The 144179-nt window shown below is 35.7% G+C and overlaps 3 protein-coding genes across 3 annotated transcripts; 1 reads left to right on the top strand and 2 right to left on the bottom strand.

Annotated features, from left to right (window-relative positions):
• Positions 1-12553: 12553 nt before the first annotated feature.
• LOC128862145 (ataxin-2 homolog) lies at positions 12554-33861 on the top strand. The gene is made up of 7 exons (XM_054100615.1): positions 12554-13649; positions 24337-24725; positions 24798-25977; positions 30255-30411; positions 30480-31806; positions 31886-32028; positions 32618-33861. The coding sequence occupies exons 1-7, from the start codon at positions 13600-13602 to the stop codon at positions 32912-32914; spliced, it is 3543 nt and encodes a 1180-aa protein (XP_053956590.1). The 5' UTR covers positions 12554-13599; the 3' UTR covers positions 32915-33861.
• Positions 33862-45841: 11980 nt separating this feature from the next.
• On the bottom strand, positions 45842-49458 carry LOC128856300 (uncharacterized). Its single transcript, XM_054091599.1, has 3 exons — positions 48367-49458; positions 47760-48252; positions 45842-47682 (listed from the first exon to the last, which is right to left on the bottom strand). Exons 1-2 carry the CDS (start codon positions 48946-48948, stop codon positions 47944-47946), a joined length of 891 nt encoding a protein of 296 aa, XP_053947574.1. The 5' UTR covers positions 48949-49458; the 3' UTR covers positions 45842-47682; positions 47760-47943.
• Positions 49459-84158: 34700 nt separating this feature from the next.
• LOC128862139 (putative mediator of RNA polymerase II transcription subunit 26) lies at positions 84159-143423 on the bottom strand. The gene is made up of 7 exons (XM_054100605.1): positions 143326-143423; positions 90586-90679; positions 89831-89912; positions 88512-89660; positions 87380-87511; positions 87105-87182; positions 84159-86324 (listed from the first exon to the last, which is right to left on the bottom strand). Exons 1-7 carry the CDS (start codon positions 143414-143416, stop codon positions 84690-84692), a joined length of 3261 nt encoding a protein of 1086 aa, XP_053956580.1. The 5' UTR covers positions 143417-143423; the 3' UTR covers positions 84159-84689.
• Between the last annotated feature and the right edge of the window lie 756 nt (positions 143424-144179).

Here is a 144179-nt window from a genome sequence, read left to right as displayed (position 1 = left end):
AGTCCTTTGTCTTCGTTGCCGAAAAGCGTAAAAGATGGGCAATGCGTTTCTTGTCGTTATTCCCTACTTTGCGCTGGTGGCTTGCGACGAGAACATCTTTGGCCCACTTGGGATGGGATCGCCTTCTGGAGCTCACTGAAGTGGAATTCAGTCAAAACCGGAGGTGGCCCTTCGAATAGTTGATTTGCCATTTCTTTAATTTTTCTTTTGAAAGGGCGGAATTCGATACAATCCTAAGTATTTTGCGGGTGTCCTTCAGTGTTAAAGCCATCGCAGTCTGCCCTTGTAGTTCTTACCATAGAAGGCACCTTGTTTCGCGTAAAGATCCACAATACAATAATATTTGGACTGCGACCAATCCTTTTTGGCAATTTGGTGATTTGAAAGTCTCTCTGAGGTGAAGATATCGATTTGCCTTCTTTTGCGATCTGTGAAACCTTTGGAAAGCACATTTTATTAGAATTAAGAAGTTTTCGACCAAACACAAGAAATGCTCAAAAAACGATTCGATTTTCACAATTTCAATGCGCGCATTATCTAGGCAAACTGAATACTTTTCTTCAAGTAAACAAATAAATCAAGCACAATATTAAACTGCTGATGTTTTCTGCTGCGAAATGCCGTTAGATGGAATTATATTTTGATGCATGTTTATTTTCGAGCGAAGTACAGTCTTCACTTGAACTATCAGAAATCCTTCTGCTACTAGATCAAATACGGTTGATTTAATAACCATTTTCTTCCATAAATATTATTGCCTCTGATCAAGTTAACCCGACTGTATGTATACATACATATGTTATCCATATGTACATACATATAGGCATGCAAATTACATACAAACATGTATACACATTAGGGTGTCCCAGGCTACAAGGGGGAATTTTCTTTTTCGGAATTTCAATACGCATACCCTTTATTTTTTTCCATTTGACTCTAAAAACTTAAATATAAAATATTATTGAGATCGAATGTCATTAACCCGTGCCAGAGAACGTTAAATATAGAGAATTCTCATATAGTGTGAATTGTCAAAAATGAAGTCTAACCGCCGCCGTGGTGTGGTGAAACTTTTAACAGAGATGTTTACAGCGATTCTCCTTTAGCATATTGGCCCTGCACAGTTTTTGGCTTCTGTAGGAAATCAAATTGACGAATAGCCGACGGCATTTTGCAAAGTATTTGCTTGTGCATTTTTATGTTCCCTTGATAAACGAAAATTTATTCAATTTGTATTTTCAAACAAAGATGATGAAGAAAAAACTATTGAATATTTATTATATGCGCCAACATTTCAAATCAAAGTAACTTTAATATTTTGATTTAATTAAAAAAAAATACCAGTCTAACGGTTAGACGCGATAGAAGTGAAACCTTCCGTAAAACAAACTGAGAGAGAATGAGACGAAAGCAGCATTAGGAGCGGGATAATTATAGGTTCATTATAATATTGCTATAAAGTTCATATTTTATTTTCTTCATTTTATTATTATTCATCCTCAATGTTTTCAATTTCAACAAATGATACGAGTGGCTTAACATATGATAGCTTAAATATGATACAAATGCTTTGGTTTCGATGTTGTCAACATATCTTTGAAATACCGCGTCAATTGTTGTTTTTGATCGTGTTGTCGATTCAGTGCGATTTTTTTTCTGTCGATATTCACGACACTTTTCTGCATTATTTTTCGGCATAATTGCGGTAAATATTTAAAAATGAAAATATTTACGGATATAAAAATACGGACGCAATACAGCACACGCGGTTGCTATTATGAGCGTCATAACGCGTATAATACACAGACGTACTAACATACACGCAAACATTCGTAGGACGCTTGGTTTGAATTTTTTATACATATGTATGTATGCTATACTATGGCCTAGCCTATGTACGTACATACATATTTGTGTTCTGAACTTCCAGCAAATCAATGCTTATTAATATACACATATGCATCTACATACAACCGCACACACAGGCCACTCACTTTATTCCTGTAAATGCGTATGTCGTCCAAAGCTAAAATTCTATGCCTAGCGACTACAAGAACAAAATGCATTAATAGGCGCAGGCGTAGCGGCCATCATCCTAGTTGACATAGCGCTGAACAGTCGCGGCGGCACCGAACAGTTTCAACTATTGTACTGTGCAACAAAAACTCATCATCAAAAAATTGATTTATAAATTCGAGCTCATAGTTCTAAGAGCAAGTACATTCATTTATAAAACGAGCCGCCCATATGCTAATTTTCTCGACAATTCGAAAATAGTCAATATTGGAATATTTCGCGTAGAATTATTTGCCAATATTTGATAAATCTTGAATTTTTGTCAAGTCGAGTGCCCGCGGCTCCGTAAATATGTTTGCACCCATATATGTATGTAAATATATGTTTCTAAATGCTCGACAACCGCAGCTGCTTGTTCAAGGTTACTGTACATTAGGCCGGGTCGATTTGTGGGAAGGCAAAAAAATCGCCCATTGCTCTGTGAAAATCATATTCTAGGGATCAGAATAAGAAATTTCGCCGAAGGAACCATACCTCTAAAACGATTTCTGATGTCCCCCAATATGGGTCGAACTTTTTAGTTTCTTTTCTATAACTCACATTCATTCATTTACATATGTTCTGACTAAATAAATTTCTTAAGAGAAAAAATAGATAATATTATAAATAAATAAAAATAAAGAAAAAACATAGCCATTTAGCTGATTTTTTCATGTAAAGGCCAAAAATGGTGATATTTTGAAATTGGGGGACATCAGAATTCGCTTTAGAGGTATGGTTCCTTCGGCAAAGTTTCTTATTTTGATCCCTAGAATACGATTTTCATAGAGCAATGAGCGATTTTTAAATCGACCCGCCCTACTGTACATGCAATGCTGTGCCTATGAATGCGCGCTGGATTTCTTGAGAAATTTTACCGTATGTTTTGCTGTGGTGAGGCACATAAGTACATACACACAACATATATACATATATCCGCATATATACATACATATATAAATTCACAAATTTAAATTTGCTTATGCCATCCTTCTGTGTGCCTGGTAATGAAGCATTTTCTATACATACATATATATACGTATATCTTTTTTCTTCTTCTTTTTGGTGTCGCTTTTTCGTTTCATCGAGTCTCAAATCACTCACAACGATTCTAAAGAAGTTTTCACTTCAAAAATACATTATAAAACGACCTCTCACATTTTGGTATGTGCGTTTTAGTAAATTTAAAACTAATCAAATTTGATGAAAATTTTTACTAATTTTTTGAGTCGAAATTAATTCATAGCATTCAAGTGTTTTGGTATATCGTCATATGAATTTACATTTGAATATGCATTTACATATGTATTTGTTCCTTTGGCAAACCAATTTTTTTTCAATTTACATTTTATTACAGGGAATAATAATATACATATTGTACATTTGTATGTATGCATTTTCTAGTTAGTATAAAACTTTAAAATAAATAAAGGAAAACTTCAAAGAAACGTATTTGCATATATGGGACAACTAAGTTCAATTGCATCTTTATTAAATATAGTGTTGCACGCATACATATGTGTGCACTGAAGCAACATGACCTACCTCACGAGCATCGCCTTATTTCATGCAATAATTAGGGTGTGAATATTCGAATGATAGAATTCCTGCAAATGCTAAAACAACTTCTTCTGCATATGCATCGACGTATGTGCATGTGCGTATATGCACACTTGATGCCCTAACTATATACATATATGTCGGAGCGTACTGTATGCACGCACTGTATGCGCATGTTGCTGCGTACTGTATGTGTATGGGTGAGTGTATGAGTATTCTGTTTTGGGTATTTCACCAGAATCATAATTTCATCAGTAATATTACATCAGCCGCTAATTGTGCTGTGATTGGTTATTTGCATTTTGTCGCTTGAAGAGGAGCCGTTATAGCGCGACTACAGCGTGGTAGCGCTGTCGTCGAGTGTGGTTCGGTGCGAGGTAGAGAAACAAAAGAAGGCCAGTCTAATTCGAGATCGTAAAGCCTACGCACCAAAACTCACTGCGCGTTAAAGAGGGAAAATGGAAGACGAGCGTCCCTTGACATATATATATGTACGTTCAATTGATCAAATAAAAAAATTCTGTATACAAAACGCTTCATTACCAGGCACACAGGAAGATAGCATATGCAAATATAAATACATATGTGAATTGAATTCAAGCAAATCAATGCTTATTAATATACACATATGCATGTACATACAACCACACACACAGGGCACTCACTTTATTCCTCAAAATGCGTATGTCGTTCAAAGCTAAAATTCTATGCCTAGCGACTACAAGAACAAAATGCAGTCTTAGGCGCAGGCGTAGCGGCCATCATTCTAGTTGACATAGCGCTGAACAGTCGCGGCGGCGCCGAACAGTTTCAACTATTGTATGTGCAACAAAAACTCATCATCAAAAAATTGATTTATAAATTCGAGCTCATAGTTCTAAGAGCAAGTACTTTCATTCATAAAACGAGCCGCCCATATGCTAATTTTCTCGACAATTCGAAAATAGTCAATATTGGAATATTTCGCGTAGAATTATTTGCCAATATTTGATAAATCTTGAATTTTTGTCAAGTCGAGTGCCCGCGGCTTCGTACATATGTATGCATCAATATATGTACGTAAATATGTGTATATGTACAATGCTGTGCCTATGAATGTGCGCTGCGCCTATGAGTGCGCGCTGGATTTCTTGCGAAGTTTTACCGTTTTATCTTGAGCTGTGGCTGGTGAGCATACATACGCACAGCATATACATATGCGCAAATGTATATAAATTATCAAATTTACATTTGCATATGCCATCTTCCTGTGCGCCTGGTAATGAAGCGTTTTCTATAGAGGATTTTGATTCAGTTGAAGGGAATCAACAAAGTTTTACAGACACCAGACAGACAGACATAACATATGTATATAATTTTGGATGATTTGGAAAAATTCAAATATATAGGTCATATTAAAAGGCAACCTAACATTTTTTGCTTCTAATCACCAACAAATTCTTATCGACTGCTGCTAAATTTACATAATTCAGCCCCTTACTGTTAACTTTTGGTGAAAAATGTGGCTGTGGTGTACCACGCGCGCAAAACGAGTACCCCTCGAAATTCCATACGTTCCTGTCATTGAGACTTCTCTATATTTAACGTTCTCTGCCCGTGCCGACTTGATGTCAAACTTTAAGTTTAAAAGTTAGTATGAAAGCTATAGGCTCACAATAGAGAAAAGTTTAATTGAATTTTTAGATTAATTAAATAAATAAAAATAAAACACATATGTATTTCGTATTTATTTTCTTTTTATTATAAAAGGGACATCAAGCAGCTTCCTAGCAGCTTCTTTTTGACCTGTAGAAACGAATCATCATTTGACCACGAAGAGGGGCACTTGTTCAGAAAACTCTCGGCAATCTGGAGTCGATTAAACAGGAACTTGCTTTTGACAGAGACGAAGTCATCAATGTTTCTCTCTGAAATTACAACAGATAGATCAGTTATCAATTATACCTATTAGCAAACTTAGTCATAGAACAAAATCAAAGCTTAATTAACGTACCAAAAAGTGGGCCACAAAGTTCTTCTTTGGATGCAATGTAGCGTTTATTGTGGGATGTTGGGTTTTCTCTAGTTAAGTTAGCAATCATTTTTACTTTAATTTCTAGATCGAAATCATCATCAAATAAAGCCAGAATAGATACTTCATCTGTCAAATACCACAAATGCTGGAAAAACTTCTGCAAAGCTGCTTTTGAAATGCTTTTGTTTATTGTTTCGTAATTTTTCATGGCCTTCAAAAAACACAAATCCTGACACGGCGCCTTTACTGCTAAAATACATTGGAGCCAGGGTTTTACGTAGGATGTCACGATGAACAGACATATGTCCAACAGGGCTGCCTTATCCTTGTTTGAAATTCTGAATTGAGAGCTAAGTAACGATATTTTTAATGAATAAATGGCTCTCGCCATCCATCGAGCCTGGTGCATAGCACCTGGAGGCCGAATCTTATATTTCTTCTCTGAATCTCCGCCAAGAAATATACTTGAAAGCTCAATTAATTCGCGATAGTCATCTCTAACGATTTCTTTGGTTAATTCAGTTTTGTAGAATTCTAGCAGCTTGTCAATTTCCGAAACATTAAAACAAGATAGCTTTTCTGTACAGCTTTGTTTTTTCTCGGGATCGATATTTTTCCAGTTTTCTCGGAATTTCTTGAATAATGGGATGTCTGGGCTTGTAGTTACTTGACTGATTTTCGCTTCAAACACGCCTTTAAGTACTAATTCGTAAACGTGACGACGGCAAGCAAAAATAAGCACTTCTCTTCCCAGTTTTTGTTCGAGAAGCACACATGCTCCATTTATGCGGCCTGTTAGAAGCAGTAGTATCACAACAGAGAATCTGCACTTTGTCTTCAAGGCTCCAGTTCGTAATAGCATCCCAAACTGCGTCTGCCTGTTCCCTTCCTGTCGAGCTATCCAATTTAGGAACAGCAATAATTTGTTCTTTATTATCGTACGTAATAACTACCGGTAGGCGTTCTTCTTTACTTTTACGTGAATCTACAGCTGGCAACAGTTTTCCGTCCCAGTGGACAGTTACCGTGTCCGGGACCTTGTTTTGAAAATCAATTTTTATAGCTTCAGCCCGTTCTTTTCGCATTTCCGTACGAACTCTATGGATAGAGGACTTGCTTATAGGGACTTCATCCGTATTGTGCCCCAGAGCCTCAATAGTAGCTTCAATTATAAAGCAGAATCCCTCACACTTAACTGACACCTGTCTAATGCGGCATTTCTTCTTCTTCTATTATTTCAGAATCAGAAGATGACTTTTCTAGTGGTGGTTCGCAAGTTGATGTTGATGGTGCTAAGGACGAAAAATTTTTAGCACGTCGCTTTTCCTCCTCGATGATTCTAAGGCGCGTCCTTTCCTCTTTTTTTGTTAGTTTTTTGTCCACTCCGGCTAAGTGACCGGGCCGACCTGGTTCTCTTTGGCGCTGCAAGAAGATCTTATCTTCATTTATTTTAATCGATTGAAGAGCATTGGCATGTGCGATGTCAAACAAATTGTTTAAGTTTGAAACAAACTCCTGTCGACGCTGTTCAAACACTTCTTGAGTTTTTTTCGCATTTTTTTGCAATTCTCTCCAAACTTGGTATAAGTTAACTAGTTTCTTAACACAGTTAGATATTGATCTGGTCGGTATACGTGGCTTTTCCCAATAAATAATACATTCACGAATTGTGAGATTTGCACTTTCATTGACACTTAAGTTCACTTCACGAATATTATAGAACAAAACTACCAGTACTTGCCCGTTAGAGGGAAGTTTAGAACCGGTAATTTGATGTTTTACGTCCCCTATTAAAAATATCTCCTTTTTGGAACTTCGTAACTCCACTGACATGTTGACTACACGAAAAACCCGCGATTACTAATAAAACAAACAAGTAATTACACGCAATCAATCCGACAGTTCGCGCGCGCCGTACTATACAAGTACCGTTAGGTTTCCGCGCAACTCGGCACGGGTTGCCGTGATTCTAAATAGACGAAACTTTATTTTTAGATGTTTTGAGACCATTCAAACAAAATAAGAGGGTATGCGTTAAAAAAAAAACACTTTAATTTTTTTGGGACACCCTAATACACATGTATTTAAACGCAAGCTAACAAAGAAATATTCCCGTTTTAGAGTTTTATTTGACCTTTTTGCGTTAATTTTAAGTATGGCTTAACCCAGTAGAAGTTATTAAATATTGAGCAAGCAGCTTTATTGTGTGTGAAGCAGTTACACTAATTACCCCATCATTTGAAAAACCAAGAATTTCTGTAGGTTTTCCAATCCATGTCAGTAGCCTTTATCTTCAGAAGTTTTAGCCTTCTGTTATTGTCGTATTATAACTCGCCTACCTGCTAAAATTCGTGAAAATGGAAAAAGGTTCAACGCCTTCGAACTCGCGGCAAGTGAAAAAACAATTAAAATAAAACTTAACAATAACAACAAAAATGTACATTTGTGCTACCTGAAACAGTGCTCGTGTTTTAAAATAAATCCTTTGTTTCAGGCAAATAATTGCTGCCGGGTGTATTCTTGGTAGCAATTTTAAGTTAAATTTAACTATAAATCGACTATATAAATATTCCGTTATATTTTCAATGCCATAATAAGGCGTAAGATAACTGTAAAATATAAATTAGATACAATCTAATAATACGTTCACATATGCATTAATCACCGCTAAATCCACCAAATTAATCTACCCGTACACATATGCAAAATTGACAATCAGCTGTCAATACTGCTTTGAGAGGTTTTTCCTCATAGAAATTATTTTGGTGGAATATTCGGTGTTTTTGGTTTCTTTAATTATTACTAAAGATATGAAGAAAATACAAGGAGAAGGAATAGCTAATTGCGCAATTGGCTGCTAATAATAAACAGTTGGAGGAAATCCGTATGTGACGTTTACTGAGGTTGCAAAAAATTATGGCAGCAATGCGCATGGGATATTCTATATTACATTTTATAATAAGTAATAAGAGGACACACGTTTATGGACACACGCTTTTTTCTGTAAAATGAATCCATAATAAATAATATTTGACAAAAATTTTATTAGAATTATGTTTACAGACCTGTTTTCTTTGCCGGCAACCATTTCATTTAGTTTTTATTTTGATGTTTCTCCTTACATTCGTAATAATAATTATCGATAACACAAAAAACACAGAGTTGTACATATGTCAAAAAATATCGTTATTATCTGGGATTATTTTATAATCTCAGATTTTGGGAGAGAAATTTTGTATGGGAAATCGCGCTTTTTAATAACGGATTTTGAGTTAAGCGCGAAGAAGTAAATCATCTACTTATATGTGAACCTATTATAAGGAAAAAATGAAGGCCATTCAATTTTCCAACTCGTTTTTTTACATTTCGGTGATGATTTGTTTACGCTTTGATGGTGACATGCTTACAGATTTGAAGCAAATATGACAAAAAATTTGGGTGAGCAATTCGCTATAATCCAATAATTAATGAAACATATCCGCCTAAAAACTTTGCATGTAAATGCAATAACAACGATGTGATCCTGATAGGGATCTTGGCAAGGCGGGTTTATTAAAAGTGATAACCTGATTTGTTGATTTTTGTTTTCTTTCGGCCTGCACATTAATGACAGCACAAAATGAAATGACGAAATGCCGTTCCATTCGCACTATCGTTGTATACATCTAGCTTGAACAGAATATCAGCTGTTTAACGCAGTTCGTCCTTTTCTTTTGTTATTTCATTCTAATTTACAAAACGCTATTGGTCAAGGATTAAGGACGGTAGAATAGTATACAATTCGTCTTGTAGTGCCACCACCTTTAATGAGTTCGCTTTGTATCTGGTCCAATTTATGATCCGTTCTGTTCGTTTTGTTTTTCGCCGTTAGTTTATCAGCACACCCTTCTTGGGTAATTGGTGACACTGGCAAGAGAATGTACACATAAACACCAGGGCGAATTCTCTATTATTCTTGCATAAACATGAAGTATATTAAAAATAAAATATTTTTATTTCAGAGATACATTTTATGTTGAATGAGATCTTTTGCAAAACGATTTTGATGCTACACCATTCCGCATCACTTATTACTGCATTTGAATTGATTAGCTCTTGAAAAATTGTGTAGGACAACAGTGCAATTACTAATTACAAAAACAATAATAAAAGCTAATGCAAGAATAATAGAAAGGAAGATTGCATCTTGAGAGTGATTTCTCTCTTTCTGAAAGTACCAAAACGCACTAAATAGTATATATCTATATATCGCATTTTAATGTTCATAACTATAATGATTTTAAATAAATTAAAATGGAATTTGAAAATAAATTAAAAGGGGGAAAATGGTCGCTCTACCCAATGCAAGTGTGAGAACTACAGGGATTGGTTTATACCACCTATTAAATCCATTAAATTACAATATTAACGAATGAAGGCGTTAGCTATATCCAATTATTAATTATTGGTGTGTTCTTTTATAAATTCCTGCAGTTTTTTAATGTAAATATGTATTTAATAGAAAATATAGTTGAAAACTCACAGATACAACACTTTTCGACGTGATAACGTCTTATAATTCGATTTAGCCGGCTGCACGCACGAAAAAATGTGTCGTTACCTTGCTCATTTGTCGTTACCTTGAATGAACTGCAAGCGAAAGCGCGGAACGAACGACAAAGCAAACGAACGGCAACGTTCGACATCTTGCTCTCTCCTACTTCACGTATTTGTATTTGCAATTGCCTTCTTATTTGCATATGCCTTCTTATTGATTATTGAAGAATTTAAAATAAAACCAAGTTTGTTAATAATACCTGTTGTTTTAATGTTATTATTATTAAATTTTTATTATATATGAAGGAAAAAATGTATGGTAATATTTACCATATACCTTATAAGATATGTTGTATACTACAATAATATATGTATATAAACATGCATATACATATACAATTTCGCGCAATTTTCAAAAAGAACAAATCTATATGTAAAGATGCATACAAGTCATATGGACATATCAAATATACGAATCTATTCCGTACGCAAGCAAATGTAAGCTAATGTGCTTGAACTGCAAGCGAGAGCGCGGAACGAACGACAAAGAGCACAGTCGGCCCCCGCGTTCGGCAACGTTCGACATCTGGCTCTGTCCTACTTGAGTGAGCATATATATGTATTAGGGTGGTCCAAAAAAAATGTGTATGCTGCCGCCCCCCAAAATAGTAAAGAATGAAAAATAAAAAGACCCGTATTTTTTTTTTTTCTAATCAGACCATATTTAATGGTGCCGCCGGGGCTTTGAAATATCCCATGTATTTTGCATGGGAAAAAAATACTTTTTCGTAGATTTCATGTAAAAACCTGGAAAATGAATATATTTTAACCGGATAACTCAGTTTCTCTTCATAATTGGTCAGGGAATAACAACCAATTATGAAATAATTAATTTTTTTTGTATTAACTATTTTTTATAGAACCCCAAAAAGCCCCCATAAAACGAAAATCTAAGAAAAAATCGAAAAACAATATTTTATATTACTTTTATGATATTTTTTTGTGAGATTGGTTGTTATTCCCTGACCAATTATGAAGAGAAACTGAGGTATCCGGTTAAAATATATTCATTTTCCAGGTTTTTACATGAAATCTACGAAAAATTATTTTTTTCCCATGCAAAATACATGGGATATTTCAAAGCCCCGGCGGCACCATTAAATATGGTCTGATTAAAAAAAAAAAAATACGGGTCTTTTTATTTTTCATTTTTTACCATTATGGGGGGCGGCAGCATAAAAATTTTAATATAAATTTTTTCCCATGCATTTTTGGACCACCCTAATATGTATGTATATGCGCATATGTAGGTATATAAATTCACTTACTTATATTTGCATATGCCTTCTTCCTGTGTGCATGGTAATGAACCATTTCTCTGTTGAGAATAGGACGATGATAGAAAAAGTAGGAAATGAAAGGGAGGGTTTCGAGTGTAAAGTGTCTTGAAAAAGGCAAATCGATGATGGTGCCTCTTAGTGTTGTTGATTTATTAACGTCTGATGCACAATCGAAATTGAACATATCTTTCATGAATTTGATAAATGTTTCGTCATTTTTCACTTCCATTTACCTCCTCTTCTATATCCATATAAAATATCTATCAAACAAATAAAATTAAAATTTTGTTTTGAAAATTGCAACCCTTACATCAGTATTTTCTTATGACGTTGTTGTTAAACTATCGCCAGTAAACCGACTTTACAGACAACCTCTTTTTTTTAATAATTTTCGTCTGCAGCTGCTTCTATTATACCTCTCTTTTTTCAGATATAAAAGGCTTGGTACTGCAATTTTGACTAATTTTTGATTTTCATTATACAATCCACATCATTTCAGCATTTTTAACTATTAAATAATAGAAAAGTAATAAGAAATTCATATTACATGTTTAAAATATCCTTAAACTTGTTAAACAATACAAATACGAGGAATATCAACTGGATGTCTACGCGACGGAGAGTAGGTAGTTGTGTTATAAAAATAGTGTCAAGAGTTAAATAGTTATCTTCATGATAAATTTATATATTCATTATTGTCAGAAAGGTTGTTTAAAAACTTAGAAATATTATTCAACTTACGGAAATGTTTCCATGTTCTTTTGCAATTTGTATTGAATTATTGTACGTTTAAAATGTTTTTCTTTTTCAATTCTTTAATTTTTTTATTTTAGAAAGTTTTCTAAGTTTCATTTTTTATTTATTAAGTGAATTTAATCGTTTAATATGTAGAACATGAACGGTCTGCTACTATTGAAAATTTTTCATTCCTACCGGCAACACCATTAACTTGGCAGCACCTGCTGAATAAACTTATGTAGCCTGATGCAACCCTGTCGATGCAGTAGCGACAGCGAAAAAATTGCGGAGCAGGAATAATTGGTGAAGCAGCAGCAGAGCAACATAGCAGCAAAGCAGTTTACCTGTAAACTTTGTGATTATTAAGTTTTACGTGATTTTGGGGAAAAGTTACCTGAAAATCATTCCCGAGCGTTAATTGCATGATTGCGGATAGTATCTATAGAACCTGCGTACGTAGCAACGTCTTAATACACATTTGTAAGTCGAAAGGAATAGGTGAGGAAGAAAACAAGCCGAAAAATAGCGAGGCTGAAGCATTTAATTGGAAGAAGTGAAAAATTGTGCCAGCGGGGTTCTCTGGTGACATAGTGAATTTTTTGCAACGAAGTAGTAGTAGAAAGAAATTCGTGCAGCGAAATAAAACAGCAAATGTCGTTGTGAAGCGGAATAGTAGTAATCAGAAGCAACGCATCAGCAGCTAAGGCCACAAGAGGAGGAAAAAACCTGCATGAGCGAAGTAACGCCGAAAAAGGAAAGCAGAAACACAAAGAAGAAGCAACATCAGCAATAAAGTGGCCGAAGTATAAACTCATAGTTTAAAACGAAGCGTATTAAAGAAGTTGAGAAAAGTTAATTTCGCTGTTCAAAAATTTAACAAATTGTGAGCTTGTACGAAAGAAAAAAATATCATTCATATATTTACAAAAAACCGAAAACGAAAGCTAAAAATTAAAGCGATTACATCTCGATTACGGCAACGTCGTGTGTGTTTGTGAAAATTATTGTAATTGCATAAAAATTATAACAAAAAGAACTGACGTAGTGTGAAACGTTTCTCTCACTTTGTGTTTTTGGCATACGGAAATCTTTTTTTTTTTTTAAGATTCGAAATAAAACGATAAATCAGCAAATCAAAGCAACTCCTGTGGAAGTTGTAAAATACGTATATAAAAAGATAAAAAACGTGTTTGGGAGAATTCATCAAGTATCACCTCGTAGTACGCACCATCGTAGTGCAGGAGAAACAAGTAGCAGTGGAGCAAGAACTGACACATTGCGGCGCAACTAAAAGGGCACGAGCGAAAGTGCCACTTGTCCACTAATTGTTGTGTAGTTCATAAGAGCACGTCGAAAATGAACACCAACAACAATAAAAGGAAGAATCGTCCTAGTGGCGTCTCGCGGTAAGTGGTTGCGCATGTCGCTATTTGTATTGAAGTATGATTGTCATTCCTTATCCATATCTGCATACTAGCGTCATTGACTGCATCTTATATAACTGTTAGTAGAGTTGCTCATAAGCCATGTGCTCGCAATCGCCGCCGTGGGGCAGATAGTTGTTTATATCCCATTGTTGTTTATTGAAGAAATATGAATTTTTCGACAAGACGTTTACATATGTTCGGGATTATGAATTTAATCAATCTGTATTTTTGCATGTCAATCCCCAACAAATCATAACGTTACTCTTTATGAAAGTCTCCAGCTCTGCGGCATTATAGCATCCAATTAACCTAACTATTTAGGGTGCGCGTCGCAATTTTTCTTCTTGTTTTGCTTTACGAAACGGTGAGGTCAATGGCTTTGACTAAATATGTCGCTGTGTTGTTGGTAATTAATAAAGTTCAATAAAGCGTCGAGCGGAAAGATTGAACTAAATGAATTTTTGCTTTTCTGTCTTTTGTTTACGAAATTCTTTCAAATGTGTAGCTGCTGTTTTACTCTTGAATCTTCTTTTTGCTATAATACAGTAGGTTCTGTTTTTATGCGGTAGATACGTTCCGCAAGAAATAGCATAAAAAAACAGCATAAAAAAAGCTACTAGTTCTATAGTAAAACTATGGATACGTTTCAAAAGTGCTAAAACCGCATAAATCTGAAATAATGTAATAAAATCGCATAAAAAAGGGCACTAGTCCCATATTATAACTATAGATACGTTCCATAGACCGCATGAATCTGAAATAATTAAATAAAATCGCATAAACAAAATATTGTATTTTTGAAAATTATATCTTTATTTAAGAAACGTCAGAATCGAAAAATAAATTTAAGTCAGAAATAGAATCAGACAATACCCACATGTTGCGCGTTCGTTTAGGATTTGGCGTAAAATCACTTTCGTCACTTGAGGAAATGTACACGTCTGATCTAGATAGTTATGCAGGCGGTTCCATACTTGTAGGGTTAGTATTTCTGATGTAATCTGTGATGAGTTTTTGCTTAGCTGGTTTAGAATCTTGTTTATATGTATAATTCCCGATAGGTCGACATGCATTTTTTAATTAAAAAAAAAACCGCACTATTTCAAAACCGCATAAAAAAAAGCCGCATAAAAACAGAACCTACTGTATATGCAGATATGTACAAATGTACGCACGGCTACAAACGGGCAGCCACACCAATGAATTAGAAAGTGCGTTGACTTATAATTTTTTTGCAACGCACTGTGTACGATGATTGACAGGTATTGCATTAATTGCATATATAGGTATTTTAGGTTAGACACCATTACTGCTTGTTGTGCTCACCTCAATTTTCGTGATGCGAATTTTGATGACTTGAATATTTATATTTTTTTACATAAATAGGGAGAATGTCCTCAAACCAAAGGATGTGGTAGTGAAGGTTTTGATAGTTTTCTGCTCAAAATGTCTGAGATTTTTTTCTAACACTTTGTCTCCCCTTCCGTATAGACTATGTAAATTGTCAGGGCATACGTCGGATCTGAAAAAGTTAAAAAGCAAAAGAAACAAGTATCACAATCTTCACAAATCTAACATGAACAACATTTACATATCTCTGGGACCAGTATATGAAATATATGATCAATTTACTGTCTTCGATAAAATTCTTTACAACCAGTGAATATTTCGTCTTGCATAGACTAAATACAAGGGTAAAACCAACTCAGCACTATCCTGAATTTAATAAGGGAGCTGAATGTTGTTAAATGTCTGTCTGCATACTGTCCGATCCAGTACCTGCAGTCGTGTTTGGTCATGGATCTCATCGGTGTAGTCGAAGAGATATCGCTTAACTCGTCTGGGAGGTGGCTCAGGCTCTAGAAAATCTCTGCAGGGGTAATTCCTGCGGTATCACCCAAGCAGAAATTGTTGCTGAGCTTTTTGACCGGGAGCATGGAAGCCTCGGCTGTGCTGCTCGAAAAATGACTGGCGAATGCCGAACACCAGATCATTCGCGGCCCAGCTCTCCAATTCTGGCGGGAGGGTCGCTTATTGAATATCATCTAGTAGCGTGGATTTGCGGCCGCCGGCTGTCGAAGAAAGGAGCACTCAGTGACTTTAATCGTATAGTTGCCAAACCCGGATAGAAAAAGTGCCCAACAGTCTCCTTCTCTGAAAGGTCCACATAGCTTATGCAACGGTGGTTAAATGGTAAACCTAGGATTTCCGCGTGTGTGCCGATCGTCCAATGACCGGTAAACACAGCTACGAGTTTTAAAATTGAATGGCGTGGAGTCCCCAGGATTTTTTGAGTCGTCCGATGATTGGAATCTGACTTCAGTCACTCCTATTTTCAAAAGCGGTAATAAAAGCGATATTGTAAATTACAGACCAATTTCCAAATTATCTGCTGTATCTAAATTCTTTGAATGCGTTGTTAAAGGCAAGTTATATTTTAGTGTTAAACGTCTAATTAGTCCACGTCAGAATTAGTAACTAACTATGATGTTCATATGCTCCTACTATCGGAGACACATATAACAAAGAGTATTGAAAGCTCTGAATTCTATTTAAAAGACTATAATATTGTGCAATTTCAATCTAATTCAAGACATACTGGAGGTGCAATAATTTATATTAAAAGTGCAATACAATTTGAAGAAATAGATGCTTTTTATGTAGATTATGTTATGTGGTTGGTTGCTGTAAAAGTGTGGTTTAATAATGCTTCAGTGGTGTTTGTAGTAGTATATAGGTCACCAAGTTGCTCTGTTTGTCTATTTATTAATAAACTTGAAAATTTGATTGACACCATGATTGACTCAACGGACAATGTTATATTTGCTGGTGATATGAATATTGACTATTTAAAGGAATCATCAAATAGAACCAAAATTAACAACTTATTAAACGATAGGTTCTTTAAACAAGCCAACAAGAATCACAGATACTACCCAGACGTTAATAGATTATGTGATTACAAATTGTGATTTTGTCAAAGTGAAAATAGATAAAGATAATAAGATATCTGATCACGAAACTATTAGTATTCTAGTCAATAATTACAAAGAAAGGCAAAATGAAACAAAGATTATTAAATACTGTCATTATAAAAAAGATATTTTTGAACGTTTATGGAATATAAGTGATTATATTGATTACGGCACTAGTATTGATACTTATACAGAATTTTTTGAAAGAAAAATAAAGAAAATATTTGATGCTATGACTGAAAGCAAAACAGTAAGAAATTTTACAAACTATGCTCCATGGTATAACCTGGAATTGAAAAATTTGAAATTAAAAAAAGTTAATTCTTTCAACAAAGCTGTGATAACAAATAATTTTGAAGACTGGAATAACTATACATAAATCAATTAGAAATAAGTATAAGCACCAAATTAATAGCACGAAAAATAAATATGTGCAATATAAAATAGCCTCGAATGGTGGAGATCAAAAGGGACTGTGGCGTGCAATCAAAAGTCTAGTTTTAGGGGACAATCGCAATGACATACATAGTCTGGTTATAAATGATGTAATAGAAAAAGATCAGAGTGTTATAGTGAACTATTTAAATAAGTTTTTCGTCGATAGTGTAATGGAGTTAAATAGATCTATTGTAAATGTACCATATTTGTCAAACATTTGTCCTGTTGAAAACAATTTTCGTTTCGAACTGCTAACGTTTAGAAATTTAAAAGATATCCTCAAAAGAATGAACAGAAAAAAAGACTTGTTTGGTCTTAGTGCAAAAATATTATTGGAAAATATCGATAATCTTGGAAATGAAATTCTGCATGTAGTAAATAAGTCGATGACCGAAGGTTCATTCCCGAAAACTTTAAAAAAATCAATAGTGATTCCAGTTCCAAAAGTGTCAAATCCAAAAACAGCTGTAGAATATAGACCAATAAATATGTTGCCAACTATAGAAAAAGTAATTGAAAAGGTGGTTAGTAAGCAGCTCACAAAATTCGTACAAGACAATAATATTATAATTCGGCAGCAATCTGGTTTTAGAAAGGGTCATTCTTGTGAGACGGCCTTAATTTGGATAATTCACGAATGGAAAAAGAGGATTGATGTTGGAGACAAAGTACTTGCGATATTCCTTGATTTTAAAAGAGCTTTTGAGACAATTGATCGCGGTATCCTTATTCAGAAATTGGAAGGCTATGGAGTCAGAGGTGTTGAAAAGAAATGGTTTGAATCCTATCTTTGTGGAAGATCGCAGCAAACAAAAATTATGGAATTTACTTCTCAAGAGGAACAAGTAGATATTGGAGTGCCTCAAGGTTCAACGTTAGGAGTGGATCTCTTTTTGCTATATATCAATGAAATAAATACGGTGTTAAAGTGGTGTAATATTGCTTTGTTTGCTGATGACACCTTGCTATACATAGCTGATAAAAATCTAAGTGATATCCATAACAAGGTACAAGAGGACTTGAAAAATCTAGAAATATGGCTGTGCATGAATAAATTAAAGCTAAATACCGATAAAACTAAATTCATGATTCTCAACTCGAATGAAAATATGCGATTACAAATTGGTTGTGAAAGCTTAGGTGAAGTTAGCACAATAAAATACTTAGGAGTCATAATCGACAAACAATTAAATTTCAATGAACATGCTGGCTATATATGCAATAAAATTAGTAAAAAGGTGGGATTTTTGAGCAGAATTAGAAAAAGACTGAATTTTGATAATGCAGTAATGATTTTTAACACAATCATATTGCCACATTTTGATTACTGTGCAACTATTCTTTATATGTGCAATAATGATATTAAAAAAAGACTTCAAGTTTTGCAAAATAAAGCAATGCGTGTAATAATCAAGTGCAATATATACACATCAACGTCTTCTATGTTACAAATGTTAATGTGGTTGAATGTAAAGCAACGTTTGGCGTTAAGAGTCCTAGTTTTTGTGTTCAATCTAAAGCACAGTATGTTTCCTGAGTACCTACAAGAAGAGCTCGTCTATGTCAGAGATATTCAACCCTATAATTTGATAAGAGCAAATGACTTCAGATTAGGAAGATTTAATAAGAGAAGCACTCAGAATTCAATAATGTAATATATAATGGCTTAAAATTATTCAACACTTTACCAGATGTAATAAAAAATGAAAATAATTTGCTTCACTTTAGAAAACTTGTAGTGGATTTTATAAAATTAAATATAAATTAAATGAATTTGGAATCTAATATCATGTAAAATAATAATGTAAAATGAATTATAAATGTAAAAAGTTATATATAACTAATAAAGAAATAATAATAATAATAATAATAATAATAATAATAATAAAATCTCCCATACGATTTTAGTAACTAAATTGGCTTGTCTCGGTTTTCATTCTACTTTCCTTGATTGGATTCGGTCCTATTTAATAAAGAGATGCTGCACTGTAGTTATCGATGGTGTTTCTTCGAAACACTACATTGCCATCTCTGGTGTACCTCAGTGTAGTATTTTAGGACCTTTGTTATTTGTTTTGTTTATTAATGATATTTGTTTTGTTTATTAATGATATTTATTCCTTTTTTTTCCTTCGCTAATTTTCTTCTCTATGCTGATGATCTAAAAGTGTACGCTGAAATAAGAAATTCTAGTGATTCAGCCGCCCTACAGTCCGAGTTGAATAATTTATTTTCCTGGTGCCTTATCAATCGTCTATTTCTTAATATTGAAAAATGTCATAAAATCACATTTTCTAAGCTTCAAAACCCCCTCAACACCTCTTATCATATCAATTATACATATCTTGCTTCGTCTGATGTGATAAAAGATTTAGGGGTATTCTTTGATTCAAAGCTTAATTTTATCACGCACCTAAATTATGCCGTTTCCAATTCTCTTGCTATGCTCGCTTTTGTTAGACGTCACTCATCGCACTTCACTGATCCATATACTCTTAAAATTTTGTACTCTGCGTTTGTGCGGTCCAAATTAGATTATGCCTCTTTTATTTGGAGATCTTATCATGCAGTTCATATAAATCGAGTGGAGAGGGTTCACACAATTTTTGTGCGTTTCGCGCTTCATTCACTCAATTTTTCAAACCCCAAACCATCATACGACTCACGCTGTCGTTTGATTAGTCTCCGTCTATTAAGTGACAGAGGCACGTTTCAGGCAGTTTCTTTTATTTTCGATCTCGTTAATGGACTAATTGACTGCCCTTTTCTTCTAGAAAGAATACATTTTAATGTTCCTTGCAGGAACTTTCGCCGTGTCAAAATTTTTCATGTTGGCGTTAGGAGGACATTATATAGTGCCAAAGCGCCTCTTGTTAGAACGCTGTCGGACATTAACTATCTAGCCTCCCTTTTGGATCTAGACTTTTCCAGGGCGAAACATGTATTTAATACCCAATTAAAAATTTTCTTCCTTTGTAAGAATTCTAAATAATTACCTAGTATAGAGTTTTTCAGTAAGAGCGCTTCAACTTTTGAACTTTTTTGAATAAAACACAAACGGTTTGACTTTTTTAACTAATTTTTTTTTATTATCGAGTTTGAACATATACATTTAAGTATGAAATTCGATTTCTTTTGCATGACCACCGCGTGCACGTTTTACGAAGTCCAATCGTTGAACCCAATTTTCGATCACTCTTTTGCATAAATCGGCCGAAATTCCAGCAATTTCGCGTTCAATATTGGCTCTGAGCTCACAAATCGTCGCCGGCTTGTTACTGTAGACCAATGACTTCACATAACCCCAAAACGGGACAGCTTGTTAAATGGACCGTAAAATGGCCGTAATGCTCTTAAAGTAGCAGCAACAGAACGATTATTTTCATAAAAAATTTGCACGATTTGCAATCGTTGCTCAAGTGTGTAGCGTTCCATGATGAAATGTATACTAATGAAGTTTACAAATGACAAGCGAAAAATAAAAAAATATTGCGTCGTTCGCCCTCCCTATCGGAAAAAAGTTGAAGCGCACCTATTGAATAACCCTATATATTTTGTTAACTTAGTTTCCTAAGCTTTAATTTTGTTAATTACTTCTATATAAATACTCTTAGTTCTATGTAGTCTGTAAGAAACTTTGTATTTCTTGACTTACTAAAATTAATAATCCTCCTCCGTAAGTTATAAGAAATTTTATCTTTTTCTTTTACTCATTACAATTGAACCTGGTTAATTATAAGTTTAATTTTACTTTGATTAATTAATTTAGCATTAATCTGTTTTCATAGTATGTAAGAAATACTGTATTTTTTAGACAATTAATTGAATTAAATAAATAAATAAATTGCACATGAAGAAATGGAGCTCCATCTCTCATCTAAGTTGTGTAACTCCCCTTTAACAACAGTCAGGATGATGCCGATGTCCGGGTAGGAGGGTTCTGATATCAATTCGGTCGACCCCTTCTTGGCAAGCGTATCAGAAATGTTACCTCCAAACCCAAAATATTTGATCACCTCCTTGCAGGAGTTGATTAGTTTGGATCGTCAAAAACTTGATCGCAGCTTGACTATCGAAAAAAAATTTAATATCTCCCTCGCTTCCACGTTCCCTAAGCATTTTGCATGCCTGCAAAATCGCAAAGGTTTCTGCCTGAAAAACACTAGCAGTATTAGCCAATTGTATAAATAGGTTGATTTAGAGAAAAGTGCTAAATAAGACGATAATTTCAAGATACAGGCTTACGGACAGAAAAAAAAAGAAAATCGCTTATTTTGGTCATATAACAAGGGCTATCAAATACCATATTTTACAACAAGAAAATGACTTGGCTTGATATCATGAAATAGTGGGCAGGTCCAAACAATTGGCGAACTAACTGGAGGTAACGAGAAACAGACACAAATTTAATGACATCGTTAATAATATGACCTGACCTATAATCGCGAACATCCAACATGGAAACGATCAAGAAGAATGACCTACCACTTCAAAGGTTTCTTTCTCAGGAATCGCCTATTTATTGCCAAACCTCATAGAATTAAACTTATGTGGATTGCTTGCCACGTAGATATTAAGGGTAACATGCTTGGTGACAAAATTGAAAATGAAATTAGCATTACCCCTGCAATTACAACCAGCATAATTTTCAAGAATGACATCCACCGACTCATAAAGCAATTCGGCTTAATTACGTTCTGGATATTGTAGGAGGTCCAACTCCCACTTATCCAAAAGCGCATCTACAAATTCAATATATGTAGGTATGTCCGGCATGATGAAGGTACCCCGCATGATACTAATGCCCTCTTAAACCCACTTACTTAACAACTCTCTCTCTATGAACCAAATCCGTCGAAACAGCTTGTTTCCTGAGCCTAATGTTAGATGAGTTAGACGATGACGATCGGTGACTACGGATCTTCGCAAAATGTACGCGAGAGATACGCTTCGTTTGTGCACACTTCAATGTTCAAATTACGAACCGCACACGAGTCGTTAGCTGCTCGTACTCGTCAGAGCAACCATGTAGCTTACAAGGATGATAGATTATCTGGTTTGCTATTTAGCTATGGTGAAAAAGAAAATGGTTACGGGAATTTGGCTGCCACGGATTGGCTGCAGGAGATTCGGCAGCTGAAATCTGCACGATAATTTCACACGTCCAATCAGTCGTTGTTCAGCCGGCAACGAAGTGTCATTGGTTAATTTTTTCGTAAATCACTCAATCTTAGTTTTTTGTCTTAAACAAATCGCTTTGTAAACAAACCGTAAACAAACTAAACAGAACGTCATCACATCAGCCGATTCTGTCAAATTCGCTCAGAGCCTAATAAAGGTCTGTTAGAGAGCTCACCTTTAAAATCTTTCCACCATGAACAGAAACTTATTTATACACAATGAAATGAAAGAAAATCGTTTTTTTTTTGTTTATATGTGGCAATACATTCATTGTGGCACTACTGTGCGTTTTACATGTCACGTCAGTCAAATGCGTTTCCGCAACGGGCACATTGGGCACAGGCCCATAACGCCTATCGTACAGTGGTGTCATCATGTTTTTGATTTTCATTATTTGTCATTCAAAAGGAATGTTTTTTTTTTGAATGATTATGAATCTTATTTAAAAGGTCTAAATGGTTTTTGTCTGCAATTAAAAATTTATTCGATGAACTTTCCTCAAAAAATTTTATAATTTACAAAAATTTTTATCTTCGTTTTAATATATTAATTATCTAAAGATAGTAATGTTTAAAAAAAAGTTCCCCCAGTGTTCTATAGAGAAGTTCAATAGGTAAGAGATTATTTTTGTTAAAGTTTAGAAACTGCTTTTTCTACGGAGTAGGGTTGATAAGTCCACGTCTTTTTGTACTCTGTCCACCACTCCAAAATCTCAAAAAGACTGATCGCATAATCCTTTCCTCCGCTCAAATGCATTCGCGCATGTTAGTATTTCGGTTTTGAATAGCTGGGTTCACAATTTCTACAAGCTTCTTAAAAGCATTTTTAGACATTCAGTAAAATGTTTGAAATTTGTAATCATCCTGTTGAATCATCTGCTAATGTCCGGACTTGGGAGCAGCGCCCAGGTTCCTTAGTGTGCCGTTTGGGAATAGCCTGAAGCATCATTTATGACTTGAAGCTTGATAGCCTTTTCCGCACACTGGATGACCGTAGATGGTTTTTCTTTCTTTAAGTTTTGTAATTTTTCGCAGGAAGTTGTCTACATTATGGCATCAAAACGGCACTCCTGTGCTACTTGTAGTGCACCCGTAGTACTCTTGCCATCAAACCTTTCCATTACTATTCAAAAATTTGAAATGCTATCTACCAGATTATAATAAAAAAAATTCACTCCAACAATATTTTTATTTTGCGTTATTTTTTAAAGTTCTCAAGCTCTTAAAAACACCCGATACTATTTTAAAACTGTTAGATATTGTTTTTTTTTGCCGATAAATTCTTTAAAATTGTCTCTTGAATGCTATCTCTTATAGTTTTTTATTTTATATTTTCAAAAATATAGTACATATTTAGCTATTAAGTATCCCCGTAAAATATTCTACTCTAGTCTGTAAGCTTATAATATCATTGACTGAATAAATTGAATTAGCGTATGCATGAGCAACTGAACACAAATACAAGTGACGCGTGTCTGTTCCCTCCCAATTCGGACTGGCCAATGGCCAATGACTAACACAAATAGTACTCCCCAAACAATTACAACAAGTGTCTTTTGGATAGTCATAAAAGATGCAATATGATATTGAGAAATAATAATAATAGCACGACACATATTTGCTTACTTATTAATTTTACTCATACCTTCCTTAAATCAGCTAAAGATTCTCTAAAACCCTACCGCCCCTGATAACTGGAAAATCCGAGAATACGCATGCTAAAGATTTATTCCAATAGGGTCAAGCTGGAATTAGTGATGCCGTACCTTAGCCATAACCGCAATCATAGCAATCAGCTGGTCTATTGCAGTCTTGGTTTTCCCCGTAACCAGCTGTGGAATACTTCACATTTGATATTTGCGATAAAAATTTGAATATGGGAAATGAATGACGAAAAATTAATTGACTTGGTGGAAAATTATTCACGTTTTTATGACAAAATAGAAATATTGTCACTAATTCTACTTCAATATCAGCTGTTTGTTGCGGCTATGGCGTCATGGCTACGGCACCACTAATTGCAGTTTAAACAACACTTGTCTTAACTGCAATATATAAAATCATATTTTCTAGATATGTGACCGACAATCGGCAACAACAACAACATCAACAACATCAGCAACAGTCCAACAAGGGGCGTACACAAGTGCAAGGCGTATATAAAAATACGCATTTTATACATGCCGCCACAGCGTTAGTAGGCAGCCTCGTGCATGTACGACTTCGTTCGGGAAATATTTATGAGGGCGTCTTTCACACATTTTCGCCAAGTTTTGATGTGGCACTTGAACTGCCGGTGTGCATTAAATCTAATAAAATTGAAGAAGAGGGTAAACATGTGCCGAATCACATGATATTTCCATTTGACACAGTGGTAAATATTTCAGCGAAAGATTTTGATTCGCGGTATGCAACAACGCGAACGTTCGCAACGGATGGAGCGATTTCGGAGAAATTCAACGGTAAATTGATCTAATATACTATGTTGTAAGTGTTGTTGTTGTAAGTGTAGAGTTGTCTTTTTGTTTTCTCAGGTATACGTTTCGAGGAGAAAGAGTTAGAGCCTTGGGATGCGTCCGGGTTGAATGGGGATGTCGATATTGAATTGGATGGCGCGTCCAATGGCTGGGATCCAAATGAGATGTTCCGACAGAACGAGCATGTCTTTGGCGTTCAATCCACGTTTGACGATTCCCTCTCCTCGTACACGGTTCAGTTGGATAAAGTTGACTCAGACGAGTTTAAGGAAGCGGAAGCTAAAGCTGAAAAATTAGCTGCTGAAATAGAAAATAACCCCATTTATCGAGAGCGCGTAGACTTAGAAAATGGGGATGAAGAGTCTATCTTTGCTGCTGTCGAACGTCCCGGCAGTGAGGTGGAGCGTGAGCGTGAACGCGAACGCGAGCAAGAGCGTGAACGTGAACGTGAGCGTGAAAAAGAAAAGGAGCGTGAACGCGATCGCGAACGTGATCGAGAACGTGAGCAACGTGAACGAGAACGGGACGAACGCGAGCGTAGTAAACGTGCCGGAGGCGGCGTTAGTAATGGTGGTGCTTTTGAAACTCGCGAAGTTATGCCGGAGCGCTATATAACGAAACCCACGCGTAGCATTACCGGACCGCCACCACCTGTTGCCATGGCATCTTCGAATAACATAACTAACTCGTCGACGGCGGCGGTGTCATCGCAAACAAGCGGCAATGGGCCAACACAACGTTCCCATACTGATCGTAGTGCTGCCGGTAGTAATGGCGGCGTTGGTGGCGAAATTATGGGTGGTGAACGGCTAATTAATGCGCAATCATCGGCTTCGTCAACCATAGTACAACCACAGCAGCAACAGCAGCAGTCGCAACTTCAACAAACGAATAGCAATCAGTCACCAGCCGGCGGAATGACAGGTGGCATGAAGAGTACGGCAGCGCCGCCGTTGGTATCAAACCCAAGTGTGGGCAGTGGTTCGGACGGTGGCAACAAGTATGGCGGTGGTTCGATGATGAAGCGCAAAACGGTGCCACAGGGCAAACAAATGATGCGTAATACACCACCATCAAACAATCCCAACACACAATCGGGCGTAGGTAGTAGCGGTGGAAGTATGACGCAAGGCGGCGGTGGTGGCAATCAATCGGTGGCTGCTAAAGGAGGCAGTTACCAGTCGATGTCGATGCAAAACCAGTCGTCATATCAAAACTTTTCCCAAATAATGCATGGGTATGTCAGTGGCACATTTACATATTATTATTATTATTATCATTTTTTTATTAATTAGTATTTGCAATACTTCACGTTTCATATATTGTATTATTTCTATTATTCTTGAGGATTTGCGGAAAAAGAAATCCATTATTTTCTCGGTAGATGGCTGTAGTTAAAGTTTATTTCACACACCATTCAGTAGTGAGTTACACGGTGCAAAGAATAGAAGTCAACAAGGAGAAAAGTCAGTAAATTTTCCAGTTTTTCTTTGATAAAGGCGAAAATGCAAGCCAGCCCGCTGAATTTGTGATTGGTGTTTATGCCTCCGATACTTTAACAGCTAATTACGAGCAATTTTGGTGTCGTCGATTCCGTTCAGGCATTTAGGATGTTAAAGAATATGTCGATACTGGCGAAAATGTCGCTAAAGAAGCTAAAGATCGACCATAAAACAGTTTTAAACAATTTGCGCAAAAATTTGACGCAAAAATAATGGATTTAATTTTCCCCAAATATTTAGTCTCGTTTTTTATAATACCTAATTCCATCATCATAAAAAATCATTATTTTTTAATTCATATTTTTGTACTTCTCCTACGTTTTCAATCCTATTCGTTAAACACTCTAGTGCATTTTTATTTTTAAGGTTTGTGTACTGTCGTAAGGGTATTTAGTGCAAATCTTTCTTTTATATTGAGCTACTTTAAGTCTCCAACATTGCCTTAATTAATGTATGTATGTCTAATGCATTTCAATATATGTCGTATGCATTATTCGGCAAGTTTTGCACGCTTTCCATTTGTGTTTGGTTGCAACATGTGTACATATGTGGTTGTGAAACAATATTCAGTGTGTGTCTTTATATGTTATCTATTTTATCGTGAATGGTAATTTTTTACCAAGCTTCTTGCATGTATATTTAAGATGATCGTTAAATTTTAATTGTTTGTCAATAGGTACTCCCAGATATTGGATTGTGTTATTTTTACCTTTTTTTTTTGTTGTTTATTTGTAGTTCAAGTGTCTCGGTAATGTTAATTTCTAGCAATTTTGTCTGATTTTCATTAAATTAAAGTTTGTTCATTTTATTTTGGTTCATTTAGTGATCTCGTCCATATAAGCTAATAATCTATTTTCACATTATTCCTCATTTCCTTCTTCAGCTTAATGAAGGTGTCATCAGCTTATAGTAACATTTTACATTTCCTTGTAACCATTTCTAAAGATTTCATAAACAATGTATATTCGGCCGTAGCCGAATGGGTTGCTGTGTGACTACCGTTCGGAAGTGTACAGGTTCAAATCTCCGTTCATGAAGCACCAAATGATAAAAAAAAGTTTTTTCCAATAGCGGTCGCCCAACGGGTGACAATGGCAAACGTCCGAGTGTATTTCTGCTCTGAAAAAAAGCTTCTCATAAAAAAATATCTGCCGTTCAGAGGCAGAATAAAACGGTAGGCCCCTCCATTTATGGAAAAACATCACGACGCATGCCTCAAACATTAGCGCTTCTCCTAGCATTTACAAGGCGTAAATCTGCATCAACATCGTCCGCCCATTTTCTAAGCAGTCTTCCGCGCTTTTTACTGCCCATAATAAGAGAGTTCAAGGTATTTTTGTTGATCCTGGACGATGGACGACAGATCCTGAGAAGGTGTTCAAACCACCTCAGCCGCTGAGCTTTAGCGAAACGCAAAATGTTTTGTCCTGACATCAGCTGTTCGATCTCAGCATTGTATCTTATTCTGTAAGATCCATCAGTTTCTCTTACTGGACCAAATATCCTTATTCGGATTTTTTTTATTTTGTCTCAAATTTTACTATTAGCGACCCGTTGGCTAGTTAGTTATTCCCATAAATTTTTCATTCCGGCACTCGTATTATTTTGTGGACAACTGTACATATACTAGGTTATTCAATACGTTTTGGGGTTCGTAAGAGACATAATTTTATATTGGTTTGACATGCAATTTATTACTCAGTATAGTCCCCCTGAACATCAATACACTTGATTCAACGAGATTCCAAATTATGGATTCCATTCCTGAGAATCTGGAAGGGCTGCAAAATACGCTTCCAGAGCTTTTATGACCTGATCATTTGATGAAAAACACTTTCCACGCATTAATTTTTTTTAGGTCTGGAAATAGATGGAAGTCGCTAGAGGCCAAATCTGGTGAATACAGTGGATGCTCCAACAATTCGAACTTTAATTCATTTTTTTTTCTTGCAATCTGGGTAATTTTTCACGAATTGTTTCCTTCAACTGGTCTAAGAGGTTATAATAATATTCTGGAATTATTGTTTTACCATTTCGCAAGTAATCCATAACCAAAATTCCTTTCGCATTCCAAAAAACTGAAGCCAAAACCTTCTTGGCCGCTTTCTGGACACGGAACACATTTCGGAGCCGAATAACCAAGTTCACACTACTCCATAGTCTCCTGTATTGATTTAGGATCATGTTGATAGACTCAAGTCTCACCCATAGTCCTTCCGCAAACGCTCTAAATGTTGCAAGAAAGTGCATTCGAATGTGTTTTTGTTCCATTGTTGGCGAATACGGAACTCATTGCACACACAGCTTTCTGAAACCCAATACTTCAGCCAAAATATTGCATACATTGCCAAATGAGAGGCCTAGGACTTCTGCTAAATCTTTTTCAGTCACTCGACGATTTTCCAATACGACATCCTGAATTTTTTCCCCACGATTTCTGGTGTTGTTGTTGGTTTAGGACGCCCTTGACTTGGATCGTCTTCAACGCTTGTACGACCACGTTTAAATTCAGCAAACCATCTTTCTACTGCACTGAAATTGAAATTTGAAAAGTCGAGCCAAGAAGCACCGAGAGATTTGGTAACTCCATTGTTTTTTAAGCACTGGAAAGTGAAAGGGTAGATAGTCAAGGAGGAAAGGAGAGAAGTAAAAAATGGGAAAAGATGGGATAGAATAGGAAAATAGAGGTAGCTAGACCAGTTAGAATTTTCCAGATTCTTTGTTAAATCTGAAAATATCCTCCAGTTTGAGAGAACGAAAATTAATCATGAAATCGGAACCCGAAATTCGCAGCCTTACTCTAGCAAATGCAGAACACTCATGAAAAAAATGCTTAATGCTTTCCGCCTTCTACTGTACTAATTGATGGCGTAAAGGCCGTATACATTTTCAACATTAGTTCATAAATTTCCTTTGCTTTTAAACCTTCCAAAAAACAAATTCAATCACTGCACGATACTTGATTTTTTCCATTGTAGCGAATACTGTGACACGTCGATTCTAAATGACTTGTAAACAAAGCAATAAAAATTTAGGCTAGTAGCAACGCCCTCTCTTATCGAACCTCGAAACTTATGGAGTCACCTAGTATGTCTATAAATAGTATAGCTCCCAAAATTGATCCCTGTAGTGCTCCTTTTTTTACTCTTCGCACATTCCAATATCTTCCCATTTACTTAGTGCATTTACATTCTAGTGCCACGATTCGCATCCCATATTTGCACTTTTTTTTTACAAAATCTCTCTATCAATGGTCTCAAATGCACTCTTAAAATCTAAAAAGAAACTTCAATAATTTCATTTTGTTTTTCACCGGTTTCCCAACTAGTCTATGCTACCTGGGTAGTCGCAGTTTTGTATCCCTGAACTGGAGCTTAAGCGACTCAAAAAATTCTCGCATCTGGAGCGATACATATTCCCGTTAAAATAGGTCTCTCATCTGGTATCGCTATGGACCAAAATGTTCTGTGTATGGCTTCGGCTAGCCGGTATAATCTAACCTAACCTCACCGGTTTTCCATTCGTCGATGATATAATTTATTGCTGTTTCACATGAACGATGTTTACGAATCCCGGATTGGAATTTCGAGCAAAGCTCATTAAAATTTCAAATATTTCCAATATTCTTTAAGTTATTGGTTCACTACTCTCTCCAAAACTTTGATGTATTAATATGCCTAATTTCTACGCATCTTTTTGCTCTACACACTCTCTGGTTCGGAGTTATGACAAACGCTCTCAGTGAATTTGGGAATGCACATCTCTTAATTGGCATATTTACCATAGCCGACAGTGGCCAGTACGCCCCATTTTGCTCCAGTTATCTGTTATCATACCTTTGTTTACGCCTAAGAAACCTGGTTTAATTTTCACGGTATGTGGTAATGTGTAATTTCTCTAAATTAAAATACGTTTTTTATGTCTTCTATGTAATTTATGTACGTACATTCTGTACGCATTCAATTGACTTATTTTGCAATTTTTATTTACATGTTTGTTTTCGGTATTGCAGGGCGAATCAGTATCGCAACCAATCGCATATGGGCGGGTCGTCGAAGATAAATGGCGAGTCTAATACGAATTCCGGCAAGCCGATGCCGCAGCGCAGCATGCGTCAGTATCAAGGTGGGCAAAGCAATTCGCTAAACTATAATGACTCACAGAATCAGGTTAGTATACTGAAAGTTACTTAATACCTGAGCAGCGGTTGATTAACGCTTTCTTCAAATACAAACAGATCTCTATGGGCAAATCTCACGGTCCGCCACATGGGCAGCAGCAGATTAGCGGACCGATGAGTGTGAACAATAGCACTTCACCGCCACTGCAGGGGGGCGGCGGTGGTGGTCACAATCACGCACAATCGCAAAGCGGTGCCGTGGGCATATCTGGGCCGCCTAACCAGCCGCCACCACAGCCACAGCGGCAAATGCGCAATCAAATGCAGGACTTGCGACAGTTTGCGCAAGATTTCCAATTGGCGAACAATACTTCAACGTCGCCACAACAGCAATCGCAAGTGCCGTTACAGCAACAGCAGCTGACGCAGCAGCACTTGAATTTGGGTAAAGGTGCGGGGCACCACCCCCAACCGTCGGTGTCGCCTCCACAACAGCAACAGCAGCAGCAGGCACAGCAGCAACAAGTCGTTGTGCAGCAACAACAAGCACAGTCACACTTGAATATGCAGCACGCGCAGCAGCAGCATCACGGACAACACCATGCGCCGCCACCGCAGCAGCAAGCGCATGTCCCACAGCAACAACAGCACTATGTGCCGTCTCATTTGGTGCAGGTGCAACAGCAAACGCAGCAGCAACAACACGTGCCACCGCAGCATGTACATCAACAGCAACCGCAACAGCAACAGAAAACGCATTTGGATAGCGGCAACATGATGCATTTATCCAAACAGCACCAACAGCAGCAGCAGCAGCAGCCTGCACAACATCAACATCAACACCAGCAACAAGCGCCGTCGCAGCCGACCACACCTTTAGCACAGGAACCTCCGCAACAGCAGGTGGCACAACAAGGCATGTACCACGTGTCGCCACCACAGCAGCCACCGCCGCAACAACAACAGCCACAATTGCAGCCCAATTCGCCGCCAGTGGCAGATACTCCACCACAACAACTTCAACAGGCGCAACATACGACACAGCAGCATAAGTTGGACACAACTCCTGTGACAACAGCCACACCGGTGACCAGCGTTGGGGCAACTAACGCAGGCGACAAAGTTACCACGCCCCCTGGTACGGGTACAGCATTAACGGCGACCAGTGGCACCACCACGACCGGGACGACGACCGTAAAGAAAGCGCATGTGTTGAATCCGTCGGCGAAGCCATTTACGCCTCGCAGTCCTAGCACGCCAAATCCATCGCGGCCGCACACACCACAAACGCCAGTGCCGCTGCAGGGCATTTACTCGACCGGAGCACATGTACAGGCAGCCAGCCAAACACCCATGTATGTAATGCAGTCACAACAGCCCGCATTCCAAGCACCGACTCATCCACAAGCCGGTCAACAGCCGCGCATGCGCAGGGGCAATTACGGTTAGTGTGCAGTAAAACTGTGCTAAAATTATTCTTTATTAATTAAACTATAATTGTTTTTATATCTTATGTTGTGCAGGACCGATGGCGGCATCGCAAACACATGTTTCGGCCACAACGGCTACGGGACAACCTTTACTGGCAGCTGCACCCATTCAACAATTTATTCATTATCAACAGACGCCCCATGCGCCACATTTCCAATCGCAGCCATATGTAAATGTAAGTCAAATTTATTAAACTTAAATTAAATAACTGTCTCTGTTAGGTTGGGGAAAAAGAAATCCATTATATTCCCGGTAGATGGCTGTACTGATCGATATATCGTAAAGTATCGAACGAAACATTTTAAGTTCATGCTCGTTGTTCACACTAAAAAAAATCTTTTGCTGTTTTTTGTTTGTTCCATTCAGTTGTGAGTCAAAGGGAACAATGGAAGTCAACAAAGAGAAAATTCGGTAAATTGTCCAGTTTTTTTTGTTAAAGGCGAAAATGCAAGGCAGACGCTGAAATTGTGAATGGTGTTTATGGTGCCGATACTGTAACGGCTAATTACGTGCAAGTATAGGTTCCAATAATTCCGTTCAGGCATTTTTGATGTTAAAGAAAATGCCGCTAAAATCAAAGAAATAGTCTAAGTTGCCCGGCATGTTAGTAGTCGTAGCATCGCCCATTAGCTAAATATCGACCATAAAACAGTTTCAAACCATTTAGGCAAAAATTTGACGCAATAATGGACTTATTTTTTCCCAGACCAATATTTTTTTATTTTTTATCTCTTACTAATAATCGAAAATTTTTGTCCCTGCAGGTGCGCATGTATGAACCGCCCCCACAGCAATTGCAATTCATAACGCAAACTCCGCCATCAACTACGCCCTCACCAGGCCAACCACATCAGACGTTCCATCCACCACCACAGCCTTCCCCTGCTGGCGGCGGCCCACAGCCTGCATTTACCACACAGACCCAGCAGATGTATCCGGTCGTCTACCCCGTCTTACATCCAACCCAAATTATGCCGAATCATTACTACTCGGCAACGCCGCAACATCACCAGCAAAGCCAACCGTTTCAAATACTGATGCAACAACATCCGGCGCAATAAAGCATGCCCAAAATATTAAAATATAAAATAGCGAGGGAGCAACATAGAGAAGGATGATAAGCTGGTGTACTGAAAACCATGGGAAAGGGGACGAAAACGCGTCATTGACGAATTAGTATAAAAAATAAATAAAAAAGTGTAGCGTCGGCGAATTATTTATGTCTTACTACAGCCGCTATGCAACATCAGTCAACAATAATAACAATAAAACGAATGCTGCAGGTGCCCCGAATTATTGATAATTAATTAGCCACAAATTGCGGGAAGTTATGTGAAACTTTATAAAACTAAACTCTTAAAGAAGGAAAAATGCAATAGCAGAAAAAGCGCTGAATGTTTGCCAAAGCCATTTTTCTTTTGGTGTAAGGCGGCTTTTCTATGCTTGTGCTGATGCAAGTGTGCTAATGCAGTCTGCTGCCAGATCAATTTGGCGTTAATGCAATTGAAATTTTTTAACTGCCCTTGCTTGCCTTGTTTATGCTTTAATAAGTAAAAGAAAAGAAAAAGAACGAAACGAAAACATTAGGAAATTCTTTACATATTTCTTAGCAGCTTGAACAATGCACACTACTGGGTGATGTTAGTGATACATTTGTTGCGTTATATTCAGTACAAGAAACGCGGCGGGCGCTTGTGCGTTGACAGGCATTCTGCATACGATTGTCCCAACTTATTGTTATTGCTGTTGTCATGGATGTTGCTGTATTGTTTAAGCGGAATTGAAACACAAAAAGGCAAAAAATAAAATATTTAATGAAATCTAAATTATTTCTAGATTGCAATTTTAAGCGTATTAAAAAACAAAAAACAAAAGAATGCAAACAGAAAAATACGATTTAAGTTGCAAAGCGAATATGATAACAAAGAAAAATAGAACACAAAACAAAAAAACCTAATTAAGAACGCATGAACGCTATGCGAAAAATAGAAGCAAACATAAACTAAAAGCACGTAAAAAACTGAAATTCGTGAAATGTGTTTTGATTTATGCTGGCGCTTAAAGAAAATGCGAGCAAATAGTTTACGCCAAATGCCACTATACGTCACGTCAGGCCATACCACACCACACCACGCAACGCCACGCCACAACATACAACACACATATATGTACTCATATATGCATATATAATATATGTACATGTGCGGAAGTAAGGTGGTTGACTGCTGGACTCGGCGGCAGTCCCACATTTGTATTTATAATCAAATTTTTTGGCTGGGCGTTCGAATGGCGAATTTGTTACAAACGTGCATGCGCTGTTGTTGTATTTGTAATTGTATTTAAATCATAATTATTTCTTCTTTGTTTTGATTGTTTGCTTTTTTCGTATTAAGTGGCAAAAAGGAGGAGGAGTAGGGAATTTAAAAAATCGAATTAGAAAAAAGTTTGTGCGTAAACGTTAAGATTATTGATTTGCTTTCGATTTGTTACATACCTACATACATATGCACAAGTCAATAAAACCCTTTGCAAATCATTCCATTGCAATATGACTAAATGAAGTAATCTACTGCATATGAATACTTAAACGCAAAGCGCGCGTATAACAGCGTGAATTATTATAATTTATTTATTTATTCATTCTTTTTCCAACAAGTTATTTGTTACCAATACTGTGCTTCGTTTGGTGTGCGGTTTCAGGTTCAAAATACCAATACGAGTAAAAGGAATTTTTTCACCTTCGTAAAGCCGACAATTTTCTCGCACGTATCACCGAGAAAAAGTGTCTAGTAGACTCTGAAATCAGTGGCAGTGGCTGTTTGACAGTCCAACAGATCGTGGACTCTTGTTGCAAGTATTTGCAACTACACATACTAACAACAGCAACAACGAGCGACAAGCGTTTGCAGATTTAATAAGTTGCCTGAAAAGCAAACGAAACCTGAAACACCCGATTCGAGAATGAGATTCAGGCTTATGTTTTTAAAATGCCAATGTACTATTTTTGATTTTAAAATTTGGAATTTTTCGAAAATAAAATTCCCTCTCAACTCTGGCATTGAAAAAATTTCGCTTAAATACTACAATTTATGTGTCGCTAAAATGTAATAAAAAAATTCTATAATTATGTAAAGAAATCTTAAGTAATTAAATATTTAAATACTCGTGCGCGCGCGGCACTCTAAATGCTTTAAAATATGCGTTTATTGCATTTATTTTGTATAGTGTCTACTCGAAATTTTTTCTTGTGTTGAAAGTATATAAAAAAAAATTTGGTTTTTATTTTGCCTTTTTTCGTACAATTTTCAATTGTTCCCTATTCCGCAGTTATATGTCCCGCTAGAAATAATTATGGAAAAAATGCAAATGAGTATATTTGAAAAAAAAAAAACAAACAAAAACTTTTATTCGTATGCATATCGCTTAAAGAAGATGGCATATAACTTTGAGAAAAATTTGCGATTTATAACAAAAAAAGCTATATGTTTTTGTTAAGTTTTCCTCTCTTCGTTTGTACTCTTTCAAGCTATTTTTCGTGTACATGGAAAGTACAAGAAAAGAAATGATAAAATATATAAACTAAAAATATGCAACATTAAATGATGAGTAAAAATAAAATTACAAAACTAAAAAAAAAAAACGACAAAAAAATGTAAATAAAAAATGAGAAAAGAAAAACACACAAAAACTTAAAAGACTAAAAAATTTCTTTGTATTTATGGTTTTTAAATAGTGGTGATGTTCCTCCAGCGAACTAGACAGGTTTAGATCGCTCCTAGGTGGGTCGGAAGCCCGTCCTCTCTTACAACTCAACGATAAGATCCAGATATATTATACATATGTACATCAACCAGCCAGTGGGCTATACGAAATATAATGGTAAAGGGGGTCCAATTTAGAGGTATTGGGATTTGAATTGAAATAAACGAAAATGTTAATTGATTGGGCAATCCTTATTATTTTTGTGTAGATCGATTCAAGGCATTCATTTTTCAAAGATAATCCCTTTGAAATGGTGGCCGCAACTGCCATAATTCGGCCATCCGTAAACACCAGCTTTGAATGTCTCGTTCGAGGAATTCGGGTGGTATCTCGTGAATAACTTTAGTAATGTTGACTTCCAATACATCAATCGAAGGTGATTTATCCACAAAGCATTTAGATTTTACGTACCCCCACAAAGAAAAGCCAAAGGTGTGATATCACACGATCTTGGTGGCAAATCAACTGGTCCGAGACGGGAGATAAATTGGTCACCGAAACGGTAGCAAACGACGTAGTAAATCCATTGTTTCATGAGCTGTATGGCAAGTAACGCCGTCTCGTTGGAACCAAATGTTGTGGAGATCACGGACTTCAATTTGCGGCATCAAGAAGTTGTTTATCATGCCGCGATAGCGTTCGTCATTCACATTGGCGCCAACCTCATATTTGAAGAAATATGGGCCGATGATTCCTGCAGCCCATAGGCCGCACCGAACGGTTGTTTTTAATGGATGTTGTTTCCAATGTTCATGAATGGTTTCGGGTTGCTCTTCAGACCAAATACGGCAAGTTTGCTTATTGACGTTGCCATTAAGACAAAAATGGGCTTCACCGCTGAACATCGCCAAGTTGGCTTGAGCACTTCAGAGACTGTCGATTTTCGTAATACAGTTGTTGAGGCGTAAGTCTTCTATGATGAAATGTCAATGAATACTAAAAAAAAATTATGTTTTTAGTTTAACAGTCGACACGCCTGATTTATCAAAAAACCCTATTGGGAAAAGTATCTCCAATCTGATTACCTTTTATTACAATTGGCGCTTACAACCAACCAGAAAGGAACAAAAAATTACTATAGAACAGCGTTGGATGCAGTGCATAGTACTATTTGCATAAATGAGACTATCTCGACTATGACTTTCAACTAATCGACTAATCGAATACCATCTTCACAAACTCTCGCTATCATCGGACTCCAGCTGTCTCATAGGACCCTTGTTACTCTGACTAATTACATTTTGAATAACATAGGAGGCTAGACTCAACATACAGGTTTTTATTTTCAAAACTGACTCTCAATCCTTAACCCTTTCGCTACTGCTGGGACACTGATATCCCACAGCATTTTCACTTCACCCTGAAACTTGCAATTTTCATGGAAACTCTACCAAAATGTCCTAATCAGTAGCTGCGAACAATACTTACAATTTACCGTTATCCGCATTCCACACTGTTTCAATCGTGTTTAGTTTTGATCAGTTGTTTGTGAGCAGTCGCTAATATTGCATCAAATTTTCCGCGTAATTTTGGTGAAATAATGCGTATTTTTATAAGAAGTGTTGATTTTTCTAAAGAAAAATATTGCCCTTTTACTGGTAAGTACAAATATATATTTTAATAAGAGTTTTGTGAAAAATATTCAGCGAAAATTAATTTTGGGATGCATGTGTCCCAGCAGGGCTTTATATGGGGACATATATGTCCAAGCAGTACTTGCAACTTCGTAGACAGCAAAAAAGTCGAAATTAAATCGCGATCAAATTAGTGCATTACTTTAAGAAGATGATGATGAATCCATGGAATCAGGAACTGATTTTAGTGACGAAATGATATTTATAGTCCTGAGTTAGATAAAACCACTGGCAATGACGATTCTTCCAGCGATTTAGAGGAGACCGGATTGAGTGACGAGAATGGTGGCATAGACGATCAACCTGCACGAGGTTAGGAAGCCTCAGGCACGGTTATTTGGAGCACACCGAATGAGTCGTTTGTTTCAAGAAAATCGGTTAGTGACCACCGCGAATGCAAAATTGCTGTAAATATTGGGCGCCACTCAACCCCCTACGAAATTTTTCGCAAATTGTTTCCAAGAAGCATATCTTTGTACTTTGCCCAAGCAATATATGCCACTCAAGCCAGTAAAACGGGGCATCAAAATGTGGCTTCGCTGCGATTCTTTGACTGGAGACACCTATGACACGAGTATCTATTGTGGAAAAGAAGAATCTGTCCTTGAAAGGACACTCGGCGAACGAGTTGTGAATGATCTTGCAGCAACGATTTCTAACCCTGACGTGACACTTTGCTTTGACCGTTTTTTCACCACTGTTAATCTTATTAATATAACAACATACAATATCCAGCTTTAGGAGCATTCATGTCCAACCGGAAGAATGTTCCGCAAATACCAGAAAAATTGCAGCGAGGCGAAGCTATTTTCAAAGTTAATTCGGCGGGTACGAAGTCAAACTAAAACCCTTTAATTAATTTTTTAAGTAACTTTCTTGATAGCAGGTACCATAGCGGTAAAGTGGCAGGACGTCAAAGAGGTAATGCTGCTCAGTAACTACCACACTCTGAAATGAGCACTGTTAGACGCAAAATGAAAGATGGAACTGAGGCAGAGTTTCCATGCCCTGACATCGTAAAGACGTACCGCGCAATAATGGGCGGTGTGGACTTGGCAGATCGAATGTCGGGACTGTATGATATAAACAGAAAATCAAATAAATGGTGGAAAAAAGTATTTTATCGTGGCATGATGATGGCTGCTGTAAACACTTGGGTTATATATTCGGAGCTGAATAGGAAGAAACCTGCCTTCTTACCAGTGTTGGTCGAGATTGCTGAGTCGCTAATTGAAAAAGGAAAGGAATCTACCGCATATAAACGCTCCCGTCGGTCTGGAAGATCATCGAATAGGTACAAATCAATGACAAATGTGGGGGATCATTTACTCATAGAGCAGTCTAAAAGACGTCGGTGCGTAGCATGCGCCAATCGAAAAGTCGAGAAAAGAACAAAAATTATTTGCCGGGCTTGTAATTTGCCATTCTGTATACAATGTTTCGCTTCATCACATTCATAAAATAAATAAAAGTACAAATCATATGTTATTACCAAAAAAATGTTTCTACTTTCTAGGTGTAGTTTGTACCCTGTTGGGACAAATATATCCCATTTTTAAATACTGTTGGGACACATATGTCCCACCTCAAAATACCGTTATCTACATAAGTTACAAGCTTCATCTGGTTTCTATGCCCATAAAGTACCAATGGGTATCCAAAAATTCAAAAATAAAGTTTGAGCAAATCCCCTGCAAAAGTCGGAGCGAAAGGGTTAAAAAAAATCGAAGTGATTTAAAAAGTAGCACCTGACGAAATCAAAATGCTTTGCACTTACGAAAGTCATTTTGATGTGTAGCTGGGCAAAGATGTTTCTTAAAAACCGAGTCTTTCAATAACTGTATACGTCAAAACGTTGCCGACAGGTAGCAGAGAGAGTGGAAGGCCCCTTTGCATTGGAAAGATCAGGCGACAAAGAACTTGGCTTTACTTGGTGTGTCCAACTGACGCCGGTTAACAGGAGAAATAAACGGCTTACGCGCTTTTTTAAACTCATCCAAAATTGCTAAAGCGGTTATAGCGCCTACCAAAAAGAAGAAGAGGCTTTGTTACACCAACAATGGGACTTAATATATGTGGGGAGCTCTTTCGACAGGTTGGCCCCAGAGGGAGAGTGGTGTTAGCTTGAATGTATTTAAGAGGGCATGTAAATTGGTGGTTAGTATTGTGTGGGGTATCTTCACATGCCGGACTTATATTGATTAGGTTGTGGCCGATTCTGGGTAGGTAGGACGAGTCAGTTGAAGCTCTTCGTATGCGATGGGTGGTGATTGAACTCCTCTGTTGGCTTTCGCGAGTGAGAGTCTACCAATGAATGCCGTTTAGTGTATGGCTATATACTGTCCGATCCAGTAGTTGCAGCCGTGTTTGGTCCTGGATCTTGCTAGTGTAGTCGAAGAGGTGCCTCCTGACTCGCCTGGGAGCAAATGTCTCCTTAACCGGGAGCATAGAAGCCTCATTGTAAAGCGGTTGCAGGGTATCAGCATGCATCCCGTGGCAGTCCTCATGGCAGTAATTTGACAGCTTAGGGGAAAGAGGAGCTTGTGCTCACTGCAAATGTCTATGCTGTTCTAGTTGAAGGTTAGTTAGAAAGTGTGTTGAGAAATTTTCGGATCTTTGAGTGTTTTTGCACTTAGACAATACGATTTCAAGTTGAGTTGTTATATATTTATTCATAAAAACATATAAATAACACGACAAACGCTTTAGAAAATGTCAACAATTGAACATCATAGCGAAAGGATACATTTTATAACAGCTTTTAATGCAGCGTAGTTCATTTAACGTTTGGAATTTAAGTTAATTTCGCTATAAATAAAACACGCATAATTATTTTCAATGATTTTGTTGGACAGAGTAAACCGTACCATTAAAAACGTAACATAATCTCATTAAAATGACTTCCATGCCTGACTTTAAAGCAACTCATCCTCCCAAGTTTTCAGTGCGTTTTCGAGCGTATCGAAATCTTGAATTGTCGCTGAATGATTCAAGTAATATTTATTCTTAATCGTGCTCCACAAAACATAGTTCAATTAAGTCACACCGCAGCTTTTGGAGGCCAATTGACATTACCGTTTCGGCTGATTATTCGGTTTTCGAAGACAGCGCGCCAAAGATCAAATGTAAGGTTTGGGTGTATGGTATGTAGAGCCACTCCCTTGAAACCAATTGTCCTCTGTCTCATCCTCTGCAAAAACTAGTTTAATAAAGCGTTAATTAAAAAAAAAAGTGATTCAATGATGTCACCTGATGACAAAAAGCCGACGGACAAAATCCGCACCAAACAGTCTCTCGTTCTGTATATACCGATTTCTCCATGAGAACTCTGGATTTTCAGCACGGCGGCAGAAAAGAAGCTTCATCTAAAAAGATGAATTTTTGGTCAAAAAATCCAAGCGTTCTTCAGTTCACTGGGTGAACTTTGTTCCAAATAAAGCTACCCCATTTTCTAAATGTCTAACTATAAAATTAATAGCTGAGAATGGCTGATCAAAGTCCAAAAATCCATGGTCCAAATTCCAAATACGAGGTGATACATCTCTGTATTATTGTAATATAATGAGAGAGTATTTGGATAGTTCAGCCGCGGCCTCTTGCTCCTGCGTTTTTATTGTTTAATTTTTATTCGTATTCATTATAATAATTGAGAAATGGGACCTCGATTCCTTATTCTGCGGTTTCGGTTTGTGGACCTTCTTTGTAGATTTACCGCAATAAGCAGATTATAGAACGGTTCACTCCCTAATTTAAATAGTCTACGTTAATAACCAGAACGTTACTTCCTCTACAAGTCGGCGAGTCTTCGGGTATAATTTTTGGATTACTATTTTGGAAAGTACGGTTATATCTTTTTGACTCACTAAAATGTTTTCACACTGAGTTTTTGTCGCTCCCGGCCGCAGCTAGGCACTGTTATCGGCGTGCTTTCTTGGTATGATTTTTCATCACATCTGCAGTCTCGTATGCTATCTGTTGAAGTCATCTTTGAAAGCAGCACTACGGATTGGTTATCAAAGCATCTTTTGGTTGTAACTTTGATATTCAGCTTTTCGAACCTCAGGATTTTTTTATTTGCACTCAAATAGAACTCCCTTGAACTGCTAAGGTTTCGTTGGATCAACCGATGTTCTTGTCGGGCTAATGCTAGTGTATTTGACTTGCCCATGTATTTAGCTCTGAAATTTTATGAATAGAAGAGATGCGCTAAATGTTTTGAAATTGAAGAACTTGTAAGAATTTCTGCCTATTTAAAAATTTGTAAACTTCGAAGTAAAGAAGGTAGGAAGGAAGAAAGTAGGCTTTCTAGCTACTGCAGTATGTTCTAGGCAGCATCAACCGTAATCAAGGCCAATGGAGTAATATCCATGGACCAATTAGATAGTTAATGTGATAGTCAGGAGGTTTCAGTCTTGTGCTGAATGTTGGATTAAAGTAAGGAACATTTGGAAGCCTGTGAAGTAAATTGTCAAAATACTACAGAGTCTCGGGCCCATTTATAGAGCACTGTTTGATGAATTGCCTCTATTGCCGGTGCATGGTATGTGTGGGTGGAATCATATCAAGATCTTCTCGTACTACGTTAGTGGAATGTTTGAAGCAACATGCAACTACCCTTATTATTCGTTCCACGGCATTCGGTTGTACGTTATCGAAACGACCCGGATTCATATTCGGCCAAAGACCGTCACTCCAGCACCATTCCGCCTAATTGTATGAGGAATGTTTACGTTGCTAACAATACACGGGGTATTACTCATTGGTACTAATCTTCTTTTTTAATTTTAGCATTATTGCAATTAATACTACCGCTTGATGGTTACTGATTTGTTACCAAATTACTAATTTATTCTCGGAGATTAGCCGGCGAATATAAATTACACTACTCCTAACACTGACCCAGTCATCGATGAAGCTGCTAGGCAGGAAGCTTTATTTAAAGAAACGAAAGCTGTTTTCGACTAAAACCAGTCGTCAATGCACTGATTGGAGTAAATGTACCATGTAATGAAAGGAAGTGGCTTTTGGATAACCAGAATGACGTTGAGGAAAGCCGCCAGCTCTGCCAGAATTTAATAATTAACGAGGTTTCTGACAATATAACTCTTTATTATATATATAGTAAGATTTCATTAATCACCCCTGTACTTAACCTTATCACTGTATTGCCAAATTCAAATGCCACATTTTAATGTTTGAACAACAGCTGGCGCAAAGTAAACAACCAAATTTTAGTTTCAAATAATATTTCTTTAGCGTTCTTTTCTAATTATTTTCCTTCTGTTACGAATAAAATGAATTCAATTGGAGGTGCCGTAATAATATTTTTGAATTAAGAAAGGTGACAAACTACGAGTATAAGAATACTTCAAATACAGCAGAAAGCATTGAGAGAGGCAAACAAAAGTGTGCATATTTACACACTCGCCCAATCAGTCGTTATTGAGAAGGCAACGAAGTGAAATGGGCGTAGACTGCGCTGAGTTTTTTCGTATATCACCAAGACAATCTCAGTTTTTTCATAAGGAAACCGCTCCATGACCCCATGTTATGTCAGCCAATCCACTGATTCTCTAAAATTCGCTGAGAGCCGATTAACGGCTGATCTACAAATATTTTTATCATGCATTATATTTTTTTTCTGTGGTGTATGTATGTAGGTATATCGAAATTTATGGTGTTTAGAAAATATTATCTTTAGATTCTTTCTCCAGCTGTCCGCCAAAAATGATTGAAAGCTGATTATAACTGGTGAGTGAACTTGCAAGACGATTTAACAAAAACTAGTTTCTTAAAACACAAAAAAGTTAATTTTTTTATAATTTTCTTTCTACGAAAAATGTATCAAAATATCGCAAGTGGTTTTCAATAATAGAAAGTTTGCTCAGTAAGCAGCTTTCTCATACCCTCTTGACAAATCGGTTCCCTTAGCAAGACACTGGGTTGTTAACTCTATACATTTTCAGTAAAAGTGGAGGAAACGTAAAATTTGTAGGAAAAACATTTCGTTTTCAAAAGTGTGTGATTGTGAGCAAGAACGTGCTCGGTGTGTCCAGGACTTAAATGATATGTAATACATCCTGACATACCGCTTAAATCCCTTGATCGAGGAGAATTCATAGATGCCTGGAAAGTAACAACCATTAATCCAGTATTCAAAAGTGGAAATAAAAACAATATTGCTAATTATAGACCAATTGCCAAATTATCCACGGTATCAAAATTATTTGAATTAATAGTGAAAGATAAAATCTATTTCGTAGTTAGTCGTTATATTTCAGTAGACCAACATGGCTTCATGAAAGGTAGATCTACTGCTTCAAATCTTGCTGTGTTCTCTGAATATTGTATATCATCGTTTAAAAAAAAAACTCAAGTTGATGCTGTGTACACAGACTTTTCAAAAGCATTTGATAAGGTTAATCACAGGGTTTTAATTTCCAAATTGAGTGCTATAGGATTCCATTCCACTCTTTTAAAATGGATTAAATCCTATCTCTCCTCTCGGAAATGTGTTGTTAATGTTGATGGTGTGTCATCTATTTCTTTCATTGCGTCCTCTGGTGTACCTCAGGGAAGTATACTGGGCCCCTTACTTTTTATACTTTTTATTAATGACATTTCTAGTTGTTTTAATAACGCAAATTTTCTCTTGTATGCCGATGATTTAAAGATATACTCGAGGATTGCAAGTACAGTGGACTCTTTAAACCTTCAATCTGATCTAGATAACGTTGATTCTTGGTGTAAAAGAAATAAGTTAGATTTAAATATAAGCAAGTGTTTTTATATTTCTTATTCTAAATCTTGTTCTCTTATACCCACTTCCTACCACATTTGTGGTTCTAGCTTATCTCATCGAAGTGAAATTACTGATCTTGGTGTGGTATTTGATTCGAAATTCTCTTTTCAAAAACATTTAAATCACACTATTTCAAAGTCTTATTCCGTACTTGCGTTTATTCGACGTTTTAGTTCAGACTTTGTTGATCCATATACTCTAAAGTTGTTGTATACGTCTCTGGTGCGTTCCAAGTTGGAATATGCCGTCTTTATTTGGAGACCATATTATGCTTGTCATATTAGTAGGCTTGAACGTGTCCAGAAAGTTTTTGTGCGTTATGCATTGCGTTCTTTAAATTTCACTGATCCAATTCCATCCTATAAAAGTCGGTGCTTGCTTATAAATCTAAAATCACTAGATATTAGAAGGACTATTCTCTCCATTACTTTCCTCTTCGATTTGATAAATGGGGTTATTGACTCCCCATCGCTACTCGAGAAAATCAATTTCAATATTCCTCAGCGAAGTTTACGGAATCATGATTTTTTCCGGTTAGGGATGGCACGAGCTAATAATGCTTCCAATGCTCCGATTTCTAGAACTCTGGGTGATTTTAATTCGCTTTCAAATCATACTGGCCTGGATTTCTGTTCCACAAAGAATCACTTCAAATTGGTTCTAAATGAATTGTTGAACTAAATTCTTAGTATTAATCTAATCTTCTTCTGTAAATTATAAAAAATGTATTCTTTTTCTTTCACTCATTACAATTGAAACTAGTTAATTATAAGTTTAATTTTACTTTGATTAATTTATTCAGCATTAATCTGTTTTCATAGTCTGTAAGAAATACTGTATTTTTAGACTATTAATTAATTAATTAAATAAATAAATAAATAAATAAATAAATCAGGGGTAATGCACGTGAAAGATGAACATTTTGAGAATCTGAGCCCGATGCCTCTTAAATATAGGCTGCCGAAGTACTTACTAAGTTGCTTGAAAAATACATACATAAGTTACCAATAATAGTTCATTTAGCAATATGTAATTAATTACAGCCTCCAAATGGCAGATGGTATTTTATGAGGAGGTTTTTTTATGGCAGAAATACACTCGGGGGCTTGGCATTGCCTGCCGATGAGCGACCGCTATTAGAAACAACATTTTCTATCATTTGGTGCATACTGATCGGGATTTCGAACCCGTGCACTTCCGAATGGTAGTCATGTACCAATCGACTATGGCGGCCGCCTTCGATATAATAATAATTAATTTCAATAAGTACAGAATAATCGTGGCTTGGAGGTCAAAACTCTGGGCAAAGTATAATAAAGTATGTATATACATACATATGTATATAATTGGCGCGTATACGCGTTTTGGGTGTTTGGCCGAGCTCCTCCTCCTATTTGTGGCGCGCGTCTTAATGTTGTTCCACAATATTTTGTCTCGGCAAAGTTTGTTTTTAGTCAACTAAATTTTTGATGAATCCGCTTCTTCGCGGTTATTTTTGAATTTAAAAATGTATTCACAAAATATAATGATGGGGTTAAGTTAAACTATTTTTCCACTTTCTTCGCCTTTCTTGAATGCGACCCTTTGTAACGGAGTGCCAGAATTCTAATGTCACAAGTGAGCAAACCTTGTCCTTGTATCAGGCTGCTGTTTCCTTTGAAAACCTAATGATCTCAATTAAAAATACCTGTATTTGAAATAAATGTAATACTATTTTATTTAAAAAAAAATTTATTTTTATTTTTTTAGGGTTTAGTAAATCTATTTTATATATATACTAGCGGGCCGGTACGTGCTTCGCTACGTATAAAGTGAAATATTAAATCAAACTCATTTATAAAAAAAAATATATTTAATAATTTGCTAGCTATTTTAAAACTTAATCCAAAACATTTGGATAAACAATATTTTTTGTTTTTCCATTTTGAGCATGAATAAACAAACGGCTGGGGGTACCGACTCTGGAACAGGCAACATAAAGTTGGCCATGTGAAAAACATGATTCCTCCAAATCCACACCACAAACGTTAAGTGTTTGCCCTTGAGCTTTGTTGATGGACATCGCAAATGATAAACGCACAGGATATTGTAATCGTTTGAATTCGAATGTTATATCAGTTGGAATCATAGGGATACGCGGTATTAAACAAACTTCTCCTTTTGATTTACCAGTTAAGATCGTAGCTTCAATCAAATTTGACAATAAATTTTTCACTGCCAATATGGTGCCATTACACAGTTTTGGTGGATTAATATTTCGCAATAATATAATCAAAGAACCCTCTTTCAGATTCAAGCAATGCGGTGGCATACCAGCCGGTTCTAATGAATTTAAAAATTCAGTTGGATAATTCATTGCCTCATCTTGATTCATAGCACTGTCAATTGATTTATATGTCGTGACTACACCTGGTAGTTTTGCTTGAATTTCAAAACTAATGGCATTGATATGAATGTTCTTCGGTGCTAAAATGGCGCGTTCTCTCAACCAATCATGATTTCTGTAATTCTGAAGAATATTTGGAAAAACACATTCAATCAATTCATCTATCGATTTCGTAATTGTACAAAAATTGTTCGGTACAGTAATCAATCCGTTGGTTCTGTCGATTTGTATTTTGCCATCACCAATTTGTAACAATTGTTTTGAAAACTCATGGGCAGCTGGATCATTTTGTAGGTGAATACGCATATTAATGTTCAGTATCAATTTTTGTACATATCTCCAAAGAACTGATGACTTCAAACATGCACTTATTTCATCAGCAGGAGTTTACCGAGGAATGACAGGCAATCATCATTTCTTTTATCACCAGCAACACCGAAAATAGCCATATCGCTCCCTTTATTTACATACTTGCAAATATATTTAATGAATTTGACAGAATTATAATATTCCACATTTATATGAGCGTTGAATATTTTCGATAATAATGGACAATACGGAACCACCCAACGATTATCAACTTCAACTTCCTGGTTATACATTCTAATGGTTGCCGTTTTGCCATTATCATTAGGTGGTCTACGTCGATACAACGGATATCCGTCATTGCCCGTTATTGTGTCTGAAGTAAATTGCCTTGGGTATCGTTTCGTTTCAGTCATACATGGTGAATTCACATTTAGTTCACCGCACAGTCCATGTATCATGTTTTTAACAACTTGAAATAAATCAGGATCAGCAATGTGATTAGGAATTTCAGCTGATATAAGGTTATCGATTTGATCCGGAGTTATTTTATGTACCAGCCAAATTAGTATATGTGCGTGCGGCAATCCCCTTTTCTGGCATTCGATGGAGTACATATGGCATCGCACCTCCCTAAATACATATAATTTCACAATTAAATCCATAAGTGCCTTACATTTTTGCCGAACGTCCGATGCCATTAATATTAGCATCATTCGCTATCGCATCTTGCAAATGAATATATTGTTCAGATCTTAATTTTGCTTGGTTGAAACGAATAAAATGAAGACGTTTCTGTTTCTATTTTGGCATACATATCAACGATGTACTGATGATATAGTTTACGACATCTCAAGATATAATTTTGTTCTTGTGGACGAACCATTAATCGATAAGAATAAAAATTCATGGCACTAACTTTTTTCTGTACATGCAGACCTGAAAATAAGTGGAAAATGTGACTTAAGAAATTTCTACAAATGATGAAATGTCAACACACTGAAAATATTATTTACCTGTTCGTGGATGAATCATTAGTATATTGATATGGTAGCCATCGTCACCTTTCCAATGCAATATTGGGTATTGTAATGCGTCGTAACTACGAAGAAGTTCCGAAACACGTTGCAATTGCTCATTTCTACGATGAAGTATAATATCACGCGATTGAAACTGATCACCACGAATTACAATTGCAACCTAATCAATTGTCGGTGCATTGAATCGCCTTTCATGCTCTCCAAAAGGTGTTCTATCAGCCCTTATTATGATTTTGTGATTATAAGATGGCATACGATCGAGAGCAACTTTGAACAATTGAACTAATGCGTTATGCTGATGGAAAAACCTTTGTAGCTCACAAATAATTTCTCGTCTTGTATTCAAAGCAATTGCACAACGTTGATCCAATTCACGCTTTTCATCACCAATAAAATAAATTTGCAAAAATTGATAATCAGCGTCGGGGTATGGCAATAACGCAGCTTGATGATAAATTTGGCCCTGAATCTGCAACATGTATGCAATTTTAGGTATATGTTTTTCTATATTATTATAATTTTTAAAACTATAGAATAATTTTATGATTCAGATTGATTGGGACAATCCTGTTTAAGTATTTACCTTAAACGTCGGCATAAAATTATCTCTAATAATGTTAGTAGCACCAAAAGAAGTCATTTGAAATGCCGAATTGTATTGTTGAATATGACTCAAAAAGTGCTTCGAATTTTCAGAAGTCCCAAAAATTAATGAAGACAATGGTTCGGGTGGAGTTTCTAATGGTGGCAATCTCACTTTGGCATTAGCACAACACATGCCGGGCGTTTCACCTGGAAATTTAGCCGCATCACAATGTGGACATATTGCGTCCATTATTCCAATATATCCGTACATACTGTAATTAATCTGACTGTTGTAATTAAAAGCAGCACGCATAGTTTCAGGTACAACAGATCTATTTCGTGCATTACGTTCACGCTGCGATGCATTAACGTGTACTCGTTCATCTGGAGTCTGTGATCGCCTTTGTAATGCCGTAGCATTTGCATGACGCGTTCGTCGACCTATATTTCCGCGTGTGGATCGTGGCATTTTTCTTTCAATTAAAAAAGAATAAATTAAATTTAAAAAAATGCCTACAATAATCGAAATGAGTGGAAGTAGAAAGGTAAGTAAATACAATAAAAAAGTTGTTTGATACATTCCAACGGCCGATTCTCTGTTTCTGATTTTGCAATTGGGAACTCGCCTTCAGGTAAAAATAATATATTGTTATGTGATTGAATATACCATTTTAACTGGTTGTAGTACATAAGAATGTAATCTCTTAACCTGAAGGCGAGTTCCCAATTGGTCTATATCTGGAGTCCTTAGTTACCCAGCGAAAAGAAAAGTCCTCTTTTCATTAGCATTTATCAACAACTTACAATGTATACTCATGTGGTTCAAACACATCCGAGGGTTATCCAGGTCCACGTTTTGGTCTATATCCCGAGACCCTAGTTACGGAGGGGCATTAAAAATACTCTATACTATAGCAATCATCAACAGCTCCCATTTGCTACCCATATTGTACGAACACATCCTTAAGTTATCGGGGTCCACATTTTGGCCGATATCTCTAGTCACGGAGCGGCATCAAAAATATTCTATACTATAGAATCATCAGCAGCTTCCATTTGCTACCCATATTGTACAAACACATCCTAGGGTTACCCGGGTCTACGTTTTGGATTATATCTCGAGATCCTAGTCACGGAACGGTATGAAAAATATTCTATACTATAGAAATCATCAACAGCTTCCATTTGCTACCCATATTGTACAAACACATCCTAGGGTTACCCGGGTTCACGTTTTGGCCTATTTCTCGAGACCCTGGTATCCGATTCTTAAAATTTCAAAACACAAACCATCTACTGAATAGTTCAAACAAAGTCTAAAAACTTGGTTTGGATAGGTAAGCCCGTTCTTGAGTTATAAAGTCTCAACGAAAAATGGCATTCATTTTTATATATATAGATAATTCAAATTATATAGGCATACACGACATTTGTGCCTGTCTCACCGGTTGTTCAGGCCAACGGCTGTGTTAACTTTTTGGTGCTCTGCTTCCACATCAGCAACTGAAAAATATTCAATAAGGTAGTAATCCAAATTTAAACACCGTCTATGTGATTGTGTTGGCTTATTCATATCGGCCGGCTTTATTGCAGAAGGCCCAGTCCATTATTTGGTTTAGTAGAATCAACTTCTGAACAGAAATATATTAAGAAATTATTGATTATATTTTTTTCTATATGAATAAGAAAATGAGTAGATGTGGTCAAATCTATGAGCTGTGACCATATGAGTTGAGTTACTATATCTACTCTGTACCACATCCGCTGGGTTGCAAGCTTTTCCAGAGGTGATTTACGGTTCATACGGTTCATCTCTAAGAGTCGGCTCAGTAGCTCAGCACATCTCTATTCAACAGAAGTATAGTTTTTCTGAATTTGTTTGCTGGAATAAAAGTAATATTCAAATATTTTTATTTTGAGCTGCATTTTCTTCACCCAAACTCGTCAAAATGGCTGTGATATGAATTGCAAATTGCGACATAGCCACAATCATTTTAACGAAATGGCGACAAGAAAGCCCAAGCAACATTATTACACACTTGTTTTTTAATATTTTTTCTTTGTTGAACTAAATTTACATTTGTGCTACACACTCGATGCTTTTTTAAACTTTTAAACTTTTGTTGTAATAAAAAAAAAAATTGTCCAAATTTTAACCAAAATAATTTAAATTAAACTTTGAAATGTTATAAAAATTTTTTCAAATTTTCGTCTAAATTTCAAAATTTTTAATTTGAACCTTTTTATCAGTTTTGGGTATGCAGTAACATGGCTCATAAAATTTTAGTAAAATAAGTGTCAGTTTTAAGCGGCAAAAAAAAAATCGCGCTAACTTTTAATAATTTTGTTTTTTTTGGGTGACAGCTCTTGCGGTGTTTTTTAATATTACAAATGCAATTCATGAAAATTGGCGTTGGACTAGAAATTCATATTCACCGTGCACTCAGTTATGGTCACCACTATGTGTATAGACCTACACAAAAAATGATAACAGAATCCATAGCAAAATTTTAAAGTTCTAAAGTATTTTCCAAATAGGAAAAATTTATGAAAATATTAAAGAGTCTCTCCAAAGTGATTAGGATAATAGTTTTAGTTTAGATAATATAATTATTCGTTCCTTTTAAAATTTTGTTACTTAAATATTTATACAAGGTGGCGCTAAATTAATCATCCATTTTTTTAAATAGCTTTTCTACTAATTAAAATATACGATTTTTCAAAAATTATAAATCTTCCGATAGCGTGATTAATTTTGCGCCGCCTTGTATTTTTCGCCACTACAGTGTCCCAATCCTTTGATGTTTGTGATCCAGTTGAATTTATCGAATATATGAGACTTTCTATTGAAAGTTATTTACAAGTTTTTTTAGCTATTACACAACTGGAGATGTTTGGTTTTCAAAGTGAAAATTTCTCTTCTGTATATCATTTGAACTTTTTAGTTTCACTATTTTAGCAAGTGTTTTGTTTTCTATTGTTTTTGTTTTCTTTTTAAGGTTTTTTTTTTATTTCAAGTTAGTTCCCAATTCACATCCGGTGCAACTAATTTCTAGTACTTCGTCCCAAAGCAATTTTCGCCTTCTGAGTTTATATTGCAAAAAATTTATACATTATAATTAATAGGACTATGAATAAGTTCGTGCGGTTTTTTTTCGAAATTTGAAACTTTATTGACGTAAAATGGTTACAAATTTAATATTCAAAATATTGTCCATCGCTTACTACTACTTTTTCCCATCTTTCTGGCAATTCACGGATTCCCTTTGTAAAAAATTCGGTCGGTTTTGCCGCAATCCACGAATCGATCCATTTTTTGACTTCATCGTAATTACGGAAGTGCTGGTCAGCCAGGCCATGTTGCATCGATCGGAAGAGATAGTAATCGGATGGCGCAAGGTCTGGACTATACAGCGGGTGGGGTAGGACATCCCATTTGAGCGTTTCTAAGTATGTTTTGACCACTTGTGCAACATGTGGCCGAGCATTGTCATGTTGCAAAATAACTTTGTCGTGTCTATCGGCGTATTGCGGCCGTTTTTCTCGCAGTGCTCGGCTCAAACGCATCAATTGTCGTCGGTAGACATCCCCCGTAATCGTTTCATTCGGTTTCAGTAGCTCATAATACACAACACCCAGCTGGTCCCACCAGATACACAGCATAACCTTCAGGCCATGAATATTCTGCGCCGACGTCGATGTTGAAGCATGGCCAGGGTATCCATACGTTGCCCGACGTTTTGGATTGTCGTAATGGACCCACTTTTCATCGCCAGTCACAATTCGATGCAAAAAACCCTTTCTTTTGTGCCGTTGAAGCAGTTGTTCGCATGCCATAAAACGGCGTTCAACGTCTCTTGGCTTCAATTCATACGGCACCCAATGGCCTACCTTTCGGATCATTCCCATGGCTTTTAAACGTTTGGAAATGGTTGATTGATCAACTCCCAAAGTTTTTGCAACCTCTTCTTGCGTTTGAGCCGGATCTTGATCGAGCAATTCCTCCAATTCGGTATCCATGAACTTTGGCGGCGCACCCTCGCGTTCTTCGTCTTCCAAGCCAAAATCACCACTTTTAAAGCGTGCAAACCACTTCTGGCACGTTCGCTCAGATAGAGCATGCTCACCATAAACTTCCACCAAGATACGATGACTTTCGGCTGCTTTTTTCTTCATATTAAAATAATGAAGAAGAATTCCCCGCAAAAACACATTATTTGGCACGAAATTCGACATTTTCAAGGGTGGTAAAAATATTGTTGTTTACGCTTCAAATAAAAAACTTATACTGATGTTTGTGCCTTACGACAGTAGCTCTCCAATGAATGTTTGGAAATGTGGATCGATGGAATAATAATCAAGTTACGCCATCTGTTGTAAAACCGAAACGAACTTATTCATAGTCCTATTATTATTCTTTTTTTATATATTTTTATTCTGTTTAGATATATTATATTTTTAATTTTTGTTATTTATTTTTTATATATATTGATTTTTTCAAAATCTTAAATTTAAGCAATTTTTTTATTCGCTATTTCGTAGTTATAATTCAAACGAAACTCATCAAAATGGCTGTGATATGAATAAGATTATTTGGGAAACATTTCACAACATCTTGAAGAGTTGCGCAAGAATCTGTTTTGCAATATATTCGCTAAATTTTGTACGTTAGTCTGTAAGACTGATGTATCATAGACTGAATAAATAAACTGAAAGAGGTGAAAAAATTAAGCCATTTGTAGATTTTAATAAAACTTCGCATAAATGGGTTTTCGGGGTCGCTGGTTATACATTTGAAGCTAATTTTTAATTTTTCAATTTTCAAAATGGCGGATCCAATATGGCGAACGACATTTAAAACTAATTATCCGGTTTTAATTAACATTCGAATAGCACGTGTAACGATGGCTAGATGGAGGCCTTAGTTCGGCTCGTGGAAGCAGTACTTACAGTTAAATGCAGAAAAAGCGCCTTGCGAAAATTCCAATCAGAAAATGAATGATTTCGAGTTTAGATAGTATAGAGGACGCAATTTAAAATATCTACAAAGGTTAGAGACAACGATGCCATTTAGACCACGCAATGGGTCCGTTGTGAGCAATATCTACAAAAGTACAAAAAAAAAAACTGAATAAAACAAAAATTAAAAAAAAAAATTATAAAATTAAAGAAAAATATAAAAAAATGTAAAATAAAAAATTATGAAATATGTTTTGTTTTTTATAATAAAAATATGAATCAAAATTTTAAATAAAAAATTCTTTGTTGTGAGCGAACTGCAGGTATTATATACTCTATAAACAAACCTGGCTTCAGATTTTTAATTAACACCGATAAAGTAGACGCATGAAAAACAAAATTTTTGAAGCAAGTAAAAGGTGGTATAAATTCCGTATAATGTATGTTCTAGGGAGTAAAATGACTCCATGGCATGGTTAATGGCGGTGAATAGCTATTTAATAGAATGTTAAGTGCTAACTTCATGTAAGCAAAAGAATCAGTTCAAGATTAAAATTACTTGAGTTTTAAGAATTTTTATTCTTTCAAAGACAAAATATGTAGTGGATCACCCTAATGAGAGATTTAAAATTTTCATACGTCAATCGTATTTGACACTTGTGAACTAGACTGCTGCAGACGTGGAGCGCGTAAAGGTCAAAGGTACATCCCTCAAACTAATTTTTTATATAATAAACAAGTTATTCCAAGCAAATTGCATGACTAATTTTGCGCTACCGTTTATTTAATAAAAAAGTTATTCCCAGTTCATCAATCAAAATTGGACGATTAATTATGTGCCACCTTGTAGTAGATTTTCATCCCTTTAAATTTTTTTATTTAATAAGAAAAGTTATTCAAAAATAAAATTTGTTGATTAATTTTGGGCCACCTATGATTTTCATCAGTCAAACTCATTTTTTTATTTAATAAAAAAAAATTTTCCAAAACAAAGTTGGATGATTAATTTTGAGCCACCTTTTAGGAGATTTTCATCACTCAAAATCACTTTTTTATTGAATAAAAAAGTTATTCAAAACAAAATTGGATCACTCAAAATCACATTTTTCTTATTGAATAAAAATGTTATTCCAAAAGTTGGATGATTAATTTTTCATCAATCAAAATCGTTTTATTATTTAATAAAAAGAAGTTATTCCAAAACAAAATTGGAGGATTGATTTTGCGCCACATTATAATTGCTTTAAAAATCAATCCAAATAATTTGATAATTTCCGAAAAAAAACCCGAAATCACGAATTTTAAAGTTTGAGAATCTATCTGTAATGAAATTTTTTATCAATTTACTTACAACTGGGGCTTAATGTACCTTTACTTATTTATACCTATAATAGCAGAGTCTAGTAGTACTCAGTTCACGCCGTGAAAACACTGCGCAATATGCCAGCAAGAGGGTGCCAGCAATATTTTTTCACATCTATTTAAAACGGACATGACGTTTAAAATTGAGCGAAAACTGAGAGTTCGTTAGCGAGTGTTTGAATACTCCGAAGACATGGCATTTTGAAGCGAAACGTTTTCGCAAAGAGCGCAAGTGAATCTTCTTTATATTTTTTGTGCTTTATGTAAGTGTGTTGATTTGTTTAAAAAAAAACTTTTCTTACCCAAATTTTCCTATTGCTTCTCGGACGATTCTCACAATTTGACGATTATGCCCATTTCATAATTAATGTTGCTAGCAACATCTCACGGCAAGCCAAATGCATGTTGCTGGCGAAATTTAACGGCTGTGAAGTTATTATTAGCCTTTAGTTTTCATCAATATGAGCAACAAGTGGTCAAGCATTGTGAAGCTGTAAAACCATAATGTGGCAAGTTTTTCTTCGTACAGTGACCATTTTTCTCTCAAAGTTCAGCTCAAAGACGAGACATTGCTCCGTTAACTGCAGCTTCTTCATAGGTTTCTATAATCATTCGGCGAGCCTCAACTGCAGATTTTTGGTAAATTAAATGCAAATATCAAGACTTGCCACAAACAAAATGTTGAGGTAAAAAAAAAATTAGTAAATAAAAAATATATATGAATGTCAAAAATAATTCAGAAATATAATGTGGAGGTTAAAGTGATATCGGCAGAGCGGCTAATTTGTTTTTTTTTCCTGCGATTTGCTATTTTGAATGTTAAAATGATCTGATTATTGCTGCTGCTTTGTTTGTTTTACGTTCTGATTGATATTTTGAAAATATAAGTTTGAAAAAGAAAAAAATGTCGAGGTTCTTAGAAACGTCCTGCTAACTTTACTTGACGTCATAAATGAGTATTTTTCAGTAACAGTAAAAGTGCCGTAAATATAATTTTGTACTGATATTGCAATTTAGTTTGAACAAAAGTAAATTTTCACTGATTGCTGAAAAAAATGCATTAACAATTTTTATTTACTTATTACTGGAAAAAATTGCAGCAAAAATATTGCTAATATAATTTGATTTGCATTATCAGTAAAATATTTACTGTTTATTGGTAGTCAAAATGTAATGCACTCTCATCAAGGAAATTAAATCATATATGCACTCAATAAATATTTTTAGTTCACGCTTATCTTCTTTTCCTTCGAAAAAGAAAAGAAGCATATGGCAAAATAAGTACAAAAGAGCCAGAACTCAAAATCGAGCTTGAATACTTAGAGGAATACATAAAGCTTATGGCACCTATTGCAGAAGCGATTGACTTCCTTCAGGGTGAAAAGACCATGTATTCTGGTTACTGTATCCCTACTATATGGTCTTAAGAATAAAAAAGCAGTGTGTAGAGTCCGTAAGCTTTAAGTATTTATCTGAAACAAGCGAAAAATGCAGAAAGCTTACTAATTCAGCCTCACACTTGGGATACTGTTTTTGGCGCTGTTTCTGTCTCTGACATTAAAATGCGATTTTTAGAAGCCCTTTTAGAAGGAGCAACAACGCAAATAGAAGATGAGGTCATAAAAATGTCCAACACTTATGTGGCGAAATATGGCGCCTGGCAATCATTGCTGAAAAACCACCTTTTCTGGTTTGTCAATGAGGCAGCTCCCGAAAAGTGAAAAGAAAACAGTGTTGATACAATTTATTCAATACGGCTATGGCAGCTGAGATTTATAAAAAAAATATTTTTTAAAAATGCCAATTTTAGTTGTTTTTTTCTTTCTTTAAATATCGAGATGATGTTTTATCGCTTTTTATCAAAGACTTTATGTATTCCCACAAAATTTTTGTGCAAATATTCATTTATGCCGCAGCTGTCATTCGCACGAAATTTTGGGCTGCATTTGACATGAAGTACTTTTGAGCGCAATCTAGTACGCATGCTTCGATGCATTTGTATAAACGCCTGAAAATAGGACTGTGAACAAACACACATACGCAGTCACTCAACACCTGCTGGGACTCGTATAGGCACGTATATGTACATATGTAAGTAAGATGGCATGCGTACATATGGACAGATTTGATTCGCAGGTATATATGCACATACTTTTTGAATGAAAAACCGAGTAGTTGCATACAAATATGTAGATTTGTATGGATGTATTTGTGAGGATGTCCATTCATATGCACCTATGCACATACATGCTTTCCGACATGGGCGTGAATTCGCATATGAATGCGAATGTATTGATTATCTCACATTGCCTGCCTACATACAAACGCGTTTGTGTGCGCGTGTTGCTAACAACTTGTTTGAATCTGTTGCAGTAATGAAATGAATGCAACGCAGTAAAACAACTGCGAATGCGAATGCGAAACCGGATGCTGAGTGCAAAAAGTCTAAATAAGAAAATGCAAAACAAAAAAAGACATCTGAGAATTACTGATATACATACATAAGTGTGTGAGTTTGTGAGTCTGTGCGCTTAAAGGTAAATTTACATTGGAGCCGTGTGTGGGTGGGAGCGGAGCAATTGTATGTATACGCTTGGTTATACGTATGTATATATGCGGAAATATTGAGATTTTATTTGTGGCGCAGAAGCGGTGAACGTGGCGTATTTCTATATTGTAGCATACATTCAGGCGTTGACTCCATAAATCTGTTCATAGCACTGTGAGTTAACTTGTGTTTTAGCGTTTTTTTAAGTTTACATATACACATACATGCATACACACACACACACATATATATATATATATATAGTATATATACGTATGCATATATCTTTAATATTTGAACTAGTTGTACACTTTTCCTGCAGTTGTACTAAGCTTTTCACTAATTTTTAATTGGTTAGGATGTTTTATTTTTTAGGAGCTTTGGTTATTTTGAGACTTAAATTTTATTTAAAATTTTGTTTTCTTAGTTTTGGAATTTTTTTATGATTTAAATTTTATTTAACATTTTTTTTCGTAGTTTTAGTTTTTTTGTGACTTCAGTTTTATAAAATTTTGCTTTTGCATTCATTTCTATTTATTTGTGTTTCATATGTGGTTTATTTGCAATGCTCATCAAAGCTGGCTGTGATACTTCTCGATTACTGAATATCTACAACAGCCCTTTTTGATGACATTGAAAGTTCCAATACACACACATTCATGCACTTCACTCACGAATGAAAATCGCTATGCCGTATACACTGAAGTTCAATAACACTGTTATGCTCACATAATTACTTAGCTCGCCTGCTTCCATAATTATCAGGTAAATATCAAGTTGCCTGCAAGAAATAAAGTTTGTATTGATTTCGTACAAATGGCAATGTGATAAATTTAATAACTAAATAAAAATTGTAATATATTTTAAGCTTTTTGCTACGGTCGATATACGAATATGTGCCTTAGTTAGGAGGAGAAGCGGTGTCGCAAGCAATTTGTTGCATACTTTTACGTGGTTTAGCAAAGTTTTGTTATTTAGAGTAGATGCTACAGTACGAAACATAACATTTGGTGGTCTGCAGCTGGAATCTCACTGTATACATGAAAAATTAAATAATGGAATATAATTTTTAATAGTGGACATCCTTCGGCAGGCAATCGCAAGCCTCTGGGTAGATTTTGCGGCGGTAAACGGGGCGCACCTACTACATTTGTGGCGCAACATCAAAATGCACAACCTAATTTGAGTAAACTGTTTGGCCAAACACCTAATAAAGAATGTGCACGTTTAACATAAATTAGAATTAAAAAAAAATTTTATTTTAAAGATATTTAACTAAAATTGTTATATTTTAAGTTAACATTGCGACTAGTTACAACGTCGCAAAATAAAGCATATACATTTTTTTTTTATATTACAAAAAGTTACTTTATATAGCTTTGTATGTCACTGGCTAAGTGATTATATATATATATATAATTGGCGCGTACACCCTTTTTGGGTGTTTGGCCGAGCTCCTTCTCCTATTTGTGGTGTGCGTCTTGATGTTGTTCCACAAATGGAGGGACCTACAGTTTCAACCCGACTCCGAACGGCAGATATTTTTATGAGGAGCTTTTTCATGGCAGAAATACACTCGGAGGTATGCCATTGCCTGCCGAGGGCGACCGCTATTAGAAAAATGTTTTTCTTAATTTTGGTGTTTTCACCGAGATTCGAACCAACGTTCTCTCTGTGAATTCTGAATGGTAGTCACGCACCAATCCATTCGGCTACGGCGGCCGGCTAAGTGATTAGTGGACATAAAAAAGGGGGTATAGAGGCCTCCTTTACAGTTTAATTTTTAATTTGTACGTGGTACCCAAAACAGTTTTTATTTTTATTTTTTATAACTATATGCAATATTTTCCGAAACTCTGGAAAGTGGCAGAGATTATTGCATTGCCAAAACCGGGTAAAGATCCAATTACCGACAATATTAAAATTTCTGAAAAATTATTGCATGATCGACTAAGCCGAAAAAAACGTATAATACCGGATCATCAATTTGGATTTAGAAAAAAACATTCGACACATCCAACAGATCCATAGAATTATAAATAAAATTCAATCAGACCTTGAAAACAATCGTTATTGTGCGGCAGTATTCTTAGACGTAGCTAAAGCGTTTGACAAAGTGTGGCGCAAAGGCTTACTCCACAAAATAACAATAATGATCCCTTTGACTACTATCTTATCATAAAAAGCTACCTAACTAACCGAAGTTTCTATATTAAATATGACAATCAATGTTCAGATATTCATCAAATAACTGCTGAAGTTCCGCAAGGAAGCGTTCTTTGACCTCTACTACATGCTTTATTCACCGCAGACATACCACCTCCTGACGAAACTAATTCATCAATTGCTACGTTCGCAGACGATACAATACTACTGGCATCGGACAAAAGCTTAACTATCGCTACTGAAAAACTGCAGCGATACGCAAACGCAGTTAAGGAATGGTTCCATAATTGGTGCCTAAAAATAAATGAAGACAAAACCTTAAAGGTTATATTTACTACCAAAACAAAATTTACTGCAGTTCCAATTAAAATAAATGGCAAAGCAATTACAATTAAACCAGCTTGGAATACATTTGGTTTCGAAACTAAATTGGAATCACCACATAAAGCAAAATATCAAACAAATAAAAGAAAAAATTCGACAACTACATTGGTTAGTCAGCACAAAATCCAGAGTTACTATACAGAACAAGCTATTATTGTACAAAGCCATGATGAAACTAATCTGGCTTTATGAACTACAGGTGTGGGGAACGGCTAAAAGCTTAAGTCTCATATAATAAAAACTCAACGACAACAATCGAAGATTCTTCGAATTTTGACCATGTCTGACAGGTACACGAAAAATGATGACATCCACAGGCCTTTTAATATAGTAACAGTAGACGAAGATACCAAAAAATAGCAAGAAGCCACTTTGAAAAAATACAGGAACACAATAATGCAGAAATCAACAAACTTCTGGAAAGGGGAAAAAACACTGAAAGACGCTTAAAGAGAACTCGACCAAGCGACTTAATGAATGCTAGAAAATAATAAATGTGCAAAGGGGTTAAATTGCTGTTATATTGTTGCACAATTGTAATTATGTAGAGGAAAACTTGTATTGGATATTATTTAATTGTATATTATTTCGTTTATTTTAATTTTTATCGCTTTGGCACTGGCCATTAAGCGATGTATGTAAATCCTGGCCAAATTGTTAAACAACGTACTTAATGTCAATGGACAGATGTATAAAATAAAGGGGAACAAAAAAAAAAAAAAAATAACTAAAATTTCGTATACTGTCTGTATAAATGTTATTATGTTTTATGTTTTTTAAGTGAGTCTGTGGCGATTGCAAATTGACCTCAACTATGGATGGCAAATTTTATGGCTTCATAGATTGCTATTTCTGCCGTGAAATTCGAACTATAGGCTCATAACTGTTCTACAATTATTGCTTTATCACTGCAGACTGAACTGAAACTGACACAATTTTCTATTTTAGAGTATGTTTTAAGCCTATTTCTGAGTTCAAAGAAGTTTAAATTGTAAATTTATGGTGATGTTTCATGTTTGGTAAATAAATGTAAGGATGCGTCTACAGAGGTTGGAGGGAGCTGCTAACTGAGAAACTTAGGAGACGATATCTGCTTATTATTTATTGAAATACCATAATGATCGGCATAGCCAATAATTCTATTTATTACTGAAGGAATCTTCTTTTTGAGTTTTTGGACGTGAATTTAACATATATCTACAGTTTAAAAAAATAAGAATTTAAAATTTGTGCAGATTAACCGCTTATTTATTCAGATTTTACCCATCCAATAGACCAAACAAAAAAAGTAAAAAAAAAACTTGTACGCAAACAGGTCTTGTCGGAACTAGTTCTCATAAACGAGCGGGTACTGTACTTGTAATATTATTTCATAATTTATATCACTTTATAATTTATATTATTTTATTATTAATATTATTTTACAATTTATTATGCATTTACTTATAGGTATTTTCGTAAGAAACTGCCTCTCCCCACATGTTTTATGTTCAAAATGCCTTTTCTATGCATATGGAATCCTTTCACAGCAGTATTTTTATTTATGTTTATTTTCTGTTATTTCCATATTTGATAGCATACTTTTCCGCATCGCATACATGCATAGAGTTTCAATTTAGCGGCAAACTTTTATTACAACTCCTATCACAACTTTATTGATGAATTTTGTAGTTTTTGTGGCGACAGTGGTGCATACATTTAGGCAGAAAAATACATTTGTTGTTTTTCTTTTTACCATTTCATGCTGTGCTGCCGTAAAATGGGTGACATTTTTTATAACGGATAATTACTAGCAACTCGAATTGCTTAAAAGTGACTCTGGTGCAGTTTGGGATAGCCTATTTTTTAGTGATATTCTCCTTGCTACATATTTGGTTTGCAGAGAGTACTTGTTTTTAAGTTTTTTCTGTACAATAGTTCTGTGGGATTTGGTTGTTTTATAAAATGTTTCAAGAAATACTTCAATATTTTGCTTAGAATATCGGCGTTTTATAGCATACTTTTCGGTGCAGGAGTTCCCATTTACTTGCAAAAAGTACGAGGAGATCAAATGCCAAGCAAATTTCGTATTATGCGACGGTATATCAAATCATATAAATCTCGTTTCAGTTTTGATTTTTTGCATTAAAGTAAAGGTTTATAACCAAATGGCTTAAATGCCATGCTTTGCGTAGTTTTGCAAGCAGAATAACCCAAAAGTTTGATATGCCCAATAGCCCACGGAAGAATTATATTTGACACTTGTGAACTGGATTGCTGCAGTATACAAACAAACAAGCAATGCAGTTTGTAAAGAAAAAAATAAAGATTTCCTCTACTCAATATCATTTTTTTTATTTGGCAAACAAGTTTTTCAAAACCAAAATTGGATGATTAATTTTGCGCCACATTATAGTATATTCCCATTACTCAAAATCGTTTCTTATTTAGTAAAAAAGTGATTCACAAACAAAATTGGTTTAAATTTGCGCCACCTGTAGGAGATTTTCATCATATAAAATCGTTTTTTTTATATTATAAGGGAATAATTTATTCAAAAACAAAATTGGATGATCGATTTTGTACCAGCAGATTCCCATCAAAATCATATTGTTTTATTTAATAAAAAAGTTATTCAAAAATAAAATTGGATGATTAATTTTGCGCAGTAGTTTTCCATCACTCAAAATCGATTTTTTTTATTTAACACGTTCGCGGACGTGAATGCTATAGCATTCAAATTTTAAAGCCAAGTTTTGTTCATTTAATTTCATGTAACTTTAAGTTTTTGTAATTAATATACATTTCAAAGTTATGACCACTTGATTCATTAAGTAGTTTCATATAACAGTTAAAATACGATGTTCTGACTATATACATATGTATGTATAATCAGATTTTGGATATTACAACTAGTTTCAAAAATAATTGCCTGTCTATTTTTGCAGCTCCCTGAAATTTTTAGTGTCCGCGAACGTGTTAAGAGAAAAGTTATGAAAAAATTGGATGACTAGTTTTGCGTCACCTTGTAGTAGATTTTTATTACTCAAAATCATTTTTTAATTAGGAAAAGTTATTCAAAAACAAAATTGGACGATTAATTTGCGCCACTTTGTAGTAAAAATTCCATTACTCAAAATTATTTTTGTTTTACGAGCAGGGTTATAAAAAAAATTGGACGATTAAATTCTTGCCACCTTGTAGTAGATTTCAATCACTTGCATTTTTGCAAGATTCTCTAAAATTCATTACCTATGTACTTCGAAATATTGTGTGTATACTTTTGTAAACAGTGCAATGCCATTAAACATGAAATTTTACAAGTGTATTGGTTACATACTTTTAGGAGCTGATCACTATTTTGTTATGTTAAATCCATTGGATCAAGGCCAATGCATCAAGGCGTGTAAATTTGTATGTAAACGAATATATAAAACATTTCAAGAAGTTGAAAACTTGTTGTTGCATACTTTTTGGCAACTTTCGACATAAGCAGAACTAATTTCACCAATGACTTTGTATTTCTTTCACGCCTTACTCAATAAAATATGTAAATAAATTTGCGTAGTCTATACCAAGGCGCTTCAAATCATCACAGTCTATGTCAACTCTATGGGAATTTTCAGTCTACCCACCCACCCATAAGCGTTGTGCCTATATTGATGGCGCTTTCAATTAACACAATCAATAGATTTGAAACATACGATTCATCAATTGTCCAATTCACCACTCAGCTGGTTTGCGTGCGCTTCCCGCTGATTCTACAGCCGCTGCCATGACAAAGGCGTGTCGCTCGAAACATCAATGCACATAACACATATGTACACTGCGCTTGCACTTCAAAAAAACCAAAAAAACAAAAAAAGCGCAAAACTCAATGAAATTACACTGCATATTTTTCGGCATACACACACGTAATACAAGGCATACATTTTATTGCAATAAACTGAATTAGCTTCCAATTTTAGCATCACCAAATTGTCAAATCTCTTTATTTGTGATTTTTATATGCGCACAAAATATTTATAAGCTTTTTTACCTATTTAATTGCATTTCGATTTGAAATGTATGTGAAAATCGCCAAAAAGGGAAAAGCATCCACTGTTTTTTTATGTTTTGTTTGCTGGCGTTTAGGTTTTGGCATTTTGTTGGAGCTCTTCCATTTTACTGTGTTGAACTAATGATGCTTCTTCTTCTAAAACGACCACCGCCCTCGACCGGCGGCTCAAAATGAAATACAAAATTTTATAAAATACAAATACAACAACAACACTGCTAGATTAACAGCGAAAACGGCAGTAAAAACAGGAGGAAGCAAAACTTAGTGCGTATACTTGTATCTTTGTGTGCTTTCTCTGCTGGCGAGACCATCAGTGTAAGTGGGGAAAATTGCGAGAGCGCAAATGCAATAAATTTGTACACTGTAAGAATTTGTTTTCGACAAAGCGGAGGTGTTGAAAAACATACGCACAATAAAGAGAGAATTTACTATTCGTGTTTGTATTCATGTATGAATGTATATGGATGTTACATGAGTATATGTGTACTCAGAAGTTAGCGCACTCTTTAGCGCAAAAACGAATAAGTCCTTCAAGGAAAATGCTACAGGCACGAACTGGTGTGATTCTAGTGGATTTAGTGCTATGGCCAGTTTACGCTTCTCGTCTATGCCAAAGAAGCAACTCGTTAGTTTTAAATGGAGTATTGGAATAACTTCTTTAAATCATAGAATTTATTTGGTAATTATTTGGCTAGAACTTTAAGTTTGTCCCGTGTGATCCTTTCGAAGTTTTTTAGCAGGGTTCCATTTTTTTCAAGCAATGTCTTGAACAGTAGTGAGAGTCTAGGCTGTAAAGATAAAGTCAAACAAGTCAAATGAGAGAACCGACAAGCCCGCTACGGTTATTATTCCTTTGCCGAGATTGAGCACGTCAGACATATACCCATCACTTTCCTTTCTGAAAAATGCAACTGAATGAGCTCAACCCCGTACAATATGCTAAGGAAAAACTGCAAAACTTTACTTTATTACTCTCTAGAAAAGACGGTAAAATATTGTTTGGAGTACTGACAGGACACTGTCTCACCCCACATCACGTGGTCAAATGGGATTAGCCCAGAGCGATGCGGTGAATACATGCCATGAAATAATGCTAGGGGTATTTTGAAACACCTACTTTGCCGCTGCCCTGGATAAACAGATTTTTCGTCCTTGAAGGATATTGCTGACAAAAGACTGAACGGCTTGTTAAACCTCGGGGAGCCGTGCGTTAAGAATTACATAAAATAATATCTTCGACTTCAAATACATAGCACCGGCAATACAATGGACTCTACAAGTCTAAGTGAGACCTTTTTACATATCAGTCAGCACTACCTAACCTAACCTAATGCAGTTCTGATTGGTGGTGTAACAAGAGTGGAGGAAGGGGTATAAGACACATATGGGCTTCCATAAATGTCTGTTTCAATCAAATTATCAAAGTTTCATAAAGTATTTAAAAGTGGTCCTTCCTACTAGAGAGTTTCTGAGGCATGATATTAAATCTCGCATTTAAGCAACTATTTTTTGAGTTCGAGACCATTTTTTGCGCCCAATAGAAGGAAAATCAAAGCATATTTGAGGGCAGCAATAGCGAACCGGCGTTGCAAAGTTTGCTTGTATGCTCATCGTGGATGTGTCAAAAAATGTTCTCTAGAAGCTATCAGTCATCGTTAGTAATGGAGGAATTTTATTTTAGTAAAAAAAACTGTGTTTTTCGGGAGCGGCAAGCAACTGTAAATACCCGCTATAGGAGGGCTAGACAGAACTAGTTTACTGGGCTGCTTCTCCTAGATTGCTACCGAAGCTATCACTCCTGCACACACTTGCTAGAACCTGAGCCACCTTCCAGGCTATCTGTTGAACTATTCTGACGACATCCAGCAGGACGAAACACATTTACAACTACTATACCGGGCAGTATACAGACGAACACTTAAACCTTCCTAAGCTCCCGACCACTGAATGACGTTATCGGAGTCCAATCACAATCAATGGCAGATGAAGAGCTTCAGCTGCTCCGGAGACCATCGTAATTTGGCCCAATTATGTTCTGGATACTGTAGCTGACTCCTACTTATCAAGAATCGACACAGACATATCCAATATATGTTCAGCACGACACTAACCGCCTTTTCACATGCCCTTTCAAACCTACTCCCTCTGGATCCAGCCTCTCGGAACAGCACGTTTTCAGCGTCTATCGTTAGATGAATTAGACGAAGTCGACCGGTAACTATATCGCCATAACAGGGGGTATGTTCAACAATGCATTATAATGCGCAACATACCATTTCAGAGTGAACAGTGCGTTCAAAAATGCAAATATGGCAATACTGCAAATGCAACGCGTTCTTAAACGTCATTTTTGTATCAAAAGTCGTGCATTATTTGCAGCAAAAATTTTCACACTGCCAATAAATACGCTAGTACAATATCTGATGAAAAGTGGGTATTTAATTATTTATTTTAGCTTTTAATACAAAAATTGATGAAAAATACGACATATAAACTTTATTTTATTATACTTTTCTTGGTTTTAGTGATTACTTTAGTACATCGGAGATAAAATTACTGCTCAGAGTCCGACTGAGCATGGAGAACGAGTTCACGTCGGGAAGGAGGAAAAAGAGCGTGCTCTGGGCTAAGGTCGTAGATGAACATAAACATCTTAAATTTAATAAAAGACTATCGGATTTTTCCTCACATACATCGTCTATGACCAAACTTAGTAACAATTCCATTTTACTGCACAGTGCGTTCATAAATGCAACAAATCTATTTGCAATTTTTCAACAAATCTATCAGTTGCATGAATTGTCACATTGACAGTGCTGCCAGCACTGCAAGTACTGCGCATTATAATGCGTTTCTGAACATAGCCAGGGTTTAACAAGCTGCTACAACAACAACAAGCCACTATAGGAAACAAAATGGAGGTTAGAAGTTTGACCAAATACCAGGAATGTATGCGGTTGTTGTTATTGCAGTAGTTGACGTCCCTTATACATACATATTTAAGGAAAGAGTCCTTGGCCGGATATATGAAGTCCGTGTCGTTCCGGTAACGAAGAACCGACTGCCGTAGGGAGGAATCTACATATGCATGCGGCAGGTTACACTCGTTTGTAGCCATAAACCCAAGAAGCTGGCCGTCTAATTCATATCTTAAATCAGTCGCTGAGTCCGAAAGCCTACATATGTAAGTTTTTTGTCCTGTACTTTTCGACATATCGCCAAATTACGGTTTTGGGATCAAAAGACAAAATGTAGATCATAAAAATTTCTAAAATCTGGAGTAACCGTTATTCGATTAAAATCGGTGATATATCAAATTAAAGGCACTTAAATTTGCTTCAGTAAAATTAAGCATCTACAAAGTTCATTGTCTACTTCTTCGACAAAAAATCATTAATTAATCGTACGGCAGCGCCTTTCATTAATTTGTTATGCTTTTGCATTCCAAAAAGTTAGATAGCTAATTTACCTGTCTTCACTTACAATGGCGTTTGCTTCTTCAGAAAACTGTGTAGGTGGCAAAGTTGCATTTTGATATTACAATTTTATCTCCTTTTAAAAGCAAACCATTTAACGGCTTCGTGCGATTTTGGTTGGTATACTGTTCGGTAGTGAAAACACCATTCATTCGTGCGCACACTTTCACAAGTGCCAGCAAACAGGCGCAATAACTTTGAATTACAGTTAACCGTTTTGCATCTACTAACAAATTAAAAAAAAAAAACTTTAAATAGAAATAAGTCTTGATACTAAACTACAAGTTGTATATATATGCGGGTATGTATATGCTTATACATACATACACATATGCAAATTTATCACCCATCAGCCAACCAACCAGCCGCGCTGATCTCCAGCCCCAACATTTCATCCACATTCGCTGCAGCTGTGCTTGTGTGCTTACATTTAGGTATGTATTAACTTGTAGGGCTAGTGTGCATGGCATTTTCCGTTCGTTCGTACCTACGTGTTTGACCTCCACGAACCGAAACCATCGACTCATTGCTGATTTATTAGTTCAGTTTGTTCTTTCGACATTTTTCATATACACGCACATACATATAAGTTTTGTATACTTTCCGCGTTATTTTTTCATTATTCATTATTCATCCTTCCTCCTTCTCATTCACATACTCTTTCCCCTCTCCCTTGCTCTCGCACAGTTTTCGTTTGTTTTGGCGGCACTGGCCACCACCCATACTTTATTTATTCGCTGTCACATTCGCATACTCGCACTGTTCCGAACGCTTACTTCTACTAGTAAGTAATGCTTAAACATTTTTTAGAAATGTGTATAACAGTAAACTGCTAGGGCGCATACAAAAACAAAATTCCAAAAGGAACCGCTGTAGGAAAAATAGTAAAAAATAACAAAAACAGCCATAAACAGGGGGATGAATGACCCGTCTACCCTTCAAGCACTGCGTCGCACTTCCGAGCTTTGCTTTGCAGTCGGTTGTCCCAACAACACAACTGTAGCAAAGGGCATCGGCAGCAGCGCTGCAAACAGCTAACAATTGGCAGCTAACTTCTGCTCTTTCATCAACCTGGCTCTTGCTTTCAATTCCCCACTAGCTAATGTTGCTCAGCAACCCCTCAATGGCGAGTGCTGCCCTTTGCCTACTCACTCTTCCGCCTACCCCACCCTCTATGTTTTACAATTTTTATAAATTTGCTGTCTCTCTTATATTTCATATACAAGTATTACGTGCTAAGCTCTCCACTACATTGCTGCTCTCCATTCGTGGAGTCTAAGTTTATTTTATCTACACTATCGTTTTCAGCTTCTGGGATATGTGCGGCGCCACCCTTTAATAATTATGCTCGCAAAAGCGCAAGAGTGCAAGTGCCACCTGTCAGTAAAATTTTAATGAGAGCAGAGTTTGCGAGTTGTAAGTTGTGAGCAAAAATTAATGGAGTTGCCAGTGGTGTTGTTTAGGCTATTAAAATTTATTAATTAACTACGACTAATATGAAACTAAAATAAGTTTTTTAAATTATTAAAATTTACTTGGAAAATGGCGCAGCGTAAAATCATTAGAGAAATGCATAGAAAATTACGTGTAACATATGGTCGAAATAGTTGGCCTACAAGTATTAATACATTTTCTACCACATTTACTCATCTTGCTGCTACGTCAAAAAAATGTTTGTACTGAAGGAGTAATAGCCAGTGTACGTTAAAGTGTAAATGAAGATCCAGAGTTATCAATTATTGAATAAATAAAAAATAAATAATTGTCGCGTACATTTCAGTTGGGTGTTTGGCTGAGCTCTTCCTCCTATTTGTGGTGTGCGTGTTGATGTTGTTCCATGGAGTTATCAAATAATCGTTGGAAAATTCTGTGCAAAGATCTTAGATCCAGCTGCTGCATTAATTAAAACCTTCAGATAATTTAAATTGTCGTATGTTTGTTAATTTTGCTTTGAAAAAGTTAAAAGGATATCCTTTTTCTATCGAAAAGTTGTTCGGTTTCACTAACAAACCAAATTGATAAAAACGAAATTTACTGAAAATATTATCTCTCGATTAGGTCCTGTTAATATCCCTTCTAGATCATGTAACGTAACGTCACTTGTTTATCTTACATGAGGGTATGTTAAGTCAATGGTGTACGCTAACAGACCAACAACAATTGTTGATGGAAGCCAATATTGATCGAGTTATGGCGGATAAAAGACCAGTATTACTCGAAAGTCATTAAAAATTCAATAAATGGATTGCAGTTCAGCAGGGCAGCCAATCGCGACCATTCCCACTACAGTCGGTTCTTCGTTACCGGAATAACCCGGATTTATATGCGGCCAAAGACTTGCCACTCTAGCACTGTTCCACGTAAAACAATAGGGAATGTTTATATAACAACAACAACGTAGATAAATGCAATGATATTTAAACATTAATGGCATACAATGAACTTGGAAATAAAAATAATTTCATGAATTAAATTAAGCATTTTGCATTTTGTATTGCATTTTAAAGCTCTCACATCTTAAAAAACACCCGTCACACGCATATGAAAAACATTAAACTGAAAAAAACTATTAGTGGGGAGAAAATGAAACTATTGGTAACCATCGTATCTAAGTGCACTTATTATGTTGCTCCGGCTTATGACTCATTAAGGTCGCTCGTTGTCAAACCACGTTGGTAAGGTTGTTTTTCCCTTATTCTCATTTGGTCAGACAAGAATAAAGTATACTATATATATTTGAATTTTCCAATCGATCTCTACAATTTGAAAGCGCAACTCGGTTCCGGGAACCTCTTTTTTCTATCCTTTCTAACATACCTTTATATTCTACTACTTCTATTATTAGTATTTATTCAAACAATTAGAATGCCAAAATGCATGCATAGGTATATAAGACGCGCCGCTCTTAATTGGAGCATAGAGCGGAAACTAGTATCTACGCATAGTCCCTAATTAGACTCCAGGAACCAAATTACTCGCTTTCAGTGCGGACCTTCTTCAATCACGTTACCTTTGGGCGGCCACGACCTCTTTTCTCTTGTGGACTCCATTCAAAAGATAGTTTCGCTAAGTTCCTATTGTCTCTACGTAACATATCTTTAAATGATATTAATATTATTTAAGCTTCGAAAACATATTCCGCTGGTCCTTTTAATACTCTGTGCAACATTTTTGGGGTTACTGCCCGGAAGCCGTGTGTTTCTAAGACAGAATCATTATTTGCCAACAATATGAAAATTTAATTTAATTTTTTTTAATATCATTTTATTTAAAAAATGTTGACATACCCCTTACAAAAATGTTGCAAGCCTTTTATTAAAATATTATTTTATATAATAAAATTGAACGATTTACCTCCATTTTTTGTAACAAAATCGAATGCAACGTTTTGATAAAAAAGCAGCCCTATGAATATGCGATAATTTGACAACCCTGGCTGAAGGTAGAATTGATAAAACGTTATTTCGAAAAGAGAAAATACTATTCGTTTGAAATTAGGAATAAAATTAATTAGATTCCAGAAAAGTATGTTAAAAAAATAGAGTAGAAGTTCTGGTAGTTTCAGCAGGCTGTAACTCGGTAACGGGTTGTTACGGCCAATTAAGTAAGCAAGCAGTTCTGTTCACTCTCGAATTAACGTACATAAATGACAATGAAAGAAGGCCTATACAAATTTATTTAATTCTCTTAAGGAACACTGATTTTATCCCATGTGGCGCCAGATCCTTTTTTTTGAAGATGTATTGTACTTTCTAAAATAGTTTTAAGCAGAGTTGCTGTGTGCGCATGTCTTTTAGTTAAAAATGCTTTGTTTGAGTTTGCAGATATGATTATAGATAATACAATATTAATAATATTTTTGAATGAGGAAGGGTAGAAAGCTTTGCCTCTATAATATTTTTCCAAGATTTGTCATCCCCTCTTTTTCGCATTTGATCTAACCTTGTCCAAATTCTGGATTCTTATATTATAATTCCAGCTACTGTGTGTATTGTTGACTCAAAGAAAATATAACATAGAAGCAAATTTCTCCCAAAAAAAAAGAAAAAACTAGCCATAGGTTTATAAATTAGTAAAATAAAATGTCTATTTCTTCGCAATTTTTTTGAAATTTTTATCCGACTACCAAAATACGTGGTTATGCTGGAATTTGGTTTGTGAAACCAAGCTCAGCAAAGTAAATACATTGTGATCTGCCACGTCTATGGTTTTGAAGCTCAAATAATATTTTCATAAAAAATGCTTACAGACAATTTCGATTGTCTTCTCTTCAAGATATGACATTTTGTACATATTCGTTTACCGTCTCTATATTTCGTTATTCAATTTTAATGATTTTTGTAATAACTTTTTATATATACACATGCCCCACAAAGTCTGCGTTCACCCGAATAGCCTACTTAAATTTATTAAAAACAAAATAGAATATTATGATTAAATTGAAATATTTACAATTTGTTTATTCACCACATTCCCAGCTTTTAAGGGCAAAAAAAAAAACAAGATTCCTCACTTCATTTCTTATATAACGGGAAAATAATTTCAGCAGCATGTAAATGTGGCACCAAAAAGTCTGCGTTCAGCCTGTTTATTTTAATGATACCGTTAATTTTAAGATATTTTTCCTTGTTTATATTAATTTTTGATTGCGCATTACTTCGACTGAATGTTAACAAAGCTTAGTTGAACATTTTATTTATAACTGGAGATAATTAAAGAGCATAGAAGGAAAGGGAAAAGAAATAAGGGTTTCTGAGAGGCAAATAATTATAAAAATGTGGAAAGACGGAAAAAGTTTCCGAAATATTCCCAGATCAGGGCGTCCGAAAAAATTATCGACCCGGGAAGAGCGTTCTATAATCAACTTGGCAAAGGTTAACCCCCGGATTACATCCTCAAAATTAGTTGAAAACATAAATCAAACATTTAAAAAAAGTATTTGGGCTGAAACTGCCAGAAAAGTTCTACGTCAAGCTGGATACCATGGTAGAGTCGCCCGTGAAAGCTTCTCTTGTGAACAGACGTAAACGCATTCAGTTTGCTAATGAGTACATAAATAAGCCTCTCGAGTTCTGGAAAAAAGTAATATTTTCAGACGAAAGTAAATTTTGTATATATTTGGAATAAAAGACCGTCAAATTGTTTGGCGAAAACCTGGAACTGTTCTTTAAAAGCAAAATCTTGTTGGCACGGTTAAGCACGGAGGTGGCGGGGTTATGGTTTGGGGCTGCATGGCTGCAAATGGGGTGGGTCAGTTAGAATTTATTGCTTCGACGATGGATAAATGGGGATACTTGAACATACTAAAACGGAATTTAAAGCAAAGTGCAGAAAATCTCTCGAACATTTTGGTTTCAACAAGCTAACGACCCAAAGCACACAGCCGAGATCGTTAAGCTTTGGCTCTTGTACAACGCCCCAAAACAGCTTAAAACACCGCCAGAGTCCCCAGATCTTAACCCCATCAAGCATCTGTGGGATCTATTGGAAAAAAGAATTCGTCAGCAAGTGATTACTAGTAAAGAGGTTTTGCGGAGTGTCATGCAGGCAGAATGGAGGAAGATAACAGCAGAGGAAACAGAGAAACTAGTAAGTTCACTGCCAAATAGGCTGAGTGAAGTCCTGAAGCAACGTGGATATCCAACTAAATATTAGATTTAATTTTTGCATATAGCATATCCATGTTTTTGTATTAGATTATTTACTTGTTACAAATTTTCGCGAGCCCAACCATAGCCTTTGAAACAGCTGGGAAATGGCGCTACAAATGAGCTCAGCGATGCATGCCACTCTAGGAATTTCGAATTTACGTTGTATAGATTCGAGCTCAGTATTGCCTTTTCCTTGCATCTTTGAAAATCGTACTACGATATTGATATTTAAAGGACCAGTTTTTCAGTACAAGTTTAACTCTGCACTGCAGATAAAGTTTGTTTTATTGCTTAATTTTGTAGGTTAAGTTCAATTTAAAAGTTCACCACACTTAAATTATTACGACAAAATTGGTAGTAAGAGAGTATTTCTGCCACAAAAAAGCTCCTCATAAAGAACCATCTCTCGCACGTAAACTATAAGCAAAAAAATAGGCAAAAGAAGCATTTTCACTACCACTTATGGCGTTTTTCGTGCCGAGTTGTGGCTATCAGAATTGGGAACAATTTATTACAGAATTACTAAAAATTGTCAGTTACAACATTTCTGGGGACAGGCAGAATACATTCGATTTTCGAAGTGTTTTTGTTATGGTGGTACAAATATTCCTAACATATGCTTACACTATCAGAACAACTAATGGGTATGGGTATAAGTTTTCGTCCTTTTTTAGCCAAAGTTGCGAATTATTCAAACAATTAAATAATACCTCATATTATGTGAAGTATGTGCCATTGGAAGCTACAACTTTACTCCATCTTTCAGGCAGCATACGGATTCCTCTGAAAAAATCGAGTTCTTTTGACTTGATCCATTCATTGAGCCTGTTTGGGATGCTCTCGTAAGAAAAAACCCGCTCTCCAATAAGGGCTGACTGCATTGATCGGAACAGATGGTAATCCGAAGGTACAATGTCTGGGGAATACGGCGGGTGGGGCAAGATTTCCCAATTCAGTACCTCTAAATATTTCTGGACCGATTTAGCAACGTGTGGCCTGGCGTTGTGATGCAGCAAAATAAGCTTTCTTTAAAAGTGATAATGAGGCATGACTTCCCGCAAATGCTGTTTTTTCGAGACGAACGTAGACATTTTGACGTCAGGTAAGAAAGGATCTTTACGCTTCAAACGGAAATGTATGTCAACTACTGCGATCGAGACTTTTTATATACACCTTCAAATCACCAATATATTACTAGAGCGAACACAAATATAGAATCAGTAGTGACACCTCTTTAACGAGGAACTTATTCCCATATCCGGTTTGACATATATAATATAAAAGTAAGACGTGCGCTTTGATAGCTACTGCGATCGAGACTTTTTATATACACCTTCAAATCACCAATATATTACTAGAGCGAACACAAATATAGTATCAGTAGTGACACCTCTTTAACGAGGAACTTATTCCCATATCCGGTTTGACATATATAATATAAAAGTAAGACGTGCGCTTTGATAGGTATGGCGATTTTTGCTCTTAAACGAAAGAATTAAAAAAAACGTATTTTTGCGGCTAAAACAACACCGCATTCATTTTTTGCCACCGTCTGCACCGGACTTGCCCCCCTGCAATTTAGTTTTGTCCCCAAAACAGAAAAGGTCCAAGAATAGACGAAGATTACAACTGAAGTTCAAAGCCATGCAAGAAAGCGCATGCGGAAAGCGCTGGAGGGAATTCAAAAGGAGCCCGACAGTTACTTTGAAGGGAATCAAATAATTTAAATAAATTTATTATACACATAAATAAATAAATATTTTTCGAGAAAAATAAAAACGTATAATAGTTTCACATTTAACTAGATTATCTACTTCTTCGAGCTTAACTCCCAATCCGTAATTAAAAAGCGGGATTATCCATAAAAAATTTCACTCCCGACATTCGAAAGATTAATTCGATAAAATAATCTCAAATTATAACGATACTTTTTCCAGAACAATCCTATGTTTTCATGCAATTTGAAGCACTAATTCTTATACAATTTTTGTTAGATATTATAAATTACTCATATGACAGAAAAAAATATTACAGAAAAAAAGAGTGTGCCCATAATCTCTTTGGCCTGCTATTGCTTATTATAAAATGTAATATCGAATTTCACATGCGTATTGCTGCCATCATTTTTTGCAGTTGTAGTAGGCATCCTCCACGCATTTCTTCCAACTGTCTATTACTAGCAGAAAATTGAATATTTAGATTAACTTTTGCTTCTCTTTGCCTTTCATATCATTAATGACAATTAAGCAAACCAAAAACACTAAAATATTCCACCAAATCAATTTCTATGAAGAAAAAACTTTCAAAACAACCTTGACAGCTGATTGTCAAATTTGCAGCTAATCTGCCATATCCGAACAGGTAGTTTATTTTTCGTGGATTTATTGCTAATTACTGCATATGGGAACGCACTTTTAGCTTATATTCAAATAAATCTCGTACATGTATGAATGCTCGGAGTGGCAACACTTTCCACAGGCTTATGCTCTCCCATGCACTCGCGCGTTCTCAGGCACAGTGCCTCCCTTAAATTAATTTCTCTATTACTTTTTGTACCATTTTTTTACGTTTACTTTTGTTGTTGGTGTTGGTGTTACTTATTACTGTTGTGTTAATTTTGTTTACTGCCAAAGTAGCCGGGGTTGTTTAGCTCAGCAGCGCAGCAAAAGTAAAAGAAGAAGACCAGCAGCAAAAGTAGGGGCATCGACAGCGCTAGCGTGCGGGGGTTGAGTTTTTGCCTATTTTAGAGCCTCTTTCGGTGTCACCCTCTGTCCCATAATATGTGCATATCCGTTACGCACTGCTAAATTGTATTGACGCCACAATACACCGCTCCCGTTGTAGTTTTTGCCGCGCGTACGAACCTAAAACCTTTCCTGTGTTCTTTTAACCCCCTAATTGCCTAGCAGTCGTTTTTGCTGCTTTGCTGTTGTAGTGTACACTTTGTCACTTCTTTTTTGACTGTTTTCGTTACTTTCTTGTTTTAATGTAATGTTTCGAGTAATTTTGTGCTTCGAAGACCCGCGGTTTTACAACATTTACTTGAGTTGGATTTGATCTGATGTTTGCGCTGCCGCTTCCTAAATGCTTCCCTCAAGCCACACCACTAACAAAATCAGGCAACAACTCACAGTCACACTCGCACGCACATCATACTTAGCACCTTCTTTCTGTATCCCTGTGGCGATATACTTACAAGACATTTTGTATGGATGTACTTACGTACACGCATACATACACTAGCTACGTATATATGTATGTTAGCTTGAATGCTGGCATCCAGGATAGCACCAGCGCAGCCCTACCTACCAAGGCGTTGTGTACTTTTGAGCGCGTTCACTAATGCGTTCTTGTAGAAGCAGCTGCCAAGTATTCCTGTATTGATGTATATATGCATGCATATATACAAGTATGTGTGAACACAGTTGCTGCCCTTTTGAATTTCTATTTGGATACACCTTCGCCTTTCCAATTGCTTATCCACAATTTGCGGCGGTACCTCGACTTTATTTGATTTGTTTAAAATTTTCCATTGATTGCCTCTGAGTTTTTCCCATTTTATAGCTTGTTTTTGAGTTTTTCTTTAAATGAGTTCGGAAAAGTGTTCTTTAGCGGGGCAGCATTTCACAATTTCTCTATATGAAAATTACAAAAAATATTCCATTGGCCCGGCACCAAATTTTTATATACACATTTTTTTGCTATAGCAGATCGGGCGACCCTTTGCTGTTATTAATTTTATCTCGAACTTGTAAACTATGTTTATTTTTTTTTCTAACACTACATTTGAATTACTATTTGAATTATTTTTTTCTTTTGTAAAATTCGTAACTTATTTATTAACCGGTTTTTTCACGACTGCTTCGATTTCTTCGCCTTTTTTCTCTGCTCTCCGCTCTCTATGTGCGTGTATGTTTAGTTTTTTACTACGACTGCTCGTTTAATTTTTTTTGGACGGGGATTTCATCGTCGTTTCATTGCTGTTACCTTGATTGTCGTCTTCGTGTACTCGTATCTTGCGTTCATTATTATAGTTTTCGTTTGTATACAAAATGCTCGAAATGACAAAACGAAACGCGCAACACCGAAATGCAATGCAACTGCCAGTCTGGCAGTCAGTCAGGCAGCGAACTTGGCACTTTAGTGGTTACAAAATTTCCCATATAGCCAGCCGTTCAATTGCCCGCCAAATGCGCATGCCCTGCCTGAGTGTCGCTTATATGGTGAGTTTTCTTGCTGTTATCCTGCTGTTGACCCGTCGATTGCGCGTGTGTGGGCACCCACACAAGGGGAGTGTGCAAACACACCGTATTGAGACGCGCTCGTAGCGCGCTAGAATTTGTTCGTGTATCGTGTATCTATGTAGATGTGTGTGTATCGTTCATGTTTGATTGACTGTGTGGTGAAAGTAATATTTCGTTGGGTTTTCCAAATGGTTGAGATCTTAGATAAAGGCAATAAGTTGGTGGCTATCGACAGAGGGCACTATTATACGTTTCTGTAACATTTTTAGAAGTTCTCCATTGTTTTATTTTTAAATAAAACGAAAAAATTCGGGCTAAGACTTTGAATGTATACATTTGGTATCGGTTTTCTGGTTAAACATTTGGAGTCGCATCAACCATTTTTTGAAACAACTGAGGTGGACTTCCATAAATATAAGTTTGCCAATGCAAATCGTTCTTATATTGACTTAAGGGGTTATATACCTTGTGTTTTTCAAAAAAATCAAAATAAATTTTATTTCTTTATCGTAAAGTACAATCCCTTGAGAACATTTTCCAAAAATTTCATAGAGATCTGAGCAATAGATCGAAAGTTACAGCGTTTTAAATTGTGCGTCGTCACGTCCTGAGCGTACGGCCTCATGCGGCGCTTGAAACTTTAAACGCGATTATCTCAAAAACGTGTTTTTCCAAAAATGCTTTTGCGGTGGACGCGATTGCAAAAAAAGTATTCAACCGATTTTTATAATTTTTTTTTTTAAATTGTTCGTAATTGATGTCGCCTCTTAGTGAACGATCAACTTTTTATGTATAAATTTTTATTTTGCAGATATGAATTTTTTAATGCCAATTTTAGGACTGTAGAAGTGGAGTTTTTTAAAAACATGTTCCTATTTTCACAAAAATCAAAATATTTAATATATTGATCGTTCACTAAGAAGATATAACCCTATACTAATGAAATCTTTTCGATTTTTTGATTTCAGTTGACTTGGTGGACTTGAATCGCGTCCACCGCAAGCCTCTTCCAAAAAAAGGGTCTTGGGGGAAAACGCCATAACTCCGCCATTTTTAAATATTTTTACACAAACAAAGCCTTTTTTTTTCTTTAAACATTGTAATATCCAATAATAAAAACTTTTATACAATAAAATTATTGCTACATATCTTTAAAAAAAACCCAACTTTCGCTAATTTCACCGGACCACAAGGTATATAACCCCTTAAACAAGAAATGGTAAAAAAGTAAAACTCACTTTATATATTTAATATTATTTTACTTTATATATATTACTAGCAAACCCGGCCCCCTTCGCTGGGCACACTAAAATAGAATAGATATGGTTTAGAACAGAAAATATATGATTTTCATATTACTTATTTCTTTATTCTTTATTCAAGCGCTTTGGCATCAACAATATTTTTTGTTTTTCTATTTGTTTTTGAGTAAATATAAAATATAAATTGAAAATCAGGAAAAAAGAAGATTGTTTTTAAATTTCAAATCAACGCATATGAATAAACAATCGTCTTTTTTCCTCATCATCCATGAATTTTTCGTTTCAATTTATATGTTTTATTAAGCATTGGAGCTTTTTTAACCATTATCCATTTATATTTTTCAAAAAAAAAAAAAACGAAAAAAATTGTTTTTTCCACGAACACATAATTTCATTCGGATTTCACATTAAATTCTCAAATTTCGTAAGAAATTATTCACTGTTCCAAAATCCACTCCAAAAAAATTCACAAACAATTTTTACATGTTGCATTTACGTTTTTTCCTTATGGCATCCAAATCAGAAAGAAATATTGACACATTGTAACTCACACTGTCAATTTGACAGTTCAGTTCCGCCCCAAGCGTTAAAAAAGTAAGCGACATTATGGTTGGCTCAAAGGAACGCTGTACCCGTTACTGCTCTGAATTAAATAAATAAATTTAATTAAATTACAACCAAACTTTACGAAACCCATTTTCAATACTTACTTAACAATGTGCGTAAGTTTGGTTTAATTTGGTGCAAAGACACGGCGGGTCCACGTTTTGGCATATATTTCGAGACCCTAGTCATCAATAGGTATGAAAATTACCCCGTATTAAAACACTTATCAACAGCTTTCATTTGATACACATATTGTACATACACAACCAAAGGTTACCCGGGTCCACGTTTTGACCTATATCTCGAGACCCCAGTCACGTAGCGGCATGAAAAATACTCTGTACTAAGGCATTCACCAACAGCTTCAATTTGATATCCATATTGTACATACACGTCCGAAGCTTACCCGGGTCCACGTTTTGACCTATATCTCGAGACCCTATCTACCAATAGGTATTCAAACTATACGGAAATCATCTTCAATACCTACTTAACAATGTGTGTAAGTTTGGTTTAATTCGTACAACACATTCTAGGGTCCACGTTTTGGTCTCTATCTCGAGACCCTAGTCACGGAGCGGCATGAAAAATACTCTGAACTAAAGCATTCACCAACAGCTTCCATTTGATACCCATATTGTACATACACATCCGAAGGTTACCCGGGTCCACGTTTTGACCTATATCTCGAGCCCTATCCACCAATAGGTATCCAAACTATACGGAAACCATCTTCAATACCTTCTTAACAATGTGTGTAAGTTTGGTTTAATTCGGTGCAGACACGGCCGGTTAGCGAACACACACAAAAAGTTGACTTTATTTTATATATAAGATTTTTTTCAGTTTGTGTCCGAAAAATCCAAATATCTTACGGAACCCTATTTTTTTCCAAAATAAAATGTAATCCATGTTACTCTTGGATAATGTAGTTTTCGAATGGTGAAACAATTTTTAAAATCGGTCCAGTAGTTTTTGAGCCTATTCGTTACAAACAAACAAACAAACAAACAAACAAAGTTTTCCTCTTTATAATATTAGTATAGATATTGATATCGTTTGCGTTGTGCTGCCGCCTCTAAACATGCAGCAAGTTACGCTTTTGTTTACCATTTCATTTACCGATCATATCGCTGCATCGCTGAAACGGTAAATTAAAAGCTTACACTGCATAAATAGTACAAGGTGGCGCAAAATTAATCATCCAAATTTTTATTTGATTACTTATATATACACATATATATATATATATATATATATTACCGCATATACTCTTTTCGGCCGAGCTCCTCCTCCTATTATTGGCGTCTGTCTTGATGTGGCTCCACAAATGGAGGCACCTACAGTTTCAAGCCGACTCCGAACGGCACCTATTTTTGATGAGCAAGGTGGCCCTTGTAATCGCCCTAGAAGAAATTTTATAATAATAAAGGTCAACATAAAGATTTTCATCACTCAAAATCAGGTTTTTGGTATTTAGTTAAAAAGCTATTGAAAAACTAAATGGGGTGGTTAATTTTGCACCACCTTTTAGTACATTTCCATCACCTGAAGTTTTATTTGTATTTAGTAAAAAGTGATTCAAAAACAAAACGGATGATTAATTTTTCGCGTCCTTGTATAAGGGTGCGTGCATGTCAGAGATGCGATAAGCGATAAGAGCGTCGATAAGAGCGAAGCGTAGAAAATTAATGCATGTATTTTAATAGAAGTGTGCATGTCGGAGCAGCGCGCTAACTCACTCTTCGCTCGCTATCATCGATAAGAGCGTAGAAATTGTAGGCTAGTAATTTCTTCGCTATTATCGATGATGGACACAGAAGATTTTATAAGTGCAGTATCTTTAAAACCTGCAATTTGGGATCAAAAAGATCCAAATCACCACAACAGGTTCATTTTGGATAAATTGTGGCAAAGTATTGTAGCTGACACATGAACTGGTTAATAAATCAATACCTATTTATATTGAATGTAACACTGAAAACACCACGGCTAGATGTGATGACAATGCACAAAACAATGAATATCCGATTTAGATTCACAATATTCTAAATGTTTAAAATATTTCATTTTTTTTTGTTATTTACCAATGAATATGTTAATTTTTCTCCAATAAAATTATTCGTACATATGTATCTTATTGTAAGCATCAATCGCTCCTCTTGCAAGATTGGTCTGTTATGTCAGTTTTGCCAATTATGCTGCAGTCGATTCGAAATTTGAGACAGAATATAATCGAATGTATCGCTTGTCATTCTCATATATTCGAAAAACTTTTTTGGATCCTGTCTCAAACTATTATAGAGATGGTGAAATTCTCCGAGTTCTAGTCTCGCTTGGTTTATAGGATGCGCCGAAAACTGACGTTTTTCCCTTACAGTATTATGTAGATGATAATATGCAGCAGTAGGCGTCAACAACAACATATTTTCTTCCTCTGAATCACTCATTATTATAAATATTATAACTCTTCTCTTTTCAAAACTTAAATTGCAAATGCAACTAACGCTCTTATCGCAGCTCTGTTTTATACACCACACAAAACTATAGCTCGACGCTATGCTTTTGTCGCTGCTCTTATCGACGCTCTTATCGCTTATCGCATCTCTGACATGCACGCCCCCTAAGTAAATCTATAAACGTGCACAGCCAGAAGCCCAGGTAATACTCCCTCACTTCTTGTTTCTCCTACTCGTTCTCAGCTAAACAATATCTTTTTGCTGTTTGCCAATTCTATTAAAATTACGCCTTTTGGCAGTTACTCAACATCTCAACACATAATTGTTCATTTTATAACAACTGTCAAATTCGATTGAATGCGATGACAATATTTTAAGTGCAAATGGCTGTCCCCATGTTGTGTTGTCGTCATTTTGAAAATATCATCAAATAACGTACTGGACGTTGGGCTCCCGCTCTTGCTTGTTTGAGAGCATTGTTTGATTTATACGATGAAGAGGAGAGAACGACGCCGAGGTTCTCCTTTTCGCGAATAAGTACGCCGAGAGTGCATGCCTTTTGCAGAGAAGGGAAATGCATACTTTTGAAAATTAAAATCTTCGAAGATGCTGCCAATGCGAGCGTCACAAAAAATACCAATTCACAGCGCATTGCTTCACAAATGTTGGCGTAAATTCAAAACTAGATAAACTGAAATTCGAGTTGCTCCCACATCTACCGTATTCGCCAGATTTGCCTCCCAGGGACTACTGACTGTACGAAGACCTAAAAAATGCTTTCCGGTAAGAAATTTCGCTCGACTGAAGAGGTTATCGCTGAAACTGAGACCTATTTTAAAGCAAAAACAAATCGTTCCACAAAAATTGTATTGAAGTGTTAGGTCGGTGCTGGAATGATTGCGTTGTTCTTTATGGACAATTAGGCTAAGCTCAAGTGTTAGTGTCGAGCCGCCTAATTATGCAATTTAATATAAAAAATGTGGTTCGTACATATGTATGTAGTTGTACTTAAAATCTTCTTGTCACTTACAATAACTTATTTTCATGAAATAAAACAATGTTTTTTTATTTATTTTTGTAATGAATTTTCAATTTTATCAAAATTAACTTATGTACGATTGCTTTATTGAACAATTTTTGTTTTAACAAAGTTTTGCATTTTCAGTAATGCGAAAAGAAAAAAATGTTATAATTGTACAATATGTATGTCTGTATGTATGTATGTACGTTTGTTTATAAACTTTATACACCAAATTTTTGTACGAGCAAATAAATGAGTTCAATGCAATGTGTTAAATACATTAACTGGAAATAACTGGAAATATGCATGCAAAGTTGTATTTATGTATTCTCTTCTGTATGTATGTATGTATAATATGTATATATTAAGTCAATAAATAAGTATGAAAAATTATGGAGTCACAGGCGTTAGCGATAAGGCAATTCCACACACACACACACTCGTGACTTTAAAATCGACTGACTTTTTCAACAAAACCCTCCTCGCTTTGAGAGCCACCGTAGTTTTAGAAGCACTGTGGTGGATTATAGTTACCGTAGGTTGTGAAGCGATTCTGTTATTTTTGCTGCCAATTCTCAATGTGGTGAATTTTCTTTGCTCATTAAAACGGCGGCGGTTTAACTTAACTGTACTTACAAGTTGTTATTGCATTTATAAATAATAGAGAATTATACGTATTTTTAATTAAATATAAAATAGTTGCATGTGCGCTTCCTTTAAAATAATGACATCTACTATTTTAGTGTAAGCAAAATTTATCTTACTTAAATTTGTTTTTAGGATTAGAAACTTAAAATTTATATTGATTTTTTATTTTTTATTTATGTAAATATGTAAAATTAGTGAATGAAAGATTGAGAAAAGTAATATTCAAATGTTTTTGTTTTTTGAAAAAAAATGTTGAAAAAAATTTAATTTTTTGTTTGTTTCAAAAGTGCGTAAAACAATAGCTATTGCAGAAAAGTATAAAAAATTGAAATTATAATTATTTGCAGTTATTTCGAAAAATAATTTTAAATATTTTTGTTGCGATGGTATACATATATAATATTTTTTTTTATGTTTTACTTAATTTTTGTGCCAACTTTCCGGCTTCAGCATTGCCTTACGCTCCCCGCACTAGTAAGTTTTTGCACTTAGAATTTATAATAAATTAATAATAAAAATAATTTTTAAAACCTTTGCTTTGTTGAGGATTTTATAGGCTTGTTTTGCTTTAGTTTTTCTACAATTATAAAATTTTTGTTTTTTATTTTATATATTTATTTCCCTCTAGTATTAAACAGTAAAAATGTTTTAATAACTTTTAAAAGGAAAGTAAAATAGAGCTGGCAAGTTAAGCTGCAGCAATCATTTAAAGTATTTATTTAAAATTTGTTTTTATTTATATATATATTTTTTTAGTTCATTCTGAAGGCTTGTAGATCAGGTAAAATTATGCAAACATACTTTGAATTTAACCATATGCGAATTTTGTTTAATTTTATCAAATAGTTTTTATATTTTTGTCTGCAAATTTTTAGCGCAGAACAAATATTTTTTGCAAAGTCATTCACTTCATACTGCCAAATTACGATAAAATTCATTTATTTTTAAAATTTTATTTCGCTTGTGCCATAAAAGGTAGGCTTTGATTTTTTTCCAATCCCCTTAAACACCTTTCCTCCATCGCTACTCTGAATTGTTTATTTAATTTTTTCCTAATAAATTTTCTGCTTCGTCTACTTCTACTTCTTCTTCCTCTTCCTCTCGTTTTTCTTAAATCTAATTTTTATTTTGTATTTTAACTTAAGCTATTTAAGGTGTTTTTTTCTACTAGATTAATGGAGAAAATAAAAATATGTACGTTTGTATGCATAAAAGTAAAAATAAATAACTATGAATTAACAAAAATTATAAAAAATAAAACAAATGCACTTCAACATATCAATTAATCCAACGGCGTTTTATCCCACAAAGCAGAAAAAAAGAAAATGTTTTCAGCAAATTCGAAAAAATGATCCTTTCCATTGCTTCAACATTTTTTGCGGCCACAAATTGCTAATTGCCTTGCCAATTTATTAATCTTCTTTGTCCTCGTTGTGCCTATTAATACCCTCATTCCCCACCCCTCAATGCGCCTTACGTCTAAATGCGCTCAATTGTCAATCGCCCGCATTTTTTATCTCACTTAAGCTTCGACAATTTTCATGTTCTCGTTCTCGCTCCTCATCTAATTTCTCCATTTTGAAAACTTTACTCTTTAGTCCGCACAAAATTTCAGCTGTCGCTATATTTTTAACGGTATCATTGTCGGCAATGCCCGTTACTAATCCCAAACCCCCCAAATGTGTATTACTCAGATCGAGCTCCGTGTGGTTGTTGTTGTTGTCGCTCTTCGGATGCTCCATATTACGTGTGATCGCTTGTATGAGCGCCGCATTCTTATTTAAGTTTGCCGTGTCCTTGCTGTTGTTGTTATTTGAATCTCTCTCAATTTCATCATTATTGTAATCAGCGTGATATTGGCTGTGATCCCGTTCCCGTTCGCGCTCCCGTTCTATTGTACGTTCTCTTTCACGTTCACGCTCACATTCATGCTCTCTCTCTCGTTCCAATGCACGTTCGAGTTCTCGTTCACGCTCTCGCTCTAATTCATCTTCATCGGAGGTGCTCGTGCTACTTCGGCCACCAATACTGCAAGCGCTGCTGCTCGCTCCACTGCTGAGACCACTGCCTGTATTGTTTCCCATATTGTAGCTCAAATCCGGTTGCTCCACTTTGATATTGATCAACGGCACTAGCGGTGTAATGGCGACAGTAGGCGCCGACTCCTTAGCATGCATATCCCTGTCGGCTGCAGTTTTCTGTCCATTGTTGGCTCCACTGATGTTGGTACTATTTTGCACGAGATTCAATGCTTCCGTTGCTTCCTCTTCCATCCGCGTGGGTTCTTTGTGGGCATGTGACTCCTTATCATTATTTGTTTTATCATTGTTATTGTGCTTCGATGTGGTTGCAGTCGCGACGGCGATGGCAGCAGCAGATGCAGCTGCTGCTGCTGCGGCTGTATCATTCTGATGTTTTTCCATGAGTCGTATTTTGTAGTTATTGCTGCTGCTGTTGCTCACAGTGCTCACCGAGACGACTGACGTTAGACCCAAGGATTCCGGTGCTGTTGCTGTGTCCTCCACCAGCGTGACTTCCGAATTGCTATTCGCATCGGGTTCATTGCCATAACATTCCATCTCCTTTCGGCGCTTCTCATTCATTTCCTCATTGTAATGCATCAGTATCTTTCGTTTCGCCAGGTATTTGTGTGGCTTCCTTGACGTGTCCAAAATCTTTTTGCTGTTTGCTTGCAAAATGGCGAAATTATCCGGCTTGCGGGTCACCGCGGTCGACTCCGGCAATGAATTGCCCAAGTGATTGTAGTTATTGATACTGCTATTATTATTATTATTACGACTGAGATTCTTCATAAATGTTTCGGCGAAGCTGGTTTTGGTTTTGATGTGATCACGAAAGCTGCCAAAACCGGGCGAGGGTGAGAGTGGTCCGCCGGTACCATTCATGCTATGTTCAAGTGCCGCCTGAGCGGCTGACTGCGGTGGGGGTGGTGCTGGTGGCTGTTGGATCAGTTGTTGTGGTTGTAATGGAGATTGTCCATAAGGGTGACCCGTTATGTTAACGCTATGTGTGGCGCGATCGAAATGGCATTGGGTGCCGGAGCCGGTTGGCGTTGCCGAGGAGTCCCCATCATGTGGAGAGCCATTATCCTTATCGTCGTTCATGTTTTTCTAATTAAAAGTGTAAGAATAAGAGGTATTGGTTAAAGAAGTAGTATTTTTTATTAATTGAGTCATGATAGAGGAAGCTTTAGATGACTAAGGAATCATATTGTTAAACATACTGGCAAATTCTAAAGTTAAGAGCTTTCGAAACTAAATGGTTGGTAATTAATATATAGGTTTTGCTTGCTATTCGTTGGTAAGTTCAAAATTGCATCCCTTTTTCACATTTTTGTAAGAGATTGGGATCATTGTGCCGCTTACAATTTCCGGGCTTCACCCACGCATCACCTTGGTAACTTCCCAACACCCGTTTGGGAGCAAACTAATGTGAGAAGGCGAAACCGTCTTCTGGTTCTGGGAACTCACCGCCTTTCCCAATAAAAATGAAAGTAATACCTTGTATGAGAGCTCCCTACTCTGATGACGACTACGGTGTGTGCAGGCAGAGAATTTTTAGTCCCACAGCCGAGAAATTCGGAACCTCTTAAGACAAAGCCTTCCACGGCCAGTAAAAGAATATTTTTTACATAAAATATTTATAAAATAGTTTTTAAACCTATCTTTCCTAATAATAGTAGTAGAGTCTATAAAGCTGGGATTTAAAAATATCAAAAATATATATTGACGGCTCACAACAACCCAGTTTTTACGGTCGCTTCTATTCAAAAATACTATGAAAAAACACACCTGCAATACCCCGCAGTTATGCTATGCCATATCTTCTCTTGGCCGCTATTGAAATCGGTATATTTAGATAAATAAAATATATTTTCAACATCAACTTACCTCTGTATGTAGTCCCTTGATTTTCATTGCTTCGGCTACTTTTAGGAAAACTGGAAGGTCCTCATATTTAACATTCACCTGGAAAAACAATAACCAGATACATACAACTGTGTTCAAAATAATAGGCGCGCGACGAGTTACTAAGTTTTAATTTTTTTTCTTTGTATTTAATTTTTTTTTATGTTTTAATAAAAGTACAGTGCATTCTGCAACAGTGCATTCTAACGATTCGGCGTCAAAAAGTTGAAAATGTTGATAACAATCAAATAACTTACCTGCCCACTGTACATGAAATCCAGTAGACCAGCCATGTGCGGTGCTTCTACATCGGCCATTAAAAGTATAGGGTGGCTTGATGGGTTCTCCAGAAATATTTGTTGAAAGTATGGACTACAAACCGAGAGTACCTGAGGAGATGAAAGAGGGATAACAAATTATAAGTTGAAGTTGTTATAGAACAAGGAATGGATGGAAAAACCGAAAGAGATATAAAGACAGAGACTATAGTATAAAAGAAATGTAAAGATTTTAAAGAAAAAATTAGGAAAAAAATAATAGGAAAAAATACTAAAATTTGTATAATAAACGGTTTTCCAATAACAGGTGTTATCTATCGCTATCGATAGATTATTAACGATTTTTCATGGCCGGGATTGGATGGTATTGATCTGGGAAACGTTTATTTTCAACAAGACGGCGCTACGTGCCACACAAGCAACGAAACCATTGATCTTTTACGGGAAAAAGTTTCCGGACCGTCTTATCTCTCGAAGAGGTGATCACAATTGGCCACCGAGATCTTGTGATTTAACACCTTGTGACTTTTTTCTTTGAAGCCACGTGAAAGCGGATGTCTACGCCAACAGCCCAGGGTCGATTCAAGACCTCAAAGATGGGATTCGCGAGTCTATCGAGGGCATAGGGCAGCCACTTTGGTTATGGAACATTTCATCAAAAGGATATTGCCCTGTAAGCGTGGTCGTGGTGGTCATTTGCCAGATGTTATTTTCCACTATTAACAAAACAACACCTCTTATTAAAAATCCCTTTACATAAGGAATGCCTAAGTACAAAACAATTTTCTGTCAGTGCCATTCCAGCCAGGGAAAAGACCGACCAAAACTAATTTTCTAAGTAAACAGTTGCTTTTGAGATCCATTAAAAAAACAAACGAAAAATGATGTTCGTCGAACAAATGATAATCGTCTAAAAAATCGCTTCGTGCTTTCAATAATACTATAAGTGCTAAATAAACAAAAGAGACTAGAGAGTAAGAAATGCTAAGAAAAATTTTAAATTTAATCCGTGAATCAAACAGCTACTTGGTATACAAATATTTTTTTAAATAAAAATTTACAGGACCTTCGTCTTTCCACCAAGGAATGCTACGTTCATTTGTATGCTTACGAGTTTGTGTGCTTTGAATATTTTCCCACCGGCAGCAATCGTCACATCCACCATCTTTTCGTCCTTCTGTAGCGTGTGGAAGCCGCGACACATATTGCCATGGAAATTGTTCCACGACAGCAGGTACTGATCGATTGTGTTGGGATCTGCATAGGGCTGTTGTTGCTGCTGTGGGTGGTGTGGATTGTGCTGCTGCTGTTGTTGTTGCAAGTGCAATTGTTGTTGGGTAGCCTGATGCTGGGCCGTTTGGATATGTATTTGCTGGGCAGTGGTGGGCGGTGTGGGTGGCGGTGGCAGTGCAATGGATGGCGACAATTGCTGTGGCTGCTGCTGTTGTTGTTGTTGATGTTGTTGTTGCAACTGTTGCTGACGTTGTTGCTGTTGTTGCTGCTGATGATGGAGGTGATGCTGCTGTTGCTGTTGCTGCTGTTGTTGTTGATGTTGGTGCAGCAAATGTTGATGTTGCTGTTGCAAGGCATGTTGCAGGCCTGGTGGTGGTGTTGGTTGTTGTGGCAAGCGATGTACTGCATGTGGTGATGGTGGTGGCGGCAATTGTTGTTGCCCAGCCGCAGCATGTAGATAACGTTGTTGTTGCTGTTGCGCTTGCTGTTCACGCTCACGTTCACGCTCGCGTTCGCGTTGTGCCTGCTGCTGTGCCTGTTGTTGGGCTTGTTGCTGCTGTTGGCGCGCATGCTGTTTGATCTTGAGTATGTTTTCCTGCTGCTCTTGCTCGTGTTGGCGCATGAGCTCGTCCTTGATTTTGTACTGTTGCATGCTCAGATCATCGACGCTCTTCGAAAGCTTCAGCGTGTCGTTACTGTTGAATTTGCTGTTCTGCAGCATCGGTTTGATGTCGTATTTGTAATCACCAATGCTGCTACCACCCAGCGCATACTTCTTCTCGGCGCGCTCTTTCTGACGGCGTATCAGCTCGTCAATGTCCATGTAAGCGCCCGAAGTGGCTGCCTCAATGGCGGACACAATAATGGGATCCTCTTCGAAGACGCTGTCATCGATGGTCTCGCGCAGCGTTTTGGTAGAGGAAAATAGACGCAACGAAGGATCGTTGACCTGATCGCTGAAATAGACGTCCATGAGTGTGAAGAAAGGCCATTCGCGACGCTTTGGCTCCTCGGACATCTTGATGGCCTGTACGAAATGGGGTTGGTGAAATGGAGAAGATAGAGAAAGAGAGATCGGGTGGTTGGTTTTGAGAGTGATGAGAAGCATATGATGAGCGGCAATGGAAAAACGACATACGTAACGTATTAGTATGGGTGATCCAGCAAAGTTATCTGCTAATTGGAGCTAGTACTTACCTTGTATTCCTGCAGCAGGTTGTTCCATTTTTTTATGATCTTCGAAAGCGGCAGCGGAACATTCAATTTGCGCTCGACAACCCTACAAATTGTTGGGGTGGGAATAAAAGCGGAAGTGTATTAGATGGACAACGTTGATTGGCAGAGTTATTGGAGAGAGAGGAAGTGGAATGCATGAAAATGGCCATGGCGGAGAAAAAGAGAAAGGATGAAAGATAAAGTAAAAAGGGGATCAGAGAGAAAGAAAGAAAGAATGAGTGTAGGATGGATAAAATTCGGCTTGATTCCGTTTACAAAAAAATATACAAAATTTTAGAAACTAAAAACTGGTGATAATAATAATTAAAATTTTTTTTTGTTTTGAATAAACGTTAATTAACCTTCAATAAATTGTACTTTTTAAAACTTACAATTTTTTCATAATTTTAATGTTATTTATTAATACAAGAATATTATAATCAATAGAAGTTTTTATATATTTTACAGTTAGTAAAGGTCAACTTAGAAAAAATTATAAAAGTTAAAGAATTAAAATTTTTTTTTAATGCCTTTGAAGTACAAAGGAGCAGATTCTTGCTTTATCGAAAGTTCTTTGTACTTCTCAGCCAAATTTTGCATAATTTCTTTTCACTTACAACTTTTTGTTGCTATTAAGTAAAGCAAAAAAATTCTAGATCGGGATAATAATTTTTTGTGAAATTATGAAATATACTTTTTTTTAATTTGTATCTGCTTATTTGTTATAGTTTACTTACGCCCATGCATATTTAGAGGCATTACGTTTGCCTGTGAATAACGGCGAGAGTTCCGCACGTAATCTGATCAATGTTTTGACTTTTTCTGCTTCCCCTGCAAAGAAATATAAGAGTGAGCAGTTAGAAATACGGTAATTAATATGAAAGTGAAAGCTACAAAAGAAAATTAAATAATAAGAGCGATTTGATATAAGTAAATGTATGTAAAAGTATACGACGTGCGACCATTTCGAGATCTGCTTGTAGTGAGGCTTTCAAGTGAACTTACATAATAATATACATATGTATGTATGAACTAGCGTACTTGTGAGTTTATGAATTTTTGTACTTTTGCAATCATGAACTTACTTATGTATTTATGAACTTAAGAGCTTATGTATTGTGAACTTATGTATTTAGGAGCTTATGAACTTTTGTGCTCATGTTCTTACAAAATTACATATGTATTTAAGAACTTATTTACTTTTGTATTGTACATATGTACTTATGTTCATGTGAACTTACATACTTATATATGAACTTAAGTACTAGTGAAAGTATGTACTTTTGTACTTATGCTCTTAAGAACTTATGAATTTTGTGTTTATGCACTTATGAGCTTGTGTACTCATGTACTTATGAATTACATATAGATTTATGCGCTTATGAACTTATGTACTTCTGCACTTATGTCCTTATGCGCTTTTGTACTTATATTCATATGCACGTTTGCTTATGTACCTCGGAACTTACGAACTTATATTCTTATGAACCTATGGGCTTATGTACTTATAAACATAAGCACTTATGAACGTATGTACAATACTTCTGTACTTATGTTCTTACATGTAAATTTCATGAACTTTGTATTTATGCACTTAGGTACTTTTGTACTGAGGTGCTTATGTCCTTATGTGTTTTTGTACTTATTTTCTTATGAACTTACATATGTATTTATGAACTTATATACTTACGAACTTAAGTACTTATGAACTTATGCTCTTTTGAACTTTATTTTATGTACTTATGAACTTAAGCACTTGGTATTTAAATATTTATGCAATATGTTCTATTCTTGGCTTGTGGCCCTCTGAAACCTTGGGCCAGCAAAATTTAATGAAAACTCCTTTACCAATATTTCAATTCATCGGATAGTATATTTTGCCAATGCACGACGAAGTATCTCTATAATCAATTAAAGAGCCAGCTCATTTACGTCACAGTAACCACGTGACTATTGGCAGTTATGACTTTAAAGCAGAATAAGATTTCCCTTGGGATTGCCAACAAAAGGCACTTTGGGTACCCCGTAGGCATCAGAGCCGCAAAGATTAAAAATCCAGCGACCTTGCTGGCTTGGCCTTAACAACCTAGAAAGTATTCAATTCGTTGAATGGTGGTGGTGGCGGAGGAAGTAAAAATTCTGCCATGAACTGGAAAGGCCGAGTGGAGAAGTTGGGGCCTTGCACTTCTATTTTCACTCAGTTAGCACGGGAAACAAATAACGACTGGCGCGTTCTCGCCGGACATGTCTAAACGCCCGCTGATTACAGCAGCGCTAAAGAAAAGGAGAAGAAATCATGACTGCTGCTACAACAACAACAGCAACAATATGACTATATTCACATCCATAGTTAAAGGATAAGTATTTTAATAATTGGGTTTTAGAGTGAGAATCTATCTTATCTTCTGTACGGATTTACTACCTTTGCCCCTCCTTATTCGCACTTTCGAGTGACACAACTAAGAAGTATTGTATAAGGAGCTTCTGGAGAGGTGGTTTGGTGGAAACTTCCTTTGGCAAATCAATAAAATACTAAATAAAAGACTTAATCGATTGGATATATGCAAATATTTTCTTCGAAGCATTTAGCCGCACGCATAAGTATGTTTGAGTTCATATATATGAGTATGTATGCGTGTATTTGATGAGTGCCTCCAAAAGAAGGGGTTTTACAAACGTTGCATGTAAATATGTATGTGCGTGGAAACTTCCATTCCGTACCCAACCAATAATCCCAAAGAAAGTGACAGTTATTTGGCGGAACTTAAAAATCCACACACACATTCACATACAAACACACACTCACGCAGAGGCCACAAATGCGTTATTGTCGTAATGAATCTTCTTCTTACCGAAATGCCTTTAACTCATTTGCGCTTCTATTTTATCAAATTTCAGTTATAACTACAACAACAAACTGTGCTTATACACAACTCAAACATTACATGCACATACATGCATACTCGCACATACATATAAACATAAAAACCGTGGTAATGCTTATACGAGTACCGTTTACTCGTGTGTCCACATTCAATTTGACTTGAACTTAAAACTCGATTTGCGTTGTTGATTGGACTGGTCTGTTGTAATCACCGAAAACTATTCAACGTTGAAGAATTCATTAGCAGATTTCACTTTCGCTTATGACGTTGGAAATTTTTTCTGTGCTCAACACACAAATACATACGTATGTACATACACATATGCACTTTGAATGTGCTTGTGTGTGTGTGGAAGTGAGCTTCTTGCTTGCTCGGTGCTGCTTTTCCTCATACTTGTATTAAGTAAGCTTACTCATATGCCATGTGTGCATGTGTGTGTGTGAAGAAATGCTCATGTATGAGTAGAAGCCACTCGTCACATATGCACATATGGAAGTCTTGAAGTGCTTTCTGTTAGATAGTTTTTGGAATTTCTGAATTTCTTTCACACAAACTACATACGAATTCAACTGCGCATATATGCATGTTTGTGTATGTGTGTGTATATATGAAGTGTGATGCCATTGCTTTTGTGTTTGTTTGCAATCACGTTACTCACACATACACATATACATGGAAAAGTTTGTGTATAAATGTATACCAGTTAATGCATGCATGTATGCGTGCGAGTGTGTGAAACTTTCAGTAGAAGCTTGACACTTGTATTTTGACTCTTTGTATTGCCAAGGAATTTTAAATTACAAATCGAATTCATTTTGCAATACCGGATCTTTACAAAAACACAGAGCAAATTAAGTTTATTTTTTGAAAAATAGTTAGCAAGCAAATTAGACACAAAGAAATTGAAGTAAATTATAACAAAATAAATATGTAAAAAAAATAAAGAAATACAAAATAAATACTCACAAACAAAAATTCAAGTATGAAGCGTAAAATAAGAAAATAAATCGAATTAAAAAAGTAGTAGAAATGTAGTAGACAGCAGTAAGCAGTAGACAAGTGCACTGGTAAGTTAGGATAGTCGCTAGCTAGACAAATAATAAATGCTAAATAGGTAGAAAGCGTTAAATGAACAAGCGAACAAAATTGCCCAGAAGTGAACTGAACTAAAATGAACTGCGGTGAGTGTCGCTGCGTCGCTGCGCTGCAGTGAAGCCTTTGTAGTGATGCTCCAAAGTGTTGCAATGCGCATGGAATATTTTCTTTGCAATATTATATTATAATTCATTTATATTTATGCATGTTTGTGCAGTTATAAATTTATGTGTGTATGTGTGCCTGCATATTGGTTACTTGCTTAGCATATCGTTTATCAGTAACTGCGGACATTGTACGCTTAAGATATTTTCTGTTGTTTTCGTTATCGAGATATTTTACATTTTGATGCGGTAAGCGAAGAGTTTAGAAAGCAAAAACATAATTAAAAAAGCAAAAAAGAACTTCAAATGGAAAACTTTTACACAAATACACTTGTGCTCATATACCATCATATAATTCCAGGCTAAATTTCAAGCTTAATTTTTTCATTGTACAACGCAAGCCTTATAAATCAAAGTTCCAAAGAACAAAACTCAGAAATATTTAACAAATAAAAAAAGAGGTTGTCTGTAAAGTCGGTTTACTGACGATAGTGTAACGTGACAGCGTCATAAGAAAATGCTGATGTAAGGGTTGCAATTTTCAAAACAAAATTTTAATTTTATTTGTTTGATAGATATTTTGTATGGATATAGAGGAGGGGGTAAATGGAATTGCAATGGAATAGGTCAAGTTACATTTATACAAACGTGAAAAATGACGAAACATTTATCAAATTCATGAAAGATATGTTCAATTTCGATTGTGTATCAGACGTTAATAAGTCAACAACACTAAGAGGCACCCTCATCGATTTGCCTTTTTCAAGACACTTTACACTCGAAACACTCCCTTTCATTTCCTACTTTTTCTATCATCGTCCTATTCTCAACAGAGAAATGGTTCATTACCATGCACACAGGAAGAAGGCATATGCAAATACAAGTATGTGAATTTATATACAAATGCGCATATACATGGCAATACATACATATATATGCTCACCCAAGTAGGACAGAGCCAGATGTCGAACGTTGCCGAACGCGGGGGCCGATTGTGCTCTTTGTCGTTCGTTACGCGCTCTCGCTTGCAGTCCAAGCACATTAGCTTACATTTGCTTGCGTACGGAATAGATTCATATATTTGATATGTCCATATGACTTGTATGCATCTTTACATATAGATTTGTTCTTTTTGAAAATTGCGCGAAATTGTATATGTATATGCATGTTTTTTTTTTGTTTTATGGAGGTGGCACAAAGCATTGAAAGCCGAAAAGTGTGAGACCTGCCTTTCGGCTCACCCACTAAAAACCCACCCCAGCTCCGTTTCCCTCCCGCGGGACAACCGTTAAGTAGTACTTCACGGAAGGGGGAGCGGCCTATTGCCTCTTCATGAAGATCTGCGCTGTTGTTCAGCGCTACGCAGTTTGGAGATTACTATTTTTGCCATATTACATACAGCGGACCAATATTCTTCGGACTCTATCTTAATATCGACTAGGTTATCAGCCGTAATTGGCTTCCCCACCCTAGTGCTTAGTTCCCCCCTTTCTAACGCAAATCGCGGACAGACAAACAAAACATGTTCTTCGTCTTCTGCAGTTGGTGCACAATGAGAACAGTACGGGTCGTCTTCGTGCTTAAACCTGTATAAGTAGGATTTGAAGCACCCATGTCCTGTCAGTATTTGGGTCAGGTAGTAATCTAACTGTCCATGTTCACGGTTAATCCATTTGGAAATAATGGGAATCAAACGGTACGTCCAGCGTCCGTTGGGAGACGAGCTCCATTTTTCCTGCCATAAACGCTGGCTGCGCTCTCTTGCTATCCTGCGTATTGTCTGTCGTTCTGAAGTAGCTTTGTTTTGGTAAACTTCAGCGTACTCTTTTGCCATTAAATTTATTGGGAGTAGACCTGCTATAACCATAATGGCGTCTTCCGATACCGTGCGAAACGCGCAGCACACTCTGAGGGCACTCAATCGGTACACCGATTTCATACACTTCACATACGAGCTGTAGTTTGTGGCTTCCGCCCATGCCGGAGCTGCGTACAGCAAAATCGATGAGACCACAGTATTAAGAAGTCTCCTGCTGTTTTGCCTAGGGCCTCTAATATTCATCATTAGTCGTGTTAGCGCAGTTACTGCTTCTGCCGCCCTGCTGCTCGCGTACACCAAGTGCTCTTTGAAATTGAGCCTACGGTCAATTATTACGCCAAGGTACTTAATGAATGGCTTCGATTCTATACCATGGTCACCCACCATTATATTAGCTGACTCCACAATCTTCCTGCTGCTAATTAATACAACTTCAGTTTTATGGTCCGCAAGAGTTAGACCACTGTTACATAACCATCTCTTTACCATGCCGACAGCCCGGTTGCATGTTTCTTCGGCTCGACGGAGTGTTTTGGCCACGACCACAACAGCTATGTCGTCAGCAAATCCAATGATTTGCGATCCTAGAGGCAGACTGAGGCGCAAGACTCCATCGTACATGACGTTCCAAAGTAAGGGTCCCAGGACTGAGTCTTGTGGAACTCCGCCAGTTATTTTGTGCTTTTTTACCCCAGCATCGGTTTTATAGCGCAGTGTTCTGTCGGAAAGGTAACTGGCGACAATCCTGCGAATGTACCTTGGAACGTGGAAATTATCAAGGGCGATCTGAATTTTGCTCCAATTCGCCGTATTGAAGGCGTTCTTGACGTCTAGTGTCGCAATTAGGCAATACTCCTTGCTACCGTTTAGCCATCGAGTACCTTCAATTGCCTTCTGCGCAATGGTCTTGACTGCAGACACAGCATCTGTTGTTGAACGGGCTTTCCGGAATCCGAATTGTCGGGGTGATAGACCGCCTACATCCTCTATAGCAGCCTCCAGACGGACTGCAATCAGTCGTTCCAGGATTTTTCCTGCAGTGTCGAGCATGCACAGGGGGCGGTAGCCTGTAGGGTCTTCCACAGGCTTGGATCCTTTTGGTATTAAAACCAGTTTCTGCAACTTCCACTGGGTTGGAAATGTACCTTCCTTTAGGCATGTATTGTAGAGATCTACAAAAATGTCGGGACGACTTTGAATAGCAACTTTTAAGGCCTCGTTGGGGATTCCATCCGGCCCGGGAGCTTTATTATTTTTAATCCGTTTTATGATCATAAGGAGTTCTTGTTTGTTGGTTAGCTGCAAATTTTGGTCGCCTTCACAGGATCCTACCAATTCGTGGTCTCGTATAGTGTCTTGGACGGGGAACAGAGTTTCTACTACATTATGCAGTGTAGTTGGGCATGTTGTTGGGAGTGGCTTAAAGGCTTTGAGCTTTTTCATAACAAGCCTGTAACCGAGGCCCCAAGAGTCGTTATCGGCATCGTCGCGTAGCTGCAGGAAACACCGGCGTTTACTGTTTTTGATTGCCTTTTTTAGGGCCTTCCTTCTTTGCTTATATTGGAGCTGGTTTTCTTGAAAACTGTCCGTACCCCTAGATCGTTGGTAGATTCGCCTTGCTCTTAAACATTCGCTGCGCAGTTCTGCAATGTCTGCTGTCCACCAGTAGACAGGTTCGCTGTTGCGCTTATTGGGCCTCGTTTTGGACATGGCTGCGTCGCATGCCTCTGTTAGGTGTCTCATGGTTTGTTTTGTTTTCTCAGATGCATCCCCTCCGAGAGTTACATCTGCCAGCATGATTTCGATAATCTCAGCCTCCATTGTTTTAACTTTGTACCGCGTGTCGTAGTTATTTGAGAACCTTTCTTCGCCGTGCTTCCTTATTTCACAGATTATTGCGAGGTGATCGCTCCGAGTGTAATGCTGGCTGACGAACCATTTCGTGTCGCGAACAAGACTAGAACTCACGAAGGTAAGGTCGATTATAGACCCCGTTCCCGCCTTTTGATACGTCTGTTGACTTCCTGTGTTCCTCAAGGCTATATCTAGCATAGCGAACGCTTCCAGCAGGGCTTGCCCTTTAGGGTTTGTCCGTGGGCATCCCCAGTTAACAGCACAAGCGTTGAAATCACCGGCTACGGTGACAGGTCTATGCTCCTTTACATCCTGGGCGAGGTTCTCCAGGATGCCTGTTGCTTCCAGCAGAGTTAAGCTGGGTGGTAGATAACAGCTGTAAATGTATGTGCCTTCAACGCGTGCACGTACGAATCCGCGGGCTGCATTCACGCTCATCAGTTGGGATCTATTTGCTCCACAGTTCCAAATCGTTGACTTGCCTGTTGTGTCAGAGGCCCAGCCGTTACCTTTTTTGTGTTTATAGGGCTCACTGAGTATAGCAACATCTATTTTGTGTTCCCGTATAGTCTGCTCGAGTAGGTCCTGGGCGCTTTCACAGTGGTTAAGGTTTAGTTGCAAGATCTTCATTTCTGCCGAATATCTTTAAAAGCTCTCAGATATTGAGGGCACTTACTGCTGGTCATCGCATGCGCCGTATCACTTGCCTTTTCCTTTTTGCACATTATACAGCTTGCTGTTTGTGTGCAGTTTTTGGCTTGGTGGTCCTTATTGCCACATTTGAAGCAGGTGTTTGTAAGGTCAGCTGTGCTTTTACAGCTTACTGCCACATGCCCATATTCCATGCATTTAAAGCATCTTTTTGGCTCGATCTTCTCCCGTATGCGACAAATTACGAGGCCTATACGGATTTTATTAGCTTCCACCAGTTTGGTAGCGATTTCCGGTGTTACCTTTAACGTCGCCGTTTGTGTTCCTCCATAAGCTTTTCGCAGACCCAGGATGGCTGAGATAGGTACCTCTAGCTGTTGAAATTGTTTTGCTACCGCCTCGTGGACTTCTTCCTTTGTCGTGATTTCATCAAGGTCACGTATTTTGACCTGCCTCAGCTCCGTAAGCGCCCTGACATCTACAGTTTCCCCTAAGGCCGCCTTAACAGCTTCATGAACCTTCGAGGTATTTGGGTCTGATGATTTTTCTAGCAGCAGCAGTAACTCTCCTTTGGCTGTTTTCTTTACTCCTTGTATATTATTGCTAAGCTCCTTAAGACTTGGCTCTGTCTTAACGCGCTTCAGGATTTCGGCATATGAGATGCTACCAGCGCTTTTGACTACAATATCGTCCTTACGTGGTGGTCTTCTCCGTCTTCGATTGTTTTTGGCGTCGCTATTTTCCGTCTTTTTATCGTCTCGCTTTAGAGTATTCTGCGTAGACCCCTTTTGGTTCTTCTTCGATTTAACCAATTGCCATTTTTCCGTGCTTGTTTGCTCATTCGTTGTAACCGGCATATTCTTTAGGACTTCAACCCGGCTAGTTTTGCTTCTTTTGGCTGAGCTTACGGCGGCGTTAACAATTGCCCTCTTTGGCGTGCAATCCGTTGTGCGCTTGATCAGAGGTGATGCTTGCGTCCCTTTGTCTTGAATGACAGGTTTCGCCTCATTCGTCCCTCTTGGTGCCTGGTTCATCGGGGTAAAGACAGATCTTCCTAGTTTCTTATGGATATCCGCTATATTCGCTATCAGATCCCTCATTGGCTGATTGATGTTTCGCTTTGGAAGCTCCATCATTTCCGCTAACTCCTTGACTTTATCGCCAATTGCTTGGTGAATTTCTTCGCCTTCACGAAACCGAAGTGCTGCATACACGGTGACGCCGATCTAGTCCTTCCTGTGTCTGGTGGCGAGTGCGTCAGCCTTGAACTCCTTTGGAAAGGGTTCTTAAGGAAGTCCCCACAGCCATTATTGCCATCTGCAATAGCTGTTGTGATTTTTGCTGATACTTCAGCCTCTTCTGTCGTTTGTAGTTTTGTATTGTTTGTATTCATTTTGTGTGGGCCCCAACTTCTAAGTCGTTATCCATATTCCGATGCGTAGTCACCATTGACGATTCCATGGTTGTCTTTGCATGCAGGGAGGCCATGCTAGGGTTGACAAAGGCTCCTTATGGGAGCTTAAGTTCAGAGCCGAATCAGTGTTAACTAGGAATATTACATCTAGACCTACGCCGACACTTAATGGCGACGGAATATGGAGCGTTCCTAGAGGTTTGCCATATGCATGTTTATATACATATATTAGTATACAACATATCTTATAAGGTATGTGGTAAATATTACCATACATTTTTTCCTTCATATATAATAAAAAAATTAATAATAATAACATTAAAACAACAGGTATTATTAACAAACTTGGTTTTATTTTAAATTCTTCAATAATCAATAAGAAGGCATATGCAAATACAAATACGTGAATTTATATATGTACATACATATATACGCTCACTTAAGTAGGAGAGAGCAATATGTCGAACGTTGCCGTTCGTTTGCTTTGTCGTTCGTTCCGCGCTTTCGCTTGCAGTTCATTCAAGGTAACGACAATGAGCAAGGTAACGACAATTAGCAAGGTAACGGCGAATGAGCAGGGTAACGACAAATGAGCAAGGTAACGACGAATGAGCAACGACATTTTTTCGTGCGTGCAGCCGGCTAAATCGAATTATAAGACATTATCCCGTCAAAAATGTATCTGAATTTTCAACTGTTTAAGCATAGCCTTTTAACTGGTCACTGACTATTTGGCAGGCATTCCTCGAGACTAGGAGTTTTCTCCCATGAATATTGCAGAAGTTGCAGATATGAGGAAGAGGAAGAAACAGTTGAGCAATTCCTTTGAAATTGTCCAGCTCTAGCTAAAATCCGAACAGGTTGTCTAGGTAAATACTTTTTTAATTTCTTACAGAGCTGTCTGGCGTGGGGTTGGGATCAATACTACGTTTCATAAGAGCCAAAAAATGGTTCCACGAAGGAAGGTAAATGAGGTTCCCGTGTAGCAAAGTGGTATCACAACGGACCTGTGGTTCTAAGTGAGTTGGTCGTGCAGACCGACTACAACCATAACCTAATCTCACCTAAGCATGGCCTCTAGAAATGTTCTGAGTAGGGCCTTTATAGCCCACTTAATTTTAGTGGAATAAAGTGCAAGTGTGAAGTCGCTGAAAAATTGCGTTGACTTTTACACATTATTTTGTATGCTATGTTGACAATTTTCTTCCATATAAAGCATGCAATTGGAAGTTTTTTATATGGAAGAAAATGCTATATGGGCATCGACTGCGGGCTAATATTGACCTGTAAACTATGATATAGGAATATAATTGCATGAATATTCCCATTTATTTATCTATAGAGCAGTGCGCACACATATACATACTTTTATTGCTTTTTTCCTAAGCAAAATATAGTTTGGGGAAAAATAAATTAATTATTGATGCGTAAAATTCTTGCGCAAAATCGTTTAAAACTGTTTTATGGTCGATCTTTATCTCTTGAGCTATACTACGACTACTATCACGCCGGCCAACTTCGATTATTTCTGCGATTTTATCGGCATTTTCTCAGGCATCAAACATGCCTGAACAGAATCGACGAAACATAAATTGCAAGTAAGCTGTTAAAGTGTCAGGACCATAACACCATAAACACCATTCACAATTTCAGCGGCCTGGCTTGCATTTTCGACTTTAACAAAGAAAAACTGGAAAGTTTTCCGAATTTTGTCTTTGTTGACACCCTGTAATTTACAACTGAGAAAATTACCCTTGTATGGAAGATGAGTGTGTTTATTGCGCACTTTTCCCCGTTTTTAATACTAAACTACTTTTGAAATTAAGAAAGTTGTGGTTCAGGGTGAATATCGGGTTCCCAGGTTTTCATGATTTCAATTTGCGGGATCGCGAAATTCCGGGATCAACCTTTACTCTCAAAACACTGTCAAAAAGTGTCTTTTTGTGCGAGCCTAATATTTTCTGAGGTCCCACGTCTCTCAAAAGCGTACGACAGGGGGTGTTCCACAGTATACCTCATGCTTTATTTTTTAGAGTAAGCTGATATTTGCAAAAAAAATGTTGATTTAATTTTCAGGGACTATGCTGATTTTTACGATTCTAGTTCGGTCATGTAGAGCCATGCTCTACAAAATCGTGCAATACAAAAAACAGGTATAAAATCCTAAATAATCAAAACAGCAAAGCAGATAGTGCTTATGTGCTATATCTTATAGTCAGTATTTTTCAACCTCCTTCAGGGTAACACAAATGCAATTTACGCCCATTTTAACTGACTTCTACGACACGTGGTTACTTGCATATAAATTTTTTCGTTTTAATTGTCACGCGCAGTCGATGTAAAGCAAAAGCACAGCAGTAATGGCAATGCCGACTATATTAACATTAATAACCGCAAGTACTTAGTGAACGCAAGACCCGTAAAGCAACTCACAAGTTTCACTTTCTTTTCAGCGCAGGCAGTTTTGCGATTGGTGTTGATTTTGTTGTTATTTTTGTTAGAATACTTAGAAGATTCGCATATCTTCAAGAACACATCTACATCACACACCTATACGTATGCATTATATTTATAATATGTAAACTGCTTTGGAATTTTTCTTGAACTACTGCTGACGTGTTGGGAGTTCTCTTCCATTAAAAAAAAAAAAAAATTGGAGCAGGCGTTAAATGACGAAAATGCATTAGACCGCGTCCGAAAAAAATTCTCAAAAATCAGTGTGATTTTGGATCTACTTGAAAGTTGTACTTTATTATACCAAAATTCAATGATCTATAAAATTGTGTACCAGAAATGTTTTTAAAAAATCTGAGTAAAAAGTTTGAAATTTTGATGAAAATTTTACGAATATTTGCAAATTATATACAAATGTCGAAGCTTTGCTTTATATGGTGGTTGTTGTAGTATGAACTATATTTTTATACAAAAACAACTGAAAGTACAAAATAAATAAATAGTGAAAACTTATCAATGCGTGATGCACACTTTTTTTTGACGCTGACTGTATAATTCCAAAAAAAAGATTTTTTATTCAAAATTAAAAATTTTTTTTGCTTAAACAATTTTTTAACAAACATTGTTTTTTTATTTCCTTGGCAATAACTGGTATACACAAAAATTAATGTAACCTTACAAAACTTTGTTCGCCAAAAATGGTCTACTTTCTCTTATAAAATAGAAGTTGATTTTGTCGGCGTTTTCGGAAATTCATCACAACACCCAAAATATGTAGAATTTAAGTCAGGTGGAGATTTTTGCTTATTTTAAAATTTTTGTAATTTAAATTTAGATTTTTATATAGTTTCAGTTGGGTTTTCAACGAATGCATTTATGATCAAATCTAATAGTTCAAAATTTTCTTCTGAGTATGCAATCAATTTATTGATAAACTCCCCAGAATGGCCATTCCGTGTTGAATTTTAATTGAGTATTGCACCCAAGACCTATTTGGACTTGATCGACAATGCAAATAAGCAAAGTTGTCAAATATGGAATGAATTTAACCACGAAACTTTGTATGAGACGGAGCTACATCCAATTAAGTGCAGCGGACACATCCCAAAAGCGGAGGTTTTTATCAGCCCTTCCATAACAAATTGTTAACTTTTTTATATTTTCTCATAAGCGGACCCCTCCCATAAGTAGGCAAAATTTTCAGTACATACCCCAAATTCTTAAGAATTAAAAAAAAAGAGATTACTTGAGTTTCTAATACAGCAAATTTCATAAACCACCCCTTATGCTATGCACTAAATAAATGTGTTCACAAAAAAATTATAATAATTTACTTATTATTTAAAGTTCTAAGCGAAAAATCGTAAACCAATGCAACTAAATCCTACTTTCTTTTTTATTCCCTTTGAGTGCTCACAAAAGATAAACATACATTTTCCTATGTCTTATTACTATATGAGCCGCAGCAACCTTTTCGCCATCCTTCCTTTTGTGTGCCCACCACCGGCATTCAGGTAACGAATGCACATTTCACTCAATATGTACAGTAGGAGCCAGCAATTTCCAACAATTTCCGACAATTTCTTCTCAGTCTTGCACTCAAACACAAGGAACGCCACACCAGCAAGCGACATCGATAATACATAAAACGAAATTCATCACTTTCAACCAGCTAACAAGTCTGCTAGCGCGCCCGTGTCTTCTAGCAAGTCAGTCTGTCTGTCAGCCAGCCACCTCGTCGGTAAGTCAGTCAGCACAATCGCCGGCATTCATGCGTGCACATAGCACCGTTAGTTTCTCTTTTGACCTACATTTTTAGCCACATTCTACAACGTCACTGTCGCCGACGTCGCAGCTGCTGCTGCTGCTGCTAATTTTGCTTGGATAGACTCTCTGTTGCTATTTCCACAGCGTGCATGCTTATGTGTTGTTGTTGCTTTTACTTGAATACTTTTGTTCTTTTTGTGCTCATTCATTGCAGGCATCTATAGCAGCACTCTTCTTATTTTGCGTTTCTTTCCAATACTCATCTCTCACTTGTATGCATGTGTGCATGTACATACGAATATACCGACTGCAAGTTTGCGCCTTAAGTCTTTTCTTTGGCTGCACTCACTGTTCATTTCAACCGGCTGCCAAACATAGAATTGCGAGATTAATTTTATGAGAATCTCTAATGGTCACACCATCGACATGATTGTTCTTCTTTTTGGCTCTTCTGGGTTGCTGCTATTGTTGTCGGGAGTTTCTCTGCAGTTGTTGTAAACGATTTCATATTCCGGTTTTTTTGACTGCTCGCTCGCCTTTGTTTACATTTCTGCCTACTCATTGTTCTTGTAATGACTTTCATTGCTTGTGCATACTATTTTTACCGATGTTTTTGTAGTTGTAGCGTGCAGCTATTGTTTTTCTCCCTATTTTCGATTAGTTCGTGCGCAACTAAAGGCTGGCTTTTTGTTCTGTTACAGCAAAAACGTGCTTACGGAATTCGCCTGACTTGTTTTTTAGCATTCTTTGGCGCCTTTCTATTTTTAAAACGATTGTTTTACGATGAATTTGTTCGATTATAATCAAATTATCAGAATGAAACCTTAGATATTTTTAGCATGAAATTGTGGACTGGCACCTTCGGTGCAAAAAAGACGGGCTATAAGCGTGATCTTCAGATGCGAGATTTCTCGCCTATACACGAAATATTGTTTTCAGTTAAAGGTGGGGAAAAGAAAAGGGTGTAGGAAATGCTGAAGAAAAGTAAAAAAAAACGAGAAGTTTGATGAAAGCTTTTCAAAGGCAGGCGGATGAAAATATGGGGACAAATTAATTTCAATAAATTGAGTTATCTATAAATACATTTAATGGCTTAACAGAGCATAAATACGTTGATAGAGTGGGTTTTTGCCACACGGTTTCTGTACGTACCCTCATTGTAAAATAGTATTTTTTTTTTCTGCCCCGCCTGAGTCAGTGTTGGCGTGATTATTTTCGTTTTCTATGTGGCTCATCATGATGAAGATCAATTGGAGAATATCACCAGAAGCGAGATTTTTACAAATCAAATTATGAAGGAGAATAAGGTTTGTACATGGTTTTTGTGCCCTCTACTCATCCCTGTATTTCATTCAAATCCACTTCCCTTAATAAACCTAAGATGGAGCTGAGTTGGGCTCAGAGTATGTATCTTATCCTTCTTCGCGCTGAAGCACCACATTTCAGAACTAGGAGTGGTGGGGTCTCTGAAACTGGTTGCATAAACGACAGGAGCCAGTGGACCACATTCCAATCCGGTGAAGATGCATGAGAATTCTTAGTTTGCCCTTAAGGAGTATTATGAGTTGCCTGAGCCTCATTCGATTACCCTTTCCCTTACAGGGCGGGTCCCTTAGCGTAGGGAATTTGGTGCCAGCTCATCTCTCTTAGCTTTAATTCTTCGCTTTTAAGCAGATGTTGATGGTTGATGGTATGTTATCTCATGGCAAGGACTGGTCCAGTCTTGTTAATAAGGAGGCCGCAGCCTATCCAGCTAATGCATCCGTTATCTCGTTCTCAGTTGTACCCCTGTTTCTTGGAACCCATATGAGTTGAATGCGATTGTGCGTTCCTAACAAGTTCAGTTTCTCGATACACTCAAGGACTAGTGCGGACGACAATGCCTTGAGTGCTGCCTAAATATTGCTTAGAATGGCAACCCAATTGCTCCCGCGATTTCTGTCTAAGTTGAACTTCAAGTAATAGAAAAATGTATGCTGAAAAGTTTTACATAAAAGTGCATCTACAAAAACAAAAAGAAACAACAACAAAAAAATAATGATATTTGCGAAAAAAATTTGGAACGTGAATGGGCAAATTTTCCGAGAAATGAGAAAAATGTGAAAATATCTTACGAATAATATCTTAGAGGGCTAAGGCGACAGAGATTTAATTGAGGTATTAGGATTTATCTTAAACATATCTTCCAAAAAAGTCAAATATGGTATAATTTTAAGCTGTCCTTAATAAGCCAGCCAGCCAACCATACGACCTAGGTTTAACCCGATTTTATGATTTTTACTGAAGGCTTCTTTGAGCCATCGGTCTATGCCATTCATCAGGCAATAATCGCCCCTTGTCGTAGCCCACGCCATTGTTAAAATTTATCTGAATCTAAGAAGTTTACAATCGGAACTCTCGCAACCGTGCGAAGCTGAAAGATTTAAAAATCCACGCACACTGAAACACACAACCCTTTGAAATAAAAAAGAAAAAAAAACGAATTCCTTAACACCTCACACACAGTTTGTTGTATTCCATTTTGGCTCGCCCTGAATGAAAAATGCAGCAGAAGAAAAAACAAACAGCAAGCAAAATCTACAAACAGCAAACAATGCAATGAAAAGAAATTCAGCTGACTACCGGGATAAATGCTGATATGCACCATAAAAAATTTCCCATTTTCTTCATACTCATAATCTGGCGGATTTCCGCTGTTTGTGTCTTTACATTTGTCGAGTAGGTTTGACACTTGCCTGGTCTTGTATACAAAACATTCTGCACTGAAAAAAAATAATAAATACATTAAGAGACTTTTTCTGCTGTCATAGCAATTTGAAGCGCACTTTATGCAGTGGGTCAAGGTGGCTCGAATGCTAGCGGTGGGCATTGCTATTGGAGTTGTAGTTCTTTTTTCTGTTCCTTTGTTTCATCTTTTACTTCTTTCTTTAGGTTTCTAAATAGCCTTACCGTCATGTGGGTATGTGAGTATATCGGTTAACGTGTTGGCGAAGTGAAAACCACTTCATGCAAGCATTGCTTGTTGCGCTACCCGTTCCCCGTTGCCTCACTGACTTCTACTCGTATGCTTGCAAGTTTCGGTTGTTGTTCTTCTCCTTTGTTGGTTTTTTCCTTTATGCTTCACTACCTAATTTTCCGTTTTTCTATAGCTATTCCTGTTTTCGTTGCCTTTCTCCTTTGGGGTTCTCAGCGTGACTATTGATATCTATAACCGTACACATTTTCTAAAAGCCGTAACACTCAGAATCAGTTGAATACTTTGCTTTGCTGTGTCTGACTGACTTTAGCTTTCGTTATCTTTCGTTAAGCCATTGTAAATGTAGGTTAATATCTCATTAATCTTTTGGGTGTAGCTGAGTAACATGCGAGCGGTTGCAGTTGTGCACATATACAAACATACATATATACGTATACATACATACATATGCGCATTGAGTTATTCAAACGTTGATGCGGCGCACAGGGATGGCAGCAGAGCAGAGGTACTTAGCGTTGTGGTGGGAAAGTTTATATTATTCATTAACTTATTTTGTTTAGAAGAATACTTTATTACAAGTTTTTAGCCGTGAAGAACTATCAGTAAGCTTTCTTAATTGAATTTATCTAATCTCAAATGAAATAAGATAAATAATTTCCACAATAGTAAACGCAATTAAACAATTGAAGGGCAATCAGCATTTTAGAAATTTGTTAGTTCTTTCTATAGATCTTAGACAAAGCAACTTGTTTGATTAGAGCAATTTTTGCTGCATCTAAACGAACAAATTCTGATTGTCATATTAGGAAGAGTTTCTAAACTTCAGCAATGAAGAAATAATAATTTACATATTCCCTTCAAATCTTGTGCTGGACAATCAAAGAGTCGAGTGCTGTGTTAGATAGCCCTGTGCTGTACAGTTTAAAGAGTTGAATTCGATTTAAGGTTTTGCCAAACGTTTAGCCGCGTCATATGTTTTAATAAATAATTATCAAAAATAATCTCGTCAATCTCTTCAAAACTAAAAGTAAAACCAATTAATTTTCCAAATTATCTACAATAACTGGCCGAATAACTTGGTGCGCAACTACCATTTGGGAGTGCGTAGGTTCGAATCTTCGTACAAAAAAGTTGTTTCTAAAAGCGGCTCGACAGGAAATGACAATGAAAAACTCCACATAAAAAATATTTGCCGCTCGGAGTTACGCTTAAAAGTGTAGAACCTCAAATAGGAGGAGGAGCTTGGTCAAATATTCACCAGCCCTATTCTGTCGAAGTGAAATTTCCATAAACGTTTTTTTCCAAGCCTCTATACAAGATGGCGGAAGATTTAAAATTTTTGCAAATGGCGTCGTACGTGAATCATATTTGGTACTTGTGAACTAGATAGCTGCAGTAAACATATAAGCATTGGGTCTCGTAAAAGGCAAAATACAAATTTCCATCACACAAAATAATTGAGGGTTTTTTTTAGTAAAAATTTATTCCAGAAAAAAATTGATTAATTTTGCGGCAACTTATTCGACACTTCACCATAGCTTTCTAGCATATTTTTATTTTAATTATTTTAAGTTATTCATACCTTTTGCCCAAATATGAACGAGACGCTATCAATAAAACGGTCCGCGGATGACATATGACAAAAATAAATTTTTTGTTGGATGGTAGGACGGTTATAAGCTTACATGGCAAATTTCAGCGTGATATGTCACATAGTTTGTTTTCTGTGCTACTGTAAACAAGTCAAGCTCGAGTGTGTTCTTCGAATTCTCTTTTATGACTTCAATTGTCTCAAAATGTTTTCCACGGAGCGGCAACTTGAGCTTGGGAAACAGGAAAAAGTCACATGGAGCCATGTCAGGCGAATACGGTGCTTGCGGAACGATATTAACATTATTTTTGTTCAAATAATCGCGAACAAGACGTGATGTGTGAGCTGGTGCATTATCGTGATGCAAGAACCATGACTTGTTGTCCCACAATTCCTTCCTTTTAAGACGAATGTTCTCGCGCAAACGCTTTAAAACGTCTAAATAATATTCAGAGTTAACCGATTTTGCGATTTGTGCGATTTTCAAGCACAATTTCCTTTACTTTTCCGATGTTTTCGTCGTTTACTGATGTTGCTGGACGACGTTCATGAGGCAAGTTTTCAACCGATTTACGGCCCTCTTTGAACGATTTGTACCACTGGAAAACACGTGCACGCGATAGAGCAGAGTCCTCATAGGTTGCCTGCAACATTTTTAAGGCGTCTGAAGCCGACATTTTTTTGGAATAACAAAATTTCAAACAAATTCTTTGTTCAACTTGAATTTCCATCGTTAAATTCGAAGAACACACTCGAGCTTGACTTGTTTACAGTAGCACAGAAAACAAACTATGTGACATATCACGCTGAAATTTGCCATGTAAGCTTATAACAGTCCTACCATCCAACAAAAAATTTATTTTTGCCATATGTCATCCGCGGACCGTTTTATTGATAGCGTCTCGTTCATATTTGAGCAGAAGGTATACAGTCAACAATAAAAGAATGTGTACCCCATATATTGCCAAGTTTTGCCTATTTATTAAATACTGTTTAATTTCAGTTATTCTTTTATAAAAACGTGGTTCATACTACAGCAAAAACCATATACAGCAAAGTTTCGAACTTTGTATACAACATAATTACTAAAAATTTGTGAAATTTTCATCAAAATGGTGTGCAGTTTTATAGGTGAATTTAGGTATATTATAATAAATTGCAGGTATCAAAAGGTTCAAAAATCAACATTTTTTTCTGCTGACGGTGTTGAAAGGTGTCTTCCATATAAAAAAATGGAGAAAATGCATCAGAGCGCGGCTGAAAAAAATTTCCAAAAATCAGTATGAGCTAACAGACTCAAAACTCAATTCTTTCTAATGCACCGCATTTTAGTTGCATTGCTTACAACAGAGTTATAGATGTTTTTTGCTTTTGATATTGATTTGGTCAAAAGCAAAGATATGAAACTAACGTCCCAACTGCCTAGGCTTAAACTATTTCATATATATCTATAGTGCTACTACTTTCCATGACATATTTTTGACTATGAGTGTTGGGTTACTAAAAAGTAAAAGTATACAAATAGTTTGAGAAGTCTCTATTCCTATTCAAAACGAGATCTGAAAATGAGAGATTTTTGAATTGGTGCTGCATTTCCGGCTAAGTGGACTTGCGAAAGAAAATACTAACGGGAGTTAGGTTTACTAATGAGTAGCCGTAAAATGTATGTAACTACATATATACTTATTATGTATTTATATACATACATATACACATACACACACGTGAACACCTAATTTACTTCACTGCAATCTGAGGCTGCTGCTGCTTTTACAGTAGTACGATTAGCAAGTCATTGCTTTGGCTGATTTTATGTTAAAATTCCTGAGCACATCACAAACACAAACTTGTGTATACACACACTATATATGTATCTATTTGTGCACTTTTGCTTATGTACATAAGCACTTGCCACCAAAGTCATCGCCCGATAGATTATTTGCTATGACTGTGATTTTTCTCTTTATGACAGGTATTGGAAGAAATTTGTATATGTTTTTAATGTGGCATTTGAAATAGTAGAAATTAATTTCTATTCAAAATTTGATTTCATTTTCTTGTCTACTTTATATTATAAACATGCCCGTTGTATGTATGCATAGTTTAAGTGTATAAGTAGTTACAGTGGGATGTATGCAAATATGAATATAGATATATATATATATATAATTGGCGCGTACACCTTTTTTGGGTATTTGGCCGAGCTCCTCCTCCTATTTGTGGTGTGCGTCTTGATGTTGTTCCACAAATGGAGGGACCTACAGTTCTAAGCCGACTCCGAACGGCAGATATTTTTATGAGGAGCTTTTTCATGGCAGAAATACACTCGGAGGTTTGCCATTGCCTGCCGAGGGGCGACCGCTATTAGAAAAATGTTTTTCTTAATTTTGGTGTTTCACCGAGATTCGAACCAACGTTCTCTCTGTGAACTGCGAATGGTAGTCACGCGCCAACCCATTCAGCTACGGCGGCCGCCAAATATGAATACCCAAAAAATATATAACATTTGAAGCGCACATGCATCTACTGACAAATTTTACTTAAAATTCTTAAAATTTTAGATGTGAATTTGATTTTTGATTAGATTATGAAAAATAAATGATTTTGAGTGCTGGAGATATTTATTTCTAGTGCCAAAATCGATTGATCTACAATGCTATTCACGAAAATTATATATCTTCTGGTAGGGTGATTAATTTTGCGCCACTTTGTATTATTAATTATATAATATATGTATATGAATATGTAATAATGCTATTTAATATCACCTTTAAAGCTAAAAGCACGTGATCTAATTCCTGGCATATCTGGTTCTGCTAGTTCTACAAGAAAGATGAGAGTTGCCGTGAATTTAAATTAATAATACGTTTTAATGCAGGTGTATAAATAACATTGATGGTATATGCAACAGCTTATGCGCCAGTCAGATCTCAGTAACGTGTGATAAAAACCGACTTAATTTAAGCACTAAATGTGCTCTTAGAATCCATTCTCTAAGCCTACCTCATATTTTATTAAAACTTGAGTGAGCGGCTACGGCGGCCGCGAACACGATATGGGGCAGCATAAAAAATTAATGCAAGAGGTGAGTGCCTTCTTCAGAACACTTTACAGAAATCCAAGAAATTCAAATTGGAATGTCTTTCACTTTAACTTAAAAAAAAGGGCTAGTTACTCTAAACATTACTTAATGCTTAAACCTGAGCTTGAGAGGGAGGCAAATGAACTCCACTCAAATATTACGTCTGCATTTCATTAAAGTTGTCAGGAGAAAGCGAAAAAAACTACGAAGGGATGTTCCCTGGTGGAATACAACAAGACTACGTCATGAAACCAGATTATTATTGAAAAGAGCTTATGCTGACAGGGAGGACCTAAAGCTAGCAAATAAGGTATTCCATGAAAATCGGGTACAATGAGCTATATCTATATTTAGCCCACATAAATCTCCTGGACCTGATGGGATATTCCCTTGCCTTCTGCAACAGGGAATCCAATACATTGCCTCTCCTTTGTCCATACTACATAAAGCACTCCTATTGCTAAGCAATATACCTATATTGCAGTCTCAGTAGATTTACCTTGTTGGTAGGCAAATTGAAGTTGATGCAGTGGGAAGCTAACAAAGTGGTTCTGCCTTATGTGCTGATCCAAGAGTTTTTCTGATCAGGGTATAATCTTTGACTCTAAATTCCTATTACTCAATAATTGAGATTCCAGCATTGTGAAACCTTACTCTACACTTGCCCGCATTCGGCGTTTTGGTCTGGACTTTAATGATCCATACACTTTAAAATTACCACTTACATATATCGCTCTTACGGTCTGAGGTAGAAATGCAGTCTTTATATGGGTACCTTATAATATTTGCTGTATTGATAGACTTGACTGCATTCAAAGAAAGTGTCTTCAATACGATTCCTTCGTATGGTTCAAGAGTGCATTAATTAATGTAAAGTCTTTATAGAGTTGAAGGAGCATACTTTCACTCTGCTTTGTTGTTGATATTACCTATACGTTTCTGTTAGGGCGTATTTAAATACCATAGCGGCCCATATGCGCAGGCAGGTATGCTATAAATATTAATACATTGACATATTTTATGATTAACATTTAATAATACTCGAATGTTATGTTAGGATTGCATTAAATATGTTAACTTTACATTGATGTCTTTTAACTTTACATTGGTACCATTTATTATGTTATTGTTTAACATAATTCGGCTAAAATAAATATGTTGTTCCCTTGGGTATGTATCTAACATTCTTTAACTTTATTTAAATACCAAGAAGTGTTCAATAAAACACGAAATATTTATTTAAAATTGCTCCATAGCACACGAATTTAGTTTAATTCGCTAATAAGTAAAAAACGAACTAATATTTTTCATTGGATTTTTTATAGGAAAGAGTAAACTTTGCCATACCGAGCATACCGTCAAGAAAAGAGTGACAAACACAAAGCTCAAGGAAAAGGAGAATTAAATTTCTATACAGATGATTCCAAGCCAGACGATAGGGTTGGCTATGTAGTATTTTCGAAGGAATTAGGACTGCAATTATCTGTTGCACAAACAGACTACTGTAGCGTTTATCAGGCAAAAGAAGTATCTAAATAAGTAGACCGTAACAAAAACTACAATAAATATATTCTCGGATAGCCAGGCGGCCCTTAAATCAATGAATGCGGCTATACTAAGATCAAAGGTTGCACAGAAATGACGGGCAGTCCTAAATGATATTAGTGTTGTATTCATTGCCAGCGTTATTTGGGTTTTGGGGCAAAGAGATATTGATGGAAGTTGTAAAGCCGATGAGCTAGCCGGGAAAGGTACTACTCTTTAATTGCTTAGTGATAGAAGTGCTGAGATAATAAGTGAAAACAACATTATCCAAGAGGCCAATAGGCCATGGCGAGGTGAAGGCACATGCGTAACAGCTGGGCTACTGTGGCCGCAAGTAAATAAGAAAAAGGGAAGGAAAAAGGAACTGCTTGGTCTTTCAAGAGAGAATATCTCGAAGGTAGTTGGTTGGGTAACCGGTAAGTGGCTCTTTTGGCAGGCATTCTTTAAGGTTAGGAGCTTTCTCCATGAGGAAGAGGTTGAAAAAGTTGAGTACTTTCTTTACAATTTTTCAGCCTTAGCTAAAATCAAACGCATTTTTGGAATCATCCTCACCAATATTATTCTCTGTTTATCTTCTCACCTATCATTGGCAAATTTTGGTAATTCTTTAAATAAGCAATTCTCATTACTTATTTCACATTATGTACGAGTACGCATATACATTTCACTCTGACCGCCACCGCTACATCTACGCCATATAAAAAGTATGCATAGGCGAAAGATTTGTCTGAGCGTCCATCACCATCGTCCGGTATCGAAATTCTTGTTTTTACTTTCTCCCAATGCTATGCGGCTGTACATACCAGCGCTACCATTTGGTGGCTTGACTGCTTCGTGCGACGACTACAACAGCCATCAGAGTTAGTTGGTGTAGTAAAAGCGTTGTAGTTAACAAAACTGAATTTTCTTTTTCTATTTCTTTTGTTGTTGTCACAATTTTAGCTGTATATGCTAAGCATCATAAAAGTAATATGCTTACAAGTATAGCAAATAGTAACATGAAGCTGCAACGATTATGATCATCAGCACCCGCAGTCACAAGTCGCTATCAGTCTGACCATCAAGAGATGCAAGCGGATGTCAGCGGCAAAGTGGCAACAACAGTCGCGCTGCTAACAGAAGCTACAGTGACAGCGGCCACTTCGATTTCAGCTTGCGCAGCATATCAAGCCATATAGTAAAATGTTGTAGCACCAACTCAGGCAATAATACTGGATGATAGCAATAACAACAAAGAAGTCAGTCAGTTTTTACAAGTTACACTGACGACTGAGTAGCTAAGAAAGAAATTCAGAAAGAAACTTGATATTGCTGCGAAAGTATGTGCGCACATACATACATATATGAGCAACAACACAATAACAGAAGGCTATGTATACATATGTATGTATGTGCAAAGTGAAATGCACCGCAGAAAATCTACTATTTCACTCTGTATGTATTTATGTATGTACATTTGCTCGAGTGTGTAGCGCTGGGCGATAGTAAGTGCGCGCGGTAAAGGAAATAACCGAAGATGTAGTTGTAGTCAGTCATACCACAGCCATGTGAGCCATGTGAGTGCAAGTCTTACGCAGCAGAAATTGCAGACTTTTGTTGTTATTATTGCAATTAAATTTTATTGTTTTTATTGTTGTTGCGGCGCATGCAGCTTCTCAGCTGGCACTAAATATTTTCCTACACACAATGTACTTGTTCGCACATACACACATTCATACATCTATGCACTGCTTCACTTTTCCTCTAGACCTTATGCGCACACATTTCTGCACATTTTCTTTGCCGTTTCACCATTTTTTAGTATTTATTTTGTTTTTTTATGTTGTAATTTCATAGAGGCACTTTTTTCTATTTTCTATTGGTGTTTTTTGTTGTTCAACTCAGACAGTTGAATGCACGACTTCATGCCATTTGCTTGCAGCTGGAAATTCCCTCGACAACAAACACACACACACTCACATAGCAATAGGTTATAATTTTCAGAAGCAAACTACATTAACGACAATAATAACAACAATAGCAAATACAAATCAAACCATGGAAAGAGCATTCAACGTCATGGAAAAGTCTTTGGCTTTTACAATGGAGCAAACGAGTTTTGCTATATCTTTTCGGACATTTTTTTTATCTATGAGATTTTCAATTGTTACTTTTTTAATTTTTAATTTTTTATTTGCTACTTTTTACTTTTATTATATTCAGTGCGGTCGCTGTCGCTGCAGCGCCGAGTGCATTTACCGTTTGCTAGATTTTAGTCATTGCTGGTTTGTTATTGTTGTTGCTGTAGTGGCGCTGCACTTTGTGTTGCTATTGCCATTGGTGAACTTGTCTCAATCATTCAAAAAGAGTTTTGCACTGCTTGTTCGTCAGTCCATCAGTCGTTTATTCGTTCATTCACTTAAATGCCCGTCCAGGCGCTTTGCCGTTTCGTCTAAGAGTCCGTCCGCCTGTCTGCCAATCTATACGTTTGTCGGCCACACTGCTGCTTAGTTTTTTTTCTTATTTTTTAGCTCTGCGTCGCCAATCAATAATGCAACAGCTCCTTTTAACTCGCATTGTTGTTGTTGCCGAGAAGTGTCTTTGATTAGTTTTCGCTGAAATGTTGTAATTGTTTTTGCTGTTTGCCGCTGATGCGCATTCATGCTGTTGTTGTTGTACATAGTTGCACTTTTTCCCATTTGAGGTTCATGAACTTTTGTCGCTTGGCGCTTCGTTGCGTTTAATTTGTTGTAATTTTTGTGTTTAAACTCAAGTTTTCATTGCCTGGAATGACTGAGTTTTGCAAGGTTTTTTCTTGTGGACTGTTTAGCCCTTCATACCTTTTCTTGTAATTAATTTATTTTAATTCTTATAAAATTTATTTTTTATTTTTATTTTCAAGTTTTATGGGAAAATTTTTCTGCATCCTTGGACTGAATAGGGCTTGCTTGCGGTCTCATTTGGTCGAAATTATTTATTAGTTCCATGAGGTAGTGAGGAGTGAGATATATAGTAGGTCTATCTATTAAAAATAAAATCTGGGTACGTAGTTTGCTGGACCATTAAATTTTAGTATAACAAAGTGGAAATTTAAGTCGCTCAACATTCCGGATAATTTTTTGCTCTGAGAAAATGCGAATGAGGAATTTGCGGCGGAAATGTGCAACATCGTCAAGGAAAAATATAAAAAATTAGCGAAATTTTCCCACAACTTCAAACGTTCACTTTATTAGACTAAAATTTAACGGGCTACGAAATTGCGTATGCAAATTTTATTTTTAAACTCCGATTAAAAAATTTTTAAATTTTGCTGAAAATTTGACGAAGTTTTATTAATCTTGCGCAAAGTTTGAAACTTGGATTCATATTGCTTTTTGTTAAGCAATCCTCTCAACTTTTATAAAAGAAAAAAATAATGAATATTAAAAAAAGAAAAATAGTCGAAACTGGTTAAAATAATATTTTAATATTTTTTTCGTTAGCTGTGCATTAGCGTGCTTCACTTCAGTTTGAGTTTTTCCCCCGGAATCATACAATTTATTATAGTTATTCTAAAACTCTCACCAAAAAACAATATTTTGGAAAAATATTACGAGTTTTGTGACCTGAATATAAAAATGCGTTTTAAAGATAATTTTTTTTTTTTAAATATTAGGTGGAAAAATGTTGAAAATAGATGAGTGTACACTTTAGAAAGTCTGCATAAAAGTTTTTTTTAAATGTTATTAAAGAAGCTTGGAATTTTCCAAGAAATTAAAGGAACGCAAAAATATCTTATGAGTCTAAATTGGTCTAAATTCCGCAGAGTCGTTTAAGTTTTCCTTAAAACTGCCTTCTAAAAGCTCAAAAATAGCTTAAAAATATCATGTTTTGATTATTTTTTAAACATTTTTATGCAAACCTTTTAAGCTTAAACCCCTCTATCGTATAAGGTGATTTTTGGAAAGAATTTTTTACACACCAATATAATTTATACAAAAGTCGATTTTTGTTTATTTTAATATCCGTCCAGTTCAAGTAAATCTTAATATTCTTCTGAAGATTAAAAAAAATATTATATATAAAAAATATAATATTATAATCTATTTCTTAAAATATAATAGTCTTCATAATCTCAATGGAAAATAGTCCCGTTTTGTTTTTGTATGTGGAGTGATGCACTCTCATACAAGTTTATATGTGTTTATATACCTTCACATAACCAAACAAGTGAAAAATTAAATCGATGTCAAAATACGCTCAAAAATAATCGCACAGAAATACTAAATTTCTATTCTAGATCGTACTTCACCATTTTTACTAGATTTACATTTAAAAAAGGGTATTTTATGGAAGGCCAGACTGTTCATGGCATCACTTATTGGGAAAAATATTGTCACAATTTTATTGCCTTGATAGATACCTATAAATTAGGATCTGTCTACATAGTGTTTTCTGACAGGGACTTGCCAATGTTAACTGACTGTACAGACATGTTGTTATGACAGCGTCAAACCTGTTGTTTATCATTCAGTCAATGATACCAAATCACCATTGATATACTCAAACGATAAAACTTTATTATGAATGATTTGAGGGTATGATTATGGCACGAGAAGGTGACTTGAATTGACCAGCACGGTGGTGTGATTCTGGAATTTTTCCTCTTAGGGTCTTCTGATGTCGCAAGTCCGTGCAAAAAGTAGAAACTTTCCGCTATCCTCAAAGCCAACATTTGTAGCTCAGGTCAATGATAACATTCAGCCTGATCGTTTAAATTAAACCAAATAATTTGTTTTATCAGTATTTCACATTTTTATGGAACAACAGGGCGTATGAGTAATACCAGTACGAATGAGCAACGCGCTAGTGCTGTGTTTTTAAATTGAATATGTACAGAACTGGTTTTGCTCGCAGGAAAGTGCTGATCAGGTGATATTTGAAAAAATATAATTCGAATTTAAGAGATGTTTTATTTACCTACTAGCAAACCCGGCCCCCTTCGCTGGGCACACTAAAATAGAATAGATATGGTTTAGAACAGAAAATATATGATTTTCATATTATTTATTTCTTTATTCTTTATTCAAGCGCTTTGGCATCAACAATATTTTTTGTTTTTCTATTTGTTTTTGAGTAAATATAAAATATAAATTGAAAATCAGGAAAAAAGAAGATTGTTTTTAAATTTCAAATCAACGCATATGAATAAACAATCATCCATGAATTTTTCGTTTCAATTTATATGTTTTATTAAGCATTGGAGCTTTTTTAACCATTATCCATTTATATTTTCAAAAAAAAAAAAACGAAAAAAATTTTTTTTCCACGAACACATAATTTCATTCGGATTTCACATTAAATTCTCAAATTTCGTAAGAAATTATTCACTGTTCCAAAATCCACTCCAAAAAAATTCACAAACAATTTTTACATGTTGCACTTACGTTTTTTCCTTATGGCATCCAAATTAGAAAGAAATATAGACCCATGTAACTCACACTGTCAATTTGACAGTTCAGTTCCGCCCCAAGCGTTAAAAAAGTAAGCAACATTATGGCTGGTTCAAAAGAACGCTGTACCCGTTGCCAGTGCTCCGAATTACAACCAAACTTTACGAAACCCATTTTCAATACTTACTTAACAATGTGCATAAGTTTGGTTTAATTCGGTGCAAAGACACGGCGGGTCCACGTTTTGGCATATATTTCGAGACCCTAGTCATCAATAGGTATGAAAATTACCCCGTATTAAAGCACTTATCAACAGCTTTCATTTGATACCCATATTGTACATACACGTCCGAAGGTTACCCGGGTCCACGTTTTTACCTATATCTCGAGACCCCAGTCACGGAGCGGCATGAAAAATACTCTGTACTAAGGCATTCACCAACAGCTTCAATTTGATATCCATATTGTACAAACACATTCTAGGCTCCACGTTTTGGTCTCTATCTCGAGACCCTAGTCACGGAGTGGCATGAAAAATACTCTGAACTAAAGCATTCACCAACAGCTTCCATTTGATACCCATATTGTACATACACGTCCGAAGGTTACCCGGGTCCACGTTTTGACCTATATCTCGAGACCCTATCTACCAATAGGTATTCAAACTATACGGAAATCATCTTCATTACCTACTTAACAATGTGTGTAAGTTTGGTTTAATTCGGTTCAAAGACACGGCGGGTCCACGTTTTGGCATATATTTCGAGACCCTAGTCATCAATAGGTATGAAAATTACCCCGTATTAAAGCACTTATCAACAGCTTCCATTTGATACCCATATTGTACATACACGTCCGAAGGTTACCCGGGTCCACGTTTTGACCTATATCTCGAGACCCTATCTACCAATAGGTATTCAAACTATACGGAAATCATCTTCATTACCTACTTAACAATGTGTGTAAGTTTGGTTTAATTCGGTTCAAAGACACGGCGGGTCCACGTTTTGGCATATATTTCGAGACCCTAGTCATCAATAGGTATGAAAATTACCCCGTATTAAAGCACTTATCAACAGCTTCCATTTGATACCCATATTGTACATACACAACCAAAGGTTACCCGGGTCCACGTTTTGACCTATATCTCGAGACCCCAGTCACGGAGCGGCATGAAAAATACTCTTTACTAAAGCATTCACCAACAGCTTCAATTTGATACCCATATTGTACATACACATCCGAAGGTTACCCGGGTCCACGTTTTGACCTATATCTCGAGCCCTATCCACCAATAGGTATCCAAACTATACGAAAACCATCTTCAATACCTTCTTAACAATGTGTGTAAGTTTGGTTTAATACGGTGCAGACACGGCCGGTTAGCGAACACACACAAAAAGTTGACTTTATTTTATATATAAGATTTTTTTCAGTTTGTGTCCGAAAAATCCAAATATCTTACGGAACCCTATTTTTTTCCAAAATAAAATGTAATCCATGTTACTCTTGGATAATGTAGTTTTCTAATGGTGAAAGAATTTTTAAAATCGGTCCAGTAGTTTTTGAGCCTATTCGTTACAAACAAACAAACAAACAAACAAAGTTTTCCTCTTTATAATATTAGTATAGATTTAAATGAAGAAGTCCAAAAAACATGATTTCAAACTGACTGCTAAAACTAAAGAATAATGAAAATTAATACATAATTAAAAAGACAAACTTACGTCTACCTAAATTGAAAGAGAGAGTTAAATAGTACAGCAAACGATTCTTCTACAACGATTGAATATCCTTATCTGTTGTATATTTGAACTTATCAAAAATTGCATGGTTTTTGCCCATTTCATGCTGTAAGGTGAAGGACTGTCATCATCAACCGTTAGGAAATTCGGAATCAGGAGTATGCACCCTCATTTGTGCAAACTTTAAAGAAATTTAAAAATATTGTATGATTTTTAGGCCCAAGCAGTAACAATATTAAAAATTACAAGCTTCGGAATTAGGTGAGGTTCCGTTAATTTCCGTTTTTAACCAGAATTTTTAAAAAATTTTGTGCCATCTTAAAAAAATTTAGAAAAATTTTCATCAAATTTCCACAATTAGTAATCAGATTTTTTAGAAATACTTATGATATGCAGTTTTATATCCCATTAAATTGTGGGATAATAAAGTGCAAGTTTTAAGTGGCTCAAAATCGCAATGATTTTGACAATTTTTTATTCCTGGTGGTTTTGTGCATTTTCTTTATATTTTTATGTAAAAAAATCTGCCTATTGAAACTTGCACTTAATTGTAGCAAAATTTAATGGGCTATAAAGAATCGTGCTCAAAATATTTCTAAAAATTCTGTTTAAAAAATGTGAAATTTTTTTATTAAAATTTCTTGAAATTTGCTTAAGTTTCCACAAAGCTTGAAACTTTGGCTTACACGGTTTTACATAGAAGAAAGGATTATATTTTCATAAAAAAATTATTAAAATAGAAGCAAATAAGTTATCAGAATTTGATTTGAAAAAAAAATCTAGTCCACGCATGCTCACGCGTTCACCCAAAATAAGGCAATCAAGCCAACTGTGCTAAATGCTTTGCAATGAAATTTAAATATTCAATAAAAAGCGTTAATTGTCTGCTATTAACAAGAAATTTGCTGCAATTAGTTTGAACCCGTAATAAAGTGTTGGCACATTTGCACACATAAGAAGTGTAGAGTTTCAGGCTATAAAAGAAAAAGGAAAAATACAAATTTCAGCTTAACTGAATTCAACGAACATCGAAATAATATAATTCTAAGAAGATTTTTGTATTATGGCCTGTGAGGGGAGCACCGCATGAGAGGATTACTTTTGCTATTTTATGGGTTGGGTACGTAATGCTGTATGATACAATATTCTGTTTACAAAATGCTGTATACAAAATTCTGTATTTCAGAATTCTGTATTATAGAATTCTGTATACGAAATTCTGTATTTCAAAATTCTGTAAAAAATATTCTGTATTGCCGAAATGCTGTATTGAAGAAATTCTGTGTTGACGAAATTTTGTATTGACAAAATTCTGTTTTGACGAAATGCTGTAAGTAAATGATAATAAATTCAACAAATTTTATAAAAAAAGTGCGCACTTTTTTTCTTCAGTTTCGATAGAATCCACCATATTTTTGCGTAGAACTCCTTTTCGCGTGGGCGGCCTTCGGCCGCGCTTCAAAAAAATAACCCTCATCAGTCCGACTCCGGCTACGCAATCCACCGTATTTTTGCGTAGAACACCTTTTCGCGTGATCAGCTTTCGGCCGCGCTTCAAAAAAATAACCATCATCAGTCCAACTCCGGCTACGCAATCCACCGTATTTTTGCGTAGAACTCCTTTTTTCGTTGACTTTTGTCAACACAAAATTTTTTCAATACAGAATTTTGTTAATACAGAATTTCGTCAGTACAGAATTTCGTCAATACACAATTTTGTCAATACAGAATTTTTTTAAGACAGTACAGAATTTTGTTTTACAGCATTTTGTAAATACAGAATTCTGTAAATATAATAAATAGAAAATAATTTGATTAAGGGAGCTATTTTGCGTACGTAAGCCTATAAGTATGCAATTCTGATTGCAATTTAATTTAATTTTAATTTATAAATTTCCTTGGGAGTGTTCGTTTTTGTGTTGAATACCACAATTGTACGTGTAATTCTAAGATCCTCTAACTCCTGGAGCATAGCGCGTATTTTCTTACATTCATAGTTTCCTCTGCTTTCGATAAGCAGAAAGTATAAGTGCTGGCCAAAATGAGTACTAAAGTTTAGTTTGATTCAGGAACTTTAAAATTTCACTTTTTGTGAAAAAATTTTATAAAATTGTAAAAAAATATACGTTTCATACTTTCTAACTGGTACCACAGATATACAAAAATTAATTACACAATTTTGTTTTTAAATAACTTTTTACTAAATAAAAAATGAACAAATAATTTGGAGTGTGGCGCAAAATTAATCATCCAATTTTGTTTGTACTAAATTTTTAAATTTTGAGTGATTGAAATCTTCTAAAATGTGACCCAAAATTAATCACCCAATTTGGTTTTTGAGTAACTTTTTCACTAAATAAGAAAAAATGATTTCGAGGGATGGAAATCGAATTTTTACCCTTACGTGTTGCATTCCTTGTCTGTTTGTATATTGCAGCTATCAAGTTCACAAGTGTCAAATATGATTGATGTACGACGCCATTTGCAAAAAGTATAAATCCGATAGGTGGATTAGTTTTGAGCCTCTTTTTATATGCAGTAGTTCATGCTAGGTATATTTTGAAAATTAGTGGCTATAGAAAAGAATAATTTATAAAACTTTTCAAAATTCCTTATAATTTTCGAATTTTTAACCAAAATTCATAGAACTTTTCTGGATGTGCAGGTTTAGAGCTCATTAAATTTTAATATAACAAATTGCAAGTACCAAGCAATTACAAAATACCGTTGATTTTGTAAAAAAATTTCGCTGAAGTGTCATGCCTTTTCTTCCATTCAAAGAAAACGCTCGAATGTTTTTATATAGAAGAAAAAGCCTATCACTGTCACCAAAGAAAAAAATTCCCAAAAATCAATTATATTAGTCGGCTAGAAAACTGCTTGCGTTCAAAAAAAACCTGATTTCTGTTTTATAAACGAATCAAATTTATTCAAATTTTGTAATTTTAATAACCCAAAAAAAGATTCGAATAAAAAAAATTTTGGAAACTGGATGGCGGCCCCACACCTATTTTTCGGCATTTGCATGGGCCTCGGAAACGACTTAGTAAAACAGGCCCAGGCTTGGTAGATATATTTCTCCCCACCTCATTTAGACTTGGGTTACATATTATCGAGCTCGAATAAGATCACGTCCACTTATTATTTAAATCTCTTAATTTTTTTAAAATGAAATTTAAAACTTCTGCCTTTTCGTCTGATCTTGCAGACTATAACTCTCATTGTCCATAAGTTTGTTTGATACCGAAAATTAACAGACAGCTAAAACGATTTTTTTCTAAAATGTGCGTCGGTATATAAAGTTCAGTCCGGACCGAATTTATCACTTCCTTACTTATTTAATTTAATTTTTTTATGTAGTTGCCCCTTGGCAGTAGAAATGCACAATGTTCTTTGTTTATTTGCTAATTGACTTTTTATAACCCTATAAAACTAATATACAAACGGTTTTTTCAATATTAATAGTCTATAAAAAATTATAGATAACAGTGCGACTAATAACGGGAACAAAGAAATATACTTGCAGGGAAAACTGAGTGCAATTGCCAGTATTGTTTAGTATTACATATTTATTTATGGAGCTATTCAATGCCAAGAGAAAGTGGAAGATATGTAGCATAAAATAAATATAAAATAAAGTCAAAAGGTTTTGCAGATCATCAATTTCAAGCTCTTTTATGCAAAATTACTAATAAATCTATGCTCTAATAATTAAAATTGAAAAAAAATTCCAAAAAAATATTAAACAGAAATCATAAAGTATTACATGCAATTAAAAAGATTTCGACGCAGTTCAGCCAGCACAGCAAAGCGAGGTTTAAAGAGTAATGCTCTTTTATGTAACCAACGAAAGTCGTTCACTTTAGCACACAATAATAAAAAAAACGATTAAGACCTGTGCACACATACATGCAAACATACATTCCATACATATCCACACAGGTCATTACATACCAGTACAAGAAGAAAAAAAGCAAAATAAGCACACACCCAAATCAGTAAGTCGCTAACTGGCCATTCGGGTTGATTGGCAATGGAATAATGAATAATAATCGTAGCATCGTTTTAAGGGAAGGTTTTATAAAACCAAATACTAATTCGGAATCTGGATAGACTTCTTTGGCAACGAAATAGTATGCAACTTTGATAAGGTGTTTCCTATCGTAATAGTGGCTGCTTCTTGGCACTCAGAAGGATTTCCTCAAAACTTCTGCTTTTTGGAGATGCTGAGGTTCCCCACTTGGTAGAGAAAAAACCAAGTCAGGCCAGAAACCACATCAAAAAGTTCGAGGAATGAAGAGGAAGATAATATAATAAAGTATGAGACTATTATTATATTATAAAGGGTTTTCCAATAAGAGGTGTTATTTAGATATTCAAAGAAAAATGCTAATTTTTAATATAAATGATCGGATGTTTATTTCATTATAAAGGGGAAGGTATGCCGTTAATAGTGGAAAAAAACATTTTCATAAAATTTTCCATATCCAAATTGCAAAGTGGCTGCCCTATGTCCTCGGTAGCCATCTTTGATGTCTTGACTCGACCCTGGGATGTTGGCGTAGACCTTCTCTTTCACGTAGCCCCAAAGAAAATTTTAACAAGGTGTTAAATCACATGATCTTGGTGGCCAATTGTGGTCACCTCTTCGAGAGATAGCACCGTCCGGAAACTTTTCCCGTAAAATATCAATGGTTTCGTTGCTTGTGTGGCACGTAGCGCCGACTTATTGAAAATAAACGCTATCCAGATCAATACCATCCAATTCCGACCATGAAAAATCGTTAATCATCTCTCGATAGCGCAATTCAATTCAAAATAACTCCTGTTATTGAAAAACCCTTTATTTTCCTTCTTTGATATATTGCCTTTTGAGATCAATGAACTTTTGGGCTTCTTTACCGTTTTCACTTCATCATCAGTAATTTTTAATTTTTATTTTCTCGAAGCCTTTTTCATTTTTCTAAATGAAAATAAATCTGAAGAGGGGCAAGTAGACAAAATGTAGACTACTCGAAAGGGGGCAAAGTAGTTTGGAGCCGCACTGAGTAAAGCAGTCATTGAAACGGGAATTTTTTGAACGGGCGCATTGTCGTGCATAAAGAAAGACGTTAATAATCTCAGAAGCTTCTAAGTCTATTCTGAAACTTGTATAGAAATTTAAAATATTCCTTAGAATTATAAGCTATATCTTAAATAATGTGGGATATATTTGTATGAGAAAGTATGGACCTGGAAAATCAAAAATAAATCTTCTTCGATAGAATGAAGCTAGAATTCTACAACGTGGATATAAAAGAAAAGTTTACCCTTTTTAGAAGGGTTGCTATATTTTCTTTTCTTTTCTTTCCATCCTAAAAATGGGTAAATATTGACTATTGGAATTGCCAAGCGTAACTTCAATAGCTGTATAGCTTTATTAAATATAAGCTAATGAACTATTAGTTTGAAACATTCAGTAAGCTAACATGAAAGATAAGGATTTATTATTTCTTTCATTGGATTTCTTTCATCATTGGTAGAGAGGTTAAGATTTTCCAACATCGTTCCTAGCAGACTCACGTTCTACATAAGCTTATGAGAAACAAATTCCATTAGAGCATAGCATAGAATTTACTTTTCATCTCTATTTGGTACTTAACGCACGGTTAAACTGAACCACCTTAATATACATACATATATGCTTTAGAATACATATATACATAGATGTATATGTATACATGCGTGCGTATATATTCAAATATAATAATATATGCATTTCATACATTAAGTGACCTGTTGGCTCGCTATTCAACTCCTCCAGCAAAATTTCAAAAACACAAAACAATAAACGTTTCTTATCACAAAAAAAAGTATATATCTAACTACGCACACAAGCACACATATGTCTAATATATATATTTCTTATACTTCTATACATACACATATATATATGAATGTGTGTATGGTCGTGCATCTGCATTTCAAATTTGACTGTGTTGCTATCTGCCTGGTTTCTTTTCTTTTTCTATTCACGTCTACGTTACTTTGTGTATTTTTTTCCCCTACAACTATTTACGTTTATTCAACACGAACTTATTTAAAAAAAAATATGCCCCCACTTTTTTCGAACAAAAATTTATTTACCAAAAAAAATTGTACTCATAGATATATGACAGTAACAAGTGCCGTGTAAAAACACGGGTGGCACAAACCCTCTCACACACACACACACAGAAGAGGCAAAAACGCACTTGAAAGCACAGATACACAACTACATACTCACGTACAGGTGATGTAGTGAAGCACATAGGGATCTACGCAAGTATATAACAGTACGTGCTAAAATCTATTTAAAAAGGCGTGTGTATGTATATGTGTACGTGCGCAAGTGATCGTAAAAGTTTCTGCATGTGTGTCTGTGTGTTTTATACATAAATCCATAAAACCGCAATTAAGTGCACTAACATACATATAAACACATACATATACATATATATATATATGGCTCTGCGTTGTGTATTATTAAAGTGAAAGTTATGCTGACTACACGCCGCGCACCACAGCAGCCTGAGCAACAACGACTACAAAAACATAAAAAGCAACAATCAAGTCAACGCTTTCTGCTTTGCTCACCTCTTTTAGCTGCGTTCGCATGCGTTGATAAGAATTTTAATTCCGTTTTCGAGTAGCGCGCTGGGTGCTGTGTGCTGTGTGCTGGCGAGTTCGTTGCTTAAGTCTTTCGTTCGAAGTCGTTTCTTTTATGACTATCAACAAACTGGCAAGCACACACCTACATAACTACATACATGCATACATAACATTGTAGTGGGATTGGTGAAAAAATGCAAGTGCGTGCTGGCTGGCATATTAGTTGGCGACTGGTCTTCCTCATTTTTCTACATTCGCAACTGACGTTGCTGGTGTGGTTGCTGCTGCTGCTAAATTTTTGTGATTATTTTTAGTGCGTTCGTTTTAATGAATTTTATTTATCTTTTACGTATTTTTTGTTTGTTAATTTTTTTCTTTATAGTTGATTTTTGCTCGCAAATAAAAGTGAACGTGATTTGCTGGCCGATTCCCGTTGGCTTACCTGGCCACTTTTTCTTTTTCACACAACAACAAAACAAAAACGCAAGTGGCAATGGCGGCAATTACTGGCCTGGCTTATAACATTCCCAATTTTTTTGTTTTTGCTAATTTCAACATATTATTAGTAATTAGCTTGTACCAGATTTTTCTACTTTGTATTTGCTAGATATTCTTTATGAGTTTTAAATTATTTACACATCATTTTACACCATACCGTACAGAAATTAGTGCTTGATTTTGACTGAGGAGATAAAAAAATGGATTTCAAATTACCTCAAAAAAGGTAAGTATGTTGAAAAATGCGTGACCTTTGTGATTAATTAAGTACAATTTTCTTCTTCCACGCTTTTTTTGCACCTTCCATAAACTGACGAGGCCCATGCAGCAGGTACTTTTAAGACTTTAAATAAGCTTGACAACTATATACTGTTCAGTGGTGGGTGTTGCAAATGTCAATATAATTAAAATTCAAATGCCTTGCTTTTTAAACTCAACCGAAAAATTGTTTAATTGCTTTTTGCAGGTCGCTAAAATAACAAATTTAATATATTAATAATGACTTGTCCTGCCTTTGCTATGACCAAAGTTTTGATTGCATTCAGAGCAATTTTGCAGTCTACAATTTTTAATGGCCAGTCTTGCCTCTCATCCAATTCTCTGAGACTGATTTTGCAGGAATTTGTAAATTATAGTTAAAAATATAATACTGTTTTTTTTTTGTATTGGAGGATTAGTCTTAATGGACTCATAGATACTCCAACGTAATTTACATACATATTAGAGTCCTTTGGGTTTAGCTTAGAGCATTTGAACAAAACTCTCGAAATATTGCTTTTTGCTAATCGCTACTTTCCTCCAACTCTCAGCCAATTTTCGGATTTGTTCTTGAAAAATTTTCTTAGGAGTTGAGGTAAGCCATTAACTGAACGAATTATCAATTTATTCAAGATAGAAATGCTGAGCCAAATTCTTCTGCATGGTTCGAAACAACCTTTAGTCCAAAAGTACAGTTTCTCGTGAATATGGCTGTGGATTTATTTTACGCGCAGGAAGCATCGAAAGCCTTTAGTGCGACAGCGTCGGAGTTAAACCCGATTAGTCAATGCATCGATCCTCTCCCGGCACTATCTTTAAGTTAACCCACGGGAAGCGGTTAAGCACTAGGCTCTACGTCAGTTACTCTTCCCATGTAGACCATCAGACGTTGAATATACTTTAATCCTCCCACAGTTTTGTTCATTTTCGAAGGCAATCACCCCAGTTGGGCCTGTCTGATCTCAACTTAAGCACTCGTTTCTTTGGCAGGTATGGTCTGACCTCGTGCCCGTCTGTATTTCGCTGATTGCTGAGGAAATCTTATCCTACGCATACCTTGAAGTCCTCATGATATTTTTCCGTATTACCGCATCTTCTGATAGCTCACTACTCACTACGTGGGCATACAAAAAACACATGCATTGTATCTTCCTATTTATTACATACTGGTCATAAAGGCGACTTGTGTACCTTAAAGAGATGTAGATACTTCTGGTAGCAACCATGACTAGGAAGGAATTGTGTTACCTGGAAGTTAAGCTCGCCATAGCTTCGATTTAAACATCTTCCGATGTTTAGGATTAGCACGTAAGTCCACCTTCCTTTTGTCGAGTTTTCTCAACGCTCCTGTCATTTTAGCAAGGAATCTCCTTTTTTCTACAATCGCTGATATGTTCATGTGACTGTTCCTTTTGCTCCACTCTTACCCGTTTTTCCGCCAATATATCGATGGGCGTCATGCTTGCGATCACCGTTGGAGGTTCATCCGAGGTGGTTTTGTAGGCGTTTATTACCCTCAGTGCGCCAAGTCTGTACAAGGTCGCGTATGGTCTGTACAAGGTTTTCGTATGGTTATATGATTTAACCTCCAAGGATTTTGCCCACACACGAAAATATTCTGGTTTTTCCTTTTATGTTAATTTCGTAAAGAAATCTCGAATACGGTGATTAATTTTGTGCTACCATGTATAGGGTTGTTCAATAGGTGCACTTCAACTTTTTTCCGATAGGGAGGGCGAACGATGCAATATTTTTTTATTTTTCGCTTGTCATTTGTAAACTTCATTAGTATACATTTCATCATGGAATGCTACACACTTGAGTAACGATTGCAAATCGTGCAAATTTTTGATGAAAATAATCGTTCTGTTGCTGCTACTTTAAGAGCATTACGGCCATTTTACGATCCATTTAACAAGCCGTCCCGTTTTGGGGTTATGTGAAGTCATTGGTCTACAGTAACAAGCCGGCGACGATTTGTGAGCTCAGAGCCAATATTGAATGCGAAATTGCTGGAATTTCGGCCGATTTATGCAAAAGAGTGGTCGAAAATTGGGTTCAACGATTGGACTTCGTAAAACGTGCACGCGGTGGTCATGCAAAAGAAATCGAGTTTCATACTTAAATGTATATGTTCAAACTCGATAATAAAAAAAAATTAGTTAAAAAAGTCAAACCGTTTGTGTTTTATTCAAAAGAGTTCAAAAGTTGAAGCGCTCTTACTGAAAAACCCTATATAAGGAAAAATTCTTGTTTCTCCATTTACTTCAATTTCGTAAACAATATTGTATAGAGTGATTAATTTTGCGCCACCTTGATGAAAAAATTCATGTTTCTCCATTTACTTCAATTTCGTACAGAAATTTCATATAGGGTGATTAATTTTGCGCCTCCCTGTATCATGAAAAAATCCATGTTTCTCCATTTACTTCAATTTCGTAAAAAAATCTTATATACGGTGATTAATTTTGCGTCACCTTCTCAAACGAAAAAAATCATTTATTTTCGTTAAGAAATGTCATATTGTAACACCCTTTATTTTTGCTTATTATGCAATTCTTGTTAACTCTTATGTGCGCCAGAATTTTCCTTGACTTTAATCGCATACTCATTTACACACATTTCATTATTTTTGTTTACATGCAGGCTAATCAGCATTGTGCTGCTATTTGTACGTTCACATACACACACATACATACGTAAACGCATGTCTTCTTTGGCTTATCATTTGTTTACAATTATTTCACCTTGCACTGTTATATAAACTACAGCAATTGCATGACTTGTTTTTGTCAACACAATCACAATTTTTTCTCGAACACAACTTATTAAGGCAAAGAAAAAAGACAACAACGCTTTCAGTGTGCATGGAGAACGATTAAAGTGTAATAAAAAAAACAGAAAAGCTGAACCTGTGTTTATATGTATGCATGCGTATAATTCTCAGACAGCTTTATGATTTCCTAATCTACTTGATTTAAAGCTTTTTCCCCTCACCACTGCTGCTTGCATACGCTTCGAACTCAATTTGTCTTCGCTTTGGTATTAAAATGAAATTTCGGCAGCACAGGCGCCCTAGCTGCGCTTATTCCAGCAAAACAAAAAACATAAACAAAGTAAAAAAAAGAGAAGTAATTTATATCAACAACCAATTCGAGTACGTAGAGTTTGGCATTGCGTAACTGCATGCGAAAACAAAAATTTATTTCAATAAAATAAAATATCTAAAAAAACTCCAAAAAAAAATCTGAAAAAAAGAAAATCTATTGACCCTGTGTGTAAACAAATAATTTATTTGCCTTTTTAGTCTTGTTGTTGTCCTATATTGTATCTTCTGTTGCTTCTGCTTCTTCTCATTTTTTCGTTTCTGCAAGTATTTCATGCATAAGCACTCCTTTCCATTTCATTTTACCTACACACAAATATTTATTTTATATATTTTTGGGGTATTTCCACAGCATAAAATCAAAAAGTTTTAGCTTAGGAGGAAGAAGCAGATGCAGAAGCAGAAATAGAAACCGAAAAAAAATACACTGAACTATTCATATATGGCTACGAGAGTGATTGCATAATATTTTGATAGTTGTTAGTGGATGTTGTTGTTGCTTGATTTTGTTATTGTTACTGCTCTTGTGTTAGATTTTTATAAACGATTTTAATACTGCTGCGTTTTTGCTCCATTATTGCTATTGCGGTTATATTTATTGTTGTTATTGTTGTGCTTGTCGTTTGCTGTTGTAAGCGTTAGCTGTTGTTTATCTCATTTCGGTGTCCGTGCGCCAGGCCTTGAAAGTTCAATGCCTTTTTCGCCAACGTTTTTTCGCTATTACAAAACACAAAACACACACTTATATATACATGGCTATATATATACATGCACACACACACCAACCCACCGAGCTATGCTCACTGCTCTACCAGCGCTAATGCATTGAAATATGCGCACACACATAAACCAGGTATGGTTAGGCATGCAAGCATATTAATCGCGTAAAGAAAGCTGCGCATAAAAGCTTCAATGCATTGATCCCACCAGCTTTTACCAAATCATCGTCCCCAAATAAATAAAAAATACAAATACAAACAAAAGCCATAATTGCAAAATTATTTTGGCAGTGCAAAAAATTGATTGCCGCACTAACTGCCTATTTGGCTGCCTCACTCGCTCACTCACTCACTTCTTCGCGCACTCTTTGGCTGCTAAGCGCTTTTACCCGCTCCTGGCCATATACATACATATATGTACACATGTATGCATGTAAGTGACGAAACATCCAGAGCTTTCTCGCTTATTCAGGCGCCCACAAATTAATGCGCTGATATGATTTTTGGTCATAGTTTACAGTTTCTTCTTATTCACTTGCGGTGCATTGCTTTGGGAGCATAATTACGCGCTTAAAAAAACTTGCACACCCAGACACATACACACATGCATGTATATATTGAAACGTTTAGCTGATTTATTGCGCTCATTTGTTCCAGCTTCACCTCATATTTACTATGTTGTGTGTGTGCGTGTATGTTGCGAATTCACTGGAACTATCACTGCGTAATCGCCTGTGTACGAGCACACAAAATTGCAGTTTGAATAGCACAAACTTCAATTAACTAAAATGATTCATAGAAAAAGAGAAATATATCAAAAAATTTTGTAATATTAACAATAAATATTAAGTATTTGTGGCTCAATCAACCAATGAATAGGCAAGTAATTAATGGTATGCCTGTCTGCATGTTTTTGTTCATATGTTGCCGCACATATTTAATTGTTAATTTTAACCCTTTAACTTTGAAATAAAAAAAGTTGGCAAATGAAAAATGGCTTTTCAAATATAATATGAAGAGATTTTTTTTATAATTTGTTCCTTCTTAGCGAAAATGTAATTTGTTGGATTTTCGAGATTGCTGACTACTCTATTCTACTCTACAATTTGTACTCTATTTTGCTACTTTTAGCGGTTTTTTATATCAGTCAATAGCAACAAATTATCCACGCTCAGCTTTTAAAGTTTGATTTTTGCCTGTTTTACGTAGTTTAGTTTGAGAAACTTCAAATATAATTTATATAATTAGGGCTTACACCTTTTTTGGGTGTTTGATCGAGCTCGTCCTCCTATTTGTGGTGTGAGTCTTGCTGTTCTTCCACAAATGGAAGGACTTACAGTTTTACGATGCCTCCGAATGGCAGATGGTTCTTTAAGAGGAGTTTTTTTCATGGCAGAAATACGCTCATAGATTTGCCAATGTCTGGCGAGGTGCGACTACTATTAAAAACCCGCTATTATTAAAAAACCTGTTTTTCATTCGGTGTTTCGGACCTGTACACTTCTGAATGGTAGTACCAACACATTCGGATACGTTGGTTACATAAAAATTAAAGTTCAGTAAGGATATTTCACTTGTCAGCTCGGTTTATTTTTATTAAATTACAATAGATTTTTGTTATTCAGGAATTAAAAAGACTCCGTTTTACAGAAAAAATTGTTTCTGACTGTAGTTTTTAATAAATTTATGAAAAAAATAGTATTTGTTTATAAATTCGAAACTTTGCGAAATTGCTCTGGATTCTTTAAAAATAAATTTCGGTTTGAAAAAATTACTATTTCTTCTATTCGTAACGAAAAAAAACCAAAGTTTGATATCCAGAGCCCAGAATCAAAAATTGTTTCCGCCAGTATTATCCATCTGAATTTGATTTTAAAATCAAAAAATGCCGAGAATATTATATTATTAGTATTAATAATTAGTTGGAGCTGCCTCAAATGCGTCACAAAAGTGATCTCGAAGTTGCTATTTAGGGATATGAAGCTATATTGGGAATTGAAAGCGATGGCTCTAAAATAGCGCGTCAAGGCATTCTGAAATCAAAACCATTAAATGTCTATTTCGAACTGCTTTAAATCACCCCTTTTTCCAGGCCTATAACTATTTAAAAAAATTATAATAAATAATTAAATTTTGGTCATTAAATTAGTCCCAAAATTTCTTAGAGGTTATCCCGCCAATCAAGACAAGAATAAATAATTAAGTAATAAATAAGTAAGTCTGCGTTTCTGGAGCTAAACCAAGTAATACATTCAGATTTGATAAATTTATGAAAATTTTTGTAGGTGGTAAATATGTATATAAATATCTAAGAGATGTTAGAGGGTTAACTGGTTACATTTGTTATACTCGGTACGAATTTCCAATCCTTTTTTTCCAACTTGAGAAAGATGAATATTTACTATATATTTATGAAGCGACTAACAATTTGACAACTTTACAAGGTGGCACACAATTAACCATCCAATTTTGTTTTTTAATAATTTTTTAATAATGATGTTAAGTGTTGAAAATCTACTATAAGGTGGCGCCAAATTAATCATCCAATTTTGTTTTTGAATAACTGTTTACTAAATAAAAAAATGATTTCGAGTGACTGAAATCTTTGTTTTGACCTTTACGCGCTTAATTACTTGCCTGTTTGTATATAGCAACTTTCAATTCACAAGTGGCAAAGATGATTAACCTAAGACGCCATTTGCAAAAATTATATATCTTCCGATAGGGTGATACATTTTTTATATGTGTATATGTGATAAATCAGATATCTACTTTTTTGATGTGCCTTATAAACATTACATATAAACATTAATGTGTATTTTGATTCTGCAGGGATTCTCTACATTTAGTACTAAGAATTGGCCTCAATTTGCGGCCCATTCTGCAGTAGGTTTACCCTGCCATTTTTCGAATCTTTTGAATGAGTGGATATATTTAAAGAGTACCAATGTACCACTGCGATCCCAAAGTGGTTTTTTAGATCCAAACTGGTAAATTGTAGTTAAGTACGAATTTTTAAAGGTTGCCCAAAATCTTCGATTATATCGAAAGTGTGGTTACCAGAGCCACAACCCACAAGTGACAATGAGCCAACAATGACTCAGAAAGTACACGTCGTTGAAATGGGTTGGATGACGTTGGCCTGGATACACGTTGAATACTATGGTGATGATGTGAGTATTTGGAATCATATTCGATACACGAGGAAATGAGTATCCTGAGTTCGATTTTTTCTCCACATTGAAATGTAGAGTCTAGAATATGTAACAGTTTGTTATTGTTGATAATACTTAGTCCTTCAAAAGCGAGTTAGAAACTAAGAAATAATAGAATCTTTGGAGCTTACAAGTTTATAATTGAACTATTAAAGCCCAACAGCAGAATTCAGTGGCAGAGAAAATGATGCAATTTTTTTTATCGGAGAAAAAACAAGAAACAGTTATTGCTCTGGAAACTTTACGACAGTAGCTGATTCCTAATTGATATGCCAAAATCTGTCAAAAGAAGAAATTCGTCAATTACCACAATTATCGGTGCCATATAAAAGAGATTTTCAAAAACTAGGGACACCCTCTACTTCAATAGGAGTTAAGGGAGGAAAAAACTAATAAGTAATAAATAAAAAAAAATATAAAAAAATTATTAAGGAATAATATTATATGAAACAAATTCATGCAGTTCGAGCAATATTTGAGAACCGACTTCAAAACTTATCAAAATTAATATGGCTAACCGAAGCACCTAGAAACGGTTGGTTCTTCGAGTCAGCCATGGTAGCTTTTTTTAATCTCTTCGCTTAACTGAGTACCAATTAATGCTGAGCTCTTTTTCCGTCCCTAGACTACGAGTGTATAATTCCTGCGGCAAAATATATTTTGTGGTTCGTTTTTCTTTCGGTTTCTGTTCCGTTACTTCCTCATTGCTCCTTTCTTTTGGGCTGGGGATGTAGCTTATTAGAATATATGCATTAATTAAGTCCCATTCGCTTTCAAAACCATTAAGTTAGAGTCTCACAAAATAAATAACAATAACTTTTGACTTATTATAAAAAAACCCAAAAACTAAACAGCATCACCAAAGCCCCATCAATGAACAAAAACAAAAAATAATTAATTTATTAGCAAAACTACAAAAACTCCATTTAAAAGAAGTAAAACCGTGAGTATTGTAGTTATAGAAAGATAGAAAGCACACTAGCAGAAATTGCTTACATAAAAAGAATAAAAAAAGCAACAGCAACAACACTTATACAAGCACAAGAAGCAGCACCAGAAGCAGCGCTGCCTTTGTTTGTCAGCAATAACTTTCACCTATTAATATTCGTGTCGTTCATTGCGAATGCAGAAATGTAGAAAGAAAGAAAATAAAGGGGGGAAGGAAAACGTAGCAATAAAACGAGTAAAGTACATAAAAGCAAGATCGAAAACTAAAGTGCTTAAATTGAAAACTTCCTGGCAGGAGTAGAGTAAAACGGCTCTAGAAACTCGAAGAATACAGTTAATTCAAAGTGAAGACATAAATTTCACAAAAACAAAATTAAAAATAAAAAAGTGACAAGATTATACACTTTTTTAAAATTCGGTATTTCTTATTTGAATAGCAACAAATCTACCACAGGATCCTTCTCATCTGAATAGACCGTAGTTTTTGGAGGTCCAGCTTTTTCCCGTTTTGCTTATAGGGCAACTATTTCTAGAAAGTATCAAAGATTTTCAAAAATATTTCTTGCTGCTGATATTTATTAGATAGTTTTTCTGATACTAATTTTACCCCGTAGGCGCTGAAGCACACATATTTCTCGCTATATGCACCTATGTATCATATATGTGCATATGTATGCGTGTGTGAGAAGTAAAAGTATCTCCAACAACAACAGCATGCGAATACTCGTATTTTTTTTTTATTCAGCAAAGCAAAACCAAGCAGAAGTGGCAGCTGAGAAGCAACTATTTGGCTGTTGCGTATGCACACTGTAACAACATCAGTAGTCACTAGAAGCAGAAGAAGTAGTAGAAAAAGCCATAGCATTACAACTTTTGGAGTTGCTGAGAGATTTCCTTGCTTTCTTCGGTTTCTGTTTCGCCACCCAAGTACCTACATCACAGTGCTATGTCATTTCAGTTGATGCGCGCTTGCTTGATATTTCGATTGTTGTTTTTGTAAACGTAGGTAGTGAGGAAGCAGATACATTGCTAGGTGTTGATGGGTTCATATCTTTTATTATTTTTATTGCATTTTGTGCATTTGATCCGTGGTAAGTTTGAAATTTATAGATTTAAGAAATGTTTGTAAATTTTAATTCAAAAGGCAAATTTTTCTTTTTTCAAATATTTTTCTGGCAGGTGAACTGTTAAAGTGTTCTACAAATACGTATCAAATACACCCGGTCTCAAATACGTCCGCCAAGTATAAAATATATTAAATAACAATTTTTTCGGATGTAAGATAAAATTTTTAGAGTTGGTAACAAAATTTTGATATCTGAGGGAAGACTGTCCATAAAGCTCAGCTGAAGCGATCGTCACTGAGGGATATGCACATCAGCAGTAAGTACTGCCACTTTCTCCGAAAAATATTGTTATTATTTTCCCAATATAGTTTTCGGAAAATTTGAAATTTTTAGTAACTTAACTTTTTCTTAAATTATTAAAACTGTCTTAGCTAAACTTCTATATATCCAGTATGAAAATTTTAGAAAAAAAGACCTGGAAGAAGGAGCTACATGAGCTACATGAATGGACTGGATACTACTAAAACTTCCACCCCAAACATTTTTACTTATGTTTGTAATTATCATCAAATATTATTTTGAGCCAAGTTGAATAAAAATTGCTTGATGTGTAACGCAGTAGGTCAGTTTTTTAGATTTTTTTTAAATTTATTTGAAAAAGAAAATATTTTTCTGTTTGTGGTGCAAAATTAAAATTAATCACCCTAATTTCCGCCCTTTCCACTAGTGAGCTAGGCAGCTGCAGTATACAAATTAACAAGCCGTAAATGTCAACAAAGGCTTTCGTTACTCAAAATCGGATTTTTATTTTGTTAAGTTATTCAAAAATGTTTGATTAATTTTGTGCCACCTTCTATAAGTGTAAAATTCTTATTCTTCTTAAAAAGTTATTTGAATTTTTTGTTGTTCTATAAGTTTAAACTTCTATTGGGTTATTTTGTAGACCTTATGTTTAAAGTTTATTAAAATTTGTTGTTGTTGTGTAAGAATTTATTTTTTACATTTATTTAAATTTTGTTGTATAACTGTGAATTCTGTTGGCTATTTTCTAGAGTTAATTTTTGAAATTTATTAAAACTTTTTGTGTTGTATAAGTGTGAAATTCTATTGGATTATTTTTCAGATTTTTTTGTTTTTGAAACTTGTTTAATTTTTTTTTTTATTTTCTTTAAATTCGTTCCGAATTTGCTAATTAGATTAATTTTTTAGTCATTATTAAGTACTAAAGTATTAAACTTTAACTGTTTAATGGTCTGTGTTTCAGTTCGGAGCATTTTATTTTTAAAAAGTCATTAAATATTAAATAAAAAATGTATCAATATTTCATGTTTTTTTTATTTTATTTTTAAAATTAATGAAAATTTATTTTACTAAGATTTTTAATTTCTTTAATAAAAACTACCACTTAAAATTACTTAGACTATTTTTCTAAATAAATATTGTTTTCTAAATAGAATTTACAATTTTGTTGTGGTAAAAGTTACTTAAAAAAATATTGAGCTCGATTTTGGTAGTTTCCACATAAAAACTAGTATATGTTTTTATCAAAATTAAAAAAAAAAAAACAAATAAAAATGAAATTAAAATATAAGGAGCCATAGAAGCCCCCTTTATATTTAATCGAAAAAAAAAAATAAAAAACTATATTAGCAGCAGCACAAGCTGTCAGTAACGACAGCACAAAGAATTTCAAAAAAATTCTGGAAGCATTTCTATGAGAAAAGTAATTAAATAAATAAGTTATTTAATACCTCATCCGAATTACCGAAAAACCAAATGAAATATGAAACTACCGCAAAAAGTCCGCAAGCACTTTTAAAGTTATTGTAAAACATAAACTGCAAATATAAAACAAAAGCAACCGTACCAGGATGCACATGCAACAACAACACGTATACAAATCCAAAAATATTCAACAAACCCAAAAACTAAAAGCAAACCAAAAATTGTACAAACAGAAACAAATATCCACCAATTTAGATGTCACCAGACTTTTCTGAACAACCAGCCACACAGTCAAGGCAGCTATTGGGCAAACCGAACCCCTCCCTTCTAACTCACCCCAAATCAGGCAAATCTACAAAAGCAGTCATTCAACTGCGCATTGATCTAAGGCTGACTGCTTGTATAAGAGCAGAGAAATTTTCCAAAACAAAAATCAAGATTTAAAGCAAACAGAAAAATAACACAAAAAAAATAGTGCAGCAAAGAGAGGAAAAAGGTGCATTAGAGGTTAGATTTCATGTGCAGCGCACCGACTTCAGTCAATGCTATTGTTTTTATTTTCGATTTTCCGTTATCGTTATGGTGCTGAGCTTTCAACTGCCTAGCCGGCTGTCTGCAAACTGCTTTCGCTGCGTTTACTTCTTTGCTTCTTTGGCTGCTGCAAAGTGAAACTGCTTGCAAACTCGAAGTCGTTGTATGCAGCTCATTTAGTGCAAGTAATTGTGATTGTATGCTTCACATGCATATGCATACATTTTCTGTTGGTGTTTGTATTTCTTGTTGTTTTTGAACTCGTAAGATAAGTGACACTGCCGACAGGTTAGTAATTTTCGAAAACTTTTCTTGAAAGTCTGTGCTGGTAAGTGCTGGGCGGCTCAAAGGCTGGATAGGTATATGAAGCTTGCTGCTGGTGCACTGGCTGATTGGCGAATACTTGGCCTTACTGGCGGACAGTTTTCAACCCAACTGTGGTACTGCCTGGCTGTGTGGACTGGTTGTTTGCGCATCGTCGTCGTTTGACTTTCATTTCTTGCTGCACACATGACGAATGGGCTTCAAGAGCCTTTGGCGATACTTATAAGCCCATTTCACATTTGTAGATATGAGAGCGGTATGAGGTAGAGGGGTTTGTACAAAACTTTGTATGTGCTTGTAAGCATTTGCTTGCAATCTTGGTCGATTAAGAATTTTAGTGAATGAGAAATTGATAAATTCTGATTTAGGCTTGATATAATCCTCGAACAGAGAACTTCGTTTTAGGAGTCTGTCCAGATCTTTTACAGTTTAGGGTAGAACGCTGATATCTATACTTGCACAAGTTTTTGTGCATTTTCACAGGGAGAATTACAGGAATTATTGAAATCTGTTTTTCTCTTTGAAAAGTTAAAGTAATAAGAGGTTTGAAATAAGCTGATTAGACAAGTTAAAACTATCAGTTTTTAGTACCGGTTAACATTTAACATAGGAAAATTGAATTTCTAATAATTTTTGGTACTTCAGAAAAAAAAAAATAATAATTTGCCTAAATAAATAACGATTTCCAGTGCTTAACAGTTTTAAATTTTGTGTAGTTACTCTTTGGAAAATTAGTCCTTTTTAGTACTAATTTAGTGGCGGGGCTTGTTAATTATTTAAATATATTTCCTTATCCAATTGTGTATAGATAATTCCGATTTTCCGACTAGAATTCTAATATTGCAAAAAATGTTTTAGAAGTTTGCACGTCATTCGCAAAAAAATACACGTTGCAGTAGTTTTTAGTTTTTTTAAGTACCAACAATTTTTAGTACTCTTTTAGTTACTTTGGGCAAGAATTAGTATTCCGTATAGAATTAGTACTTAGAATTCAGCTGGTTTTGAGGTTTTAGTTTTAGAAACATGCACTGGTTATTTTGAATAGTTTATAGATTAGGTTTTGAATTTCAATATAGAATCGTAAGAAGTTATTATTACGTGTAAGTACGGCTTAGTAAAAACTAACAAAAAAAAAAAAACTATTTGTTTTTGAATACTCCTTAAAAAATTAAAATTCATTAAACTTTCTTTCAAAGACAGGATTAAAAGTTAGTCTTGCCGAAATTAAAATAAACTTGGTTTTATGGTCCATTAGTTGTAGGAACATATTTTTTACGCCACTGTTTTTTGTTAATAGTTTACAGATTAATTTTTAAATTTTAATACTGAAATGCAAGTGAGTTTTTGCAAAAACAAGTTTAGTAGCTTTAAGTACCCTTTAAAAAACTAAGTTTTGTTGGAGCTTCTATCAAAAACACAATCTAAAATTTGAGATACTAAAAGTTGGTCTTTGAAAAAATTAGTACTTCTCCAAACTTATTTGGGCTTCTGGACTATTAGTCTTAGGAATATACTTTTTTATGCCACTGTTCTTTTGTTAATAGACAAAACAAAATTAGCAGTTTTTGGTATCCTTTTAAAAATCAAGACTTATTGAACTTTTTTCAAAAACAAATTTTAAAATTTATAGTACAACAACCTACTCTTTGCAAACTTAGTACTTTTTAAAACTCTTAGTATTCAGATAAATTTTTAGTTATTTCTTTAAATCTCTTGCCCTTATTCATAGTATAAGATTAATATTTCAATTATTCTGGTGAAAATAAGAATTTCTAATATTTGTCGTACATTGAAAAAAATTGCTTTTATTTAAAATACTTTCTTTTAATATTTTTTAAAAAGTTTTTATTATTTATTCTTATTTGTTATTATATATTTTTATGTCATGGCAGACTTAATTTTTCGACAATTATTATTATTTTTTTTAATTGGAATTCTTTAGTCATAATTAGCAAATTCTTTTGTTGAAAGTATTTCCTATTTTCACACTCGCACAATTGAAAAATAGCTGCCAGTGTGAAAATATCACACTTAGACGCTTAGAGCCCATTGTATTGTCAGGTACCTGGTGCTTAATAATTCTGGAAAATATTGGTACGAGGGTTGCTATTTTCATTTCAGGCCTGGGGCACTTTCATTCCTGCTAGGTTTAATCTGAATATATATATATATATATATATATTATATATATATATATATATATATATAGTGAAAATAAGAATTTCTATATATATAATATATATATATATAATTGGCGCGTACATCCTTTTTGGGTGTTTGACCGAGCTACTCCTCCTATTTGTGGTGTGCGTCTTGATGTTGTTCCACAAATGGAGGGACCTACAGTTTCAAGCCGACTCCGAACGGCCGATATTTTTATGAGGAGCTTTTTCATGGCAGAAATACACTCGGAGGTTTGCCATTGCCTGCCGAGGGGCGACCGCTATTAGAAAAAACTTTTTCTTAATTTTTTGATCTTTCACCGAGATTCGAACCAACGTTCTCTCTGTGAATTCCGAATGGTAGTCACGCACCAACCCATTCGGCCACGGCGGCCGCTGAAATCTGAATATTTTACATCAAACGCACTCAGAATAAACGAGTATCTTTAAGATTATGCATGGTCACCTTATGGTAAAAAAGGTATGCTCGCGTTGGATCCCTTTCAATTCAAACAACGTACCAATAACGCGACTGGACAAAGTACTTCAAAAATTGGTAAAAGACGAATGCAAAACCGCATTAGCTATCATGGAGAATATTTTAATATAATAAAACCATTTTTAGTCAGCAATATTCAGTTTTCCATTGTTATTCCAAAATTTTATGTAAATAGGAGCCCTCGCGCAAACTTCCATTAGACAAATAATTACTTTAGATTAATTTACATCTTAGCAGGACTTGCTCAAATATTTTAAGCTGCCTTCTTAAGCCTCTAAGAAATACTTATTTGTCCTTAATTTTAAAAATAAAGTGGTTTTAGTTTGTTTATTCTACTTCTCCTTATTTTAGTACCTTCATTTTCGTACTTCTCCAATATTTAAGAAAATTGATTAAAGCTAAAGAATATTTGGTATCAAGAATATTTGATAAAGCATGCGCTTTGTTTCTAAAATACATTGTTGACAATATAAATATTTTTCTGCAGAAATAAAAATTTGAGTACTAAATTAGTAAGACCAAATACCGGACGAGAATAATCTTCTTTTTTCAGCGATTTCACTCTTAAATAATTCATTTAGTGTTTTAGTACTAATTTTTTAGTACATTTTCTAGTATGTCCAAATACTGAACAAGAATAATCTTCTGTTCTCTGTAAATCCACTCTTGATTACTTTAGTATTAATTTTTTAGCACCTTTTAATATATTTTTAGTAAATTTTTTATCTACGTCCAATAACGGAACGACCATAATCTTCTGTTCTCTGTAATTCCACTCTCAAATAATTATATTAGTACTTTTTAGTACTCGCCGAATGTGTTAGAAATGGCATATTAATTGCTTGCACTTAATTCCAAAAAACGGATTTGTTCACTACGAATATTCTATTTCTCGAAAATATCAGTATATTTTTAGAACAAATAATTTTACGCCCTTCATTTTCAAAACTTCCGTTTCTCCATATACCATAATTATATTAATATACCTTAACATTCTTACTTTCATTCATACTTTTAACATTCTTTTATGCTTATCGAAAATGTTGGTACATTTTTAGAACTAATAATTGCATGATCTGGGTTTCGAAATTACTGCGTACACTCCAAATATCATCGCTTTCAAAATAAAAGAAGTCGTATTTTCAGTACTATTCGAAATTTTTTGCATCTTTTTAGAACGGAAAATTATTTATATCCTTTCATTATTTATATCCTTTTTATACATAAAAAAAAAAACTACTTATTTTTCATATCTAACCACCACCTGTGTTTTTTCATCTCTTCTTATTTTTCCACTCTTTATACTTTCCCCTAATATTATAGGCGTGCATGTATGCGGTATATGCCATTTGAAATTAATTTGTGTTAGTCCTTTGTAAAAAACAATTTTTGTCTACTTACAACAATATCGTGTCGAATACTGGCAATTGGCATTGACATTGGGCGCCATTATCTCATTGCCGGCCATGATTTCGTTGGCGGCCATATCCATGGATGCTGTTTGCATTGAATTTTGGTGCAATGATTGCTAACAAGAAAAAAAGCAACGGAGTGAAATTAAATGCACGAGTAGGTAAGTATGTATGTGTGTTTGTGCGCGGCTAATCCACAAGTAGTTTTCCTTTCTGCTCTGTTGCTTGGATGCTGATCGATTATTTGATAGAAAATCCTTGATTGCTTTGAGTTTTAGTTTTTCAATGCTCGAGCAGTCCAGTCGGAAAGATTTGCCTTTATGCCGAATATTTCTAGATTTCACACGAGTTTCTTAGTTTTTCTAAAATTAAATTTTTGTAGTAATTGTTTTCTGTTTTTTTTTTTTTTAATTTGTGGTTTTTATGCTTTATTAATAAAATGAACTTCTTTTCTTTGTTAATTTTTTACTTGTTCCATGGAAAGCAAAGTGAAAAATTTTCAGCACATAACAGAATTCACACTTTCACTTTTCGTTTACTTGCTAATATTGCCGTTGATATTGTATTGGTGTTGGTGCTTGTACTCGCATGAGTTGGTAATGTTGTTGTTATAACTAGCAGGCAGTCACACACATAACATGCACTAGTATTTGTAACATACTCATACACACACAAACATGTGTACGCATATACATAAGTATTCAGTACGGCTGATTGTTGTCTGATTTCTATATGCTTTCTTGTGGTTTCTTCTTCTTCTTTATTTCATTTCAATAGCGGCGACCAACGCCAGCGAAACTCAAGTCAGAAACATTTTTTTGGTTTTTAAGTAGAAAAATTAGC

The sequence above is a fragment of the Anastrepha ludens genome, chromosome 2, assembly GCF_028408465.1.
Source record: "Anastrepha ludens isolate Willacy chromosome 2, idAnaLude1.1, whole genome shotgun sequence".
NCBI classification, from domain to species: Eukaryota; Metazoa; Arthropoda; class Insecta; order Diptera; family Tephritidae; genus Anastrepha; species Anastrepha ludens.
The sequence above is the reverse complement of the archived record's forward strand: the minus strand, read 5'-3'. Positions and strand labels throughout refer to the sequence as shown.

Bases quoted from the DNA above. Each gene is read 5' to 3' on its own strand.
- LOC128862139 (XM_054100605.1), bottom strand. From the start codon at position 143,416: ATGGATATGGCCGCCAACGAAATCATGGCCGGCAATGAGATAATGGCG. The intron at 90,680-143,325 runs GTAAGTAGACAA...ATTTCTTTGCAG, and splicing joins GTATTCGACACGATATTGTT to GGGAAGCAGAAAAAGTCAAA. The intron at 89,913-90,585 runs GTAAGTAAACTA...AACAATTTGTAG, and splicing joins GCCTCTAAATATGCATGGGC to GGTTGTCGAGCGCAAATTGA.
- LOC128856300 (XM_054091599.1), bottom strand. From the start codon at position 48,948: ATGTATCAAACAACTTTTTTATTGTATTTACTTACCTTTCTACTTCCA. The intron at 48,253-48,366 runs GTAAATACTTAA...TACATGTTGCAG, and splicing joins ATTTTATGCCGACGTTTAAG to ATTCAGGGCCAAATTTATCA.
- LOC128862145 (XM_054100615.1), top strand. From the start codon at position 13,600: ATGAACACCAACAACAATAAAAGGAAGAATCGTCCTAGTGGCGTCTCG. The intron at 25,978-30,254 runs GTATGTCAGTGG...TCGGTATTGCAG, and splicing joins TTTTCCCAAATAATGCATGG to GGCGAATCAGTATCGCAACC. The intron at 30,412-30,479 runs GTTAGTATACTG...AAATACAAACAG, and splicing joins ATAATGACTCACAGAATCAG to ATCTCTATGGGCAAATCTCA.